The sequence below is a fragment of the Microcaecilia unicolor genome, chromosome 5 (assembly GCF_901765095.1).
Source record: "Microcaecilia unicolor chromosome 5, aMicUni1.1, whole genome shotgun sequence".
In the NCBI taxonomy this organism is placed as follows: Eukaryota; Metazoa; Chordata; class Amphibia; order Gymnophiona; family Siphonopidae; genus Microcaecilia; species Microcaecilia unicolor.
This window is the reverse complement of record NC_044035.1, coordinates 166,379,528-166,523,706: the sequence shown is the minus strand read 5'-3', so window position 1 is coordinate 166,523,706 and position 144,179 is coordinate 166,379,528.

The window sequence follows — 144,179 nt, the reverse complement described above, 5'->3', positions numbered from 1 at the left end:
ATTGACTATTACAGTATTTAACCATCTCTCTGACCTTTAAATTAGTCACTTTACTTTCTAACTCTTCTTCCTGTTATCTATCTATATGTTCCATCTTTGCTTTACCTTTCACTATCAATTTAAATGTTCTATTACATATTGTGTTGACATTGTAAGTAGTATACTATACCATACTTTGTATTGTTATTTGAATATCTTTACTGCTGTAATTGCCTATTGCTCATGTTTGATCTATTCTTACTGTACACTGCCTTGAGTGAATTCCTTCAAAAAGGTGGTAAATAAATCCTAATAAATAAAAAAATAAATATGGAAGAAAATGCTAGATGCAAATAAGTAACAATATATAGTTATCCATGTATAATAACAATTAGAATGGAACTGAGAAATTGAATAATTGTACAATTAGGGGTTTAAATTAATTATGCTCATCTGTGAGAAATTGCTTAAACAGAGAGGCTTTAAGGTATTTCTGGAATACCAAATAATTAGGTTCCCATCTGATTAATTTCGGGAGGAAATTTCACCATTTGATACAGAGGTAAGGGAATCCTGACATGTACATTGACTTGTTGATCACATTTTTCAACTGGGATAGTGGAGGGTTAGATAATCTCTTGAACCAGGGAGAGTGTTGCGAAGGAGGAGATCAATTAAAGGTTGCATATAATCAGGGGTTAAGCCACATAGAGCAAAATGAATAACTAGAAAAATACATAAATAAAATAGCCACAGCTAGTTTAAGAACCAATGACGAGAAGAGGCAAGTTGGCCTAAGTAGAACGGTGTAGCTAACTGCATTCTGAATTATCTGCCATACCATTAATGCATACTAGATACCTTTTCCCTATGTTAACAACATGGCTGCCTTCCAAAAAGTGTTGTGAAAGTTCCTAAGAGTTACTGTAAAACTTTTGTAGCTACTGTGGGATAACATTTGCCGTTAATACATGTTGACTGCAAAATCTTAACTCGGGTTAGTAATTAGGCCCCTAAGCGATATGCAGTGAGATTTTCTAAGAAAAATAAATGGCCTTTCATTTGGAGATTAATATTATATGATGCATGGCATATTTGGCATTAACCAGTTCTCGTGGATTATTGAGAAACTTTGGTTGCAGTTTTTTACTTGGGCAGTGGGAATTTCTGATGCTGTGGGGGAAATTCTATATGTAGGGTACCAACCTCTTAAGCCTTTCTTCATATGAGAGGAGTTCCATCTCCTTAATTATTTTGGCTTCCCTTCTTTGAACTTTTCCCTAATTCCGCTATATCTTTTTTTGAGATACGACAGTGTCGTAGCCAGACCTCGACGTGGAAGGGGTCCAGAGCCTAAAGTGTGTGTGTGTGGGGGGGGGGGGGGGCATATTTTGGCTTGGCCTGCCTCCCTGCTGCTCCCCTCCCCCTGCCGCCGCCTCACTTATCTTGGCTGGCAGGGGTCCCCAACCCCCGCCAGTTGAAGCATTTGTCCAGCTCTGGTCTCTGCCACATTTCCTGCTCTGCTCTTCCCCTCACGTTGTGTGCATGCTCGTTTTACCGAAACTGAGCATGAACGAGTGTCTCGCATGCTCAGTTTCAGTAAAATGAGCATTCATGCGATGTGAGGGGAAGAGCAGGGCAGGCAGTGTGGCGGACAGATGGAGACCAGCACTGGACAAATGCTTCAGCTGGCGGGAGTTGGGGAACCCTGCCAGCCAAACCAGGGGCCCCAGAGCCAATTGGGGGGGGGGGGGGGGGAGGCTCAGGCCACTATGGCCTCCTATAGCTATGCCACTGAGATACGGTGACCATGGAGCAATACAAAGGCATTATAGTATTCTTGGTCTGATTTTCTATCTCTTTCCTAATAAGTCCTAGAATTTTGCATTACAATAGGTGCCTACTTTCCTTTATAGAACAGGCTGCAAGCAGGTGCCCCTTTAAAGAACTGCTCTCTATGCATTTCTGGAACTGCTGGGAAATGAAGCTTAACATAATTCTTTCACTATTTGCAAACCCCAAGTATAGGAGCATTACAAGAGGTAAAACTGGAAACACGAACAACAAACCCCCAATATTCAACGCTATTTAACTGGCCAAGAATGGCTCCAAGATGGTTAAATAGTGTTTAGCTGGCTAACTGCTAATATTCAGCAGGAGACAGCTGGTTATCTGCGCTGAATATTTACGGTTAGTGCATAGTGACTGACCTGCTATATAGTGCGATATAGCCAGTTAGCACCAATATTCAGCGCTGGGTTAAGGGCCAGATTCTATATATAGCACTGAAAAAAATCTGCGCAGAACACATTTGTGCCTAAGTGTATGCTATAATCAGCGCCTAAAGTTAGGCACCAATATCAGCACACTTCCATTTATGCCAACAAAAACCTGGTGCAAATATCAGTGTGTAGATTTAGGTGCACAGGGCCACATTCTATAACGATGCGCCTAAATTTTGAAACAACCATTTCCATGCCCATAACTATGTTTCTTTTTGCCTGTGCATGTTAGAAGATTGACGCACATTGTTACAGAATATGTTTAGCGAGTTGTGCGCATAAGTTCTAATCAATGCCAACTAGTGCTCATTATTGCTTGTTAAGTGCTGTTGTCAGCGCTCATTAGCTTGTTAAGCTTATTAAATCATTCACATTGTTATGGCATCTGCACTGATTTTGGCATGGATTTCTAGGTGCACTATATAGAATGCAGGGGTAAACGGTTAAATAGGATTGTGTAAATAACAGTCCTATCTTTAACCGCTAGGAACTTAGGGGCTGTTTTAGTAAGCTGTGTCAGCGTGTAAGCACCCAACATGCGCCAAAAATGGAGTTACCACCCGGCTACCGCTTGGCTCTTGTAGTAGTTTCATTTTTGGCGCACGTCTGATAAGCGAAATTTTCGGACGCACGTATCAGATGTGCGCCAAGTGGCATTTGATGCGTGTAGGTCATTACCGGCCAGTTACTGCGTGAGACTTTACCGCTAGGTCAATGGCTGACGGTAAAGGTCTCAGATCCAAAATGGACATGCAGCAATTTTCATTTTGCCGCAAGTCCAAAACACATGCCTACACTACTGCAGGCCATTTTTCAGCGCGCCTTAGTAAAAGGACCCCTTAACTAGTTAGCACTGAATATTGGCTTAACCGGTAAAGTTCTGGTGGCCAAAAATCAAACTGGATATTCAATGCTGGTCACCGGAAAAGGCCTGGCATTGAATATCCGGGTCAGCAGGGCCTCCCACCAGTTGAATATTGGGCTCATGGTTTATATATGAAGTCATTTTATTTTGAATAGCACTAAGATATTGTTTGTTACTGTCTGGAATTAAGGTCTATCTATCTATCTATCTATCTATCTATATTGCAAAGAGGGATAAATGAGCCTTTTTATCTTAAAAAGTTGAATTTCTTGGGATTTTTTTTGTGCTGAAATGAATAATTTCTGAACTTGTTCAGCACTACCTAGAAAACCCCAAATGGTAAATCTGTATTTTTATAATGTTTATTGTTAGCCACATTGAACCCAAACTTGCTTGGCATAATGTGGGCTATAAATGTCATAAATAAAATAAAATAGTGAAGCTTGTGCTTCCTTAGCATTCCAGAATGCAAGAGGACTCCATTCCCTGCTTGTTTGCCACTATTTCAAATTTGGGTGAACTGCTCATAGATATACGTAATCAAAAGTGTTCACATCACGGCCTCTGCTAGGTCCCTTATTTCTCAGCCCTCTGTGCATTATCAGCCTCAGACCTCACCACTGACTTTTGATAAAGAAACAAAGAAAAGATGTGTAGTACTTTGTCTCCCTCATCTGCATGGAATGATGAGCCCTTACAGTCTGAGCTACGGCAATACTAATGACCAAGTTCTCTCAGAGTGTGCAGAGGTAGTGCTATGGACTGTTGGGAGAGCAGTGGAAGAAGCCTTTCATACATATGACCCCCCATTTGGAGTCACTGATCAGGAAAGGTTAGAATTTATGCCACTGCACATCGGTGACCATCTCTGGGAAATAGAGACTAAAGTCATTAGCAAAGACACAGCATAACAAGAAGACCAGTTCTCTCAGAATCACACAACAGTACAACAAGAAAAAGGAAAATAGACCTGTTGCAAAGGCAACCCAGGAAAGCTCCCTGGGTCCTTATAAAGGAGTAGGCTGATGATGTCACAAGTAGGAAATGAAGTAGAAGCAGGGAGACCAAAGCAAAGCTTGGCTTCAGGGACACCAAAGCGAGGCTTGGCTAACAGGAAGAACAACAGGAAAAAGGCAGACTGGAAAGGTCACAGAGCTAGATACAGAGAAACAGTAGGTCTGAACATAAGGGCACGGCCACAACCGTGACAAACCTGTTTTCAACAGTAGCCAATCCAGGTCACAAGTACCTGGCAGAAACCCAAATAGTAGCAACATTCCATGCTACCAATCCCAGAGCAAGCAGTGGATTCCCCCATGTCTATCTCTATAATAGACTATTGATTTTTCCTTCAGTAACTTCTTCAAACCATTTTTAAACCCAGATATGCTAATCGCTGTTACCACATCCTCTGGCAACAAGTTCCGGAGCTTAACTATTCTTTGAGTGATAAAATATTTCCTCCTATTTGTTTTAAAAACATTTCCATTTAACATCATTGAGTGTCCCATAGACTTTGTACTTTTTGAAAGAGTAAAAAAATTGATTCACTACTTGTTCTACACCACTCAGGATTTTGAAGCTCATCCTTGGGTTCCAAAGGTATAAAAAATCATATCATTCGCATAGTGAACTGCATGGGGTTTGAACACATGACACAGAGGAAAAAGATGTATATTAAAAAGAACAGCTGATGATATAGATACCAGGGGAACCTCTGAACAAAGTGGTAACTACCCAGAGGAATGACACAAAGCGCTAACCTGTTGCGTTGACTCCATAAGAAGTCTTGAACCAGGCCAAACACCAGAATTAATTCTCAATGTTGATAATGTCAAAAAGTATTTAAATAAACTGCTTCCCTTCCTACTCTCAGATCTTCTAAAGTAGGACTGGGCAACTATGGCCCGCAGGCCAAATGTGGCCCACCACTGAAGTTTCTGCGGCCCACGAGACCATGGGAAGTATATACAGAAAATACCATTAACCAGAGTTTTGGCAATTTTAAATACTGCATTTTGCAAATATTTCCAGAATAGCCATTCCAGCAGTTTGTTTCCATTGTTTTCAGTTAATTTTTTTAAACGTATTGATTTACCACAGAAGGACGCTCTGTGCATTTCTGGTTCTGACATTATGTAGTGTTGCAGCCTGCCAGGAATAGTACTGACATTCATGAGGCCTTCTGTGTATAAAGGTTGCCTACGCTTGTTCTAGAGGGACTGCCTCTAGATCAATGTTTCTCAAGTCCAGTCCTGGACTACCCCTTGCCAGTCAGGTTTTCAGGATATCCACAATGAGCATGCATGAACTTAATTTGCAAACACTGCCTCCATTATATGCAAATCTCTTTCCTGCATATTCATTGTGGATATCCTGAAAACCTGACTGGCTAGGGGTACCCCAGGACCGGACTTGGGAAACACTGCTTTAGATCTTTGGAGGGCAACATCCTTTCCTGCTATCTAGGGGCCTCCCCTAAATTTTGCTTAGAGACCCATATCTGAACGAATTCCATTGCGGTGAAGATTCTGTAGGAGGCATCTGGAATGAATTTTGATTTGCTTTAGATGTGGTAATCAAGTTGTCATGAAATCCAGATTAATAAAATGGGTAAGCAAGCCTTCCTCTAAATAAGATGTGAACTCGAATAAATGAGCCTTTCTCTTAAAAAACAAACAAACAAAAAAACACCCAGCACCTGTTTACCATTCAGCTTTAAAATAAAGACACAGCCAAATTATAATGTTCATGTTCACATTGATTTACTCAGTAGCTGAAGGGCTGTAACATTATTGAGCTACTGTATGTTCTTATCAATGTGCTTTCTCAACGCCTTTGGAAACGACTCAACCTGCCATTACCGCATTCATTCATGTGACTGCCCTAAAGTCTATGACATAGCTACATGAAAAGCTACTGCACTTACTTCCTGTTTACAGAAGATTTATAGTGCAGGTTTTTGCCAGTCTGAGTAATAGTTCTTGAATCAAATTTTAAATGCCACTGGAATCCATCATTTAAGGACAGTCGTGGTAGCTTCATATTTTCTTTCAAAGATCAAAAGTAATCTAAACAAAATGTAACAATACCAAAATTACATACATAAAGTTACCTCTTTAATTCATGTTCTTAATGGCTCATTGTAAAATAGCAGAAAGAATGGCTGCAAAAGCTTTGAACCCATGTAAATATTCAGTATAATGACATGGATTAGATTCTGATATCATAAGGCTACTTTCAGAAACCATGGTAGAATCACAATGAAAGAAAAGCACTTTTTAAAATATTTCATAGGGCCTGTTTACATTTGGGATAAAGGACTAGGGGGTCCTTTTACTAAGGTGCACTGAAAAATGGCCTGCGGTAGTGTAGGCACGGGTTTTGGGTGTGTGCAAGTCCATATTTTAGCGCGCCTGTAGAAAAGGCCTTTCTAAAATTTTTGCAGAAAGTGGACATGCGGCAAAATCAAAATTGGCGTGCGTCCATTTTGGGTCTGAGACCTTACTGCCAACCATTGACCTAGCATTAAAGTCTCACATGGTAGCCAGGCGGTAATGACCTACATGCGTCAAATGGCACTTGGCGCGCGCCCAATACATGTGTCAGAAATTAAAAATTATTTTCCAGTTGCGCGTATCAGACGCGCGCCAAAAATGAAATTACCGCAAGAGCCACACAGTAGCTGGGCGGTAACTCCATTTTGGCGCACGTTGGGCGCGTAGACACTTATGTGGCTTAGTAAAAGGGCCCCTCGATTCAGTAAATGGTGCTGAAAATTCAGCCCTGAAAAAATCCATGTGGTGTGCTATACTAGAAACAGAACTCCATGTTGGGCGCTAGTTATAGAATAGCACTTAAAGTAGATTTCCACGGCAAACTTTGGGTGCAAGGATTTACACTGACTGAAACCTGGTGTCAATCTTGGAGCGTAATCTAGGTGCAGATCCTCAGTATTCAGTAATACTGTGCACATCTGTAGTGAATGCCCCTGACCTGCCTGTGCCCCACACATGGCCATGCCCCCTTTTGAGTTGTGTACTGTACGATTTGCACACAGATCTTTATAGAATAGCATATATCAAACTGCACGCACAAACCAAATTGTTATCAATTAATGGGAAGGGAAAAGGGACTTGATATACCACCTTTCTGAGGTTTTTGCAACTACATTCAAAGCGGTTTACATATATTCAGGTACTTATTTTGTACCGGGGCTATGGAGGGTTAAGTGACTTGCCCAGAGTCACAAGGAGCTGCAGTGGGAATCAAACTCAGTTCCCCAGGATCAAAGTCCACTGCACTAACCACTAGGCTACTAATTGATTGTTAGCACCCAATTATTGGCACTAATTGGCTTGTTAGCCAATTCAGATGTGTGCACATCTCAGAGTAGCGTACAATTTTGTGCATGGAAATTTGTGCACCATTTATAGAATCCAGGGTAAAATGGTGTGATAGCCACGTTAGTCCACTTTTAAAGGTAATAAATCCCATGCCATGATAACATCAAGACTGTATTACTGTAATGCACTCTACACGGATCTGACTACAAAGGGCCTGCACCAGCTCCACTTGATTCAGAATGCTGCAGCAAGACTCATAGAAGGTTGCAAGCGATGTCACCACATCACACCATTTTTGTAAAAACTTCACTGGCTACCAGTACAATACAGGGCTAAATTTAAAACTCCGATCTTCAAGACCCTTAAAGGAAATGGCCCTGAGTACTTGAAGAACAGGATCATCCTCTATACACCTCCAAGGACACTAAGGTCCTCCCACAGAGTATCTCTAACCACACCCTCTCCAAAGGACATCACACAACATGATACCCACTAGCGAGCCTTCTCTGGAGTAGCTCCCATACTCTAGAATGCACTCCCTGAAAGGCTTTGCTTAACACAAGACTATCTCTACTTTAGGAAGCAGGTGAAAGCTTAGCTCTTCAACCAGGCCTTTAATGGAAGTAACCAACTTGCTAGTCTCTCTCATACACACAGTGATACGGGCTGCAGGACATATTTATCCACTCCTACCCTAGCTGAGATAATATTTCATCACCTCTCTGACCTTATGTGCAACATTCCTTAAATTAGTCCCCTTATTTTCTAACTCCTCTTACTCTCTTACCTATCTATATGTTCCATCTTTTCTTATACCCTATGCTGTCTATTAAAATGTTTTATTACGTATTGTGTTGATATTGTAAGTAGTATAATATGCCATACTTTGTATTGTTATTTGAATATTTGTAGTGCTGTAATTGTCTACAGCTTATGTTTGACTTATTCTTACTTCACTGCCTTGGGTGAATTCCGTCAAAAAGGTGGTAAATAAATCCTAAGAAACAAATAAATAAAAAGAAAATAAGAAAAAAGGTGTCATCTTCTTTTCTTTTTTGTTTTGTTTTATTTCTATTTATTCCCATTTTGGGGTAATTGTATAAGGAGCTGCCTAGAATGTAGTATCCAACCATTCCTAGAAATCGTTGCAAGAAATTTTTCTATATGCTTTTGTTATCTGTAGGTTGGATTATTGTAATGTTGTGTTTTCTGGATTGTCATCAACTTCCCTACATCGTATACAGACTGTTCAATACACAGCCTTGAGTATTTATACCTATTCTAGGTGATATGTTCACATAACCTCACTTTTCCTTCAGCATCCTTGGCTCCCAAATGGAGTGGAGGAGCAGCCTAATGGTTAGTGCAGGAGACTTTGATCCTGGGGAACTGAGTTCAATTCCCACTACAGCTCCTTGTGACTGTGGGCAAATCACCTAACCCTCTATTGCCCCAGGTACAGTATATACAGTACCAGTATATATGTAAACCACTTTGAATGTAGTTGCAAAATACCACAGAAAGGCAGTATTTCCCTTTCATATTTAGTTGAAAATTCTTATCTTCATCTTCAAGGCACTCCACCTCCTTATCTAGCAGCCCTTACAGTCCCCTATGTTCCACCAAGACTCTGATCGTTGAATGATTACCAAGTTGTGCATCCTATCTCCCATGGATGCCCTACTTGACTCAACAAGGAAAACTGCATTCTACTGACTAGCCACCTCTTTGTGGAATGCTTTATCATCACAAGTGTGATTAGAATTGTCTTATCCCAAATTTCACGTCCTTAAAACTCATCTTTTCCAAAAGTCATTTGGTGATACCGCAGCAATCCGTGATGGGGCGGTTGGGGTACACTGATCCCCTCTTATGGAATCTGTATCTGATTTTGTTTTCTTTTCCTTGGTATGAATGATTCTTTCCTGTACTACTTTGGCGTTCCTTTCTGTTGTTTAATCTGTAGTAGTTTTAATTATTGTTTATAAACTACCATGTGATGCCTACAGGAATGGTGGTATAGCAAATTGAAATAAACCATAAACCATAAATGTCAGTATTCCTTTAAGCATGTGTGTAGACACATAGGTGACCTTTTACTAAAGGGTTGCTGCATGGCAAAGGGCTGTCTGCGTGGCAACCGAGAACTACTGCCTACCCAGCAAGGCCACTGGCAGTAGTTCCACCTCGGTGCTAGGGAAAGTGTTTCCATAATTATTAGCACGGTGCTAACCTGGTGGTAATAGGGCAGTGCCACAAGCTGCCCAATTCCTGCTGGGTTACCGTGGGAGCCCTTACTGCAAATTTACCGCATGGCTATGCGTCCTGCGATAGTTCTGGGATTGGCGTGTGCTACCCATGTGCTAAAAAATAGATTTTATAAGGGTCACCTAGTAAGTAGGTGGTGGTAAGGGCTCACGTGATAATGGCTACATTCTAATTGGGGAAATTAGCACATGGCTATTAATAGAAATTGTGGCCATTTTACAGCTGCACTAAAAGTGGCTTAAGCGCATGGGAAATCCATGCATTACGGGACCCTTTTACTAAGGTGCGTTAGGCTCTATGTGCATGCAGAATGCGCCAAAATGAGACTACCACCAGGCTAGCATGCACCCCTGGTGGTAATTTCAGATTTGGCGCATGCCCATAACACCTGGACAAATTATTTATTTCCTACTGCACGGGCATTTCCGGCGTTAATCAGCAGTTGGCCTGCGCGGATCAGTCACTGTGGGTGTAGCGTGTGAGCCCTTACCGCTAGATCAATGGGTGGTGTTAAGGACTCAGGCCATAAATAGGCGCAATCTGGTTTCAGTTTTACAGCAGGCCCTTTTCCCGGCCCATTGAAAAAAGTCATTTTTCCCATACGTGGTAAAAACTGGCCCAGCATGCACCCAAAAGACGCGCTCGCTCTGTATAGTGGAAGTGAATTTTAAAGATTGTTTTTCAACTCTGCTTTGACTGACAAGTGCACTCGGGGTCTGTATTTTTGATTAGAAATAATTCTGTTTGAATGAAAATGAGTTGGAATGCAGAAGATAAGACACAGCTCTAATTAATTTGGTATGTGAAGGGAGAGTTGGAGCCTTTTTCGGGTTCAGACTGGCCACCTGGACTGAGAAACATGTGACCATATTCCCACAGTATGGCTTGTTTACCAAAATAGAGAAATTCTCAAGCATTCTGTAATTTTCCTTAGCTCTGAACATGAGTTCTAAGCCTAATAAAAAAGGGGGGCCTTTTACAGTGAAGCTGGAAGCTCATCTATGGGTGGACGCATTGCATAGAACCAGACTCCTGGTCAAACTCTGGCTTCGCTGAAAAAGGGGCTTCTCTCAGCTGATGTAAAAAGCCTGGATGTAGAGATTAAGGACCAGTGATGATGTATGTATAGTGTATTATTGCTTCTTTTCCTGGTCTAGAAACTCCTAGCATTGCTTGGATGTAGTGACCAGTGTTGTAATGATTGTTTATAGGTATTGTTTCTTTTCAGTTATAATCATTGTGTATATAGCTTAATCATTGTATATATCTTAATCATTGTCCATTTTAGAACCTCTAATAAAAGTCTCATTTACCTAATACGAATCCAAAAGAATCCACAGTAATTACTGAGTATTCTGTGTCAGTGAAGCAAGCTGTAAAACCAGGTCAGAACACTCTGATGCACTATTTTTTTTTGTTTTAAATAATGGCTTTCATTTACTGCATTTTTTTAAAATTAGGATTTATTTACCATCTTTTTAAAGAAATTCATCCAATGTGGTGTACAGCAAGAGTAAGTTGATCATAGGCAACAGACAAAATAGTTTGGCATGGTATGATACTTACAATGTCAACACAATACATAGAAAACATCTTAATAGACAGCATAGGATGTAAACAGAAGTGAAACATATAGATAAGATAGAGTAACAGGAGCAGGGCCATGGAGAGACACAGCCGGGTCCAGGGTAGGACCATTCCCCCACCTGGGCTGCTGCAGCGCCGCATCCCCCTACTCAGGCCACCATTTTTCCGTGCACCTGAGTAAAAGGACCCCATAGAGTTGTTATCAAATTTTTGTGACAAACATTACAGTGCAAAATGACTTATTGATGAATGTTTGACAAAGTATTGGACATGGTGGGGGGAAGATTGATGAAACTGGTACAACAACCAGTGAGTTAAAAAAATAAAGTGCAAGACTATTTCCGATGAGCACACATTGACTATGCCGGCTGAGTGTGTTTTGTGTGCTCTCGTAAAAAACTAGGAATTATGAACACTCCCTAGGAGAATCTTAGGGCCAGGATAAAATAGGCAAGGTTCTAAGGTCTGAAACTATAGACTTTAATAAAGCCACTGACAGCAAATAAGAGGCTGACATGTGAGTCACATTTCTGACAACAAGGGCTGCTTTGTAGTTTCAGCTGCACCTTGCTAGGGTCCCATACAGTAACTGAAAGGACAGGACAAAACCACAGCCTTTAATAAATACAACATTTCTACAAAGGCAAGTGAACAGACCAACTTTGTATGGCTTTACCACAGCTGAGGTCTGTCTCCAGCCAACGCTCCCTCCACCCGTAGCAACCTATAACCTTAGTCTTTCCAGAGCAGTGGTTCTCAACCTTTCTTCTGTTGTGACACACCTGACAATGTTCCTGTATGTGACACACCAAACACTAATTCACAGCTGAATGAAGCACACCTAAACATTTCATTGTTTAACTATAAATGTAGTATGAATTTGCATACCCCACATCAAAAAGCTGTATGCAACACATAAGTCCCAGATTTCTCACTTGCCATACAACAAAACAAATATATATTCAAATTCTAGTGTCGCATCAGTAACAGCAGCACAAAATTCTTCCACTGCCAGATACTGTGAAGCAACACAAACAGTTGCAAATATACTACTCAAACTATATAGCAAACAAAATGTATGGACAGCAGAACTGGGGTTAGTTAGGGAAGCAGAGTAGGGATCAATTATGGGGATTTCAAGAACCTGACTCTCAAGACTGCTGGTCTTCCCAGCTTGCAGGCCCTGATGGTTAAAAAGTATACACAGGCTTGCTGTCTACACCAACTTTTTTTGTGACACACCTCCCACCTATTGGGGACATACCAGTGTCAGGGCCGCTGAGAGACACAGCTGGGCTTTGGACAGGACAGGACAGCCGTGCACGTGCCCTCCCACAATTCTGCCGCCCCCACACGTTTCTATCTATTCCCTTTCTCTGTCCTCTCCTGCGCTGCTCCTGTCTGTGCTGGGTCCTGAGCGGCATGCAGGAGCAGGAGAGGACAGAACCAGAAGCAGGCAGGAAGAAGCTTGCCGAAACCGGGCCCCCCCCCTTGAAGGCTGGACCTGGGGAATTTTGCCCCCTCCTGCTCCCCCCCTCTCAGCAGCCCTGACCAGTGCGTCCTGACACACTGCTTAAGAACCACTGTTCGAAACTAATAACCAAAAGTTCAGCGCTCCAAGGCATGGGGAGGAAACTTGAAACAGCTTTGTGTTTAACTCCTATCCCTGAGCATTCTGGGAATTGTAGTCCTGCTTTTTGTACGTGGAGAATTGAGCTACAAATTCTAAATGGCAAAGCGTCATGATCACTTGAAGCCAGCTCTAAATTTTGACTCCTTTTTGTTAGAATTCTGCTGTTTGTAGTTTTTCTTGTATTAATACAAATAAAATGTTTAAAATATGTCCTAACATTGTTTAAACAGCGTTGGCTCAAAGTGTGTATCATTTATCTGCTTTTTGTAGCCAACAGATGAAAAAAAAGGAGAGGCTATAGAATTAGAGGACATGAAATGAAGTTGCAAAGAGGGAAAATTAAAAGCAATATCAGGATATTCTCTTTCATAGAGAGGGTGGCAGATGCCTGGAGCTCCGTCGAAAACAGTGACGGAATTCAAAAAGGCATGAGATATACACAGAGGTTCCCTATATGGTGTAAAAATGAAATAAAAGCATTTAGCATTTCCACTCATAGTAAAACATAAACTTTCACACTTTAAAAAATAAGAAAAAAGAGGCAAAGAGTGGGGTCGACTGCACTGGGCATCAGTTACAACCTTAAAGGCAAAAAGGGGGGTAACCTACATGGAACAGAGTTGCAAGTATAACCTTTGTAACATAGTAACATAGTAGATGACGGCAGAAAAAGACCAGCACGGTCCATCCAGTCTGCCCAAGAAATGTGCCACTTTTTGTGTATACCTTACCTTGATTTGTACTTGTCTTTTTCAGGGCACAGACCGTACAAGTCTGCCCAGCACTATCCCCGTCTCCCAACCACCAGCTCCGCGGCTCTGTTATCCAATCTCGGCTAAGCTCCTGAGGATCCATTTCTTCTGAACAGGATTCCTTTATGTTTATCCCAGCATGTTTGAATTCCGTTACCGTTTTCATCTCCACCACCTCCCGCCTTTCTAGGTAAACTGGATGAACGCAGCTGGTTTTTATCTGCCATCATTTAATATGTTAATAAAAGAGAAGTTGCCACTTAAACTACCTGGTCAGATTAGCCTCAGAAGGGAATAGAGAGAGTCAGAGAGAAAAAGTATTAGGCTACTCCTCTGCTCCCTGATGGTCATGTTAATAATTGGGCTGGGTCTGTAAATATGTCAAAAGGTATAAATGTTTTATATGAATGTCTGACTCTTCTTTTTGCTTGGATTAGGCCTGCATTTAGACACTGAAAACATAGGTCATCTGTCTAGGGAGCCACATGTTGAAGATGCCAAGAACCTGGGCTTAACAGGAACCCAGTTCTACATGCTTTAGAACCATGCTCTATGATCTTTGGGTGAAGGGGGGAGAGGAGGGGATCCTCATCTCCCCATTACTCTACGGCCCTGCCTTTAGTGCCAAAATCTTAAATCCAGTCTTGACTTGGATAAGTTTGTAAGGTAGGGAAAGCAAGAAAAACCTAGTTCCACTTCTAATAAATTTCCACTAATATAATTTCAGGAGTATTGTGGCATTGATAATACTTTGCAGCATACAACAGAGAGGGTCAAAGTTCACAACACAGTCCAAAAAACAAACAAACACAAAGGACTTTTCAAGAGTGGGACAAGTGTGCCTTTTTAGTGACCTGACACGGGCTGTATTTCAGTGTGAGAAATGCGTACCTTGGGGGTAAGTTCTGAGAAGTTTAAAACTAGTGAATAGGAACAAAACAGGACGCTATGAGATAATACTTTGACAGAAAACTCCTTCTGTACTGTCACTGTTTTTATTTCACATGTCTGTCTTTCTTCTTTTAATTGCTAATTTTTCTAGTGAAAACTTTCTCCTTTGTAGATCCCCAGAGCAGATAAAGAACAGGTAGTGTCACTTTAAGGTCCCTTACACACTGTCCTTCACTGTACAGCACAAGATGGCAAAGTACAAGGTTCCCACACACACACTCCTCCCACCACAGAACAGGCACAGCACCAGCAAAAGCAGTGCAAGGTTCCCTCATACACACTCCCCCCACCTCAGAACAGGCACAGCAATTCAAGCTTCCCTCTCACTCACTGCCTCACCACAGAACAGGTACAGCACAGGAACAACACTGCAAGCCTTCCTCACACACACACTGCCACACCACAGAACAGAGCAAAACAAGGGAAATAATGAAACTTCCACAGTAATTGAAACAAGAAAGAAAGGGTGGAAGATGACAACCAATGTTGCATAAGCTCGGGTAGACAGCAAGTGCGGCTACGCTGAGTTATTGAAGGGAGGAGGAGACAGTACTTGGACATCTTGGAGGACCCTGGCTGTCTCTCACAGCCTGTGTCTGAGTTTTATTTATTTTTCTCTATTCTCCTCATTGCATTGCAGACGGACCCCCGAGTAAGGGTTTTGCTGCCGAAACACGGCCTATGTTGGGTCAAGTCTGTCCACGTATCCTATACACCTTGGAGAATAAACTTTTTACTTTTAAGAACCATTGGACTTCTGGACTTTATTTTGGCCGCTATTTTGAATCAACATTGGTTTGTGTCTTCTATCTCTTTCCTTCTTAACCCACAGAACAGGTACAGCACAGGAACAACAGTGCAAACTTCCCACACACACACTGCCCCACCACACAATAGGTATAACATAGGCACAACAGTGCAAACTTCCCTCACTCAAGCTGCCCCACCACACAACAGGTACAGCACAGGCAAAAGTAGTACAAGCTTCCTTCCAAGAAAGTTTAATGAGAGGAGGAGATGGCATGAGTCTATCTGGCTCATTATCTGGGTTGAAGCCAGTGGGGAGAGGTTGCTGCCATATTGAGTAGTAGTAGTCCAAAACAATAGCAAACTTTTGAGGTTTATATGGTTTGTATTCTCTCTGTTAGGAGGGAATTGAGTGGGGATGTAAGGGGAGTTGGGGAGTTTTTGAGGGGTCTGTGAAGGGTGGGAAGGGTTATATTCTACTACTACTACTACTTGACATTTCTAAAGCGCTACTAGGGTTACGCAGCGCTGTACAATTTAACATAGAAGGACAGTCCCTGCTCAAAGGAGCTTACAATCTAAAGGACAAATGTACAGTCAGTCAAATAGGGGCAGTCTAGATTTCCTGAAAGGTATAAAGGAGAAGCTTGAACTGTATGCGGTATATTCAAAATGTTTTTGTCAGTGCTCTGTATTGTGGATTTCAGTGCTGTGCTATATGCCTTTATTTTTGCTTATGATGACAATAAAGATATTTATTATATAAAAACAACAGCAAATGCTTATGTTTGCCTATGTGTGGATTTTTTTTATTTAACAGCTTTTTTATTTATTTGAAAGCTTCCCATATGTAGATATATATCAAGAAAGAAAATTGAAAATCACTAAAACAGCATAAAAATTATTGTAGCTGGTAGAAACAGCAATAATAAATTCTGTATTTTATGCTCATTTTTCTACACTGTACTATACAGAACAAGTAATACATGGCCAAATCTCAGTGAGGATATCCTGTTTCCTGATGGGTTAATCTTATTTGTTGTTGTAATCTGCCTTGGGAAAACTGATGTTATAAAGATGGAATATATTAAAATTAAATGGAAGTAAAATTAAACTCTCCTTTTATTGGAGCACATAGAATCACATCTTCATTTCATCTCTTTTGTCAAAGTTTACATTTTAGATACATACATGGATTATTCTGTTTTGAGCATGTTTCAGGGGCAAGTGGTTTTATAAAGCAAAATAATAAAAATAAATATTTGGTTTCAGTCATCTCTCTCATTTGTTGAAACATAACTAAGGGGGTCTTTTACTAAGGCGTGATTATGTTTTTAGCACGTGCTAAAAATAGGAGCGCGCTAAACATTAGAGATGCCAATGCATTCCTATGGGCGTCTCTAATGTTTAACGCATGCAAAATTTTAGCGCACGCTAAAAACATGAGCGTGCCTTAGTAAAACACCCCCTAAATGGGCTATGAGCCCCTAATACAGTCCATTAGTTTTCTGAGATTTTGTTCTTGTGATGACTTATACTGTGCCAAACTGAAAATTCTTAGCTCTTCTTTCTGACCAATAATTAAAGGAGCTCATTGTGAACACTATCTGCCCTAAAAGGTTGTTTAGTGGCTGTACATGAGAAATTGTGATACTGTATAAATATGTGTGTGTAAGGAACAGATTATTCTGAGTTAGTCTTCACTGGACCAAATTTTGCTTTCTTTGTGCCATCATCATCCAGTTGGGTAGGCAGTACCTTAAAAGGTGGAGGATAATGATTCAATGTGGCTTACATTTGAAAATACAGTGAGACAGAATAATAGTACAACATGGGAGCAAGTAGATTGAAGTGTCTGAAACATTTAACAAAGTTGAGATTACCATATATACCCAACTGGGCAATTAAAAGTGTGTCCTTTAATGAAGCCACATGTTCAGAAATCATAGTTATAAACATTATCACATGTACACACCAGAATAGGCATCCATATACACATTGCAAAAGTAAACAACAACTTCTACAGAGTACATCCAAAACTTAATTTTTATTTTCTCATTTCCACCTTCCAAAACTCTAGTCAGCAGATGTACAGATCAGTAGGACCCAAAGCAGTCCAAAACATATAGTCAGAAACAACACAGTTTATACTTAATTGTTCAACCACCATTAGGTTTTGCCTTTGGGTTTAACCAGTAGTTCCCAAACCTGGTCCTGGAGGCACCCCAGCCATCTAGGTTTTCAGTGTATATACAATGAATATTCATGGGATAGATTTGCATGCAGTGGAGGCAGTGCAATCAAATTTCTCTCCTGAATATTCATTGTGGGTATCATAAGTACATAAGGACTGCCACGCTGCGAAAAGACCAAAGGTCCATCAAGCCCAGCACTCCGTCTCCGACAGCGGCCAATCCAGGCCCCAAGAACCTGGCAAAACCCCCCAAATTTAATAATGATCAATGGACTTTTTCTTCAGGAATCTGTCCAGACCCCCTTTAAACTCAGCAAGGCCAGCTACCGTCACTACCTTCTCCGGCAATGAGTTCCAGAGTCTAACCACGTGCTGAGTAAAGAAAAACTTTCTCCAATTTGTTTTAAACCCACCACATTCTAATTATCCTGAAAACCTGACTTGCTAGGGTGCCTCCAGGACCAGGTTCAGGAACCAGACCCACTGGTTAAAAAATACCATGTACATGCGAGGTCTGGATAAACAAATCAAGCCCATAGTAACATAGTAACAAAGTAGATGAGAGCAGATGACTTATACAATCCATCTAGTCAAAGTTTTAAGCAAATGTCCAAAGTATGTAATACTTGGTAGCAAAAATGAAACAGTGATGGATTAGTCACATAGCAGGCAGCCAATAGATTTATTTTCCACTGAAAACATTTTAACTTTGTATGAACTTGGCGGCTAATAGTATGCTGCTTGCATTTACATTCGAACAGACTTAAGAAGCAATAAATATATACAATAGAACTGGCACATTTAGACTGATTCTAGACTTTGGCATAAAGGTAGCTCTTCCCTCATTATTCAAAATCTCTCTTTTAAACAATAGTAACAAAATATAAAGTACTTTTTTTTTATAATATACCACTGCATTCCACAAAACAAAAGGAGCGTGTTCCTATATATTATCTTTCTCTTTTGATCTAGGCAGAGGAAAAATATATTTTAAATGCTGCCAGGTTTCAACCTAATTAAGGTTTTAAAAAAAACCTTTGTAGTTAAAAATAAAATCTGTGAATGTTGAACACCTGATTCTTATATCATGATGTCTGTTTTGATAGCCCTTCACTAGGTGAAAAAATCTCAGCACCAATACAATGCCTACTAGAGTGCTAGGGTGTCCCCATAATCAGCCCTTGAAATGACACACTGATTACGATTTAGAACAAATTACTACTCTAACCAATGAAAGGTTAATCCGTTGTGATACTTTCTCTGTGTACATCCATATGCTACACAAGTTGGCATGTTTTTAATTATAACTGAGATAAAATAACAATGAACAACAACAACATGGATGCAGCAGTTGATAGTTTGTTTTAGAAGTACCAAGATGGCAGCTGCTGGGGGAAAATGGCTTCAGCCTTGTGATGTCATGCCAGCTCCTGTCTTACTAAATCTCCTTGCTTCCCTCACACACACATTGCCCCACCATAGAACAGGTACAGCATAGGCAAAAGCAGTACAAGCCCCCCCCCCCCCCCACACACACACTGCCATACCACAAAACAAGTACAGCTCAGGCAAAAGCAGTGCAAGTTTCTCTCATATGTTCCTTAACCAATGTGCTTTATCCTTGATCCAACTGGACCACTTCTAAAGTTTAGAGGGTAATTTTGTTTTCAAGACTTGCAATTGCTAACTTCTCTGCTGAATGTGCCAACAGATATGCCCAACAGTGACGTTTGGGTCTATATTTGTACACTGTGGTCAGCGTTTATTAAAATGCTGGCTGCAGTGGGTAAAGTAATCACTGATGTTCAGGGCTGCTACCTGGATTGTGAGAGGTGCATCTGGACAGAGTGGACTGCACTATCACTATCCAGACAGCAGCAAGATTCAGTCTGATAGATATTCAGTGAAAGTTAGGGCAATATTTTTGTCATCCCGCTATATCCGGATTGTTTTCTGGATATTGGACTGAATATCACCACTCTTCAGATAACTTAGCGCTCAGCCCATGTATCACTTTATGGAAGGAGCTGAGGCAGTTGGGCTGCTGAAAATCCAGAGATGGTGCTAGGGGCATTATCTGGATAATGGTTGCCATGATCTAGAAAAGTCCCTTTAAAAATCATGCCCTGGGGTTGTAGTGATGTAGACATTTGTATATTGGGAACTGGATTGAGCACACAGATGCCCTTAGTTAATCCCTACCAGCCTGAGATAGATGTTAAGCCAATATGCCTACTCTTTGGTGGTTTTTGCTCTCACATTTCATATGTGCCACAGGATCAGAGTGGCTTAACTGCTAGGCAGATTAAGAGCAGGCCTAGGCTGGCAACTTATGTGGAGCAGCAAACAGCAGTTGCAGTTAAGGTAGAACAGTAGATCCTGACAGGCATACAAACTCAAAGAATTACACTCATACTCAAAGGAAGGTTGGACAATTTTCAAATAGCCTCTTTATTTGAGAAATTACCTTCAGTATGTACATATATATATGAAACAAAGCTTACTGTTTGGAAATATGGTGGTTCATCTGCAAATCTGGACAAACGAGCAGGCTGGCAAAACCCACCCGGATGTCTGGTCATGTCCTCAAAAAGAGGGCACATCTGGGTAAATCCGGACATATGGTAACCCTACCATCAACAGAATCAAAAGCAGATGAAACATCCAATGAAATCAGACAAAAACAATGGGGTCCTTTTATTAAACTGTGGTAAAAAGTGGTGTAGGCACGGGTTTTGGGCTCATGCAGAATTATTTTTCAGCACACCTGTAAAAAAGGCCTCTTTTTTTCCCCCAAAATGGACTTGGGGCAAAATCAAAATTGCTGCGTGTCCATTTTAAGTCTCAGACCTTACCGCCAGCCATAGACCTAGAATTAAAGAATTTGGGTGGTAATAACCTATGCGCGTAGCAGAAAATTAAATTACCACAAGAACAACGTGGTAGTCGGGCGGTAAGTCCATTTTGTCACGCATTGGGCGCGTGTAGATGCTTACGCAGCTTAGTAAAAGGGGTCCAATGATTTCTATCCATCCTTTTCCTTAAAGTATCTACTGTAGAAATTAACAAAGTCTCCACACAATGAACCTTTCTAAGCCTATACTGAACTCATTCAAACCAATTATTCTCCTCCAAAAAAAGATTTAAGTTGTTCTAAAAAAGCTTTTTCAAACACTTTCACTACAAAAGGAACCACAGATATAGGTCTATAGCTTCCTATTCTCCCAAGATCTAATTTCTCATTTTTTAACAATGATTTCACAGTTGCTTGTTTGCAAACAGCTGGAAGTTCACCCTCTGAGAGACTTACTAACATTACAACGGTAATGTAATGTTATCGGCCTCCTCAAACTCAACCCAACCTACTGTAGCAGCATTTAATTTTCAAAAGGGTGACTACACTAAAATGAGGAAAATGGTTAAAAAGAATCTAAAAAGATTGGTTACAAAGGTTAGGACTTTAAATTAGGCATGGGCGTTGCTTACAAATATCATCTTGGAAGCTCAGACCAGATGTATTCCATGTATTTACGAAGGTGGAAAGAAGAGCAAACGGTGAAATGAAAGAGTCTATTAGAGTCAAAAGAGCATCCTTCAAAGAATGGAAAAAGGACCCGAATGAAGAAAATGTAAGCCGCATTGAGCCTGCCATGAGTGGGAAAGCGCGGGGTACAAATGTAACAAAAAAAAAAAAAATAAGAAGCAACATAAGCACTGGCAAGTTAGATGCAAAGCATTGATAAAGAATGCTAAAAGAGAATATGAAGAGAAACTTGTCCCAAAAGCAAACCCTCATAGTAATAATTTCAGGTTCATCAGAAGCAGAAAGCCTGTGAGGGAATCTGTGGGACCCATTAGATCATGAAGGAGCAAAAGGGGCACTTAGGGAGGACAAGGCCATAGCAGATTGAATTAATTCTTTGCTTCGTTCTTTACGGAAGAAGATGTAAGAGATCTACCTGCACCAGAAATGTTTTTCAAGGTTGATGATGCAGCAGAACTGAAAGAAATTTCGGTGAAACTGGAAGATGTACTAAGCCAAATTAACAAATCGAAGAGTAGTAAATCACCTGGACTAGATGACATGTACCCTACGGTACTGAAAGAACTCAAATATGAAATTGCTGATCTTTTGTTAGTGATCTGTAACCTATCATTAAAATTGTCTATAGTATCTGAAGATTGGAGGGTGGCCAATGTAATGCCGATTTGTAAAAAGGGTTTTGGGGGTGATCTGGGAAATTACAGACCGATAAACCTGACTTCAGTGCCAGGCAAAATGGTGGAAACTATTATAAAGAACAAAATTACAGAATACATAGAGGGGCATAATCGAACGGAAACGTCTATCTCCATGGGCGTTTATCTCCGAGAACGGGTCCATGAAGGGGCGGACCGAAGCGTATTTTCGAAAAACATGGACGTTTATCTTTTTTTGAGCTGGGTGTTTTTGTTTTTCAGCGATAATGGAAACCGAAAGCGCCCAGCTCAAAAACGAATAACTCCAAGACATTTATTCGTGGGAGGGGCCAGGATTCGTAGTGCACTGGTCCCTCTCACATGCCAGGACACCAACCGGGCACCCTAGGGGGCACTTTAAAAAAAAAAAAACAAGGTAAAACATATCCCAGGTGCATAGCACCCTTCCCTTGGGTGTTGAGCCCCCCAAATCCCCCTCAAAACCCACTGCCCACAAGTCTACACCATTACTGTAGCCCTAAGGGGTGAAGGGGGGCACCTACATGTGGGTACAGTGGGTTTGGGGGGGGCCGGTTTGGAGGGCTCCCATTTACCAGCACAAGTGTAACAGGTGGGGGGGATGGGCCTGGGTCCACCTGCCTGAAGTCCACTGCACCCCCTAATAACTGCTCCAGTGACCTGCATACTGCTGCCAGGGAGGTGGGTATGACATTTGAGGGTGAAAATAAAAAGTTGTGAAACGGCATATTTTGTGGTGGGAGGGGGTTTGTGACCACTGGGGGAGTCAGGGGAGGTCATCCCCGATTCCCTCCAGTGGTCATCTGGTCATTTAGGGCACTTTTTGGGGCCTTATTCGTGAAAAAACAGGGTCCAGGAAAAGTGCCCTAAATTCTCGCTAAAAACGCATATTTTTTTTCCATTATTGGCGAAAGGCTCCCATCTCTGATCGCCCGATAACCACGCCCCAGTTCCGCCTTCACCACGCCTTCGACAAGCCCCCATCAACTTTGTCCGCATCCGCGACGGAGTGCAGTTGAAAACGTCCAAATTCGGCTTTCGATTATACCGCTTTATTCGTTTTTGTGAGATAAACGTCTATCTCCCGATTTGGGTCACAATATAGGCGTTTTTCTATTTCGATTATAAGCAGGATAGTCAAACATGGTTTAAGGGGACTGAGAGGGGGATGCACTAAAGTCCTCGTTAGAGCCGTTCCGTACCAAATTCCATAATGAATCGGTACAGAATGGCTATGCACGAAGGAAAGGGAATGCATGAATTCAGCCAAAAGAAGTCTTGCTTTACCAATTTGCTTCATGTCTTTGACGGTATGAATAAACATGTTGATAAAAGTGAGCCCATTAATGTAGCATATCTAGATTTTCAGAAAGCTTTTGACAACGTTCCTCATGAGAGACTTCTGAGAAAATTAAAGTGTCATGGAATAAGAGGTAATGTTCAATTATGAATTGAGATAAGAGGTATGAATTAGGAATTAGTTATTGGACAGGTTATTAATAGAAATCAAACAAAATAAAACATGGAAAAGAAAATAAGATGATACCTTTTTTATTGGACAGAAAACAGAGTAGGGTTAGATGACCATTTTTCTCAATGGAGGAGGGTGAATAATGGAGTGCCATAGGGATCTGTATGGGAACGGTGCTATTTAACATATTTATAAATAATCTGGAAATTGGAATGACAAGTGAGCTGATTAAATTTGCGGATGACACAAAACTATTCAAAGTTGTTAAAACATATGTGGACTGTGAAAAATTTCAGAAAGACCTTAGGAAATTGGAAGGCTGGACATCCAAATGGCAGATGAAATTTAATGTGGACGAAGGCAACGTGGTGTACATTGGGAAGAATAATCTGAATCATAGTTACCTGATGCTAAGGCCCATTTTGGGGGTCAGCACCCAAGAAAAAGATCTTGATGTCATTATACTAGGACTAGGGGGCATGTGATGAAGCTACAATGTAGTAAGTTTAAAACGAATCGGAGAAAATGTTTCTTCACTCAATGTGTAATTAAACTCTGGAATTCGTTGCCAGAGAATGTGGTAAAGGCGGTTAGCTGGCTTCCTAAAGGAAAAATTCATAGACCATTATTAAATGGACTAGGGGAAAATCCACTATTTCTGGGCTAAGCAGTATAAAATGTTTTGTACTTTTTTGGGATCTTGCCAGGTATTTGTGACCTGGATTGGCCACTGTTGGAAACAGGATGCTGGGCTTGATGGACCTTTGGTCTTTCCCAGTATGGCAATACTTATGTACTTATGACTAATGGTCTGACCCATTTGTCTAATGTTTCTTATGAAAACCTGCATTTGCACATCTAACTGTCATTAGTTGGGTGCCAGCATTTACACCAGTCTTTGGCTGGCATAAGTGCAGAGCATCCTTTACAGAACACTAGCTTTGGACACCATGCCTTGAATCCCCACCCACACCCCATGATGTCTAATTATGAGTTTTTGCAGGAATATTCCACGAAAGGTGGTTATCATGACTAATTATGAAAATCTCCAGACTTATTGAGCAGGGTAGGATTAACCCTTTGGTGGTCCGTAGGCTATTGAACTCCCCATTGTGATGTAAATATATAGGTTGGCATTCCACGGCTGTGGTCAGTATTTTTTTTTTAGTGCTAGCCACAGTGGTTCAATAAAATGCAGATATTCAGTGACACTATCCCCATTACAGGTGACACTGAATATCCGAATAGAGTGGTCAGCACCAGAGCTACCCAGATTGCATAGGTGGTAACATTTCAAAATGATTGGGGGTGCTAAACACAATACAAACTACATGTCCCTGGACACAGTGAAGGAGCTTGCTCAATACTCGGGGTACTCAGCACCTACTGGCACCCACAAAGTTGGCTGTTATATGACAGTGATTATTGAGAGCACTATTCAGATAACCTTAGGACAGCTTTATTTTATTTATTTTTTTATTTATTTGTTACATTTGTATCCCACATTTTCCCATCTTTTTGCAGGTTCAATGTGGCTTACATAATACCGTGAAGGCGTTCACCAACACCGGTAGAGAAACAAATACAATAAGGTGTTGTGTTCGAATTAAGTTCATGTGTACAGACACATTTAGGAATCATGAAGAGGAACAGAAGAGTTAGTTTATGACCATTACGAGCTTTGGTTTCATTGTGTTGCATGGTTCAGGCATTTAAGTTGGGACGGTAGGGTATACCTTTTGAACATGTTGATTTTAAATAGTTTTCAGAAGTTTAGATAGTTATACGTTGTTTTCACGGCTTTTGGTAGTGTGTTCCACAATTGTGTGCTTATATAGGAGAAGCTGGATGCATATATTGATTTGTATTTGAGTCCTTTGTAGTTTGGGTAGTGGAGATTTAGGTATGCTCGTGTTGATCCGATTGTGTTTCTGGATGGTAGGTCTATGAGGTCAGTCATGTATCCCGGGGCTTCGCCGTAGATAATTCTGTGCAGGGTGTAGATTTTGAAAGCTATACGTTGTTTTATAGGGAGCCAGTGCAGTTTTTCTCGGAGGGGTTTGGCGCTTTTGAATTGCATTTTTCCAAATATGAGCCTGGCTGCCGTATTTTGAGTGGTCTGCAGTTTTTTTTATGAGTTGTTCTTTTCATCCTGCATAGATTCCGTTACAATAGTCAGCATGGCTTAGTATAATTGATTGTATCACATTACGAAATGTTTCCCTGGGGAAGAATGGTTTCACTCGTTTGAGTTTCCACGTTGTAGATTTCACTTGGCTCTCAAGTGTAAGGTTTCGGTCGATTGTAATGCCGAGGATTTTCAGGCTATCTGAGATGGGGAGGGTGTAATCCGGGGTGTTTATATTTGTGGATTTGTACGTATTGTGTTGGGATGAGAGGATAAGGCAGTGTGTTTTTTCTGTATTGAGTTTTAGTTGAAATGCATTAGCCCATGAGTTCATGATGTTCATACTGAGTTTGATTTCATTAGTGATTTCGGTCAGGTCATGTTTGTAAGGAATATATATTGTGACATCATCTGCGTAGGCGAATGGGTTAAGGCCTCGATTGGATAAGGACTTGGCTAGTGGGGTCATCATTAGGTTGAACAGGATCGGTGATAGTGGTGATCCTTGAGGTACTCCGCAGTCTGCTTTCCACGGTGATGATATTTTTGAATTTGATTTCACTTGGTATGTTCTGGTGGTTAGGAAACCCTTGATCCAACTGAGCATGTTTCCACCTATCCCGAAGTAGTCTAGGAGTCGTAATAGTATATTGTAGTTTGCCATATCGAATGCACTAGACATGCTGAATTGGAGGAGAAGTATGCTTTTACCTGTTGCTATTTCCTGCTTGAATTTGGCTAAGAGAGTAACTAGTACTGTTTTGGTACTGTGGAGGGGGTGAAATCCTGATTGTGATTCGAGTAAAATTGAGAATTTGTTTATGTAATCATTAAGTTGTTTGGTTACCATGCTTTCCATCCATTTGACAGCCAATGGGATAGATGCTACTGGGCGGTAGTTTGTAAGTTCATTTGTTTTTTTCTTGGTATCTTTTGGTATTGGGGTGAGTAGGATGTTGCCTTTTTCCTTAGGGAAGAAGCCTTATTGGAGCATGTAGTTTAGGTGGGATGTGAGGTCCGCTATGAAGCGGTCGGGGGCGGATTTTATAAGGTAGCTGGGGCAGATATCCAATTTGCAGTGAGTATTGGAGAACTTATTGCTGTTCCAGCTTTAACCAGATAGTTATCCAGATAACTTGATGCTTAGGTTCCATCCCTGCACCATCCTAACACTATCCAGGTAGCACAGAGGTGGTCTGTAATGACATTCAGTGGTACTATATGGATAGGGCAAAGGTGGTCTGTAAGTATATTTCAGAAGTACTATCTATGGATACAACTGCCTAAGGAAATTATTTGGATAACAACAGCTGTGGATAATTTCCTTTGAATTTTGGGTTCACACTTAAAAAAACTCCCACAAATGGGGCCCCACATGGTCTGACTATGGAGGAAAAATGGCAGAGGAGGAACAGGAGGAAACAGCCGGTAAAAAGGGCTATTTGCTCCTCTGCAGGAAGCTGTGGCTCTATTCCTCCCCTCCCCCACTCATCTTAATGCCAGGAGCTGACCCATTAGGGGGCCGATGATCAAAACTCCGGTGCTATTCTGAATAACGTCATAAAAATAACGCTGGAACAGCGCAGAAGAACAACACCCTAATGCTCAAAGCTAATGAGATGCAAATATAGTCACGCTCATAGCTTTGAGCATTAGAGAATTTGACAGGAGGATTGTGCTTGGCGCATGTGCAGAAGAGTTCAGCGGTAAGCTCAGCTCCTATGTGCATGCGCCTGATAAAACCTGACTGTGAAGCACGCATTGGTGTCTGTAAAGCATAAGCATTTTAAATGTTTTTTTTTCTGGATGCTTATATTTAGATGCAAATAACAGACGCCAGTATGTGCTTTGGGTTTTTTTTAAGCATGACCGCTTTAAATTTAGACACAGGACAAGAATGCCAATGGGGACATAATCGAACAGGGCGCCCAAGTTTTCATGAGGGCGTCCTCACAGGACGGCCCCATAAAGGGGCGGTGCAATCCGTATTATTGAAACAAGATGCGTGTCCATCTTTCATTTCGATAATACGGTTGGGGATGCCCAAATCATGAAATTTAGGTCGACCTTAGAGATGGTCATCGTTTTTGAGATGGTCGTCCCCGTTTTTTGGCGATAATGGAAACCGAGGATGCCCACCTCAAAAACGACCAAATCCAAGCATGTGGGTACAGTGGGTTTCTGGTGGGTTTTGGAGGGCTCACATTTAGCACCACAAGTGTAACAGGTGGGGGGGGGGGGGATGGGCCTGGGTCCGCCTGCCTGAAATATACTGCACCCACTACAACTGCTCCAGGTACCTGCATACTGCTGCGATGGACCTGAGTATGGATTTGAGGTTGGCATAGAGGCTGTCAAAAAAGTATTTTTAAAGATTTTTTTTGAGGGTGGGAGGGGGTAAGTGACCACTGGGGGAGTAAGGGAGGTGATCCCCAATTCCCTCCGGTGGTCATCTGGTCAGTTCGGGCACCTTTTTGATGCTTGGTCATGAAAAAAAATGGACCAAGTAAAGTCACCCAAGTGTTTGTCAGGGACGCCCTTCTTTTTTCCATTATCGGCCGAGGACGTCCATCTCCTAAGCAAGCCCCAGTCCCGCCTTCGCTACACTGCCGACATGCCCCCATGAACTTTGGTCATCCCCATGACAGAAAGCAGTCGAGGGCGCCCAAAATCGACTTTCAATTATGACGATTTGGGCAATCTTGCAAGAAGGACGCCCATCTCCCGATTTGTGTCGGAAGATGGGCGCCCTTCTCTTTCGAAAATTCGCCTGATAGTGTGCTTCACGTTCGGGTCTGCTGTTTCTCACAACCAGCGCTCAAGGTCTTGCACGGGCTTCCTTCTTCTTCCAAAAGCAATCAAAATCAATGGATTTTGCAGAAAGATTTATGAGAGAAGCACGAGAATCATGAGGAATCCCCTCTTCCAACACCTTAATGCCTGCTCAGACCTGGCGTTATTTTTTACAGTAGTAAGGCACCTTTGTTTCTGGTGCTCTTTTCTGATCATTGGGGAGAAATACAAAATGACCTCATTTAAATGTGCATGCTCTCTGCGCTAAGGCCTGGAACGCTCGTTGTTTGCTGAGCTAGACGCCTCTGATCATTCTGCACTGGTAAATGCGGGTGCTAGTACGGAGTTAATGGCTTCTAGTGCCTGCGTTTACTTTTGATCATTGGGGCCTAGGAGAAAAATCTGCCTTAGGAGCCATTGGATTACACATCTGAGAGGCATGTGCTTGGTTTGTCTACACTGTTATCCTGCTCTTCTTAGGAGCAATTGGATGGTTGAGATGGAGGGGACACATAAAGCTGAAAAGTTTGCTTAGGATGCCTAATACCCTTACACTGCCCTTGTTGATGACTGATGTAATTGAACAGTATGATAGCTACAGTTTGCCAAATGGAGAAGGGCTGCTGCCTCACTGCAATTCAAGCTTAAAATCTTTTAAGGAGAGACAAGCATAGAATCCTTCCTGGAAACTTATTTCTTGTTTCCTGAAGGTTTGTATAAATAGCTGTGCAGACCACATTCTTCAAAACATCTGCCTGCTTCTATCATGAAAGCTTTGCTATTTTGCCTTAATCTTCTCTCCTCTTCCTTTTGTTTTTGCCCACAATAGGGTGCTTTAGAGGAGTGGCCAAGTGGTTAGAGCACTGGTCTTGCAATCCAGAGGTAGCCGGAATCCTGCTGCTGCTCCTTGTGATCTTGGGCAAGTCACATAACTCTCCATTGCCTCAGGTACAAACTTAGATTGTGAGCCCTCCTGGGACAGAGAAATATCCAAAGTACCTGAATGTAACTCACCTTGAGCTACTACTGTAAAAGGTGTGAACAAAATCTAAATAAATAAATAAGGTGCTCTAACAGATTTAGCACCCCTTAAATGATAAGATGCCCATTATATTATTATTGATGTCTTATCCTTTAGCACTCCTTAGGAAAAGGACCCCTATGCTTTTTAATGTATAATTTGTGCATCATTTTGAAATTAAAGACATCTGGCAAATGAGTACAGATAAATGTTGGGTTGTGAGAAAGCAGGAGCTTTTGACAGGACTTGAGATTTTGAAAATTTGATGAGAAGTTAAAAAAATTTTCTGAGAAATAAAAAAGCTAGAGAGAGAGAGAGAAAGAGAGAGCGAGAGAGAAGGTCCGTCAGACTCAAATGCATTGGGATATTCCTTATTTATTTATTAGGCTTTATTTACCTCCTTTTTGAATGAATTCACTCAAAGCGGTGCACTGTTTAATTTCTCAAGATCTTAAACTCCTTATTGTTTTTCAAACCTTTACGAACACGGATCAATTATAATTCTCAGGAGCACATAGGTACGCCTGGAAATGTTTTGTAGATAGAGTGTGATTTCTAAACACATTTTGCTGCTGACCTGCAGTGCCTCCAACCGAGCAGCAAAGACATTCAATTAAAATACAGAAGCAACGTGTGGAGGTAACACAGGCTATTAAAAAAAAAAAGAAGAAAGAATTTCTCATTTCGGTCGAAACCTTGAGGATAATTCTGTGGTGCTCTCTGTAACGGTCAGGTAATTCCTGTGGTGTGTTACCCAGTTATCATCTTCTCATTAGTTGCTGATGTCTGTGTTAGTGGGAGATCAGAGTGCAGCAAACTTGAGCATAGGAACTATTATTCATCAAGTGATATGTGTGGATGTGAGTTTATATATGTATTTTTATATACAGTATATAACAAATCTAATTGCTGATGATGAAAGTCAGCATGAGACAAATGCCTTGATTTTAAAGCACAGGATGACAAAGAGGAGCATAATTGAAAGGGGCGCTCAAGTTTTCCTGAGGACGCCCTCGTAGGTCGTCCTGGCGAAGGGACGGGGAAACCCGTATTATCGAAACAAGATGGGCGTCCATCTTTCGTTTCGATAATATGGTCGGAGATGCCCAAATCTTGACATGTAGGTCGTCCCTAGAGATGGTTGTCCTTAGATTTGGTCGTTTCTGATTTTTGGCGATAATGGAAACTAAGGACGCCCATCTCAGAAACGACGAAATGCAAGCCCTTTGGTCATGGGAGGAGCCAGCATTCGTAGTGCACTGGTCCCCCTGATATGCCAGGACACCAACCGGGCACCCTAGGGGGCACTGCAGTGGACTTTAGAAATTGCTCCCAGGTAATAGCTCCCTTACCTTGTGTGCTGAGCCCCCCAACCCCCCCAAAACCCACTACCCATCACTGTACACCACTACCATAGCCCTTACAGGTGAAGGGGGGCACCTAGATGTGGGTACAGTGGGTTTGTGATGGGTTTTGGAGGACTCACATTTACAACCACAAGTGTAACAGGTAGGGGGGGATGGGCCTGGATCCGCCTGCCTGAAGTGCACTGCACCCACTAAAACTGCTCCAGAAACCTGCATACTGCTGTCATGGAGCTGGATATGATATTTAAGGCTGTCATAGAGGCTAGCAAAAAATATTTAAAAAAATGTTTTGAGGGTGGGAGGGGGTTAGTGACCACTGGGGGAGTAAGGGGAGGTCATCCCTGAATCCCTCTGGTGGTCATCTGGTCAGTTCGGGCACCTTTTAGTGGCTTGGTCGTAAGAAAAAAGGACCAAGTAAAGTTGTCCAAGTGCTCGTCAGGGACGCCCTTGTTTTTCCATTATGGGTCGAGGACGCCCATGTTTTAGGCACGCCCAAGACTTGCCTTTGCTACGCTTCACACGCCCCTGGGAACTTTAGTCGTCCCCCCGATGGAAAGCATTTGGGGATGCCCAAAATCAGCTTTCGATTATGCCGATTTGGGCGACCCTGGGAGAAGGACGCCCATCTCCTGATTTGTGTCGAAAGATGGGTGTCCTTCTCCTTCGAAAATAAGCCCGAAAGTGACTTGCCCAAGGTCACATGGTGAGTCACTGCAATGTTTTCCTTATGTGTTTGACTTGACTAAGTTGTAAACTCCATGGAGCACGGATCTCCTTTACCCCCAAATTCTATACATTGCGCCTTGATTTCCGCATGGAAATCGAAGCGTATGCTATAACAGTATGCATAACTTCACTGGTTAACTAATTAATTAGCGCTGTTAATTGGATGTTAACAAGCAATTATCAGCACTAATTGGCATTAATTGAGATTTACATGCAACTCGCTGAATATATTCTGTAATGTGGCACACCTAAATTCTAAGTTGCATAGTTAAAAAGGGGGCATAGCCATGGGCAGGGAATGGGCATTTCTACAACCTATGCATATCATTATAGAATACACCCACACTGCGCCTAACTTAGGTGTCGGGATTTACGCCAAGTAAAACATGGCCTAAATGGTTGTGACCAAATTTGGTCACGTGGAGAGGTGCTTGGCATAATACCCTGAGTGGAAATTTAAACCTATTCTATAAAATTTAGGTGCACTTTAGAGAATCTACCTAGGCGTATTTTTTTTCTGCATGGATTTTTCAGGTGCCATATTTATTTATTTATTTATTTGTTTCATTTGTATCCCACATTTTCCCACCTAAATCTGGCCCTTTAATGTGTGTCTGTATGTTTATGTTTATTTGTTTTTGACATAACATCATTCAAGCCAAAAAAATCAAAGTAGTTTTACAATAAAATAAATAAGTAGCAGAACATGGAAAGGAGCTTCAAAAGGGCAGGTTAAAAAAAGGACTCATAACTGACTCTAGCCAACAACCCAGTCATCCTATGGCTCCTGGGGAAATGCAATCGTAAAGACATAAGTCTTTAAAGATGCTCTAAATTTCAGATAAGATTACTCAGACCGAATCTGGGACAGAGGTGAATTCCAGAGAGAAGGCACAAGGGAGAAAATTGCCAAATGTTGCATGGACTCAAGGCCCGAACAGTGAAATGGAGAGAGTGCATGTCGACTCTAGGAGGTGGAGCAAAGGACATGAGAAGGCAGGTAAGGGAAAATAAGATGGGAAAGATGGGGGGTATAAAGGACCTTGTGTGTAAGCATCAGGATCTTGTGCTGAATACAGAAGGGAATGGGAACCCAATGATAGGCTAAAAGAGGGAAAATATGGTCAAAACAAATGCACTGCCATATTCTGTATAGTGACACATATATCCAGAAGCACTATATAAATGATTAATAGTAATACAATAAATGACAGCAGATAAAGACCAGTGCGGTCCATCCAGTCTGCCCAGTAAAGTGGTTTTGGCTGTAACTGCTGATTTGTGCAAATCACCTTTTCCCCAGGCCTTTTATGAAGTGCAAAAAGCCCTTTAACTTTTGCTTTGAATGGAAAGGCTCTACACTTGGATTACATGCTCATGCCATTTAGGGATCCTCTGTGGTTATCTCAAGCATTTTTGAATTCCATCACTGTTTTTTCACTCTACTACCTCTACTCGGAGGGAATTCCAGACATCCGCTATCCTTTCCTTGAAAAAAAACATATCCTGATGTTGGTTTTAAGGTTACCTCCTTGCAGCTTCATTCTGGGCCTTTTAGTTCTACAGTTTCCCCATCTTTGGAAAACGTTGATTTGCTCTGGCGCAGGGCTCTTTATACTGCAGCTTGGTAAAAGGGTCCCTCTGTTTTGTACCTGGGTGAATAGAGGGTTAACCTCTGGACTCTATATAGGTTGCCCAAAGTTGGTTGCGGATCCCAGATGCGCACATGAACTAATTAGTCAATTAGATGCGTAGATGCTAACAATCAATTATTGGAGTTAATTGGCAGTAGTTAGGAGTTACGTCTGCATTTGCCCTACACCCTATTGCATAACATCTGCATCTAAATTTCATAGCGCGCAACTCAAAAGGGGTGTAGCTGTGGGAACAGTACAGGTAGATGAGGGGGTGTTCCCAGACGTTAGGCACGACACTATAGAATAATGTCATATCTGCGCCTAAGCCGGGCACCAGCTTTACATCAGGCGTAAATCCAGTGTCCAACAGTAGTTGTGAGCTCTATGCTAAGCAAGTATTCTGCAAAGGACACCATTTACTGAATCTGACCCTAAGGGGCCCTTTTACTAAGCTGTGGTATAAAGTGGCCTATTTACTGCCTGAGCCCTTACCGCCACCTATTTACTTGGCGGTAAGGGCTCACGCACTACTCATGCAGCAATCAGGCAGCGTGCGGCAATGTGGCCGTGCTGTCGATTACCGCCGGGAACGCCCGCACGGTAGAAACTAGAAAATAATTTTCTACCATGGGAAACAGCATGCGCCAACTCCAGAATTACCTCCGGGTTCCCATGCTACCCCGGCATTAGTGTCGATTTGGTGTATGCTTCCCGTGCGTTAATCTCACCACGGCGTAGTAAAAGGGCCTGCAAGTGACTTGCCCATAGTCAAAAGGAGCTGCAGTGGGAATCAAACCCACTGAATGAGTATGAGCTGGGAATACCCCCAACAGCGCAGAGGCTTTGAATTTACTGCAGGGAAATATTTGCATTTAATGCAAGATAAGTGCAAAACTTTACCTCACTTTTGTAAACAGGCCTCAAAGTTTCTATTTTTCTTTGATTTTGTTTCTGATTTTGATACAGATGCGTTCTGCATGACTAAATATTGTCTAGCAGACCTGGGTAAAGTTACTTTAAATTTATTGTGCCCTAGCTTTTCTTGTTTTTTTTTTAGCCATGATGTAAGCAGTTTAGGGATGGGGTTTTAGTACTAAATTAAACATCTTTAAGGCTGATATTCAAAGCAAACGATATGTTCACTAGAAGCTTGGTGAACATATAACTTGCTTATATATGTACTTTATTTATTATTATTTAAACAATTCTTTACAAGTCAAACACTTGAACATGAAAAACGGAAAAGTAAAGACTGTAAATCAGCATAGGTCACAAAATAATATTATTCCTCTTTAGACCACTATTAGAGGACGTATCAAAGAAAAAGGAGATAAGCTTAAGGAAAAAAAAAAAGTAGAAATGCTTAACACGCATAACCCCGTCCAGTCCCATATTATAATCTCAATTTATTGGATATTACCTGTGGTCACCCTTTTTAAATCTATAAAGGCACTCAATTGCTGGAAGAAAAAATACATATTTTAACCCTGTATATTTAACTACACATTTACATGGATAGTTAAGATAAAAAGATGCCCCCATTGCCAAAGTTTCCATTCTCAGGGCCAAAAAAGCCTTCATCCTTTCTTGAGTTTGTTTTGTTACATCGGGGAATATCCAAATTTTCTTGCCATAAAAAAAAGTTAGTTGTTTTTGAAAGGATAAGTTTTCACCGCCTCTAGGTCTTGCTCGAATACAAATGAAACCAATAAAGCCACTCTTTCAGAATCTTCAGATAAAGATGCTTCTAGTAAGTCAGATATATTCAATAAATCTTTCTTATTTTCTTGAAGGTTCATTTCCAAAGACTGCTCCAAAACCTTTTTATTTGGTATATAATATATCTGATTTATCGGGGGAATAGTTTCCGGGGTATAGTTCAATATTTCAAGCCAATATTTCTTAAAAGCTTCCAAAGGGGTAACACCCAGAGATTTTGGAAAATTCAAGAAACGAAGATTTAGTCTACGATTATAATTCTCAATCTGCTCAATTTTTCGATGTAATGTCATTTTATCTTTTATCATTGTAGCTGAAAAATCTTGTAACTTTTTAACATCTTCTTTAATAGTGACCATTTGAATATTAAATTCTGTCTTAACACCTTCTAAGAAGTTAGATAAGATATCAACAGTACTTACTAAAGCAGAAACTTCTGTCGTAGATTTGGCCACTGTGATATCCAGTTGTTGGAGAGCTTCCCATATGCTCTCCAAAGTTACCATCTCTGGCTTTTGTGTTAGAGCAACACACTCAGTTGAGACACAAACAAGCCTCGAACCTCCGTCGGGACCCGCCTTCTCAGTTAGGGCCGCCGAGAGACTGGGCCTGGCCTGGGTCAAGACCGCGCCCGGGGCCCCACCCCCTCTGCCCCCTCGAAGCTGCTGCCCCCTGATGTCGCCACTCCCCCCCTCTGTCCGCCACGCTGCCACCTCCCTCCGTCCGCTACCGGGCCGGGTCCCCTGCATTGAAATCACAGCGCCTCTCACCTCCGTGTGAAAGCGCTGCAGGCAGCAGCAGATCACCTCCCTTCGGGCCTCCTTCCCTCCCTGTGTCCCACCCTCGTTTGAAGTAACTTCTGCGAGGGCGGAACACAGGGAGGGAAGGAGGCCCGAAAGGAGGCGATCTGCTGCTGCCTGCAGTGCTTTCACACGGAGATGAGAGGCGCTGTGATTTCAACGCAGGGGGCCTGGCCCGGTGGCAGACGGTTGGCACCGGGCCCCCCTTGGAGGCCCGGGCCCGGGGAATTTTGTCCCCCCTGCCCCCCCTCTCGTCGGCCCTGTTCTCAGTACCTCGATCCAGAGGCCTGCCCTCAATGCATTCTGATTTGGGGGACCTTCAGGGAGAGGTGATGGGTTGAGAACCAGGGGAGAGAGAGTAACATCCAGCCCCAAGTCTCCAGGGTCTCCTCATCCTGGAGCAACAGCAGGGCTCCTCCCAGTATTTTGAACGGGGGTTCTTGTGGCGAACCTCTCAATTGATTGCTGCTGTGGAGAGGAGGTTCTGGCCATTGAGGAACCAGCCTTAACTGTCCCTTTACATTTCATATGAGGCATCAGGATTGAGGAAAAGCTGTAATACAGAGTAACCAGTGAGAGAGCTCAGCCACGATCAACAGTGTGCCGCCATCTTGACACGCCCTGAAGTTTTTTTCTCTATATGTACTTTAAAAAACTATATAGAAAATATTACGTCACATTTCTGGTTGAATGGCTAGATATTGTCCAAATATTTATGCGCTGGGTGTGGGGCAGGGCCAATGCAGGCCCAAAAAGTATCTGTAAAAAAGTATCTGTATCGTGGAGATATTTAACTGCTAAATTGATACCCCTGGATTCTCTATATGGTGCCCAAATTTGGGTGCTGAAATTTCAGTGCGGATCGAAGATGCGCGTGCAAATAAATTGCTTAAGGAGCCATTAACTAGCAATTACTTGATGTAATGAATCAATTATTGCAGTTAATTGGCAATAATTTGGATTTGTGCACGCATCTGTCTGCGTGCAATTCTATATGACCGGGCATCTAAATACCCTAGCATGCAAGTCAAAAGGGAGCGTGGGAGGGGAAGGGGCATTCTGAAAAGTTGCACATAGCTTTATAGAATAGCACCATTTCCAATGTCAAAATACCATGAGTTGGGCGACAGCGTTTATACCAGGTTTCAGCTGTCATAAATACTGGTGTTTAACTTTCAGAGTGGTAATCAGCTCTAAGCCGATTTTTTCAGCACCATTAATAGAATTCTCTCTATAATTTGTACATTTAGGGGTCCTTTTACTAAACTGCGGCAAAAGGTGGCCTGCGGTAGTGTGGGCATATGTTTTTGGTGTGCACTAGGCTATTTTTTACCACAGCTGGGAAAAAGGCTTTTTTAAATGGGGGGAAAAGTAGCGTGCGGCTATTTACTGCCTGATCCCTAACCACCATCCATTGACCTAACGGTAAGGGCTCATACGCTACTCCCTCAGTTATCATGCATTGGTTTTTTGTTGTTGTTTTTTTTTAATAATTAAGCTTTCAAAATGTCATTTTCTTATCAGTAGAGAAAAAAGATACAAGTAATTCAGTAGGCTTCTCAATAGTCTCTTTAGATGATTCTAGAAATCTTATAAGATCTAAAATATCTGGGGAATTTAGATCATCAAAATTACACTCCTGATTGACTAACCTTGTAGCTCTAGGCAAATAATAAATAGATTTTATATCCACAATATCAAAAGATATTTACACAATTTCTTTCATATACTTTTTAAAGTGTTCCATTGGGGACAAATAATGAGTAAGTAGGAAATTTAGAAAGCACAAATTGCATGAGCAGAATTCTCCAAAGTTTCTATTTGCATATGAAGAACAAGACTGTCTTTGGATGCAGTAGCAACTGCTGCCTGACACAAGGCAAGCAGAGATCCAAATTTCTCCAAATCTTTCTGCATAGAATCCATCTTTTAAGTCACTTTCAACAATTTTTTCAGCTGTCTCATAAGTAACTTGCTATAAAGTGATGTGGTATCTTGAACATTTTTATCCATCTTAAACAGTACCTCATATATATATCCTTTAAGGAAACTTCCTGTTTCAGAGCAGAAGACAGTGAGTCAGCAAAAGAATGGCTTGAAAGAGGAACAGGAGTCACCCCTTTTACTTTTACAGTAAGTCTGGGAATTTCTTTAGTGGCTTCTACAACAGGAAGATCAGAATGCGCCAAAGTGATCTCTTGACTAGGAGCACCAGTCAATTCCGATATTACAGTCGGTTGCAAGGGAGAGGTAGGACCCCCAGGAGAAAGAGAAATTTCAGCAGAGGAAGAAGTACTCACATTGGCCGCGGTGGTGGCAGTTGATGATGCCATCTGACTGTACAGGTCCACCACTGGCAATGGTAACTTCCTCTTCCCTCCACTTTTTCATTTCCCCATAGGAGCAGAGCAGAGAACCAGGCTGCACGCTCATCAGTAGTTCTGAAGGGGCATGACCAAAGGTGCAGTCACTTCCCTTTGGGCATGTGCCCATAGCCATTTCCCCGCAGCCGCATTCCGCAGCAGGGCCACTACTTTTGAGATGGAAAAAGGCCCCTCTCCGATGTCACTTGAACCTACAGATGGCCAGCCCAGTGTCTGCACTCCTCCACCAAACTCCCAGCAGGGCCTCTGTTTGAAGATGGAAAAAATCCCCTCTCCGACGTCACTTGAGCCTACATGCGGCCAATCCAGTGCCTGTATTCCTACTCCGGACTCTCAGCTGGTCTGCCCACATTGAATGTATTTATTAAAATGAATGTGTGCAACATTGAAAATTTGGAAAAACATTCAAATGAACTGAAAACTAACTAAAATGTTTTCTCTGTACACATTCTTACTGATTGCACCTATTTTCATTCAGGTCTCTTGACTGAAACTTTGACAGTTATTAAAATTGATTTTAATAACATTTTTATTTTGTGTGATCTCAACTTATATATTGATGTAGTGCCCCATTCCTCACAGAATGATAGTATTTTACCTGCTATGGCTCTGTATTAAGATTCTCTCATGCTTAATTTTTGTTCATGATTCTGTTATTGAGAATGGTAGTTTTTATGGCCTGGGTGTTACACAGGTCAGATCACTATTTGATGCATTTTCAACTGTGTTTATCTTCTACTCACATCAATACAGTAGTAAAGAAGAAGCACAAATTGAATCATCTCATTAGAGGTCCCATTGATCCTACTAAGTTCCAAATTTACTGATCCTCTTTTGTTAACGAGGTAGATCTTACAAACTCCATTGGCTATGATGAAATTCCTGTGATGGTGGGGTGATAATAGTATCCTCGTTCCTTTCCCTTTTTACCTCTCTTCCTCTTTGTTTCTTATTACCCTACTAGATTTTTCCCCTTGACTTTTTGTTTTTGAACATTGTCTGAGTGTTGTCTACTTTTCCCCTCTTTTCTATCTTTTATTGGAGTTTCTTTTCTTGTCCTTTTATGTAACCTTTTATGTAAACCGCTTAGCTCTGTGTGCCAGTTTAGGTTGTATAGCAAATGCAATAAAGAATACAGATTAAAGAAATACTGTTATGTAGGCATTTGTCTGCAGAACTCTGTTGATGTTTTGTAAAACTTCTAGAGCCACTACTGCCCCATGAATAGTTCACTCGACAAATTGCTTCAGTCAACCTTAAGAATGCGCTGACTGAAAATTGAGGACATCCATTCCTACATTGGTTAAAGAAGTTGATTCATCTTTTTTGATTGTACACAGGAATCTAATAGACAAGGTTAAAAAGGCTTTCTTTACTAAAAGAACTCAACTTGCCTTAAACCAGCCAAGTGAATTATTCTCAGCAGTTATGTTTTAAATCCTCTTGCTTTTTTTATGGAGACCAAGGCTGATTGCCAAGGATGTTTGTTTACAGGCTAAGATTCTCAAATTGTATGATTCAGTACCTTTGCTGTACTGTAAGGATAAGGCTAAAGGTAGTGCATTTGATATGTTGCCTTTCTGTGGGCTCAGACAACCTCTCCTACATCCCAGAACTCCTTGCTAGAAGGAAGACTGGACTCTTGCACTACGTTTGGAGATGGGATTCCTCCTGCCATATGAGTCACAGGAAAGTCCAACCTACATTGCATCATATTATTGAATGGGGACACAGAGGGCATACTTCTGATGCTCCTGCTACACCAGTATTTTTTTTAATTTATTTGTTGCATTTGTATCCCACAGTTTCCCACCAATTTGCAGGTTCAATGTGGCTTACATTATGCTGTAATGGCGATCGCCATTTCCAGATAGAGAAAGACAAGTGATCTTGCATTAAGTGAGGAGTGGCCTAGTGGTTAGGGTGGTGGACTTTGGTCCTGAGAAACTGAGTTCGATTCCCACTTCAGGCACAGGCAACCCCATGTGACTCAGGGCAAGTCACTTAACCCTCCATTGCCCCATGTAAGCTGCATTGAGCCTGCCATGAGTGGGAAAGTGCGGGGTACAAATGTAACAAAAAAAGTATGCTGCATCACCAGAATCCCACCTGCATATCCTCACAGCTTTTCTACCAGCTGCCTTCCAGGTGCTGTGGAGAACTTGCAGCCCATCTGTACATCCTCATAATCCACTCAGGGCCTTCACTCCAGATGCCTAGCGCTTCTACCAGCTGCCTTCTTGGTACTGTGCAGGACTTGCAGCCTATCTGCATATCCTCACAGCCTTCTCTGGTATGAATTCCAGGTCCACCCCGATCCACTTAGGGGCCTTTGCTCCAGGTCTGCATTTTTCTCTGGGCTATTTCTTATAGCTCCAGTACAGTTTCTATTTCCCAATCTCTTATTCCATCTGAAACCACTATATACTGCAGGAACACATTGCCCACCTTCTGCTTTCATCATCTCACCATCCATTTTGTCTTCTTCCTTCTTCTCAGCTCTCAACCTTCAACATTTCCTTCCTTTCATTCATCCATCTCCATTCTGTCTGACAGAGAGGCAGAAAAGAAAAAAAAGCTAGGAGGAAAGAGCTGAAAGGGAAATATCAGTATGTCAGAGACATGTGTAGTGAATGGAGCAAGACAGAAGGATCACTTCAAAGAAAAATACTTCCCACAGACTCTAAGAATACCTTCTAACAAAAATACGGTGGATTGAAATGTATAGTGCTCAATGACACATGAGGTGTATTTTCAAAGCACTTAGGGGTCCTTTACTATGCCATGGTAAAAAGTGGCCTTAGGTAGTGTGAGCGTCTTTTGGGCCATTTTTTTACCACGTCTAGGAAAAAGGGCCTTTTTTTAAGGGGCTGGAAAATGGCCACGCGTTAAAATTGAAACCAGCGCACGTCCATTTTCGGCCTGAGACCTTACCGCTGCCCTTTGACCTAGCGGTATGTTCTCATGTGCTACCTGTGTTGTATGCAAGCAGTGCATGCCAACTGCTGTTTACTGCCAGTTAAGCGGCCTGCAGTAGAAAATAGAAAATTATTCTTTACTGCGGGATTCGGTGTGCACCAAATTCAGAATTACTGCCTGGCTCATGTGCTAGCCAGGCGGCAGTGCTGATTAGGTGCATGCTGTATGGGCATAGGCTCTCCTGTGCCTTTACAAAAGGGTCCCTTAGACTTATAAAGTTTCATAGTAGCTTATGGAACTTTATAAATCTAAGTGCTTTGAAAATGAGCCCCTAATTAGTCTTCTATAAAATGATATGGAGGAAAAGACTTCAAAAGCCTATATGGTACTGAATGAAATCTCATAGGAAGTTTAATACTCAACAGACACACGCGTCATCATTGGCCCAAAACCTGTACTCTTGCCTTTATCTTATCTTTTCTTTGCTGTGCAGTAAAACAACGTGTGATACAAAATACAAAAACTTCAAAATCTTCAGCACACAAACTTTTAAAATCACAAAATGGCACTTATTTTTTAGCTAAAAGATAAGAGCCATTTTGTGATTTAAAAAGTTTGTTCGTTGAAGATTTTGAAGTTTGAGCACTATAGATTTAAGTTCACAGTATTTTGTTACAAGAAAGAAGGAGACAGGATGGAGGAAAAAGGACAAATGGACAGCAGCCATTACAAGAATTAGCAGAAGGCAAGCAGAAAAGAAGAAAAGAGAAATTGGGACAAACTTGATGGGAAAATAAAATATCCAGACAACAAAGGTAGAAAAAAGTAGTTTATTTTGAATGTATTAGCTTTGGGCTATGTGCATTGTAATTGTCTTAATTGTTTAATTCAAAAGGAAGGGCATTTCTGTTTTTATTTTTCTGGTATTGCAGTATTTCCTGAGTTTAATTTCTTGGGGTTCCCAGTTCAATTTTGATCTCATATTTTTATTTCTAATTTGTGATCCCTTGTTCTGTATTTGGTGAAGGTCTGCCTGTTGTGTCTGTGAAGAATTCATTTAAAGTTGTTTTACATGTAATAGTAATGATGAGTGGGGAGATTGAGGGAGGGGTAGGAAGGAGAGGGGATTTGAGTCTCAAAATGTCTAACACTCAAACATAGTCTGGTCAATACTCAGCCCAGTGTTTTTTTAAATGCTGACTGCCATGGGCAGAATTAGCCTTTGATATTCAATGCCAACCATATCTGGGCCATGGCATTGAATATTTGGAGCTAATTTGGCCTGTGCTAGCCACCAGGTCTTATGTAGGTCCTAGCCGATAGTTAGCCAGGACCCGCATACGACACTTATTCCCCTGTTTATAAATGGCCTCTTTTACTAAACTGTGCTAGTGATCCCCAGCGTGTCAAATGAGAGGAAGTCCATTCAATTCCTGCGGGCTTCCTCTCATTTTCCATGCAGGAATTGCTAACATGGTTTTGTAAAAGAAGCCTCAGGTTTATTTTTTGAATACTCGCCTGCTCTAGTATGTTTTGCTTTCTCATATGCTTGTCCTGCCTTTTTTCTTTATTATTTAACAGATTCATTTTTACTAGTTTTTGTGGTTGGAATAGGTCTAGTACTCTCTGTAGTCTGAATTAGGATTATTATTACCCTTTTTGAATAGCGAGTTTTTATATTTGTATATACATGTGTTCTGTAAGACATTATTTGCCTTAAATACTTTCTCAGTTTAATTAGATTCATTTATATATCTGCATAAACACTGTTAATTTATCCTTTGTAGTGGTTTTACTATTGTTTGATTTTGGATGCCTTTTGAAGCTACATAAGTTTGTAGTTTACATTTATGCTTATTTTTGTATTGTTTTTATCAAGGCCCTTTGGATGCTATTGATGTATATTATGTATTTATTTGTAGTTTATATATTTATTTATTTTCACTTTGTTTTATAGAGCATTGTGACCTCCGAGGCAGGTGGTCTTCTGCCGAAACACAGCCTCTTGTAGGGTCTTGGCTGCTGGAAGTTCCTTGGTTCACACCTACTTTATCCATGAGGACTATGCCTGCTCTTGACATTGATAATGCCAAAGTTGCAGCATCACATTGAACAAAGAAGCATTTCACCTGCTCCTCTAATTTTTGTATGAGCTGCTTTTCAAAGGCCACCATCAACAAAGGCATGGGAATCAAAGTAAGAATGGCCACATCCTCTTGAGTCATCTGGGGTATATCAGAACTGGCATCTCAGGTCAACAAAGGTTGACATATCCTCTCTGTTTGCATGGAGGATGAGTGGTCCTCACATTAAAGGCATGTCAAGGACATTGGAGTTCTCTGTGCATCAGTGCTCTTGGTGCCACGTTTCAAAGGAAAGTGATGCTGAGATGTCCCAGTATCTGCCTGATGACATACATTGCGCCCCCTCAACAATGTTTTATTTGATGTAAACTGCACTGGACCCTTTTTTTTAGGAAGTGTAGCGGTATATAAGAAATGTATTGACATTGACACTGAGAAAGGTGATGGTGAATCCTTCCTCTTCTTCAGATGGGAATCTGACGATGACCGCTCCCAGTGGCCTATACTAATGCTTGGTGACCAAGATGCCGATGCATTCCTTGTGTCCGATGCAGCTCCTGGATCCACTGAGATCAATGTTTCCAATGCCAACATCAGTGGACTGGTGTTATCACTGAAATGCTTCTCCTGTTCCTTTTCTCTACCATGAATCCCTCGCTTTGATATCTGCAATCAGAGGATACAATGAGAGGGATTTTGGTTGGATCCCATGCACTGGAGGCACCAAGAAGGGGTATCCATCATGGAATATTGTCCTATTGCAGTGAGAACACCGTTTGAACCCACTGGGGGAAGGGGTGTCTTTGGGACATAATGTCCAGAAAAACAGTTGTAGCAAAATTAAATGACTCCATGGTGACAAAATATCCCTGGATGGGATCTCAAAGCCCAAATCTACCTAAAGTGGAAAATGAAATAAAACTTTGAAATGGTTAAAAAACCTAGCTAAGGACACTATGAAGGAAAGAAAGGAAGGAAATCTAAATGACAGCAACATAACTTTACACACAAAATGCTTTGAAAATGGAACTAAATGCTGAGGTGACTGCAACACAAAAAAGGGTCCAATCAGCTTCAAGAAAATAGAAGACTGAGGAGGTCCTGCGCAATAGAAGCAGTAAGGAATAGGCATGCTTGATGAGTCTGTTCAAATGTTTCTAGAAAAGGTAGCTAGAGTCCCGTGCCCTCTGTGACATCACCATACGTGAGGATTTATGGTCCTGTTTGTCCTTCAAGAATGCCATTGAAGCACCTTTTGCTACCTACAACTAAACAGCTCCTTAGAGAATTATCCCTTGACCCCTCTCATTCTATAATCTTATCGCATGTTTTCACACTTGGTGCAAAATTTCGTGCACAGTAAGCTGCTACTTTTCTTTTTAGTGCACCTGTCCCAGGACTTTGAAGAGACTAGCAACAATTTGTTAAGCATAGCTTTAACATTGCTCGCTTTATTGTGGCTGGCGCATTGAAGCAAACTGACAGTGCATCCATAGTTAATTGGTACAATAAACTTTGAGAGGGAGCACTTAATTGCAGCTCTCAGACGTACTTTGGGTAAATGGGAAAAGGTTTGGAATCCATTTATGTTGAGCTGCTCATATGATTAATTATTTAGGGAAGGAATGAATTTTGTGGTGAGGTGGTGTATTTGATATTTAGCTTTTGTAGGTTGCTTGGTATTCTTCCTGCACTATGGGGCTAAGGTTTTGGGTGGGGGATAGGGGGTCATTCTTGGAGTGTGAGTACAGCTTGTATAGGACGAGAAAAAGGGGAGAAGTTTCTTAAATATTCAGAGGCATTTTGTATTTGATCACTATTTGAACTGTATGGTTGACTGTATTGTTCCATGTTACATCTGTGTCTTGTTTATATATATTTGTTGGTTCAATAAAGTGACCTTTGGAAAAAAACTGTGAACACAAGTTATAGAAGACTTCCAGTTACATGCATAACTTAATTGCCTAAGGGGTAAATTTTATAAGTAATGTCTATAAATTGGCGCCAAAACTTTTTTTTTTTGGTTCACAAAATTTTATTGATTTAATCAACAAGAAAAACAAAATTACAAAATTAGTATAAGATATAAAAGCAGAATAACATCCACCAAAGCGTGGCGGCTTTAACAAACAGCAAAATATATAATTATTCTATAAAGGGTATGTGTCCTTTATAGAATAGCGCTTAGGGCATAAAACTGCTCCTAACTTGAGGTGCTGCCAATTTGGCCTGCTAAAAGCATATGTAAATGCCAGCACCTAAATTAGATGCAGTTCAGCTTAATTCTGTATTTACGCAAGTAAAATTTTGGAATGCCCTTAGTCATGCCCCAAAACTATATATGTGTTAGGATTTATGCACGGATCATTATAGAATACGATCTGCATGTAAATCCCAATTAAGGCCAACTAATGACATCAGCAAAATTTGCCCTTTCCTTTCTGAGCACACTACCCGAACTCTCATCCACTCTCTCATTACCTCTCGCCTTGACTATTGCAACCTACTCCTCACTGGCCTCCCACTTAACCATCTATCCCCCCTTCAATCCGTTCAGAACTCTGCTGCGCGTCTTATCTTCCGCCTAGACTGATATGCTCATATCACCCCTCTCCTCAAGTCACTTCACTGGCTTCCGATCAGGTACTGCATACAGTTCAAGCGTCTCCTACTAACCTACAAATGCACTCAATCTGCAGCCCTCATCTCCCCTTACGCTCCTACCCATAACCTCTGCTCACAGGACAAATCCCTCCTCTCAGTACCCTTCTCCACCACCGCCAACTCCAGACTCTGCCCGTTCTGCCTCACCTCACCCTATGCTTGGAATAAACTCCCTGAGCCCATACGCCAAGCCCCCTCCCTACCCATCTTTAAATCCTTGCTCAAAGCCCACCTCTTCAATGTTACTTTCGGCACCTAACCATTGTACCTCTCAGGGCCGTGCCAACACGGTAAGCGAGGTAAGCATGGCAGGGGGCACTTCCCTCTGGGGGGCGCTGCCGCACCATGCTCACCTCGCTCGCCCTCCCGCTCCCATTGTTCAACTTCCTGCCCTCTTCTCCCCCCCCAACATCCCTTTTCTTTTTTTTTTTCTTTTTAAATTTACCTCCGTGGCGGTCCAGCAGCACAGCATCAGTGAAGGAGGCGGCGCTCCCGACGTCTCTAGCCTTCCCTTCGCTGTGTTTCGCCGTCTTCTGACGTCATTTCCTTGACATTAGAAGAAGGCGGAACACAGCGAAGGGAAGGCTAGAGACGTCGGGAGCGCCGCCTCCTTCACTGACGCTGCGCTGCTGGACCGCCACAGAGGTAAATTTAAAAAGAAAAAAAAAGAAAAGGGATGTTGGGGGGGGGGGGGGGAAGAGGGCGGGCAGTTGAACAATGGGAGCGGGAGGGCAGGGGAGAGACGAGATCATGGATGCGAAGGGGGAGGGGAGAAGAGGGCGGGCCAGGCCAGGCCAACTGGGACATGATGGGACATGGGAGCGAGAGGAGAGAGAGGAGCATGGATGCGAGGGGGGGGTCATGGAAGGGAGAGAGGGGAATTGCTGGACAGGGATTAATGGAGGGTGACAGAGGAGCATGGATGGGAGGGGCAGGGCTCAGGGAGCGAGGGGAATTGCTGGAAAAGGATGATTGGAGGGGGCAGGGGACAGAGGAGCATGGATGGGCATGGATTGGGAGGGCAGGGCTCAGGGAGAGAGGGGAATTGCTGGAAAGGGATGAATGGAGGGGGCAGGGGACAGAGGAGCGTGGATGGGCATGGATTGGGAGGGCAGGGCTCAGGGAGAGAGGGGAATTGCTGGATAGGGATGAATGGAGGGGACAGATGGGCATGGATGGATATGGATTGCAGGGTAGGGCTCAGGGAGAGAGGGGAATTGCTGGAAAGGGATGAATGGAGGGGGCAGGGGACAGAGGAGCATGGATGGGCATGGATTGGGAGGGCAGGGCTCAGGGAGAGAGGGGAATTGCTGGATAGGGAATTAGGGATGAATGGAGGGGACAGAGGAGCATGGATGGGAGGGCAGGGCTCAGGGAGAGAGGGGAATTGCTGGATAGGGATGAATGGAGGGGACAGAGGAGCATAGATGGGAGGGCAGGGCTCAGGGAGAGAGGGGAATTGCTGGATAGGGATTAATGGAGGGGGACAGAGGAGCATGGATGGGAGGGCAGGGCTCAGGGAGAGAGGAGAAATTGCTGGACATAGAGGGGAGGGAAGAGAGATGAAGGAGATGAAATGAGGGAAAAGGAAGAGAGGAGAAAAACTGCACATGGATGAAGAAAATAGGCAGAAGCTGAGGACCAGAAATGAAGAAGAAAGGAGGAAAGGAAAGAAATAAATGGAAAGGAAGCCCTGGAAACGGAGTTAAGAGGACAGATAGCAGCAGAATCAGATACTGGGCCAGCATGATCAGAAAAAGAAAGTCACCAGACAACAAAGGTAGAAAAAAATCATTTTATTTTCATTTTAGTGTTTGGAATATGTCCACTTTGAGAATTTACATCTGCTATCTTATTTTGCAATGTATAGCAATTTGTTTCTAAGAATATTGCTGACAATTCCTGTCAGTGTGGCAAGTGGTGAGTGATCATTTTCACGGGGGAGGGGGGGGGAGGGCCGCCGCCAACTGATAGTCTGCAGGGGGGCACCAGAGACCCTAGGCACGGCCCTGGTACCTCTATCCAGGAAATCTAGACTGCCTCAGTCTTGATTGACTGCACTTTTTGTCCTTTACATTGTAAGCTCTTTTGAGCAGGGACTGTCCTTCTTTGTTAATTGTACAGCACTGCGCAACCCTGGTAGTGCTTTAGAAATGTTAAATAGTAGTAGTAGTAGTTAGCAGCCAATTATTGACACTATTAGCTTTTTAAGCAATTAAGTTACATGTGTAAATTGACAATGCACACTGATTTGTGCTCGCAACTTTAGTCACCATTTTTCCGTCCCTAATTGTGTGCAAATTGACACTATCAACCAATAATTGACTATTATTGGAGTTAGTTGGCACTAAGTGGCCCTAATTTGCAGTTACACACCTAACTGTAGTTAGGCAATGTTCTATGTTAGTGCCTAAATTCTGTAGCACCTTATTGAGAGAGGGGCATGGATTTTGGAGAGACATGCCAAGCAGTTATGTGCTACGTTTTTACAATACTGCCAATTACGCGCATAACTGCTGCATTTAGGCATGAACATTTATGCCATAGAGCTAGTGTAACTGCTCGTGCCTAAAGTTACACACGTAACTGAGGACTTTCACTAGTATTCTGAGAGGAGGGGCAATATTCTTCTGATGTTATTAAGGAAGGAACAACGCTTGTTATTTAGATGGAATATGGTAATTCCTTATGGCCTTAATAAAGAAATTGAATGGCTGAATATTTAAGTGATGGTGTTTAAATACTGGGTTCTCGCTGCAAACAATGTGCATGCGTGGGCGTCCATATTGGCGTCTCCACGAGCAAATGGCTTATCGAGTGCTCAACAACCTATGGTAGCTGGTAAGCATTATGAGATTTATGTATATATGTGCTTTATAAATGTACTAGCCGTTGAGCCCATTAAAACGGGCTAGTATGGGGTTTTTCCAAGGCCCCCTCCCCTCGCCGCTGCAGGGCTGCCTCCCGAGGTCGCCGCTGCCACCCCCGGGCCCTCTCTTCGCTATTGAACTTATGTCGCCGAAACGCAGCACGCAGATCAGCAGAGCTCCCTTCGGCCTTCCTTCTCTGCATGTGTCCCGCCCTCGTGTGACATAACGTCAGCGAGGGCGGGACACAGGCAGGGAAGGAAGGCCGACGGGAGCTCAGCTGATCTGCCTGCTGCGTGTCGGCGATGCAAGTTCAATACCGAAGAGAGTGCTCGGGCCGGGTGGAGGAGGGGCGGCGGCGGCGACTCCGGGTGGGGGGAGCGGTAGCGGCGACCTCAGGGGGGGAGCGGTAGCGATGTTGGGGGTTCCCTCCCTCCCCTTCGTGCAGTTTCCCTCTCTGTCACGCCCCCGTCATCACGTATTGACGCGGGGGCGGGACAGAGAGGCAAGTCTCTACTGCGCATTTGCGGGTGAGTACGGTCACTCGCCATTTATATGTTTGATAATAGGAGAGATAGATAATACTACATTGCTGTTTTATGTAGAATATATGGCCCCTGAAGATGCTCTAAAGAGCAAAACACGAGCGTGTAGGGTCTAAGCACAGATACGGGAATATATTGTTACAAGAAGAAGAAACCAACATGGAGTCAGTGACTACTAGTTAAAGTGATGAGAACGGTCACGAGATCCTCGGATCATTCAAGGAATATGAAGGACATTTTAACATTTGTGGATATTTAAGACAATTTGATGGAGAAGAACAGTTCTGTTAGCTCCGATATTTGGGAGCATTAAACTTACAGAGTTGTGCGGGACACAAGTTGAAGTGAACTACTCTCTGGGAAACAGAATGTCCCTCTAAAGAGGAATGCTATTGAACTTCATTTTCTAGGAATGATTTTTTTTGAGGAATGTGCAGTGATAACTGTATTAGACACTTTAGAATATTTAATACGTATGTTAGTGAATGTGAAAATGTGGAAGAATGTGGTGTGTATGTTGGGATGTGTGAAAAAGTTTTAAAAATATGAATGGTAATGTTATTAATTAATGAACAAAGCATTTAATAAAGATTGACAAGTAAAAGTGACAACAGTTGTTGGAGAATATGTATGCTATAACTGTAATTAAATGCTTAATTACCCATATAGAATTCGCACTAATTTTAGACAACTAACTTGTACAGAAACCTCATATATGCATAACATTTGACCCCAACCCCTCCCCCTCCAGAATATATTCTGGCCCTTCTCTTTCTAAAACGTTTTGACCAGACAAAATTAATCCACTGACTGGCACAGAAAGTTAGAAAAAATAATTTATGCGGTTAACTACAAAGTTAGCTGCATGACTATTGACCTCTAGAGGTTTCTTTATTTTATCAACTATTCACTTTCTGTAGAGAGAGTCTGCTTGAGTTTTCCTGTAATGGCACTTGATTCAAGATGTGGACTTCAATTTCAAACAGGCTAAGGATTCTTCTCATTTGGAAAATCCTCTTGACACAAAGTAGATGAACTCCTTTTAACACACTTCCAGTGGCAGCTCTTAGACAGTTTCACAGAGATGACAATCTTTCTTAGGACTCAGACCTGAAACTCTACTTTTACCAGATTTTAGGACTCTTAATGAAATCCAGTAATGTGAGAATTTTGCCTCTTTCACCAGATTGTACAGCGCTTTAGAAATGTTAAATAGTAGTAGTAGTAGTAACTTTAGCCTCTGAGATCCCCTTTGATCTTGAGAGACCCCCACTCCGGGGTGCATGAGAGCGTCTTCTTTGAATCTCAGCACACTAATAGGGCAGGAAGGAAAGAAGAAAGAACCCAAGTCCAAGTGGATTTATGACATTTCTCTGATGATGATACCTTTTAATGGGGAATATCTAAACTACTTTACACTCCAAGGGGAGAATTTAAAAATGGCACCCTGAGTTAGGTGCCACAAACATCCATGCTAAACTAATATTCTGTAAAGGGGGCTTTCAAGGCAGAGAATAATCATACATGATAAGAAGGTATTTTGTCCCTATAGGGCTCACAATCTTGGTTTTTGTACCTGAGGAAACAGAAGGTTAAGTGACTTGCCTAAGTTTACAAGGAGCTGGAGTGGGACTTGAACCCCAAATGCTAACCATTAGGCCACTCCTCCACTCTGCAAAACCTTAGGCCTAACTTTGGACACTGCACTCACACCTGCTGGAACCTGGTGTAAATGCTGACGTGCAACTAATAATAGTTGAGTGCGAAATGACCATATTCTATAATATTGTGTCTAATTTCTCAGAACACACTTGACCCACCCTTGCTCCCCTTTGAGTTGTGTGCTATAAAATAGGCGTGCATTTTATTGAATAGGGCACAGGGCAGATCCATGTATGAATCCACATGAATGCTAATTTATATCAATTATAGATTGCTAATGAGTCATTAATTAATTAATATGCATACAGATCTAGGATCCACGCCCACATTTGGATGCCCAAATTTTGGCGACCTATATAGAATCCAGGGACTAGTCTCCAGTCTTACTATTGTTAGAAGAGACACTGATGCCATGGGACAATTTTGTGACATCTTTACACACAGAGGAAAAAATGCAGAAAGATTGAAAGAAGGGGAGGTAAAGAAACCTAGATTAAACAGTGAGCTGGAGAAGAGGAATATGGAGAGAAGTAGTGTAAAAGAGAGAAAAAGAGCCGTGGAGGGGCATAATCGAACGTCGCCGGCCAAATAGATCGCCGGCGATCTATGTTGGCAGCGGTGCTACAGCTGGCTGGAACCGTATTATCGAAAAAGATGGCCGGCCATCTTTTTTTCGATAATACGGTTTAGCCCGGCCAAATGCCTTGGAGTTTGCCGGGTTTGAGATGGCCGGGTTTGTTTTTCAGCGATAATGGAAAGTTATGTCGGCCATCTGAAACCCTGGCCAAATTCAAGGCATTTGGCCTTGGGAGGAGCCAGCATTTTTTAGTGCACTGGCCCCCCTGACATGCCAGGACACCAACCAGCCACCCTAGGGGTCACTGTGGTGGACTTCAGAAAAGCTCCCACGTGCATAGCTCCCTTACTTTGGGAGCTGAGCCCCCCAAACCCCCCCAACCCACTACCCACAAATGTACTGCACCCACTAAAATTGCTCCAGGGACCTGCATACAGCCTCTAGGACTTATTGCTGCCGTATAACTTTGGCACACCAGTTCACACCTGAAGACTAATCTCTCTGAAAAAGTCCTTTCTTGAAATAACCACGTTTACTCACAGTTAACTGCAGATCAGAGGTTGTGCCCCACTGGCAAAGAGTCCCCTGGTACTAAGATTAGCAGTAGGTCAGAGCTGGCACAATGGTGTTCAATGCCCTCTTTTAGCACCATTCAAGGTAAGAGCTACATTCTCTAACGTGGGTAACACAGGAAAGGGAAACTGGCTTACAAAAATGGCCACTACCGCATGGACTACAACAGGAAACAAAACAGGGCACACTCTGACTCAGTTAGCAGGGGGGGGAAAGCACCATGGGAGTAGAGTCCAGTACCCTACACCCACCACAATGCATTGCTAATGTGACTCTGCAGGGCACCTAACAGAAAAGGTGTCATACTCACCCAAGAGCCACATCGCAACCAGGGAAAGGCTGTCGGAGGATACAAAACATTCTGCTGTCATGGAGGTGGGTACGGCATTTGAGGCTGGCATACAGGCTGGCAAAAAAGGTTTTTAGTTTTATTCTTTTAGTATGGAAGGGGGTTGGTGACCACTGGGGGAGTATGAGGAGGTCATCCCCCATTTCCTCCAGTGGTTATCTGGTCAGTTGGGGCACCTTTTTGAGGCTTGGTCGTGAAAATAAAAGGACCAAGTAAACCCGGCGAAATACTGCTTAACGCCGCTTTTTTTTCCCATTATCGGCGAAAGCTGGCCATCTGGTAGCCATGCCCATGCCCGCCCATGTCCCGCCTTCGCTAATCTACCGACTCGCCCCCTTGAACTTTCGCCGGCGAAGCGACGGGAAAGCGGCGATGCTGTCAAAAATGCCGCTTTCGATTATACCGATTTCGCCACTTTTAAGAAATCGCCGGCCATCTCCCGATTTGTGTCGGAAGATGGCCGGTGATCACTTTCGATTATAAGCTGGATAGTGACAGACAAATGGAAGGAAAGAATGAAGAAAGGATGAGAGAGAGAGCTTTCGAAGTACTATGGAGTACTGTGTTTCTTTCTCTTTGAGCCAGGGCAAATATATGCTGCAGAATGGAGATTGGCAGTACAGCAGGAGTTTTTGAATTCTTAGGGGTTCTTTTACTAAAATGTGCTGAAAATGGCCTGCGGTAGTGTAGATGCGTGTTTTGGACGCTCGCAGAATCATTTTTCAGTGCACCTGTAAAAATGCCTTTTTAAAATTTTAACTAAAAATGAACATGCGGTAAAATGAAAATTGGCGCGCGCCCATTTTGGATCTGAGAGCTTACCGCCACCCATTGACTTAGGGGTAAGGTCTCACGCATTAACCGGGCGGTAAAGGTCTACTTGCGTAGAATGCCTTTTACCGCCCATTAGCGCAGTGCACCAGAAAATAAAAAGTATTTTCTGGAGCGCATAGGGGATTACTACTACTACTTATTTCTATAGCGCTACTAGACGTACACAGCGCTGTACACTTGAACATGAAGAGACAGTCCCTGCTCGACAGAGCTTACAATCTAATTAGGACAGACAAACAGGACAAACAGGAGATAAGGGAATATTAAAGTGAGGATGATAAAATAAGGGTTCTGAACAAGTGAATAAGGGTTAGGAGTTAAAAGCAGCATCAAAAAAGTGGGCCTTTAGCTTAGATTTGAAGACGGCCAGAGATGGAGCTTGACGTACTGGCTCAGGAAGTCTATTCCAAGCATATGGTGCAGCAAGATAAAAGGAGTGGAGTCTGGAGTTAGCAGTGGAGAAGGGTGCAGATAAGAGAGATTTACCCAGTGAACGGAGTTCCCGGGGAGGAATGTAGGGAGAGATGAGAGTGGAGAGGTACTAAGGAGATGCAGAGAGAATGCACTTATAGGTCAATAAGAGGAGTTTGAACTGTATGTGGAAACGGATAGGGAGCCAGTAAAGTGAATTTGGAGAAGGCTAATATGAGCATAGCGACATTGGCGGAATATTAGTCATGCAGCAGAATTTTGAACAGATAGAAGAGGAGAGAGAGGGCTAAGTGGGAGACCTGTGAGAAGCAAGTTGCAATAGTCTAAGCCAGGGGCGTATCTGCGTGGGGCCACAGGGGCCTGGGCCCCCGCAGATTTTGCCGCGGACCCCCCTACCGCCGTTAACCCTCCCTCCCTCGCCTACCGCCGTCACCTACCCCGAGGTCCGCTTCCTCCGGCTTTTTAAAATATTGCTTCAGCTGGCGGGGGACCCCAACCCCCCGCCAGCCCAGCCGCGATGTTTAACTTTTTCATCCTCGTCGTGCAGGAGTCTGATGTCGCAGCACGTTGACGTTACAACGTCAGACTCCATCCAACTGGAACTAAAGATGCATGCAGCTTTCACAGCGCGCTGCACGACGAGGATGAAAAGTTAAAGATCGTGGCTGGGCTGGCGGGGGGTTGGGGTCCCCCGCCAGCTGAAGCAATATTTTAAAAAGCCGGAGGAAGCGGACCTCGGGGTAGGTGACGGCGGTAGGCGGGGGAGGGAGGGAGTGTTAACGGCGGTAGGGGGGGGGGGTTGATGGCGGTGGGGGGGGGGTTGATGGCGGTGGGGGGGGGCTATAATGTGCTCCCTCACTCTAGCCCCTGCCCCCCCTACCGCCGAACCTCAGATACGCCCCTGGTCTAAGCGAGAGGTGATAAGAGTGTGGATGAGGGTTCTGGTAGTGTGCTCAAAACGGAAAGGGCGAATTTTGGTGATATTATAGAGAAAGAAACGACAGGACACGTGTCAAAAATGAAATTACCACCCGGGCCATGCGGTAGCAGGGCGGTAATCCCAAACTGACAAGCATTGAGTGCGCATAGGCGCTTACGCTGCTTAGTAAGAGTGCCTCAAAGTTTGTGTTGATAGCCCATGCATATGTAATCGCCTGCCTGTTTCTGTAGGGATCCAAACTTACTGTCATAAGTGGTGTGTAGGTAATGGTGCTCAGACATTTCACCATAGTGGTGGTGAACAGTGGCATAAAAAGAACCAGACAGTTTTGTGCTTGTGAGAATCAGCAGAGCTGAAAACCGAGTAAAGCGGAAACTGTTATACTAAGTCATAATAAAGAATAGGTTTAACTTCTCTATATCTCAATGATGACATAACTGCTGCTTCTTAAGATTCTACCTCCCTTCCACCCCATCTCCTCACTAATAATATTATGCTTCTTTTATTTTCAGTTCAAGAATTAGTTCTGGGTTGCTTTTTAACATCAGATGGAGGCAGCGGTTCATATTCAAATTAAGAGGAGGGGGGATTAATTTCCATGGCCAAAGAGTCAGCGGAGCACATTGATCTTCAACTAATGCCCTTAAACATGTTTCCTTTTACTTACAGTAGATATTAAATAAGCATTCACGTGGATGCTATAATAGCACCAAGCTTATCAAGGGAAAGGGGGGAAGGTGCGATTGGATCCACCACCTTTCTGTGGTTACAATCAAAGCAGTTTACATATTATATAAAGGTACTAATTTTGTACCGGGGGCAAATTCTAATTCGCATAGTTGAAAAGGGGGCTTGGCCATGGGCGTGGAATGGCAGATCTTGGACTTTTCTAAAATCTATGCACGTTGTTATAGAATACACTCGGTCGGCACCCTATGCGTATATTGTTTTGGTGCTGATTTTTTAGGCATGATATATAGAATCTAGTCCGATGTGAGTTAGGCACGCTGTCGTAGAGAATAAAAAACAGCCAGATACATGCACAAATTCTAATGGGTGACAATTAACTTCTGTAATTGGTTGTTGGCACCCAAGTATTGATGGCTTTGTGCTCCGTACATAGAATCCAAGAGATATTTTACAGAATATTATGCTACATGTGTCCTTTCTGCATTTATGCATCTGCCGTTTTACCAGGTCTATGGCTGGTGTATCTATGGCATGTAAATGCAAGGCACACCAATACCGGAATGTGCTAATATTCTATAAGAGAATCCAGGTACCCAGATGTTATTATAGAATATGATCTTACCCCTCAGCATTGGGGTGTCTAAATGGAGTGTCCACTTATACAATTGCCTGCTATGTTATGCATTTTTCAACTGGTTAACAAGTATTATTATAAAACTGTAACACCCAGAACTAAAACCAAGCCTTACTGGTTTGATTCAGTGAAGTTTTCTGTTTGTTTCTAATTTTAGCCTCAATAGAAAACAGACAACTTTAAGAATGTAACCCGAGTTGAATCCTTGACTCAGATCCACTTTTAACTCTTTTGATTTACAGTTTCATTTCATTTTTTGGCAACATACTTGCGCTCATTTTGGACATTAGTTAATGTTGGGAATTCAACTTGGAAAGACTGAGTTGTGCTGTAGGGTGTTTATTAATACCACAAACTAAATCATTGGAATGCCTGAGATTAGATTGTCATGGCAGACAAGAAAAAGAATCTAGATCTGGGATTCTTTAATAAAGAGACTTCTTGAGCTAATATGAGTATATCCTTAGATCCTCCAACATTTTGCAAAGTTAAGAAACCTGAAGACCCAGATAATATATCTTACATTCTTCTGCAAATTTCCTATAATCTTCTAGCATATACCAAAAGAACCCTTTTAATTATGCAACCAAAGCGTAATTTAGTTGGAAGAGCGCAGGATCCATGCAAGTGAGAACTATCAATATGTAGGAAAATATCGATGGCTTGTTGAAAGAGCAGGTTAGATCTGTCGTTGTTTCCATTCTGTTTGAATCTCTGATTCTCTAAAACCAGGTGGGGGGAGGAGGGGGAAAAGGGGAAGTGCTGAATGAAAGGCCTTGGTATCTATCAAATGTTGAATACTGGAGTCTTTAGCCTGCTGTCTGGTGCAGAAATGGATAGGTGAACTTGGCCCCCGACAAAACCAATAGAAGGCAATTTCCCTGCTGAAAGGTGGCCTACCTGGGAGACCGAGGCTACAGCCAGCTGCACGTCAGCCTTGTCAAACTTGGCCAGGTCTGTCAATTAAGAGAACACAGGGCAATCTGTGAGCACTGAAAGGGATCCCTTTACAGTGCTCGGCAGCTGAGAGACAGCCCATTGTTTGCACTACATGTCTCACATAGTTTCAGAGCCCAGATAAGTAGACATGCCATGAAAACCTGCATTATATGAGTCCAGAGTAATACCATTTCTGGTGCAGGCTAGATTGAGTGGAAGGAGTCTGTGGAGAGGTAATATTGCACCTTGATGTGGTGGGAGGCGGGGCAGTAATAGACATGGATATGGTGGTCCCAAAGCTAATTCGCAAACCCTTGTTGAATGATGAGAATTCCCCCCTCCCCCACCTAGGATTTTGAAATTAGCTAGAAAGCACGCTTGTAAATTGTTGACTTAAAGAAAATGAATCAGATTAGTCACTTTCCAACTGTAGCAAATGAATGAAAATACCCCTAACCTTAAACATGGGTCACCCATGATCTCTCAGACTAGTATTTAATAACGCAGGATGGGCCAAAAAAGAAAGTTAGAAAGATATATATATATATATATATATTTTTTTTTTTTAATGATACTTTCTCTCATTGGTAAATAATAGGAGAATGCTCTGCAATATACAGCCCAGGTAAATTAATGAAAAAAAGGAAGGAAATAGAGAGACAGTATTATCAAAAAGCAACTAAATAACATATTGGCGAGGGGTAGGTAATTTTCATACTGTCCATATATAACTCCCACTATCTCTGGCTTGGAAAAAATGTGTCCCTAGGAAAGTGTACTTCCAGTTTTGTTTGGATGAACAGCTGTTTTACTCTGGATGCACTCCCAAGCCAGGGCAGATGAGTATAAAATAAATAAATATATATATAAATAACAAAACTAACCATGTCCAATCCCTTTCAATGTACTAATGATTAATATACATTAAGGGTTTTCAACAAATCTAGGGAGAAAGGTCACGGGAGGGAGATGTTTTAAATTTTTTAAATTAAATGATTTTAAATGAGAATCAATATAAGAAATAATAATTACTTAGGTGGCGTATTACTGAAGAGCATTAAGCTCTTACTCCCAAATTCTATAAACGGCATCTAAAGTTAGGCGCACAATTGCGCACCCAGTTATAGAAGAGGGCAGTTACATGTGTAATATAATTAACTAATAGGTGCTAAATTGGAGATAAGTACTAATAATTGACGTTAACAAGCATGAATTAGCACTAATTAGCAGTTGCGTGTGCAACTGACTTATGCCCCTATTCTGTTTTCTGGGCATCTAAACTCTACAGGGGTCCTTTTACTTAGCTGTGGTAAAAAGGGGCCTGCGCTAGTGTCAGCAAGTGTTTTTGACACACGCTGAAGCCCCATTTTACTGCAGCGGGTAAAAGGCTGGCCATTTTTTGTGGAAAGAAATCCTTCTGGGGAGCAAGCGGTATACAAAACAATCATAGAATAGAATTTGAATGGCACCTTTCCAGAGCAGGGGCCCAGAATGTTCTTCCTCAAACTTCATGGAAAGAACATTTTGGCAGACTACAACACCTGTTCTCTACCATGAAAGGTTTATAATTTGCATGAGAAATGTTTCATTGTATTGTTTTGGTAATACAAGAGTTAGGTGGAAATATTGACAATTAACATTTTTATTTGTGGTTGCTGAATTCTAATTGGTATACAGAGTCAAACATTTCTGTTAGAAGAGAAATCAAATAAAATTGTGTTTTTTATTTGTTGGTTATTGTAACGTGGAGGGCCATAATCAAACGGGGCCGGCCATCTATAAAGGCGGCCATCTCTAAAGCCGGCCCCGTCAAGAGGTGTACCCGACCGTATTATCGAAACAAGATGAGCGGCCATCTTTCGTTTTGATAATACGGTCGGGGTCGGCCAAATCTCTTAGAGATCGCCAGCGTTAGAGATGGCAGCCATTGGTTTTCGCCGATAATGGAAACTAATGGCGGCAATCTCAAACCTGGCCAAATCCAAGCCATTTGGTCGTGGGAGGAGCCAGCATTTGTAGTGAACTGGTCCCCCTGACATGCCAGGACACCAACCGGGCACCCTAGGGGGCACTGCAGTGGACTTCACAAAATGATCCCAGGTACATAGCTCCCTTACCTTGTGTGCTGAGCCCCCCAAATCCCCCCCAAAACCCACTACCCACAACTGTACACCACTACCATAGCCCTTAGGGATGAAGGGGGGCACCTATATGTGGGTACAGTGGATTTTGAGGGGGTTTTGGAGGGCTCCCATTTACTACCACAAGTGTAACAGGTAGGGGGGGGGGTGGGCCTGGGTCCGCCTGCCTGAAGTGCACTGCACACACTAAAACTGCTCCAGGGACCTGCATAATGCTATCATGGAGCTGGGTATGACATTTGAGGCTGGCATAGAGGCTGGCAAAAATCTGTTTTTTATTTTTATTTTTTGGGTGGGAGGGGGTTGGTGACCACTGGGGGAGTAAGGGGAGGTCATCCCCCATTCCCTCCAGTGGTCATCTGGTCAGTTGGGGCACCTTTTTAAGGCTTGGTTGTGAACAAAAAGGGACCAAGTAAAGTCGGCCAAATGCTCGTCAGGGCTGGCTTTCTTTTTTCTATTATCGGCCGAAGCCGGCCATCTCTTAACCATGCCCCCGTCCCGCTTTCGCTACCCTGCTGACACGCCCCCTTGAACTTTGGCTGGCCCTGTGACGGAAAGCAGTTGAAGCCGGCCAAAATCGGCTTTCGATTATACCGATTTGGCCGGCTTTAGGAGAAAGCTGGCCATCTCCCGATTTGTGTCGGAAGATGGCCGGCCTTCTCGTTTGAAAATAAGCAGGATAGTAACATAGTGACAGCAGATAAAGACCTGAATGGTCCATCCAGTCTGCCCAACAGTCACATTCATTATCAATTCAAGATTTTAAATCAACAATGAACGTGATATTATATACTTGATCATGGTCTTTCTTTGGTGTTTCTGGGACATAGACCATAGAAGTCCGCCTGGCTCTGTCTTTATGTTCTAGTACTTTCACTAGATTTTCTCATCCTGTAGGAGAAGAATCTTTATTTTGTTTGCATCCCAGTCTCATTTTCTATTTTCTGAGGGACTACATGATAGAGGTGTTGTTGTAGATGATATGCTGAAATCTTCTGCTCTGTGTGTGGCGGTGGCCAAAAAAGCAAACAGGATGCTAGGAATTATTAGGAAAGGGATGGTGAATAAGACCGAAAATGCTATAATGCCATGGTTCATCCGCACCTTGAGTATTGCGTTCAGTTCTGGTCGCTGTATTACAAAAAAGATATAGTGGAATTAGATAAGGTTCAAAGAAGAGTGACTAAAATGATAAAGGGTATGGAACTTCTCTTGTATGAGGAAAGGCTAAAGAGGTTAGGGCTCTTCAGCTTGGAAAAGAGACGGCTAAGGGGTGATATGATTGAGGTCCACAAATTCCTGAGTGGTGTAGAACGAGTAGAAGTAAATCAATTTTTTATTCATTCCAAAAGTACAGACTAGGGGACATTCGAGGAAGTTACATGGAAATACTTTAAAAACAAATAGGAGGAAATATTTTTTCACTCAAAGAATAGTTAAGCTCTGGAACTCTTTGCCAGAGGAGGTGGTAACAGTGGTTAGCATATCTGGGTTTAAAAAAGGTTTGGACAAATTCCTGGAGGAAAAGTCCATAGTCTGCTATTGAGACAGACATGGGAAGCAACTGCTTGCCCTGGGATTTGTAGTATGGAGTGTTGCCATGATTTGGGTTTCTGCCAGGTTCTTGTGACCTGACTTGGTCACTGTTTGGAAAACAGGATACTGGGCTAGATAGACCATTGGTCTGTCCCAGTATGACTACTCTTATGTTTGTAGGGGTGGGATTTAGGGGAAAAGGATAGACCTCCTCCAGTCCTGTGTTTTGCTAGTCTTGAGGTAAGAAGAGCGATGATGCCATCTGACACCGTGATATGGAGCAGGAATACTTTCACTTGTCAGAAGTGGACAAATGACAATAGTCTATGAGGACAGGGAAATTACATTGGCTATTAAGGAGAAGGGTTAGGGATTTTGGTTGCTTTGTTTTGTTCTGTTATGTGTGTTTTTTTTGTAAAATGCCTAAGTTGTAGGTAGACTGTAAGTTTTTAAAATAAATAAATAAATCCAATGTACAATCACTGTCATATATAAATTTCACACAGCTCTTTAATACATACAAAAAGATTTGTTTGGCAATTGATGATCAAGAACTAGTAACTCACTGAAGTGGCATTTTGGTACCGGGTCATGCCAGGTCACCGATCTGGAACCTTTGTGGCCAGACACCACCTGTGAAGCAAGTGCAGCATATGTGGTTACAATAGGAAGAACTGGCTGCTGATTGTACTGCCCAGGCTCGCAGGCTGTTAGTATTTTATTTATTTATTAGAATTTATTTACTGACTTTTTGAAGACATTCACTTAAAGTGGTGTACAGCAAGGATAAGTCAAACATAAGCTGTAGACAATTACAACAGTACAAATATTCAAATAACAATACAAAGTATGACATTTTATTCTACTTACAATGCCAACACAATACATAATAAAACAAGGAATTTTTGTTGAAGAAAAATGTCAGGTGGAACTAGCAGTGCACTGTTCAGTGTTACATATAGAGGCTTGGTTTGAGCTACATCGATGGACATATGGACGGTTGCTCCAGCTAAGTGAACTTTATGACATTTTTGGCTGGTTATGCTCTTTTAATTTTTTGCAATGGACACTGAATGCAGTAAGCTTACTTGTTTTGTTCTACTTTAAAGTACCATTAAGATTCATTTTTGGATTGTGGATTTGCCAACAATTTACTATTTTTTTGTGTGTTCATTCACTTGAAAGAAGAGGGTTTTTTTAATTAGTAGATTTTCTCTGTTGATTGGGAGTTTTTGATGCTGATTCTTTTTTTCTCTTGCTTTCTTTTAAAATGGATCTGTGATGATAACTTACTCCCACGTATGATAGTGGTTTTTGCAATACGTGGAGGGGCATTTTCAAAAAACATCTAAATCAGAATGTGGACGTTTTACAAAGACGTCAAATTCCAAACCGGGGGGGGGGGGGGGGGGGGGGGGGGAGATGGATATCTATCTTTTGTAATACTATGGACATCCTGTAATTTGGATGTCCTTTTTTTTGGTCCATCTGGAGTAGCTTAATGGTTAGTACAGCAGGCTTTGATCCTGCCAACATGGGTTCAATTCCCACTGCTACTCCTTGTGACTTTGGGCAAGTCAAATGCACAAGGGTCATTTTTGGATATGACATCTAAGTCTGAATTTGGACGTTTTTTGTAAAACGTCCAAAATCAGAACAGGAAAGGTAATTTTCTACAAAAAAAGTCTATCTTTTCCTTTTGAAAATGCTGTTTGGAAAAATGTTTTGTGATTTGGATGTTTTATTTTTTGGTCCATTTTCAAACAAACACATCCAAATGCAAAACGTACAAAATACACAATAAAGTGAAACCATTCATATGTTCTAAGTGTGGTAAAGGCTTTGGTTGTAATGCAAATCTCATAGTGCATCAGAACGTCCACATGGGAGAGAAACCATTTGCAAGTATAGAGTCTGGTAAAATCTTTGGTCAGAAGGTAAACCTCACAATGCACCAGAGAATACACCCAGGAGTGAAACCATTTACATGTCCTGAGTGTGGTAAAAGCTCCTGAGTGTGGTAAAAGCTTTGGTTGGAAAGAAAGTCTCACATGGCATCAGAGATTTCACACAGAGATGAAACCATTTACATGCACTGAGGAGGTAAAAGCTTCAGTTGCATTGGGACAGGTAATTAGGGAATGTACACTCTTGCTATGAAGTATGAAAAAATAGCACTCTGGTATTTAGATATATGTAATGAGACCTCTTTTTCATCTATAGATCTGAATTCAAAGTCCAAATCTAATGATAAACAATAGACACAAGATTCAGATATTATAAAAAAAAATAGAAAGCTTGGCATCAGGTAGAATAGTGGAAAAGTGACATCCCAGGAAAGCAATTGGGCATCCTTGGGGGCACTCCAATGGACTTTATAAAATGCTCCTAGGTACGCATCTGACAATTGCTCCCTTACCTTGTGTGCTGAGCCCCCCAAAACCTACTACCCCCATCTTTGTCTTAGGAACAGCCAAGTTCCACCTTGAACACGACCCTGGCACGCCACCTTGAGATCTGGACGTCCTTCTAACAGACTTCAGAGAAAGATGTCCAAAATGAGGTCTTGATGATACTGATTTGGACATTTCTGTGAGATAAACGTCCAAATGCTGACTTATGTCACTTCTTGGATGTCTATCTCTTTTGAAAATGAGCCTGATAGTCAACTTTATTGATAGAATCCTGACATATTCCTGACATCAATAAAGCTGACTATATATCTATCTTCGAGTGATCCCTTGGGTCCTTTTTGGAAGGCTATCTGTTCATCCCTACTTTTTTGTGCTGCTTTTGCATCTGTAGGGTTGCTTTGTCTTCTTTCTTCTGTGTTGGGCTTTACCCAGCTACATGTCTACGCAGTGCTTTTGCCAACTACACATATAGGACTAAATGCTATAAATGGCAGCTAAAAAAACAGCGCTGAAAAAAATAACACTTAAAGATAGGCACCGTTTATAGAATAGAGCTTAATGTCATGACTACATTTAGGCATGATCATTTACACCAATGAAACCTTGATGTGAATCCCTGCACCTAAATTAGGCACAGATCCTCTGTATTGTATAACAATATGCATAAATTAAAGGAACACCCCTGATGCTCCCATGACCCTCCCATGGCCACATCCCCTTTTTGGACCCAAATTTCAATGTGCAATTTTTAGTGTTTTTTTTAATAGAATTTGGGGGGATAGCGTTTATTGTGATATTTGTATTGGTGATTGGCTCCTTTTCTGGTGTGCTTTTCGGCATGTTCCTTCTTGAATTCATGTCTGTTCTTGTACTGAATGAAGTATGGATTCAAAGCACCCGTTGAAAACTCTTTTTTGTACAGTTCAGCTATCTTATTACCCATTCTCTTGCTATAAAAGTGGTTTGCATAAATAAATTCTTTGATTTCAAGCTTTTAGTGATTTACATGCTCTTTTTTGAATATTTGTTGCAGTTTCCAGTTGGTGAGTTTGTTCATCCGAGACGAGCATCTGTAACTCCAGCTGCTCACTGATAACGCCTGTATGGGGAAACATTGTCCATATCTGAGCATGACATTCTTGGATTCTTGAGGATGATTTGGTCAAGGAGGAGACTTTTTGTAAAAAAAAAAAGACAAGTATTCCACTTCATTTTCTTATGCAGAATTTTAGATATATTCACAAAATGTATGTGACTTGGAAGCATTTTTTGGTGGATATAATAAAGTTGCCCTGGGAATCATAAATATGAATATTTTTTACTTCCTGTTTTTATTCTCTTTTGTTACCTTTTTTAGGGCTCCTTTTACTAAGGTGTGCTAAAGGATTTAGGGGGTCTTTTACTAAAGCTTAGCTCAAGTTATCTGCAGGAGGGCCCATTTTATTCCTAGGGGCCCTGCTGCAGATAACTTGAGCCAGGGGCAGCCCGAACATTAGGCCACCCACTCTCCAGGAGTGGCATCTCGGGGGGGGGGGGGGGGGCGATTTTGTGGCATTTTACCTCATCACGGTGACATTCCAAACCCAGCAGTGGCAACAATCCCCATATGCTGCCCTGCCTCCACCAGCACCAGCCTCTTTCCTTTACTGCAGCCACCTGAAGTAACTACCTCTTTCACTCAGGCAACTGCAGTAAAGGGAAGAGGCGGGTGCCAATAGCGGCAGGGCAGTGTATGGGAACCGCTGTAGCTGCCGAGTTTGGAACATCACCATGATGAGGGTATCTCGGCCCGGTGGGACGGCTTCTCGGCATGGAGGGGGGGGGGGGGACATGTTAGCTCCACCTCAGGCAGCATCTTGCCTTGGGCTGGCCCTGACTCAAACTAAGCTATAGTAAAAGACCCCCTTAACGCACACTATGCTAATAAGCTCATATTATTCCTATGGGCTTCTTAGCATTTAGCATGTACTAACCGTTAGCGTTTGCTAAATCTGTTGGCACACCTTAGTAAAAGAAGCCCTTAGGGCTAGATTCTATATATGGCACTAAAAAAATCAGCACTGAAAAAAGCAGTATTCTATAAGTTGTGCTTAAAATTAGGCACGGTTTATAGAACAGCACATACATCTGGGAATCATGTCTAACTTTAGCACAACCATTTGCACCAACTGATACATGGTGCAAATGTACTTGCCTAAATTAGGCATATATCCCTGTTATTCTATAAAAACACACATTAATTATAGGAACATCCCTGTTACGCCCATGAACCTACCATTTCTGCGCCCCCTTTTTCAGATCATGTTTAAATTTTAGGCGTGGATCCTGCACCTAAATGTACATGCTTATTTGCCAATTAAATTTAATTAGTGCAAATAATTGCTTGTTAAAAAGCCAATTATTTAAGCTAATTAGCACGTTATTCAATTAAATTGTGCTTGCAAACTGGGCACATGCTCAAATTTGCTCACACAATTTTTGGCAACCTTTACAAAATCAGGGGGTTAATGTTCAAAATACTTTCTTGACATGAATATGTTTTATTCAATTCTGACCCTCTGGGATTTGTACTGGCTTTACCTTTATAAAGCAGGCATAAAGTTGATTGCAGTTTTGGAAATTTTTAACTGATTATAAATTATGCCTGGGAGGTTAATTTTATAACAGCTACATAAGTTCTGTCACAAGTGTATGCATGCATTGCTTTGAAAATTATTCCCGCAAACATAAAGGTGTTGAAGGTGATCCAGAATTCCGCAGCGAGGATGATCCTCGGCTGCTCAAAGTTGAGCAAATAACACCAGGCTGAAACAGTTGCGTTGGATTCTGGTGTTATATAGAGTACAGTATAACGTGTTCACTCTTATTTATAGAGCACTACACCCGATGGCCCTCTATGGGGCTCATTTTCAAAAAAGAAAAACATCCAAAAATGGCACAAAGAAGCATTTGGATGCCTTTTCCCCCAAAACATCCAAATTGCCATTTTCAAAACCCATTTAAAGATGTTTTTCTATGCAGTTTGTCTGAAGTGCATCTAAATTACAAGGGGGCATGTTGGAGGTGGGATTTGGGTGTTCCTAACACTTGGACATTTTTCTGCCATAATGGAAAAAAACAAAAATGTCTAGGGCTAAAACCTAGATGTTTTGGGCTAGACCTCTTTTAATAATGAATAAGTCACACAAAGGTGCCCCAAATGACCACTGGTGGGATTAAGGCATGACCCCCCTTACTCTCCCAGTGGTCACTGATCCCCTTTCACCCCGCAAAGATGTAAAATAAACAGTACATTCCAGTCTTTATGACAGCGTCAGATGTTATGGCCAGTCCTATTAGAGCAGCAAGCAGGTCTCTGGAGCAGGGCTGCTGAGGGGGGAGGGGAGGGGGGCAAAATTCCCTGGGCCCAGCCTTCAAGAGAGAGAGAATGGCATACTGACTGGACCCTGTACCAACAGGTCGTTCTCTGCCTGGAGCTGTAGAGGAGCACTCACTGTCAGACTGATAGGTCTCCGTACTAAGATCTGTGGAGCCAGTCTAAAACTACAAGGATTACCAGACTGAAAGGAGTCTCGATGCATTGAATTACCTGGCCCACTAATGGCCAAGGAGGGAATACATATAGGAGACCTTGAGAAGGCCAAGGTTGAACTGAGGCATCTATGCCTTCTGACCGCTTCTCTCCTTGACTGTAAAATCGGGGAACTTGAGAGTTGATCACTGTTGTCATGAAATCCATTAGTTGTTGATTGCTGTTGTCATGAGATCCTAAGTCCAAACAATTTGTCAAATGTGGAATGGGAATCACAGCTCGTAGAGATAGCAGACACTATAGTGTCCCTGATTACCTGTGCTTTCCAGTGGGAATGACAAGGAGACTCTAGAAACAGATCTGAAAGAGGATGTTCGAACTGTAAGGTGTAACCTTCTTGAATAACTTCCGGGACCCAAAGGTCTGAGGTGATGGGGGTCCACCTCTGGTAAAAACACACTAGACAACCCCTCAACCATACCAAAGGTTGAACCTCGACACCTTCAACTGGAACCTCGCCCCTGACCAGAGGAAAAGATCGAGGACTCACATCCCCCTGGTGGGCACCATGAAAAGTCTGAGTTCCCTGAAAGAAACAGTCTTGCTGAGCTCCTCCTGGACAGTAATGGTGGACATCCTGGAACCTTCTACTGTTTCAAGACCCTCTGCCTAAAGCTCTAGGCTTGTCTTCTGGCAATCTGAGAACTTTAGCCTCACCTAAGCCCTTTAACAATTTATACAACTCCTCTCTAAAAAGACAAAGAACAGAGTTTAGATTTAAAGGCCACATCAGCAGCCCAACATGCAACTAGAGGGATCTATAGGCTGCTACAACCAGGGACATGTTCTTCCCTGAAGCCCTCAAGAGATTGTACATAGCATCCACCAGAAAAGATGAGCCCATATCTAGCTTTGAGACTTCCACAGTTATTTCCTGCTGACCAAAACCCGGGCCATCTAGCACGTGTTCAGCCCACTGAAAACAAGCTCTGGCCACCAGAACTTCACATACAGACACCTGCAATGCCAATGTTGAGAGCTCAAAACTTCGTTTGAGCAGGGTCTCCATATTACAATCCTGCAGATCTTTAAGGGCAGCATTCCCATCTGCTGGAATGGTTGTTTTCTTTGTTACTGCAGTGACCAGAGCACCAACTACAGGAGTACAAAAATAGTTCCTATCTCCCTGTGGTATAGGATAGAGTTTAGCCATTGCCTTGGCTACCTTGCATGGGATATCTGATGAAGACAATTCTGTATGAATTATTTCTCTACAGTCTTGATTCATGGGGAAGGCCTTGGGTGGCTTCATAATGGCCTTGACCAAGGGTCAACCTTCTTTCCGCTAGAGGGATCCTGAGCAGCAGCATCCTCCTCAAAGTTAAGGATTGAGCAGACTTGAGCCACCAATTTGGAAAGCTCATCCTGATGGAAAATTCTGACTTCTGAGGGGTCCTCTCCTGGAGGCAAGGGATTCTCCCCTGGTTCCTGTAGGGCAAAATAATCATCTTTCAGCCTGGTAACATCTTCTTCAGAAACCATGGAAATTAAGTCTTCTAGGTTCTCCACCCAGTCCATCCCGGGTCTTTTAGTGGGAGGAGGCAACTGAGCAGAGGGAACCCTAGCTTCCCTAGAGAGATCTCCTGCCTGCTAAGCCCTATTCATTGCCCAGACAAATTCAGGGGGAAAACCACAGTCCCCAGATAAGGAGGAGAAGCCAGCTGCAGAAGAAGTCCCAACGTCCCTTCCGGAAATAGATCCACCCATCAGCCATGGCAGTACCTCCATCTTGCTGGCCATGTCAGAAATGGCTGTGGTTCATGAGGTGAAGAAACTGGCTAAGGAGGTAATTCTGGAAGACTCTCTCTTGCCATGCAGTCTTTGCTATGCTTGTCTCCGGCTTTGCTCGCTGAAGGTTTGGGGTCACTATAGTTTGCACAGTGTTCCTGGCATATCAATTCCCTTGTGGCCGCATGCCTTGCATCTTCAGGGTTGCTCTGTACTCATGGCCATGTAGGCAAAAAACCCCAAACAAATTTAATACAAAAATCAGCACACCAGGAGTGAAAGAATCACTTGTGGAGGACCACACTTCCAGCCAGCACAAGAGTCCAAAATAGTATTTAGCATCTGCTTCGGGGGCTGCAGAGCTCAGTAGCAAGGTTAGCCCCAGCAAAAAACTCCTGCATTTTGTTTTTTAGAGAGAACTGGGCTGTAAGTTGCAGGGAATATGGCATTCATGGCTTCAGCAACAAGAAGAAGAAATGCCCTCCAAGCCAAGAAAAAGAACAGCGGATGTGACCAACAACAGGAAGGAAAGTCAAAGCCAAGAATCTTTATTCTTAACCTTAAAATGACTCAGCATGAATTGTGTTTTGACTAAAACATCAAAAATCTAAAATCTGAGAGTCAGTGTATAGTTGCTATGTTGAAACTCACTGAATACCATGGTATAAACAACCTATGCTTCAACTAATTTTAGAGCTCCACTTGCTACCACAAAGATGAGGTTCCGCCTAAAATGGGATTCTGCCAGGTACTTGTGACCTGAATTGGCCACTGTTGGAAGCAGGATACTGGGCTTAATGGACCTTCAGTCTAACCCAGTATGGCTATTCTTATGTTCTTATTTTCTCTTTATTGGGACTGAATAGCTAATAGCCTCATTACCATTCATGAGGGTGTTCCTTCATATCTTTCTGATCTTACAGTCCCTTATACTCCTCAGTCGCTTCATTCATTGGATGACAATCATATGGTCCTCCGTGGTCCAAGACTAGCCCATTTGGAATCTACACGGCACACAGCTTTTTACTTTCCAGGTCTTTCTCTGTGGAATCTATGACCTTCAAGTCGAAAGTGAAACACTCCAGGTACAGATATTCTGGTTCAAACTGGCTGCATGCCACAGTTCTACACTTTCTTAAAATGGTATAGGGATTTTTTTTTAAAGGTGCACTTACCAACCTCTGCTCAATAACATACACATAATAACATATGTTGCAAACGTGTGTTGTGCCTCTGGAAGGTTTTGTTAGTTATGTTTCTTCTAAGCCACCTGCAGCCTTTAACTATTTCCTTACTTGCAGCTGTTGCTGCTCCTAGTTTGTGAATCTGAAAAGCTTATGAGCTACCAGACAGTTCCAGGTCATCAGGGACGATCTGAACCATTCCTGGTTTTATTCTAACTCTATGCGATGAAGGGAAAATCAGGACCCGCTCACCTGTCTCTGAATGACTTGGATCTGTCAGATTTGCTTTTTATAGCATTAATTTGAACCCAACTGCATTCCTTGCCAGGTCATAGTAACAAATGGTATTGCTAGTGATTTTACTTCTGGTGTAGATTGCTGTTTTAAGGCCATGTAATAACCACATTCTGTGTATATGTGCTCAAGGTGAGACATTCTGCTGATACACATACACAGTTTCTATGTAGAAAATGCTGTTTGTTCTGTTTTCCCAATAAGAGAACCTTTGGTATTCTAGTGATTGAGTATAATATTTGCAATGCTGCCTTTATATGGCCGCCTTTTTACTAGAGTGTGGCCACTGTTGGGGAAGGGCCATGGATGGTCACCCTGATCCCCAAGATTAGCCCTAAATGAGAACTGGCACCTTTCCTAAGAGAAAAAAAAACAAAACACTGGATAAATACATACACTAAGCATAACTGTACAAGGACAGACCAGAGATATCAAGTCCAGCATCCTGTTTCCAACTGTGGTCAATCCAAGTCACAAGCACCTGCAACATACCAAAAAAATAAAACTGATTTTATATTGTATATCCTAGAAAAAAAGGAGTGGATTTTCCTGAGTTCATTTTCCCACATATTGTAGGCTCAATGAACGTTTCTTTTAGGAAATTATCCAAACATTTTTAAAACTCTGCTAAGCTAACTGCTTTTACCACATTCTCTGGCAACGAATGAGTTTAATTACACATTGAGTGAAGAAATATTTTAAGAACATTAACATAAGAATAGCCATACTTGGTCAGACCAATGGTCCATCTAGCCCAGTATCCTGCTTCCAATAGTGGCCAATCCAGGTCACAAGTACCTGGCAGAAACCCAATTAGTAGCAACATTCTATGCTAACAATCCTGGGGCAAGCAGTGGCTGTCCCCACGTCCATCTCAATAACAGACTATGGATTTTCCTCCAGGAACCTGTCCAAACCTTTTTTAAACCCATATACGCTAACTGCTGTTTCCACATCCTCTGACAACGAGTTCCAGAGCTTAACTGTTCTTTGAGTAAAAAAAAATTTCCTATTGGTTTTAAAAGTATTTCCGTGTAACTTCATTGAGTGTCCCCTGGTCTTTGTATTTTTGAAAAGAGTAAACGAGTGATTCACATCTTCCATTTCCACTCCACTCTGTATTTTATAGATTTCTATCATATCTCCCATCAGCCATCTCTTCTCAAAGTTGAACAGCCCTAACCTCGTTAACCTTTCCTTATAGGAAATTTGTCCAGAGGATTGGGTTGAAACCACTGCCCTAGGATCATCTGTATTTTAGCATAATTTATACTCACAGGCACAGCATGATTAGATCATAGCTCAAACCTGATGAGTGAGAAGGAAAACACCATTCAATAATAAATAACTCAGTTTAAAAATTTTGTTTTGATTACTTATTCAAAGGAAACATTCAATAGTAAGTATCTTCTTGGGAAAAAGTATATGAAGGTTTTATTTAGTAACTGGTGGCACCTCCTTGATCAGCTAGTCACAGGTCACACATTCAGTGACACATAACCAGCTAGTGCCACTGAATATGTGCAGTGACCAGAGGTAGGGTCAGGGTGTAAATGGGACTTACTCAGTTAGTGGTGATTTTCAGTCCACTAACCGAGTAAATACCTGGTAAAGTTAGGAGAACAAAAAGAGGGCCCTGTTTACTAAGCCATGCTAATGTTTTTAGTGCGCAGTAAATGCTAGAGTTGCCTATATGTTCCTACGGGTGACTTAGCGTTTAACGCGTGCTAATCATTAGCGTGCACTAAAAACGCTAAAACGCCCTTAGCGCTGTTTATTACACAGGGCCCAGAGTGTCCTAACTTTATCCAGTCAGTTATCCAGGCACCAGTCTCAATATTAGCTGGCAATCAGATAATATCTAGGTCAGATTCAACCTGCGGCGGTCACTGGTTGCTACAGGCTGAATATCAGAGGTAAGTTTTCAGTGAAAATTCATCTTAATTTAGGAGCTTAAAAGTTATAAATTCAGGCCTGCCATTCATTTGCCTAGATTTATGTCTAATTTATGAGCCTAGTGCTGAAAATCAGCGCTTGTTCCTAACTTTTTTCTCCACATCAAATCTGCCCCTGTTGCCTCCCACTTAATATTCTCCTAAATTTAAGAGTTTTAGTGCAATTTTGAGTATAAATTTAGGCACGCAGCCCTAGTGAATTTTCAAAGAGGTCAATTTAGGAGCATAAATCCTTTGAATATTGGACCCCAACTTATTGGTCACAATAGCAAATGTTTTGTTTGGCAAAAACCAAACAGTGTCTTTCAAAATAAGAACCTTATGCTATCAATCATGATGGCGGAGGTATCATGGTGAGGGGCTGCTTTGCAGCATCAGGACCTGGACAGCTGCCATCATTGTTTTTGGAATCATGAATTTTGATTTATTCCAGAAAATTCTAGAAGAGAATGTTAGTCCATCCATTCATGAGCTGGAACTGAACCTAAAGTGGGTCATGCAACAAGACAAGTTCTTGAACATTCAAGTAAAAATCTACTACCGAGTGGCTTAAGGAGAAGAAATATTTTTTATGTTTTAGATTGGCCAAGTCAATGTCCTGGCCAGAACCCTATTTAATTTTGGTAAGTCCTGAGAAAGGAGCTGTTTCTGCAAAGAAGCCATTAAATGTCACAGGAGTGATACAGTTCTGAATGTAAGAATGGGCCAAAATTCCTCAAAGGCAATGTGACAGACTAATGAACAGTTAAGAAAAAATGTTTAGTTGAGGGTTCTGCTGTTCAAGAAGTGCCACCAGTTAATGAATGAAGGGTTCACACTTGGATTGTTACCGCTGAACCTTTTTATTGAATAAATAATCAGGGTATATCCTTCTTGTCTGAATTATTTATTTCATGCGGTTATCCTTCTGACTTAGCACCATAGCAAGAGCTCTGTGAGTGGTGCTGCACCTAAGGATGCAAATATGAAGGGGTACAAAAATTGCTCCCAGTTCACTGTCTCCTCTCATTGGTAGGGGTAAATGGGAGGGGCGCCAGTGGGTGAGTCTCACAACTGTATCTTGGTATGGACCTAGTCTAACTTCTCAGGGTTTAGATTATGGTCTAAAACAGTGTTTCCCAAGTCACCCCTAGAGTGCCCCTTGCTAGTCAGGTTTTCTGGATATCCACCATGAATGTGCATGAAAGAGATTTGCATATTATGGAGGCAGTGTATCCAAATCAAGTTCATGCATATTCATTGTGGATATCCTGAAAACCTATCAAGGAGTACTCCAGGACTGGACTTTGGAAACATTGGTCTAACACACAGTAACATAGTACATGACGGCGGATACTGTCCACAAGGTGGCCAGAGTGGCACCTGCCAACACTGAGCAGATTATATTCCTTCATAGAAACATAGAAGTATGATGGCAAATAAGGACCAACTGGCCTATCCAGTCTGCCCATCCTCAGTAACCACTAAGTCCTCCTTTCCCAAAGAAATTCCATGTATCTGTCCCATGCTTTCTTAAATTCACAGTCCTTGCCTGAACACTGGCTTCATAACCGGGGCAGTTGGCAATGTGTTACCATGCCTATCACATATAGGCAGCTCTGTTTGAAGCGACAATATCACACCACCATGCCAATAGTCTGAAGAGTGTTTTTTTTTAAATTTTAAATCATAGCCTCGGTATAGTCACATTCACTATCAAAAATGATTAAACCAACAATCCAACCATTTTGCTAATTAATCATAGCATATGATACAAATGTGATATAAAATATGCATCCTTGTCCCTGACCTGACTTTGCCAGTTTTGGAACAGACTGTAGAAGTCTGCCCAGCACTGGCCTTATTCTGTAACTTAACCAACTTCTAGAATTGTCGTTGAAGTCCACTCCAGTCCATCCCGATCTGTCTTTTTGCCATTTTTGGAACACAGATCATAGAAGTCTGCCTGGCACTGGCTTTACTTCCCAACTAGTGGAGTTGATGTTGAAATTCACTCCAGCCTATCCTGATCTGTCTTCGCTTTCATGTTTTGTAAACTGTGCTAAAATATAGACTACCCAAGAGAGATCATAAAGTTTTCTCAGCACTGTACAAAATGCTCTGACAATTATTTCTAGTTTGTCTTTTTACATTTTTATTAACTTTCCAGTTGCCTGCTGGTTGACAAATACTTTTCCACTTAAGTGAAAACAAAATCATAGGATAAGCCACAACAAAACTCTCCCCACATGACTGTACTTAAAAAGATCATTTACAGAAATGCTGTCACTCTGCTTGACTTGGATTTACACTTTCAATTTTCCTGGCTGAGTGACCATGTGGGGAGGGGTCAGCAAGTTATCCAAGATCAAGCTTGGAGCATTCCAGGATCTACTGGCAAACCCTGTGCCTTGGTTTGGAAGCCCCTTTCCTTTTACAAAATATGCTGGCTTTGTTTTACAACTTGCCTTTCATCGGCACCAGTCTCACAAACCAAATCAAGGTACAAGCATCTCCTCTGAGAGGGGAATTTTGTCTTCTATTAGATATATTCCTTATCATCTCTTATTCTCACATCCTTTTAAACCCCTTCAATACACTTTCCTCCTTGCTCTCCCTCTACTTCATTCCACCAATTTTGCAGCAAGCAAGGCATTTGGGCAGTGGCGCTTACTTGTCACTTCTCCGCAGTTGGTGTCAGAGGGCTAGTGTCTAAGCATTTTCATGGTGGATTTGAAATGAGATTATAGACTGGTCCACTCAATTGACTTAATGGATTTTAAGAGACTAGATCCTATTAATGCAGTCAGTGCCCCAGGGTGCCTCTCCTCCTGGAGACAGACTAATCTGCCATGCAAATTAAACTCTGCCTCAAGATGCAGGGCCTGGTTAATGTGATCCATTACACAGTTTGCTTGTTTATATCTAATATTGTAACAGAAATAGGCTTACAAGCAGCAGGATTGCTGAATGGAAAAGTAAATTATCAGGAAAATGAGGTTTTGGAGAGTTTCTCTTACCCTTTCTCGCTTTCTCTGTCTCTTCCCATCTCCCTCACGCACTGAGTTTTTCTATCAGCAGCACTGCTGCAGACAAAGCTGTGAGCAATAAACCTAATTTTTGGTGATGATAGCTACCTAACGCGCGAAACCATTTTACCACTTAAACCTTGCATGTGTGTAAAACAGCACAACTCAGCTAAGTAGCCTGGGGAGGGGGGGGGGGGGGGGGGGGGTAGAGAGCAACATCTGGAGAAAATTCCACTTTTCAAACTACATGCAAAATTTTACTAGAGGAAGCATAACATAGCAACATGGTAAATGAAAACAGATAATGACCAATTGACCCATCCAGTGTAGTCTAAATGACTAAAGCTGTAGACTGGCTGCCAGCCATACAAACTAGATCAATTTTAGGATTCTGCTCCTTATGCAAGTCAATTTTTGTTGTCTTCCTCATTAGTTCTTTATTACCTTGGGAAGATGACTTACTTAATCCCATACTTAATCCATATCCTAGCCTCCATATCTTTACTATTTACATTTGTAATATACTGAACAAGTACTAAATCTAGCAAGACTGTTGCCTGAATGAACATCTGACAATCTTGGTCCCATAGTTTTGAAGGTCAGCATCCAATCATCACCAAGCTACTGACATCAACTTGATTGGTTTCTGGAGAACAGTGGTTGCTGGTTCCAACCTGGCTACCCAATGATCTGCGGTGTTAATAGGTCTTCCTTCCTTGTTTTCTCTTTATGATCTTGCTAGATGATACTGGGCCACCCTCACCATTCCTGCAGCAATCCGGACGTCATAAAGTGACTGAATAAGCACATAAGCATACAATTTGTGAGTAATAATGCAGAGAAATCTGTGGGGTCTTTTATTTTTTTTCAATGTGATCACTTTATGAAGGAATTCCAAATCCAATAGCCCTAAAACAGCTGCAATGTTTTCAAGTGATATTATTTGAAACTTATCTGTATATATTGTGTCATTTGTTTAATTTTTAGTTTAAAATGTAGATGCATAATTACAAACATACCATGGCTATACTCATGCTACGGTTGTCTCCTGAACTAATTGTCAAACTATTTTGGGGAAGGTTGGTGACATAATATACTGCTAATTTTGGATGTCTCCTTACCTTAGGTAAATAAATGGACTTCAGAGTCAGTAGACAGCATTCAAGTGCTTGCAAGGAGTATAACAGAATCATTCTGAAATATTCAGCGAGCAGAGCTTATATGGAGAATCTACGGAGGTCACTTCCACTGCATAGCCCAAATCCTACTGCTCAAGGGGAAAATGATTATAACAAACAATGGGGACTGTTTACTAAAGCTTAACTTAACGGATATTAGAGTGGGCTAAGTGCTACATGGCCCATAGGTATAAAATAGGATGTGCAGTATTTAGCACGTGTTAATTTCTGTTAGTATGTGCTAAACTTTAGTAAATGGGCCCCAATGAGAGCAAACAAAAAAAATGTCATTTTCTGAGTATAATTTTTAGAACCACTTAAAAAAATAAGTGCTCTAATCTTTTAAAGAATATTTCTTTTAAAGAAATATGATAAAGATTTATTTTCATACAACATACAAAACTGTGCATCATTACTTCTAAAATCATTCATTCAAACCATTCATACCTACACACAAACAACCTCGTAGAAAAATTCATACAATATAAAGTTTCACAAAACCTTGTTAATATGTTCTTCTTATAAATGCCCCGCTACCGGATTTCCACTTTGTCAACACTGCAACGCTGCATGGGTGGCTCAACACTGTAGACAATAATCACTTCACATAGTCCTGCTCAATTACGATCTACCAAGATCTGTAGATGTTAAACAAATAGTCCACCTATGTCTTTAAGGAACCAAAATTAATTGGTCCCCTCGAAGAACTTTAAAAAATATATCTTAATCAGTTGCCTCGCCATTTAAACTACAGGTCCGCTGCAGATAAGCTGCCCAAGAATGGCAAGATTACACATCTTTCTTAGCGCCTCAGTCTTTAAAACATCAGAGTACTTTTCTGATTTATCTTATTTGTATCCCCGGTTTTTGGTAATTGTATAATTTTTAAAAGCCTAACAAACCTAAATATCATCTGATGTCATTTCATTTATTGATTTTTAAGCAGGCAGTCACTAATGAACCTAGGCGGCTTACATCATGCACACAGTATTAATAGCACAAAATACATATATAATAATTTGGACAATAATAATTAGAATAATAACAGTGAACAGTTAAATTTCAGGAAAAAACCATCCTATATAAAAATGTTTTCAAGGCCTTATGAAACATAAGATAATCTCTCTTCTGTTTTAAGGACGATGGAAGGATATTCTACATACAGTCTTGATTATCCGACATAAATGGGTCTGACCTGTTGTCGGATAAATAAAAAGTCAGATAGTAACAGTGCTTTTTTTGTGCCGGTACGCGCCGGTACGGCGTACCAGCACCTTTTTTCTGGGTCTGAGGGCTCACCTGCCCGCTCCCTGCTGTTTGCACCCGGCCGTGATCCCTACCTTGTAAAACTTTTCTTTTTTACTGAAGTCGCGAATCAGCAGCCTGAAGACTGAAGAAAGCAAACAGCAGGCAGGCTCTCCTCCTTGCATTGCGTCGCTTCATTTCCCTGCATTCTCAGCATGTCCCACCCTCCTCTGATGTCATTTCCTTTCCTCGAGGGCAGGACGCGCTGAGAATGCAGGGAAACGAAGCGATGCGATGCAAGGAGGCGAGCCTGCCTGCTGTTTGCTTTCTTCAGTTTTCAGGCTGCCGGTTCGCGACTTCGGTAAAAAAGAAAAGTTTTATAAGGCAGGGAACACAACCAGGAGCAAACGGAAGGGAGCAGGCAGGGGAGGGTGGGCAAGTGGGGCTGGGGGGTGTGTGGGCAAGTGGGGCTGGGGGTGTGTGTGGGCAAATAGGGCTGGGGGTGTGTGTGTGTGGGCAAGTGGGGCTGGGGGTATGTGTGTGGGCAAGTGGGGCTGGGGTGTGTATGGGCAAGTAGGGCTGTGGGTGTGTGTGGGCAAGTGGGGCTGGGGTGTGTGTGTTTGGGCAAGTGGGGTTGGGGGGCTGGGCAAATGGGGCTGGGGTTTGAATGATCTCGGGGGCAGGTGGAGGCTGGGGTGAGTCACTGGACATGGAAGGGAGGGGGAGGATAGGGGGCAAAAGAGAATCGCTGGACATGGAGGGGAGGGGAGGGAGGAGAATCATTCTGGACATGGATTGGATGGGATGGCAGGGCAGGGGAGGGCAGGGGAGGGCAATGGAGAGAGGAGAATGGAGAATTGCTGGGCAGGGGAGAAAGGAGAATGGAGAATTGCTGGACATGGATGGGAGGGGAAGGCAGGGAAGAGAGAATTGCTGGACTTGGATAGGAGGGGATAGGAGAGGAGGGCAGGGGAGAGAGGAGAATTGCTGGACATGGAGGGGAGAGAGGAGAATCATTCTGGACATGGATTGGATGAGATGGCAGGGCAGGGCAGGGGAGAGAGGAGAATGGAGAATTGCTGGGCAGGGGAGAGAGGAGAATGGAGAATTGCTGGACATGGATGGAAGGAGAAGGCAGGGAAGAGAGAATTGCTGGATGGATAGGAGAGGAGAGGAGGGCAGGGGAGAGAGGAGAATCACTGGACATTGGAGGGGAGGGCAGGAGAGAGAGGAGAATGGAGAATTGCTGGGCAGAGGAGAGAGGAGAATGGAGAATTGCTGGACATGGATGGAAGGAGAAGGCAGGGAAGAGAGAATTGCTGGACTTGGATAGGAGAGGAGAGGAGGGCAGGGGAGAGAGGAGAATCACTGGACATGGGAGGGGAGGGCAGGGGAGAGAGGAGACATGCTGGACATGGATCAAGGGGAGGGAAGATAGGAAGGAGATGCACATGGATGAGATAGCAAGGGAGGAAGGGGAAATGCTAGAAATGGATGGAGAGGAGAGCAGAGCAGGAGATAGAGGAGAATTGCTGGACATGGATGGATGGAGGGGGTGGCGGGGAGAGAGGAGAAATACTGGACATGGAAGGAGGAAAGTAAAGAAATAAATGGAAAGGAAGCCCTGGAAATGGAGTTAAGAGAACAGATAGAGAGCAGCAGAATCAGACACTTGGACCAGTATGGATGGAAAACAGTCACCAGACAACAAAAGGTAGAAAAAATCATTTTATTTCATTTTAGTGTTTGGAATTTGTCCAATTTGAGAATTTACACCTGCTGTCTTATTTTGCACTGGGTATACTGGAGCTGTAACACCTTACAGAAATGATTTATATTGAAAAAAAATCACAAGTTATTGTTTTTCTCCTGTACTAGTATATTTTCAATGATGTCTGTTTATATGCAAATCCAAGAAGACAGGAGGAGCCTCCACCGAAAGTCAAAGCAAAACAGCAAAAGTAGAGGCTGACAAATGCGCCAACCAATAGGGAGATAATATAAAAAAAACAGTTTATTCAGAATATTCCTATGGTTGGCGCATTTGTCAGCCTCTACTTGGTCTGTTTATATGCGCCATGGCTGGTAATAAGGGGTGTGGCTAATGTGGGTGTGGCTATATAGGGGTGGAGCCATATGTGGTGACCCCGCCCATATTGCGTACCGACACCTTTTTTTCTAAAAAAAAAGCACATGGATAGTAAGGAAACAATGGTAACCCCTCAAATAATGCAGAAACAAGGCAGTAAAAGCAGGTTCCCAGCTAACAATGGTGGTAAAAGTAGGGTCCCAGGTTCGGAATGAAAGAGAAATCACATGATATCACCGGAGGGGGGAGGGGAGGGTTCTGTCAGATATGCAGATGGTTGGATCACCGAGGTTGGATAATTGGAGACTTTACTGTATTTGACTCTGCTTATTTATGTAAACACTTTCAACTTAGGGACACCAAAAGTTCCTGTTGACTAGAATGCACTTCTCAAGAAGGATCATAAACAACTAACAGGAAATGTTAGATCAATGGTCACTGAATGCAACGATTTTAAAACTGTACAAAGGGACTTAAATTTTACTCTGAACTTTATGAGAATCCAATGGAAATCTGACAAAGCTGGAGATATATGATCACATCTCCCTAGTTGGCAATAATTCAATTTGCAGGAGTATAAGAATTGTATCTGGAAGTCTAATAAACATCAAGTTACAATAGCCCAAATACAGTAGCATCAATAACTGTACTACAGAACAAAATCAGACAACTCTCAGATAGCACATGGGTTATGTCATACTCAACTTAAAAATGTTGTGAATCATCTTAGTTATCTATAAGGATTCTGAGTTGTCTATAAGGATTTCTTGGTAATGGACTTCTTTCCAGATAAGGTATGGCTAGCAAATGTAATCATTTCTGGGGGAATATAAATTGTGTGAAACAGTACTACTGTTTATCAGTCGGTGAAATTAACTGCTAAACCATTTTTGGCACATCAATTGAGAATAAGATGAAAATCGGTAACAGGTTTTGTCCAATGAATACTGGGCAAATGGAAAAATGAATAAAACAGCAAAATGTCATCTACATAATGGCAGAATGTGATATTCCACTTGTGGAGTTTCGTACAAAGTGGGTCCATACATAAGTTAAATAGTGGTGCAGATAAAGTTGACCCTTGAGGGATGCCAAAATCTACTGGATACTATTCCAAGGTCTCATTCTCTACTCTTACCTGTTAAAAGGAAAACAAACTTCAATAAAGCTCTGTCTCCTATTCCTTATTTTGCATCCCTTTCCTAGCATCCTGTTTGCTTTTTTGGCCACCACCGTACACTGGGCAGAAGATTTCAGCATATTGTCAACAATGACACCTAGATCTTTTTCCTGAGTGCTGACTCCTAAAGTGGATCCTAGCATCAGGTAACTATGATTCAGATTATTCTTCCCAATGTACATCATTTTGTATTTGTCCACATTAAATTTCATCTGCCATTTGGATGCCCAGTCTTCCAGTTTCCTAAGGGTTTCATGCAATTTTTCACAATCCGCATGTGTTTTGACAGCTTTGAATAGTTTGGTGTCATCTGCAAATTGAATCACCTCACTCATCATTTGGTTTTCCAGATCATTTATAAATATGTTAAATAGCATTGGTCCCAGTACAGTCCCTGTGGCACTCCACTGTCCTCCATTGAGAAAAATGGACATTTAACCCTATCCTCTGGTTTCTGTCTAATAGACCAATTCCTAATCCATAGAAGGACATTGCCTCCTATCCAGTGGTGTGCTGGAGCTGGCTCACACCGGCTTGCAAGAGCTGGTTGTTAAATTTATTGGCATATTGCTCCCCAGGTCGTCCATCATCTCCTGTCTGCCCTCAGCTCCCCGATAGCCCTCATTTCCTTCCTGCTGCCACCCTGCCTTTAAATATTGTATTTTTCCTCGAGTCGCAGTGCCAGCATTGAAAGCAGCAGGCTCGGCTCCAGCCTTCCCTCGCATGGTTCCACCCTCGCGGAAACAGGAAATACATCAGAAGAGGGTGGAACCATGTGAGGGAAGGGAAGGCTGAGGGCAGACAGGAGATGATGGACGACCTGGGGAGCGGGGGCGGGAATTGGGGGGGGTGCTGGAAGAAGGCAGGAAATGTCTGGCATTGAGTAGGGGAGGGGCTAGAAGGGAGATGGTTGATATGGGCTGCTGAGGGCGGGAGGCTGGATGGAGGGGATGGCAGGGGGGAGAGGAGGGTTGCTGGACATGGGTGGGTGGATGGGAGGGCAAGGGGGAGAAGAGGGTTTCTGGACATGGGTGGATGGAGAGGAGGGCAGGGGAGAGGAGGGTTGCTGGACATGGATGGAGGAGAGGGAAGGGAGAGAGAAGAAATGCTGGACATGGATGGAGGGGATGGAAGAGTGAGGAAGGAGATGAGATTAGAGAAAAGGAAGAGAGGAGAAAACTGCACCTGGATGAAGAAAATAGGCAGAAGCTGGATCCACTGGACAGTCAAATCTGCAGAGGACCCAGCTTTTACTTATGGATGTAGGGCAAGAAATGAAGAAGAAAGGCGGAAAGTAAAGAAATAAATGGAAAGGAAGCCCTAGAAATGGAGTTAAGAGGACAGATAGCAGCAGAATCAGATACTGGGCCAGCATGATCAGAAAAACAAAGTCACCAGACGACAAAGGTAGAAAAAAAATCATTTTATTTTCATTATAGTGTTTGGAATATGTCCATTTTGAGAATCAGGTGCTCAACATTAAAAGTTTATATTTATTTACTTATTTATGGCATTTTATCCCACTTTAAACATGAATTAGATTGGAACCTGGGATCATTTAATTTTTTTTTCCTAGAGTAATGCATTGCCCCCCCAAGCTCACTCCCTGGCTATAGCCAGCTCTGCAATTTTTTTTGGTGGGGGACACAGAGGTGGACAGGGGGGTGCAGAGGTGGACGAGGGGGGGCACAGAGGTGGATCAGGGAGAGAGCCTGTTGTTAAACATTTACCAGCACACCACTGCTCCTATCCCATGACTTTTTAACTTTCTCAGGCATCTCTGAAGAGGAACAGCCATTTCGGTGGGGAGCCCTTACTGCCACCCATTGAGATGGCAGTAAGGGCTCTTGCGCTAACCCGGCAGTAACTAGGCAACGCGCGGCACTGCCCGATTTCTGCTGGTTAAGTTGGAGCGCTACAAAAATCTAAAAAAATGACTGTTTCACAGGAAATGGCACATGCTGAGGGTAAGAACTACCGCCGGGCTTCTGCAATAGCCTGGTGGTAGTTCTGGATTGGCGCGCAGCAAACCCTTTAGTAAAAGGGTCCCTGAGATCTTTAGATGTGGAGTTTCAAATCTGTGCTGATGATGTTCTGTTTTTACCCAGTAGACGATAACTTTGTGAATGGAGACTTGAAATTTCGACATTGCATGAATGCACTTTTAATGTGGATGAATGACAATAGATTAGCCTTAAATATAGAAAAAACTGAATTAATGATTGTGGGAAAGAGCTGTTAATGAAAATGTTGCTGAATCGGTTCAGTTGCAGGGCTATATTATTCCTATTAAACATCAAATTGTTAGTCTCAGTGTGATTTAGATGCCCACTTGAATTTTAAATCACAGGTACATATTTTGCGGAAAATCAAACCAGTGATACCAAAAGCTGATTTCAGGATTGTTGTGCAAAGTCTTGTGTTATCGAGAATAGCCATTGTAATAGTTTGTATATTGGATTATTGCAGACATGTTTACAGGCTCTTCAGGTGGAGCAACAAAATGCTGCTGTCAGACTAATTGTAGGGTTTAACATTAACATTAAGGGCCCTGTTTACTAAGCCGCGCTGTAGGCGCTTTAACTTTTTAGTGCGTGCTAAAAATTAGTGCATGCTAATGCTAGAGACACCTACTAGTAACCAATGAAGACTACAGAGCAGTGGTTTAGCACTCTTAAATTTGGAAGTTTTACTAATAAGGGGGCCCTTTTACCAAGCTGTGGGAAAAAGGGCCCTATGCTGGTGGCGGGGGCCGTTTTTCTCATGCGCCAGGGCCTTTTTTACCGCAGCGGGTAAAAAAGGCCCCAGTACACATGGCCATGTGGCGATTCCCGATTACCACTGGGTTACCACCACGCAAGCCATTTCCGGGGGTTTTCTTTTCCCTCGGAAATGGTGTGTGCTTGGAGTGGGACTACTGCCGGCGGCCGCGTTGAAAGAGCGAACAGTAAGCACGTGTTGGGCTTACCACCGCTCTGTAAAAGGGCCCCTAGTTAAACAGCAGTATTTTGCAATGTCTGCAATCGTGCCTTCCTCTATTTGAAATATACGTACATAATTTAAATGATGCAATGAGAGTATTAAAAATATGCCAACTGCAGTGTTTAAATGTTTTTTTTTTTTGCTACATTTGTACGCTGTGCTTTCCCACTCATGGCAGGCTCAATGTGGCTTACATGGGACAATGGAGGGTTAAGTGACTTGCTGTGCCTGAAGTGGGAATTGAACTCAGTTCCCCAAGACCAAAGTCCACCACCCTAACCACTAGGCTACTCCTCTACTTTTATAAGGTGCGTTGAAAAATGGCTTGCGGTAGTGTAGGCGCGGGTTTTGGGCACGCGCAGAATCATTTTTCAGTGCACCTGTAAATATTTTTTTTTAAATGGACATGCAGCAAAATGAAAATTGCCACACATCCATTTTGGAAATGAGACCTTACCACCAGCCATTGACCTAGCGGTAAAGTCTCATGCGGTAACCAGGCGGTAATGACCTGAATGCGTCAAATGCCACAGCGCGTGTAGCTGACGCACGCCAGAAAATAAAAAATATATTTTTCGGACACACGTAGCAGACGTGCAGCAAAAATGAAATTACTGCAATGGCCACGCGGTTGCCAGGTGGTAACTCAGAATTGGCGTGTGTTGAGTGCGTGTAGGCGCTTACGCAGCTTAGTAAAAGGGCCCCTAAGTTTGTTCCTGAGGCAATGGAGGGTTAAGGGACTTCAAAGTAACATATGAATGACATTGCTACCCCTAGAGACATCTATATTAGTTTAAATTTCATTTCAAAACTAATGGTACTTGCAGCCCATCCCATCCTACCCTAAGTAAAAGTTTGAGGTGCCTGGAACTGGTACCTGACGAGGAATGAGCCTTGTCCACATGGGTGATCAAGATGTGACTCCTGAGGAAAAGATGCCATTCTCATTAAAGATGAGATGAAAGATATTGCAGATGAAACACAAGCAGATATTTCAGCAGGGGAAATGGAGTGGCACCAACCTCTGAAATTGCATTGTGTGAGAATATTAATAAAAAAGTTAATGACGCACTACACTTTTTTTTTCAACATTAATTACACTTTACATTACAGTTTTAAAGCATTTTATGTCACACTTTATTTTACGTTTCAGGAAGGGAAAAACATAATTACAGGTTTAATTTCCATAGCCAAAACCTGAAAAGATCATAGCTGTTAAAATCTCATAAAATGTTTAAATTAAGTTAAAAATGAATCCTTTTATTCCTTTATCCTGGCTCCATCCTTTTCTTCCTGAAACAAAAGGAATACCTCACTTTACAAGCCAAGGTGTTCACCAGCATGGGGAGCCAAGCTAGACAGATGTGAAGAAGATATGTCTTTGTAGTTACGCTGCTTCAATTTCTACACAGGATTCTTTTCCTCCACTGAGTTATTTTCGTTCGTTATTTCTGTGTATAACAGACATCTCCCTAGATATTTGCATCAGGCTTAAAGAACCGCACCTCTATTAGAAAGCCTCACTCATCATGCTCCCACCTGTCTCACATTTTTTTCTTACATGTTTTGTCAATCTCTCTTCTTCTGTCTGAGCCTTTGTTTTACTCTTTCTCACTGGCTCTTGCCAGGACTGCTGAGATCATCACAAGCCAGGCAGTTTCCATCCCAAATGACAGACACAAATCATGAGGTTTAATATGCAATTTCATCCACAGTCACTGGGAGCAGTGGGAGGCATATTCTAAGTACTTCTGCTATAAAAATGAGAAAAATATCCCTAATGACTACACAAAAAGAGGGTAAATTTATAACAGGGCACTAGGTTTAAGAGGGCAAGTAGGCACCTACTTAGGCACTATTTTTTAAAAGACACATAGGTTTATGGTGTTTATTTAAGAACATAAGTGCTGCCATACTGGGACAGGCCGAAGGGTGGTCCATCTCAAACAGTGAGAGTGAAGGACAACAAGTGTATAGTAGTGTATAGATTTGGCATGGTCGTGGAGGGACTGAGACCTGGGAAAGGGCTTCTGGCTACTTTTATTAACAATGCCTTCATGTGAACCTAGAAAAAGATTTTTGTATCTTAGGCGACTTATTACATATTTTAAACTCAATTGTTTCAAACATTTAACCAACATTAGACCACATACACATCTATAGAAGCAATTCAAGTGCTTCTAATCTAATCTAATGCTTGTATTCTGCGAATACCTTGTAAATTCAGCGCGGATGCATAAGAAAGATGGCAATATAGATGTAACCTCATCACATTATATAATAAAATAAGAAATTACAAATTAACATCATTTAAAAAGGCCCTATATTATAAATATCTTTCAAATAACCAGGTCTTCAAAGATTTTCAAAATAAAACGTAACTGTTAAGATAGCTAAGATCCATAGGTAGATCATTCCACATTTTTGTGGAGGAGTGGCCTAGTGGTTAGGGCACCAGTCTTGAAATCCAGAGGTGGCCAGTTCAAATCCCACTGCTGCTCCTTGTGATCTTGGGCAAGTTACTTAACCCTCCATTGCCTCAGGTACAAACTTAGATTGTGAGCCCTCCTGGGACAGGGAAATACCCAGTGTACCTGAATGTAACTCACCTTGAGCTACCAATGAAAAAGGTGTGAGCAAAATCTAAATAAATAAAAAGAAAAGAAGAGTGATAAACTTTTAAAAATCTAACTACTTTAAATGACAGAAAATACAGATTCAAAAAAATCTCTCAACCTTGAAATACTGTTATAGGTTGGAAAGATTATCAATGAAAGCATATATTGAAGAGCCAAACTATGTAAAATCTTAAAAACGGTAATACAAATTTTAAAATAAATCCTAGCCTGAATGATTAGCCAATGAGCTTTGATCTATAATAGGGTTACTCTATCAAATTTACCGGCAGAGTACATCAGCCTAACTGCTGTGTTCTGCAATGTTTGAAGCTTTTTTAAGAGTACACTCGCATACTCTGCATATAATAAATTACCATAATCCGATTGGCTTAATATCAGAGCCTGCACAATCAATTTAAATTGGTCAAATTCAAAGCATTGCCTAATCCTTCCTAATTACTGTAAATAGAGAAAAACTTTCTTTGTAAGCAAAGTAGCCTGTTTTTCAAAAGATAGATTACCGTCAAGAACAACTCCCCAAATTTTTGTATCTGTTTCTAGAGGGAAATAAGATCTATTAATTGCCAGTCCAGCAAAAAGCAGTTTGTTTTAAAGGACATGAAAAAAAAAATTAAAGCTTTTTCTAAATTCAGTCTTAATCTGTGTGCAATCACCCATTTTTCAACTTCATTATCACAATATCAAATAGAGCATCCACTAAATGGTAATATTAATGTGACATTGTCTGCATAAATAAAATGTTTTACTGCATACTGACATCAGTACATTAAAGAAGATGGGTGACGGGGGAACCTTGAGGTACCCACATTTGAAAATCCATGAAGTAGAATGCATATTATCCATTTTTATTCTATAGGTTCTAAGGTTCTAAACCAAATCAACACAGGTCCCTCAAAGCCAATTTCTTCTAGCAAATATAATAGGGTCTTATAATCGACAACTTCAAATGCTGCAGCTAAATCAAACTGGATCAACAAAACCTGAGAACCTCAACCTAACTAGGTTTTCATTTCAGAAACCAGTGTACCAAGAGCTGTTTCCATTCGAAAATCTCTCCTAAACCATTCAAAGCACTTAGACCAGAGATTTTCAACCTTTTTCATCTCATTGCAGGGTTACACGGTGCTAAAATTGTCATGGTGCAGCCCCACACATGGTCCAGCAGTTTATCTTCTACCCCACCCCCACACATGGCCCAGCATTTAACCTTCTTCTCCCCACCCCTACCCTCACAGAGTCTAGCATTTATCTTCTCTTTCCCACCCTCATTGTAAGAAGAAGTTTGTTCACCAAATTGTTACGAATGGACGCTTCAGCATGGAAGAGACCAGAGATTCAGGGACGTTCTGTCTTATTGGTGAAGTTGAACCACATTTATTTGATGTCCAAACTTATGGCACTCAAGAGAAATAAGCTCCTGAATTTCCAAAGAACGTGGTTTAATTACACTAAATGGTTGGAGGCAACAGTAGTCGCCTTATCTACAGCTACTGTGTCTTGAAGTTATTGGGATGTACTGTGATCTTCCCTTTATTTCGGCGGCTTAGGAGTTGGGGATTGGGGAGGGAGGGTACTTTCAGGGAGGTTGAGGGTGGTGGGGATGGTGGGTGTCTGTTGGATTTTGAGATTGCTTGTGATATGGCAGCATACTGAAGGGTTACAGTATGCTATAAGCTATGGCTGCTTGTTTATGTTAATGTTTTTTCTTTGTTTATTGTAAAATATAAATAAAAATGAAAAACAAAGAATAAAATTACGGATCACATACACAAATATGGTTTAATGGGACAGAGTCAGCATGGGTTAAGCCAAGGGACGTCTTGCTTCACCAAGTTGCTTAATTACTATGAAGGCGTGAATAACCATGTGGATAAAGGTTAGTCGGTTGATGTAGTGTATCTAGATTTTCAGAAAGCTTTTGACAAAGTTTCTCATGGCAGACTCCTGAGAAAACTAGAAAGTCATGGGATAGGAGGCACACATGCAAAGAAGGCACATTTGTACCATTGCCAGTGGCGTTCCTAGGGGGGGGCGGTGGGTGCGGTCTGCCCCAGGTGCACGCCGCTGGGGGGGGGGGGGGGTGCCATGCGCCTGTCTGCTCTGCTCGTTCCGTGCTCCCTCTGCCCTGGAACAGGTTACTTTCTGTTCCGGGGCAGAGGGAGCATGGAACGAACGAAGCCGACAGGCGCGCGGCACCTCCCCAGCAGGTAAAAATGCACCCGGGGGGGGGGGGGGGGGGGTGGTGGGGGTCGTTTTGCCAGGGGGAGGTGTCATTTCGCGGGGGGGGGGGGGCGCATCAGCGATCCGCTCCGGGTGTCAGCTGCCCTAGGAATGCCATTGACCATTGCATATGTGGTAACCAGTTGACAAGTGGGAAATTTCTCCTTTAGTTTTGTGGAATGCAGTGGTATATTATAAAACTGCACAGAGCTATTGAATAATGAAGAAAGGGCTTCCTTCATGCAGAAGTTCTGTCCTTTATCCAGTCCTTATCCATTCTTTACATGCTTTTGTTATTGTTGTTCTGTATTAAAGATTTTTTTAAGAAACAAAATGTCATGTAGCTCTTCTTGATTGTCTGTTTTTTAGAGTGAAGGAAGCAGCTTCATGGCAGGAATATTTTATTTTTAAATTATCCTCTCTGCCCTAAGATTAGTGACTTTCTGACCCTTTGTCCCACAGGCTCAAGGAACTGAGCTGGATTGAAAGGTGTTTTTGGTTCTTGGTCTCCTCTGGCAATATGTTAGCTTTAGGATCACTTTTTTATGAAAACATATATTTGAATTTGATATCATGCCCTACTTATTCATGCAGGGCCTTTTTTTGTGGTGGTGGAGGGGGGGGGGGGGAATGTTTTGAACTTAATTTTAATAATGAACAACAATTGTGTAGATATTTTAGAGAAGTAGAGGTTGGTGCAGTTTAACCTGTCATTGCAAATGCTTTCTTGACTGTTTAAAATGTTCAATTGCTGCTGCCTGTGTTACTCTGTTATAATATTAGCATAGATCTGAGGCTTTGGGCCCCTATATTTCAGTTAAGTGGAATCGAATTGAAAAACCAGTTCATATGAGTGAATCGATTTGATTTGAATTGAAAAACGTTTGAGTGAATCGGACATCACTAGTAACCACTGCACCTGTGTAAATAGTGCACAAATGCATGCATTTTTGGGAAAACAGTGTGACCCCTTTCTGAAAGAGTGTGCCCTCTTTGCATATAATACACACTCGCTTGAAAGATCATGCACCCAATCACTCTGCTCCAATGACAACAAAACTGTTAAATGAAGGGGCCCTGCAGTGGAGTCGGAGCAAGGGTTGCAGTGCGCCGAGACCCCCTTTTAACTGCCACCCAGTTAAAGGGAATTATTGGACCGAGAACAGAAATGGCCATGTGGTAAGTAAAACACTTGCCATGCAGCCATTTCCTGGGGGAGTCCTTACCGTCGCCTATTTAGGAGGCGGTAAGGGCTCCTCTGGTAAGCCCCCGGTGCTACAAACAAATATTATGACACGCCGGAAATGGCACATGGTGGGTCAGAAACTACTGCCAGACTCCTGCAGGAGCCTAGTGGTAGTGCTGACAAGGTACACGACAATAAAGGGCCCTGAAATGAATAAAATGAAAATTCCTGGAAACGACATGAAGAGAAAATTTTCTGGTTGACAGTCACTAATATCTAGTTAACTTATACACTAGCATCCTTCTGAAACAATCTACCCACCCAAGGTTTTAATAAAATCTTTAAAGTTTCATTTGACATCTCAACCCATTGACCCAAAACAGACACAAATGCTTATAAATACTGCATCTCCTGAGATACACAGAGAAGATTAGATCATACTTCTTAAGTTACATACAGTACATACAACCCCCCCGAATTCCACCCTCAACTAAGATTAATAATGAGAAAGTATTAACTCCTTTAATTTTACTGGACTGAGCCTTCCAACCCTCCATGTTATTCTTCAAGGTCTAGGCTTCCACCACCCCTCTTAATGAAAATTCCAAAGAAGTATATAAAGTATATAACATTTACTGAAAAATCTCTTGTTGTTTGAAGTGTAATAATGACTTTGCATTTCCAATTATTGATTTCTTTCATGGTTTAAAGGTCATTTTGAACAAAAGCACTCCACCTTCTTCTTTTTTCAAAATAACCCTTAAACAACACACTTGGTCAAGTGATTACCAAGAGCGTAAAAGCTAACACTGGTGAGGAATTACAGAGCTTCTGATGTTCCAGGTCTACTAGATAAAGTCAGCTATTCTCAATCCAAGGTGTGATAGACATGGGCAAGCAGAACAGGGGTTACATAAAGCGATGTGACTATGCCAAAAGTGACATACAGTAAATACTGATGCTCCTAGAATATTACACTTCTCTCTAATCTCTTGGAGAACACGTAGCCAGATGAGAACGCCTCCTTGATCTCTCCTGCTGTATGCATGGAATCCTCCTTATGTTCAAAAGACCTTCTACGTCCATGGCTACTCTGCTTCTGAAGCATGATAGAGCACATTTTTGCCCTGCAGTGATCTACGCTTGCTAAACCTCAATCCTTTCCCGAATCTTCTTAGCTCATGACATGAATAGGAAACCTCTCTCCTTCTTTTCTTTTACTGGACTCTGGCTTCTGGTTTTCCATGTTAAAACTTAAAGATATAACCCTCCCCTCCATGCCATCCACACAATCTCCATCTTCAGTTTCAAATCTCTTTCTCTTTCTTCCTTCTTTTCTCTTCCTAGTTCCTCACAGTCTCGCTCGCTCTCTTTTTTTTTTTCATGTGCTATTTTACTGCATCTTCGCTCCCCTCCCTTTCTCAGATTCTTTCCTGGTTCTCTGTGATAAAAGTGCCAGATTGGAGTTGCAGTCTAAAGAGGGCTCATTTGCCATTTGCCACCATATGGGCCCAAAAGCAAAATCGTCAGCAAAGTGATTAAATCAAGTATGTCGAACAAAATGCTATGAACTGACATTATGGGTATATAATTTTATGCCATTTGTTGCCATCTGTTTATCTAAACAGCCCCCCTTCCATACAAACATACATAAATATCTGTGAACAGTACACAACGCTCTATATAGCTTTCAAAATTTCTCTTCCCTTTCCTCCCATTTCTTATCTATTTCTATAAAAGGAGCAAGATCTGAAGGTAATTACTGTACTCTATAATAGCAATTTGAAAAAAATGGTCCCATTTCAGGAAATAATTCAATAAGATCATGCTCTGAACCCCAAAGGTAGGATGTCTTGCCTTCATATCTTTACTGTTAATAATTTAAAGCATAGGCATTGTGAATTTAAAGTACAATGAAGGTGTTCAGAAGCCTAAAATGTCAATTCAAGAACCTAGGTCAGAGGTTTTCAACACATTCTGGGGCACATTTATCCAGTCAGGATTTTCAGGATATCCCCATTGAATACAGTCCTTGGGGCACACCTGGCCAGTCGGGGTTTTCAGAATATCCCCATTGAATCCAGCCCTTGGGGAACACCTAGCCAGTTGGGGTTTTCAGAACATCCCCATTGAATCCAATCCTTGGGGCACTCCTAGCCAGTCGGAGATTTCAGGATATTCCATTGAATCCAGTCCTTGGGGCACACCTGGCCAGTCGGGGTTTTCAGAATATCCCCATTGAATCCAGCCCTTGGGGCACTCCTAGCCAGTCGGAGATTTCAGGATATTCCATTGAATCCAGTCCTTGGGGCACACCTAGCCAGTCAGGGTTTTCAGAATATCCCCATTGAATCTAGTTCTTGGGGCACACCCAGCCAGTTGGAGATTTCATGATATTCAATGGTTTTCAAGGACTGAGTTGAAAACCTTTGACCTAAGTGCTCACAACGTGTGCATTATGTGAATAGATGTTTAGAATATTCGCATTTCTATATACATGTGTGAACTTATGCATAAATGCTAAGGTGCAGCGAAGGGCGACTAAAATGATAGCGGGGATGGGACGACTTCCCTATGAAGAAAGACTAAGGAGTCTAGGGCTTTTCAGCTTGGAGAAGAGACAGCTGAGGGGAGACATGATAGAGGTATATAAAATAATGAGTGGAGTGGAACAGGTGGATGTGAAGCGTCTGTTCACGCTTTCCAAAAATACTAGGACTAGGGGGCATGCGATGAAACTACAGTGTAGTAAATTTAAAACAAATCGGAGAAAATTTTTCTTCACCCAACGCGTAATTAAACTCTGGAACTCGTTGCCGGAGAACGTGGTGAAGGCGGTTAGCTTGGCAGAGTTTAAAAAGGGGTTAGACGGTTTCCTAAAGGACAAGTCCATAAACCGCTACTAAATGGACTTGGGAAAAATCCACAATTCCGGGAATAACATGTATAGAATGTTTGTACGTTTGGGAAGCTTGCCAGGTGCCTTGGCCTGGATTGGCCGCTGTCGTGGACAGGATGCTGGGCTCGATGGACCCTTGGTCTTTTCCCAGTGTGGCATTACTTATGTACTTATAGTACCCAAGCGATATTCTCCAAATACCCGTTCAACTTACCTAGTGTGTATTTACAAGGACAGCATCCCTGCTGCATGAGGTGCCCATATTTAGTGGGAAGAGTCTATATACTGAGCATAAAGGGTACTGCAGTTGTTGTATTTATGTGATGCTCCCAACGAAGCCTTCTGTGAAACAGTGATGCACTGTAGAGCAAAGTACTTGCTTCAGCATGGATAAGTAAAAAGTGTTTCAAGAAAATCATTATAAGTAATGAGAAAAGCAATAAATAAAAATTTTAAATAAGCTGAATGAAGCTAAAATTACTAAAGGAAGTTTTTTTTAGGATTGGTGAAGAAGTCTGCCCAATCATTAGTCCAAAGTGAAGCTGGGTAAATGACTGGAGCCTCTGAAGTCCTTTTTCCTTCTTTTTAAAACTTTAGCAACATTTTAGTTACTTGCAAAAATTGGGGAAGTGATAGTGCCCATATTTATACCAGCTCTATGACTGGCATAAGTGTTCGTACCTAAATTTTAGGTGCGTTGATAGCTGGTTATGTTAGCATTCTACATCTATTCTATAAAGGGTCCTAAATCCCTGTATAAATAGACTCCTACTATGCACCCTCTGGACACCTAATTGAATGTATTCAGTTATAGAACTGCCCCCTAACCCCTGAATTCTATAAAAATCACTAAAAATTATGGGTGCCCAATTTCCACATGCAATTTAGTTGAATAACAAGCTAATTAGTATCGATAATTGGCTTAACAAGCAATTATTAGTACTAACTACATTTAATTAAACTATACAAACATAAATTTGGGTGCAGGATCTGCGCCTAAATATTATATGTAAATTCAAAAAGGGAGCACAGAAATGGGAGTGTCATGGGTGGAATGCAGGCATTCCTAAAATTTATGCTGGTAATTGTAGAATAATAGGGATATGTGCCTAATTTGGGGCCCCTTTTACAAAGTGGCAATAAATTGAAAGTGGACTTACCGCTCACTAAAAAGGAAGTACCGCTGCGCTACCGCAGCAGCCTGGTGTAGTTCCCACCTCCAGCACACATCATATCCGGTGCTACAAAAATATTTTTATTTTTTTAGTGCTGGTGTGTACCTGGTGGTAATCAGGTAAACACAACAAGAACAAACCCACAACCATAACCACCCCAGAACACACCCTTCCTATCTCAGACAGCTTCAAAATACTGGGTGTTACAATCTACTGCAACCTCACCCTTGAGAGCCACATAAACTCAGTAACAAAGAATATGTTCTACTCAATGTGGAAACTTAAACGCGAGGGAAATATTTCAAAATCTAATACAATCAATGGTTCTAAGCCATGCAGATTATTGCAACGGAATCTACACGGGATGCAAAGAGCAACTCACAAAAAAACTCCAGACTGCCCAAAACACAGCGGCCAGGCTGATTTTTGGTAAAACATGCTTCAAAAGTGCCAAACCTCTCCGAGAAAAGCTATACTGGCTTCCAATTAAAGAACGGATCACCTTCAAGATCTGCACCCTTGTCCACAAAATTATCTATGGTATAATCCCAGGATACATGACAAACCTCATAGACCTACCAACCAGAAATAGAACTAGTTCATCTCACACCTATCTAAACCTTCACTACCCAACGTGCAAAGGACTCAAATACAAAACAACCTATGCATTAAGTTTCTCCTATATAAGCGCACAAATATGGAACAGACTCCCAAAAGCTGTGAAAACAATCCATAACCACCTAAATGTCAGAAAATCACTAAAAACCAACCTCTTCAAAACGGCCTACGCTACAGATCCAACGTAAATCCCCACATCCGGTCACATAACTAAATCAAAGATCGTACTGGACATTATACAACTTCCCTCCTTTCGACCCTAATGGAACTTGGAATATATCTACCTCATTTGAACACAACATAACCTTATATCTTTTTCTACTGGATTGGCAACCGCCTTACGGTACTGTGTAAGCCACATTGAGCCTGCAAATAGGTGGGAAAATGTGGGGTACAAATGCAACAAATAAATAAAAATTACTGCTATAATTATGCATACATAAATGGTATCTTCAGAGCATCAGAGGCGATACTCCATTAGCTGGTGGTACACCATTAGTAGTTCACATATGGTGAATATTTCCCACCTTTTCTCGTCATCGGTCTCAGGTATAACATGCCTATGTGTATTGTACTGTGTTTTCTTTATATACATAATTTCTTTTCAGTTTCTTCAACTGTTTTCTTATTAAGACAAAATAATCATCTTTACTTAGCCTTTGAATGATCTTGATGTCTGTCAGACTGAGTATCGGGGCTGCATACCGACACTTGTTTCGCTTAAAAGAGCTTTTTCAAGGTATGCCCCTATAGAAAAAGATTACATCACAACAATATAACTATCAAATCCTTCATATGTTGTAATTCCGTGGTCTGTTACCTTTCTATCTCATAGAAGAGTATCAAATGTTCAGACCCTTTCAGCCAAGATGGCCGCGGTGTCTATCTCACAGCTTTTTAAAGGTCATGATCACATGACCCCACCAACCAATAACAGGACTTGTCAAATTAGAGACATCCATTCAGTTTCTTTGTTGAGCCCATTGGGTTCAACAGAGTTCAGTTTGAAAATCCAATTTTGTTCCTGCCACATGCTACCACTGGGTTAACATGGAAGCCCTTACCACCACCTCAATAGGTAGTGGTAAGTGCTCCCCCCCCCCCCCGAAATGGCAGCGCGGCAAGTGCTTCACTTACCTCATGGCCATTTCCTGAAAAAAGAAAGACTTTGCCTTTTACCTGCTGCGGTAAAAGGGAGCCTCAGCGCACGCCAAAAACACACGCCAATGCCAGTGCAGGCCCCCTTTTGCCGCAGCTTCATAAAACAGACCCTTAGGCATGAAGGTTTGCATTATGTTTCAGTTGGTGCAAATGGCCGCATTTAAAGTTAGACATAAGTGCTATTCTAGATACTGTGCCTAACTTTAAACATGGTTTATAGAATAGTGCTGTTTTTTTTGGTGGCAATTGTGTAGGCATTATATATAGAATTCACCCCTAAAATGTGTACCTTCCATATTTTCTGATTTATATCCTTGGGGGCCGATATTCAGACTGTGGGGAGGGAGCCCAGCTAACTCCCACAGTCGGCCGTCAGCCTGGATATTCAATGCTGGGCCATTTCTGGTGACAGGCATTGAATATCCAGTTTATTTTTAGCCAGTTTAAAGTTAACCGATTAATGGGGTCTTTTACTAAGGCACGGTCAAGATTTTGGCACACGCTAAAATTGTAGATGCGCTAAATGTTAGAGATGCCAATGCATTCCTATGGGAATCTCTAATGTTTAGCGTGCCCACAATTTTAGTGCGCGCTAAAAATGTGAGTGCGCCTCAGTAAAAGACGCCCTAAATTGATATTCGACCCAAACAGAAATAAATTTCCTGGTTTTTCCCAAACACAGCTACCTGAGTGGTGATTCCTCCTGAAGAAGCAATGGCGAAACCCAGATCTCAGTTGGGGAGGAATTGAATTGTGTATACTTTTATTTCACATTGGAGGAGAACTGGCTCCGTGAGACTGCTTCAACTGTGAAATTGACTTTGAAGGAACCATCCACTTTCACACCTGTAGCGCTATAAGAACTAATGAGGTAAGTGGTTATGTTATAACAACAGCTAGTCATATTTGGGAACAGATTTGTGCTGTGATGGTTCCCTGTATCAGTCCTACGATGCTGTGTGAGTTGATCATGATCTGAGCACATTTATCACTATTCATTTTATTTATATATAATATAAAGAACAACTCACAAAGAAACTCCAGACCACTCAAAACACAGCAGCCAGGCTGATATTTGGCAAATCGCGATTCGAACGTGCCAAACCCCTCCGAGAAAAACTGCATTGGTTTCCAATCAAAGAATGTATTACCTTCAAAATATGCACCCTGGTCCACAAAATTATCTACGGCCAAGCCCCAGGATCCATGACAAACCTCATAGACCTACCAAGCAGAAACATAACCAGATCATCTCGAACATACCTAAACCTCCACTACCCAAACTGCAAAGGCCTTAAATAGAAAGCAACCTATGCATCCAGCTTCTCCTATATAAGCACCCAACAATGGAACGCATTGCCAAAAGATGTGAAAACAACCTACGACCACCTAAACTTCAGGAAATCACTAAAAAACAACCTGTTCAAAAAGGCATACCTCACCGACCGAACATAAATACCTACACCCTGCAACACAGCAAAACCAAAGCTCGTAATGGACACCACATAACCTTACCCATTCTCAACCCCCATTCTACCTGAAACACATGTACTTTATCCGACCACAATATCACCTTGTATTTGTTTCTCTACCAGACTTGGCGAATGCCTTTACAGTATTATGTAAGCCACATTGAGCCTGCAAATAGGTGGGAAAATGTGGGATACAAATATAACAAATAAATAAATAAAAATATAATATCTATGCAATATTTTAGTATATTTAGAGACTGGCACAGGGATTGTTTGTAGTTTGTTAGTCCTTCTGTTAGTAATTATTTATTTATTTGGTCCACTTGTATCCCACATTTTCCCAGCTTATGTGGGCTCAATGTGGCTAACAAAGTTACAAGAAAATTACATAATACAACAGGAGAAAATTGTTCCAGTAATAGGATACAAAGAAGTACAGAGGAGCTAAAATAAGAGAATATGGATGGGAAAACAGGTGCAACCAAGGAGAAGCTGACAGAGGGTTAAGAGCAGGTAAACTACCAAAATGGGAAAAAAAGGAGGTTAAACAACATTGCTGACTTCGGGGTAGGCTTTAATAAGCAAATAACCTTTTAACATTTACATGCTCACAGTTGCCAGCAGCCAAAGTGCTGGTGTAACTGTGGGCACCTAATAATGCAGGAATGTGCATAATTTACAATATTCTGTAGGTTACTGTATATTTATTTATTTGTTACATTTGTATCCCATATTTTCCCACCTATTTGTAGGCTCAGTGTGGCTTACATAGTACTGGAGAGGTGTTTGCAGACTCCGGTGTAAACAAATACAAAGTGAGATTGTGGTAAGATAAAGTTCATGTGGCACAGCCACATTAGGGAATCGTACAACGGAAGAGTTGTGTTATGTTCATTACGTACTTTAGTTTTGTTGTGTTGCAGGGATCAGGCATTTTTGTTGGATTGGTAGGGTATGCCTTTTTCAACAGGTTAGTTTTTAGTTTTTTCCGGAAGTTTAGGTGGTCGTACGTAGTTTTCAAGGATTTTGGTAATGCGTTTCACAGTTGTAAGAGAAACTGGATGCGTAAGTTGATTTGTATTTGAATTCTTTGCAGCTTGGGTAGTGCAGATTTAGGTAGTTCATGTTGATTCAGATGTGTTTCTAGTTGGTAGGTCGATCAGGTCTGTCATGCATCCCGGGGCTTCACCGTAGATGATTTTGTGAACCAGAGTGCAAATTTTGAAAGCAATGCATTCTTTGATTGGGAGCCAGTGTGCAGTTTAAACCTAACGAGATACAACAGAGCTTCTTTGGGTATTGGTAGTAGCAGGCAGCAATGGGAATGGGAGACTGCTGTCTGAGTGAGGGGGGTGCATCAGGGATAAGAGGTGCTTGGGTAATTGAGTACCTTGTGGAGGAGGGATGGTTGGCCAATTGAGGGGATGCCTCAGAGGTGGGGAAGGGTGAGGGATGGTTGGATTGTTAGAGGATAAGGGGTCAGGACTGTTGGGAAGAGAAAGAAACTGGGTGAGGCCAAGGTTTATGTGTGTGTGGGGGGGAGGGGGGGTGATTGAGAAAGAGAGAGAGTGAGACTGGTGAGGACCCAGACCATAGATGATGATATGAAGTAAGAAAGGGCACACCTTTGAAGTGTCACTTGTATATGCTGGCAAGAAGGAAGAGGTTGGTCTTTGCTTGGGGGTTGGAAGAGGGTCAGCCTTTGCTGGGGTGGTGGGAGGAAAGGGGATCACAACTGTGCTGGGGGGCAAGAGGAAAAGGGATCATAACTCTGCTCGGGGGTGGGAGGGAGGGGGTCTGACTATGTTCGGGGGTGAGAGGGAGGGAGAAACAGCTTCAGACCACAATCTGGTATTAATGCGGGTGCTGGTTGATATTCAGTGCCAGCAACTGCGGCACCCAGTCATATTACCCCTGACAAAATAGCCTTGTAACAAAATAACCCTTGACATTTCACACCCTAACAAAATAGCCCTTGACAAAATGGCCCCCTTAACAAAACAACCGCCTAAGAAAACATAACACATCACAAAAATATATAATAAACTACAACTGAAATCTTCACTGATAAAGACTCCTACCAGCATTCAATTGAATAAAGCACATACAAATAAACAAAATTCTATAGCTGCAAACTGGTATTCATGATCTGTTCTGCTATTTAAAGAAACTGTTCTTCCCTCTAATTAAAAAAAACCCAAAAAACAATATTGTCATCATTTTCATAGTCTTACCAACCTCATCTTGTTTGGCAGTGCCATGTTCTGGGCAGCCTGATCGGGCCCTTTTGTTGTGCGGCTATCTTGTCAAGGGTTATATTGTGGGCAAGCCATTTTGACAGTGGCTGTTATGTCAGGGACTATTATGTCCGGAGCTTTTTTTGATTGGAGTTTTTTTGTCAGGGCTATTTTGACCAGGTACCACAAATCAGATATACAACTCAGGTATACCAAAACAGGTCAGGAGTGCATGAAGGAGGGAGAATAGAGATGAATGAATAATTGAAATTTGGATTATGTGAGATCTAAGCATAAATAAATAAATGGAATTCATGACAAATCAATCTTTACAATGCTAGGTGAGTATATGCTACAACTCAACATGGATTTATAGTACCCAGTGAGAAACTATGCTCCACCAGATATCCTAACTGAACAGGTTAGTTCTGCAAGGTATTGGTGCAGATTTAGTTCACCTGTGATCATTCTCTCACTGTAAACGTTTAGAAGGTCAGGCCTCTCATTATAAAGTTCTGTTTCTTTTTCTCAAGTCCCTGGTCTCAGCACCAGTTTGATGCTCCAAACCCCTTGGGCTTCATAAAATAAAGCAGTTTGTCCTTTGTTGGTGTTTAGGAGAATCTGGGAATGTAAATACGTCAATAACTCATTTTTGAGCTTTCATTTACCCCCTGCCAGTGCTTGTATGTTGTACCATTTTGTGTACCAGCTTCTCGGAATTCCAAATGAGATATATGACTGAGTCTTCTGAAACCTTCTTGCAGGCAATCAAAGATAAGAGAGCACATACAAGGGGTAAACCAGGATTATCTGCCTGTGTTTTCTTTCTATCTTTTGGCTCTTAGGAGCCCTTTTACTAAGCTGTGTAAGGGCCTACGCGCATACAGCATTCGCCAAATCGGCACTACCGCCCAGCTAGCACACATTAATAGAATTAGCATGCGCTAAATGCTAAGGTGCCCATTTTATACCTTTGATTAAATCCCTTAAGCATAAGTAAATTTCTGCAGACATATGGCATGTTGATGTTGTAGTGTTTTATATTCTATTCTATTATTTTTTGTTTCATATGTAACCCTTGGTTAGATATGAGCATCACACAGGCTACACAAGCAGGGCCGCCGAGAAGGGGGGGGGGCCCGGCACTGGGGTCAGGCTGCCGGCGCTGCAGTTCCCAGTCTCACCTGCCTGCCTCCTCGGCTCCGGGCCCCCTGCATTCGAAGCTGCAGTCACAAATCGCCTCCCTTCAGGCCTTCCCTCCCTGTGTCCCGCCCTCACGGAAACCGGAAGTTACATCAGACGAGGGCGGGACACAGGGAGGGAAGGCCAGAAGAGAGGCGATCTGCGACTCAAGAGAGGCAATCTGCTTTGAATGCAGGGGGCCTGGAGCTGTGGAGGCAGGCAGGTGAGACTGGGGACTGCAGCAGCGGGGGTGTGACAGCAGCAGGGGGAGTGACAGGGGGTGGCAGCGGCGGGGGGGGGGGGGGGGGAGGTGGGGCGGCCTTGCCCCGGGCCTGGCCTCGTCTCTCGGCGGCCCTGTACACAAATATATTTTTCATAAATTGCTTGATGGCAGAGATGGGACTACCAAAGCTAGGAGGCCAGCTAGCATGGGAAACTATTTCACCATTTCCAGTAGCATATGTTATGCTTTTATTCTATTCTTCTTGCTGTTGTAGCCAGAGCTATATAGCTGATCCTCATCACTTTCTTTTAACAGACAGAGTAGTTTTTAACAGTGGCGTGGGGGGTGGGGGGTGGGGCAGTCTGCCCCAGGTGCACGCCGCTGGGGGGGGGGGGGGGGTGTCGGCTCTGCTGGTTCACTGCTCTCTCTGCCCCGGAACAGGTTACTTCCTGTTCCGGGGCAGAGAGAGCAGGGAACCAGCGGAGACGAAGCTCCCAGCGACGTGCACTCGGGGCGGAGCGGCCCTCCCGCCCGTCCCCTTTGGTAAGAATGTGCTCGGGGGGGGGGGGGGGGCATGCGTGCGCCGAGGGGGGTGCGCAGCGGCAAATCGCCCCGGGTGTCAGCCGCCCTCGCTACGGCACTGGTTTTTAAAAAGGAATATCATTGATTCTGCAAGTTCTTTTACCCCTATGCCAGTTCCAGATCTTTCTTGTCTCCCTCCTTTCACACCATGGATTCCAAGTATGGAGCGAACTAGTAGCAGTGACTGATACCTGACCAATGTGGAACTGGTCTAATACTGGCAGGCATGATGGGGGAAGATGATATTCCACAGAGCTAAATGGATAAATCATTCAAACTCTTTGTAGCAACTTGCCAATGAAAGGCTGTCTTGTCCTTTCTACTACTACTTCTTATCATTTCTGTAGCGCTAATAGATGTATACAGCGCTATACACTGAACATGTAAGCGACAATCCTTGCTCGACAGAGCTTACAATCTAATCAAGACAGACAAATAGGACAAATAAGAGATAAGGGAATTACTTAAGGTGGGAATTATAAAAGACTTGGGTACTGAACAAGTGAATAGGGGTTAGGAGTTAAAAGCAACCTCAAAAAGGTGGGCTTTTAGCTTAGATTTGAAGACAGCCAGAGCTGGAGCTTGACATACTGATTTAGGAAGTCTATTCCAGGTATATAGTGCAGCAAGATAAAAGGAATGGAGTCTGGAGTTTGCAGTGGAGGACAAGGGTACAGATAAGAGAAATTTACCCAATCAACAGAGTTCCCGGGGAGGAGTGTAGGGAGAGATAAGAGTGGAGAGGTACTGAGGAGCTGCAGAGTGAATGCACTTGTAAGTCAATAAGAAGAGTTTGAATTGTATGCGGAAATGGATAGGAAGCCAATGAAGTGTCTTGAGGAGAGGACTAATATGAGTGTAGTTGTGCAGCAGAGTTTTGAACAGATTGAAGTGGAGAGAGATGGCTTAGTAGAAGACCTGTGAGAAGCAAGTTGCAGTAGTCTAAGCATAAGGTTATGAGAGTGTGGATAAGGGTTTTGGTAGTGTGCTCAGAAAGGAAGGGACAAATTTTGGTGATATCATACAGAAAGAAATGACAGGTTTTAGCAGTCTGTTGTATATATGCAGAGAAAGAAAGAGTCAAAGATGACCCCAAGGTTACGAGCTGACGAGACAGGGACAATGAGAGTGTAACTCACAGATATAGAGATAACACTGTCATCCTCCCTGTCTCATCCACTCGTAACCTTTGGGTTTCATAACTAACTCTCCTTCTCTTTAATGAGCAATGTGGAGCTCAGGGGCTGATACAATAAGCTGCTTGCTAAATCTGTGCATTGGGTTTCAGCACAGTTTCCTTGTGCGTGCTAAAATTAACTTTTACTCCTGATGCAGTAAACTAAATTACTGTGGTGTTAAAAAAAATGTGCACAGACAGAAAAAAACTGCAAAACGTATTGCAGTTTTCTGAAGCAGGCATAAACCTTTATTTCTTTCTGCTTTACTCTCAGTAGCATGGAATGTTGCCACGATTTGGGTTTCTGCCAGGTACTTGTGATCCAGCTTGACCACTGTTGGAAACATGATACTGGGATAGATGGACCATTGATTTGACCCAGTATGGCTACTCCTATATTCTTATGTTCATAAGCCAATTCCCATTAATTAATTGTGAATGGCGATTGGTTCATGCACTGACAGGAAAGTAGAAAGAAAAAAATGGCTATTAGGTCTAAGGTACCCCCAGTCAGGAAAACCCTGGTCCCAGTATTCCTGGCTTGGTCACCCCACACAAAGACATCCTGACCTAGGTATCTGGGATAGGGGGACCCTTGACCAGAAAGTCCCTGAAGCTATGGTACCTTCATATACTTGATCCCATGGAATCCTTATTTTCCACCACCATCTTTAAGGGAGAGGAAGGGATAGTAGATGGCATAGATGGACAGACTGGATAGGCCATATGAACATGGTTTTGATCTGCCTTCATCTTTCTATGTTTCAATATGATGGTGCCTAGTGGTACATAGGAACATTCTGCTGGTAGTCAGCCTCCCTTAATCAGCAGGCTGATCCACCCACAGTGATACATTTCAGTGTACCTTATAGGATTAGGTGCTGCCATTTTCCAATATGGCAGCACTAGAGGAAGGAATGAGTGGGAATTGCCTCCCAACATAAAGGTAGGTTGGGGTAGGAAGGTGTTTGTGGCCCATTTCAAACACCAGAAATTGTCTTGAGGGGTGGGAGAAGGGATGTTTGGGGCCCACTTGGGCAACAAGGGATTGTTTTTGTGGATGAGGTAAGGGGCTTTGGGACCCATATGGATCACCTGGGATTTTTTTTTTTAAGAGAGAAGGGGCATGTTCTAGGACCCCCCTATTAGAATCATTTGAGTTGAATTGCTGCAGTAAAGATTCAGCACTAAGGTATAAGTGAAAAATTGCTAAAATTTAGCATGGCTTTTTCAAATTCCTGATTCACCTGGTTTAGTATGCCAATCACATTGCCTTTTAGCGCAGTAGTTTTACCGTAGTTGTTTCTGTTCTAAAATCCTTATTAATATTGGTATGGTTAAATTCTGAGTAAGAGGCTATGCTAAAAGGATAACATAACTTATATCATCTCGTCACTGAGGAAAGACACTTCTACCTAATGCACCTACTTAGTCTTACTACTTAATGCACCATCACCAGCATATTTTTTCCTTCAAATACCTCTCTTTTTATCTCATTCTCCCTTTTCTGTCTCTTTTCATCACTGTCTCATCGTTTTCACCTCCCTCTTCCTCTTTCTGTTCCCATCTGTTTCTTTCTTCCCGCTAGTATCTTTTCTCTCTCCCTCCACGCCTGTCTTCTCACTGTCTCCCCTTCTCTGCCAGTCTTCTTTCTTCTTCTTCTGCCTCTGGCAGACTGTAACCCAGTGCAGGGGAGGAGATGATGTCCCTGGTGTCTCTTTTAACTGCCATTTCTGTTAAATTAGAACTGAGACCTCCAAATAAGTTCCCCTCCCGCAACCCTATCCCCAGCAACTCTACATTTCACTCAAGTGCCGACCAGGGAATTTGCCCATTTGCTCTTGTTATTTGCATGATAAAAGCTGTCGTATACAGAAAAGGTTTTGCAGCTTGGCTTTTGCTTAGCCTGCCTTGAAAAGACAAAGATCTTTCTGCAGGCAGGAAAGCAAATCCCATTTCTCTGCTTCTAGGTCTGTAGAATGGAAGTGTCTCAAAGGCCAATCTCACTCCCAAGCCCAGGATGGTGCAGAGGTCAATTGCAGAGAAATCCTGTTGCCTCTGTTAGCACTCACAGGCCCTGCTTCCATCTTTCCAAGCTGGGATGATGTTACAAAGCTGAGGGTGGCTGCTGTTTCGGGGTTTGCACTTTTACATTTCATTCTCATTAGCAGCTCTTCACATTCTACTTTCCTCTCACAAAAGAAAATTCTCCCAGTAATGAAATGTTGTGCTTGGAAATTCACAAAGAAAGAGAGAGATAATCCCCAGGAACTGTCTTTGACATGATCTCTTCCTCACTTTGCAGTTCTTTTTTGTATCACTCCAAGCTTTACTCCCCTCATTCCATAACAGGTCACCTAAATTTTAGCATCATTTGCGTTCTTAAACTCGTACCAACTGATATTTCAAACTATTTAACCAGCCAGGAACGGCTTCTGTCCGATTAAATAGTCTAAAGCCGACTAAGTGCTAATATTCAGCGTGAAATAACTGGCTATCTCGGCTGAATACTACCGGTATCCCCTGGATTCTATATATCACTCCTAGCATTCCGTGCCAAAATCCAAACATATTCTGTAACAACACGCATAACTTAACTGGCTTAACAAGCCAATCAGCGTTGTTAACAGCACTTAGCAAGCAATAATAAGTACTAATTGGCAATAATTAGAATTTACATGCATAACTTGCTAAGCATATTCTGTAAAGCACTGTGCCTAATTTCTAATGTGTGAAGGCTAAAAGGGGTGTGGTTATAGGCAGGGAAATGGGCATTTTGTATGCGTTCCAAAATTTATGTGCATTGTTATAGAATATGGCCCAATGCGCCTAAATCTATGTGCCGGGATTTATGCCATGTTTTCACTGGTGTAAATGGAGGCATGTAGTTTTAGGTGCTAAGATGTCAAACGTATTCTGTATACCGTGCCTAAATATAGGTGCCCCTTATAAAATACACTTAGGTGGAAATGTATGCATGGATTTTCTAGGTGCTATATATAGAATTTCCCCCTAAATGGCTAGCCTGGTCACTGGCTATGTTTATTTATTTATTTAGATTTTGCTCACACCTTTTTCAGTAGTAGCTCAAGGTGAGTTACATACAGGTACTCTGGATATTTCTCTGTCCCAGGTGGGCTCACAATTGAAGTTTGTACCTGAGGCAATGGAGGGTTAAGTGACTTGCCCAAGATCACAAGAAGCAGCAGTGGGATTTGAACCGGCCACATCTGGATTGCAAGACCGATGCTCTAACCACTAGGCCACTCCTCCACATAGACAGTTAGCACCAATATTCATCGGCTGACTGGCTACGTTTAGCGGCCAGATAGACCCATGTAAATAGCAGGTCTAGTATTGGCTGCTATAACTTAGCTGGTCAGCTGATGAATATCAGTTTAACCGGCTATGTTTTAGCAGACAAAAATACCCCAGAAATTCAATACCGGTCGCTGGATACGGCACCAGCATTGAATTTCCAGGTTTGTCGCTGACCGCAAGATTTAGCTGGGTTTCCTCCCATGGTTTCAATATTGGCCCCATATTGGCCTTTCATGTGGGTAAGTGAACAGTTGTGCACATAAATGGCATAAGCGCATCCAATAGTTGCTCTGCAATTACGTGCAAAAATAGTTTTGCACGTAATTTGTAGTAGGACATACACAGAGGAGGGTCATGGGCAAATCATAGGCAGGGCTGACATTTATGCAGACTGTTTAAGTTATGTCTACAATAGCGACGGTGACAAAAAGGATGGAAGCTAGATGATGTTCCGAATATAAAAGTTTATTAAAATATCCAAGGACTCGACATGAGTCGTGATTTGGCCATCGAGTCTTCTGTAGGATGTTACTAAATGTCCTAGCTTTCCAAACAAGCATGAATGAAATCACATCTCATGTGATATGAAAATTCTTGGCTTAGAGCAGTCACATTCTCTGTTTGAATGAGAACGTGACTGCTCTAAGCCAAACATTTATTTCTTGGACATCATCTAGCTTCCATCCTTTTTGTCACCTTTGCTGGGTTGGGCATATCTTTGTGATTGCAAGGGTTCCTGCTCTTCTGTTATTTTTGTTGGGTTGTTTAAATTATCCCTCAAATTCTGTATATATCATCCAAGTTAGGTGTGCAATTTGGGGTGTGGATTGCAGATACACATGCAAAGTAATTGGTTAAATTGATGATAACAATCAATAATTGGCCTAAACTAGGACTAATTGGCACTAATTACTGGTTACACACTTATCTACTCTGCGCCCCTATTCTATGACCCGTGCATCTAATTCATCTTGCGCGCAACTCCAAATGGGAAGTGGCCAAAGGAGGGGCAGGAGTGAGTCATGGGTGGTAGACAGCAAAACAGAAGAAACAGTGCAAATGGCAAAGAAACAAAGTGAAGATGACAATAAAACCAAACACAGAACCACATGCACAAAACCTAACAAGCCAGCAACGTAGTTTTTACACTGGTTTTCGCCGGTTAGCAAGCACAGAGTTCAGCGAGACATGCACAAAAGAATTGTACAAGCTGCTTTCCTGTCACTGTAGCAACTAACAAAAATTGTCTGCAAAGTTATTATAATGAACTAATTACTATACAAATGTTCATGCAAAGCGATGCACAGCCATTTTCAGAGTGATGCACAGAAGCAGCCCTACCTTTACCGAGGAAAATTTAATGGGAGGTATGGAACTGTTGGTCCTGACAGTTCTTCATTGTAGCAGGTACTCCACAGTCACTCCAGAAGTCCTCTTTCACTCCTGCAAGAGGAGAAGGACCCGCAGGGAGAAACAAGACATGCTGGAGCAGCCCTGCTGGCACCTACCCTTCACCAGGTCAAGAAAAGTAAACACCCTTGCAAACAACAAACCCACAAATCTACAGATTCACATCCATCTCGACCTTTCATCATTTGAGCGCTGACTGCGGCAGTGAAGTAGATTGAACGTCCCCCAGCAGTTTGGGAAAAAAAAAAGCTATGCCGGCTTTCATACATGCAGCTTGTATGAAAACCATATACAAGCACCGCTCTGACCATGCGCAGCGCAGCCACACTTAGCGATTGGCTGTTCTGCGCATGCTCAGCTGTCCAACAGGCTTCCCTCTTTCCTATTTGCATGGGAGCTGCTTTGGGAATGGCTCTGTATTTCCAAATTGGTAATTTTTACCGAGGTAGAAATACAGAGTGATTCTTTAGGGGTACCTTTGTGCATCTGGGCCACAGTCGGTGCTTTTAAAACCTTTAATCAAAACAAGGCACGACTTGACATGGGCCTGTGTTTCAGCCACCTGGCCTGCATCAGGAATCCGATGCCAATGATGTCACTGAACTCAGATTCGTTAAGCACCATAAGCATTGCTGGTCAGTAAACATTGGTGAGCGTACTCACTCCCTCCCTCTCATACAATAGCTCGCCATACTAGAATTGAATGATCTGATTCAAATTGGACAGAATGAAAAGCCATGGGTGTTCCCAGCATTTAAGGATGGAGTTATAGATTACTTCCATTTTTGCACCTGACGGTAGTTAAGCACAAACATTTACACCAGCTTTTGACTTAAGCTAGTATTCTATAAAGATATTCCACGCCGAACTGCCGTTATAAAATTTGTTCTTAGCGTGTATCATCTTGGCACCTAAAGTTAGGTGCCATTTACTGAATCTATCCCTATATGCATATATGCTGGATTTAAGCGTGCAAATTTATGCCAGCCATATAAGTGTACACTAACATTATGGCATATATTCTATAAAACCACTTATGTGCATAAGTGTTCTTAATATGCCTAATATCAAATGCTGTAGTGGAACAGGGTAAAACACAAGTGATTTTAGTAGAATCCATTTTCTGTGTTCCATTGAGCAATCATTGTTTATGTGCATATAATTCCCTCTTATATGTTCTCTTCATCACATTCCTTGCATAACCACGATCCAGAAATCTCTGAAACATGATTATTGCTTGATTCTTATATTCATCCACAGTAGAACATAAGTGTCACAACCGTAAGAATCAGCCCACTGGTATATTGTTCCTTAAATGTGATGGCTGTGATAATGTAGAAGAATATAACAATCAGCTTATTTTTGAGGAATAGTAGTTACAAATTGTTCCTGTTCATAAGAGATTAGTATGTCCAAAAAAGCACTGGACTTCTCATGAAACACTGCTACAAACTGTATGTTGGCGTCACAAGAATTTATCCAAGATAAAAAAAACTTCTGAAATTTATCCCTACCTGCAGTCCAGACAAAGAATATATCATCAATAAAGATTGAAAAAGTTCAGAAGAAGAAACAAAATCATGTTCAAATCGGTCCATAAACAAGCAAGCTAATGAAAGTGCAGCCATTGAACCCATAGCGGTTCCTTTTACCTGTAAATAAAAATAATTCTTCTTCAATTCACAAGTCATTACCGCCATCAAAAAGGAAATTTTACCAGCTGATATTTGTAAATTAACCAAATTATTCTCTATGACTGTCAATGCCTCTTGATGTGGAATATTAGTATAAAGAGTCGTTACATCCATTGTAACAAGAATAACTGATTAATCCAAAGGCAACTGGCATTCCTGTAATATGTTTAATAGCTGTGTTGAATCCCTTTTGTAAGATTTAATTTTTGGAATCAGAGGTTGAAGATAAGAATCCACATAACGGGACAACAGTTCCAACAAAGAACCTATCCCTGCCACAATTGGATGGCCCGGTGAATTAACAAGTGATTTGTGTACTTTGGGGACAAAATAGATCTGAGGAATACAGGGATGTGATTGATCCAAATATTTGTATTTGGTTCAGCATTTAAAAAGAAGATAGAGCAGCTTTTAAACTAGAGACTGGGGGAAGGCTGACAGTCGCTCAAAAGTGCATGGTTCGGAATAAGGTATCTTTTAAAGATATCACCAAAACAGGGAAGATAGGGTATCCTGATAGTGAGGTTGCAAAAGAGACCGTAGTAGATCAGGTGTCCTTAAATAAAAATAAAAATCAGACAAAAGATTGCAAATTAATACTGTCAAGTACTGAGCATGATGTAAATAGGAACAACAAACATAGTTTGAAATGTCTATATGCGAATGCCAGAAGCCTAAGAAATAAAGATGGGAGAGTTAGAATATATTGCACTAAATGAAAAATTAGATATAATAGGCATCTCTGAGACCTGGTGGAAGGAGGATAACCAGTGGGACACTGTCATACCAGGGTACAAATTATATCGTAGTGACAGGGTGGATCGAATTGGTGGAGGGGTAGTATTGTATGTTAAGGAGGGCCTTGAATCAAATAGATTGAACATTCTGCAGGTAACAAAACACATCCTGGAACCCCTGTGGATTGAAATTCCATGTGTAAAGGGGAAAGGGATAGTGATAGGAGTGTACTACTGTCCGCCTGGCCAGGATGAACAGGCAGATGTAGGAATGTTTCAGAGGAGTGACGGCTGTTACATACAGAACTTATTCCTTAGGAATTGACGCCTCAGGTAGAGACCCCGTTGGAAAATTTAAGATTGTTCCACCCCCCAACCCAACCAGAAAAGAATCCTTTGATGCCAACAAAAATCCCAGAATTAAAGATTCCTTACCAGATTGTGCCGATTAATAATTCTAAAGATTTAATAGCATTAGAAACAGGATTTGGAGAAACAAACCTGTGGCTTGAATGGGCGCATTATACTACAAAGAGTTTGAATGTCTCTAATTGTTATTTTTGTTCCCATGCAAGAGCAGAACCAACAGTAGTTCCCTTTCCTTTAGATCTCCACAATGACCCAGATGGTTTTTGGTGTATGCTAGAGTTACTTCAGGTAACAACTGAAGTGAATCAGTCTTGTCAACATCTTGATGAGCACCACCCCTACTTACCCCCTCGGCTGAGGGTTCCACCCGCATTCAGGATTCCAGATCCTGCTACCAGATATCATACATGTCTGGAACGATATGGGGTGAAAAATACACGATTTCTAGGAAATTTGACCAATTGTAACACAACCCTAGAAAAAGGGACCCTGCGAAATCTAAATCTCACAGACTTTTCACAAGCTAGAGCAGACATATGGTGGTACTGTGGAACCCACACTATCTACCATACACTCCACAGGAGTTGGACAGGCAGATGTGCCTTAGTCAAATTGGTAATTCCAATTATAATAGCATCTTTGCTCCCTCCTCATAGCAGCTCTTCCTCACGAGTGAAGAGAAATGCAATGCCTGGATCTTTTGATGATCGGGTCTATATAGATGCAATTGGAGTTCCAAGAGGGGTTCCTGATGAGTTCAAAGCCAGAAACCAAATAGCTGCAGGATTCGAATCAGCTTTCTTTTGGTGGGCTACTATAAATAAGAATTTAGACTGGATCAACTATATATATTACAACCAGCAGAGATTTGTCAATTACACCAGAGACGCGGTTCAAGGAATTGCAACACAATTAGATGCTACCAGCAGAATGACGTTAGAAAATAGATTAGTTCTTGACCAGATTTTGGCATCGGAGGGTGGAGTGTGCCGGAAAATAGGTACACAGTGTTGCACCTTTATCCCTAACAATACTGCTCCAGATGGCTCAATCACCAGAGCTTTGGAAGGCTTAACCTCACTGTCACAAGAATTGGCAGAGAACACTGGTGTTGACACATCCTGGACTGGTTGGATGGATAGAGCTTTTGGTAAATGGAAGACATTTATCATTTCAGCAGCCACTACTATAATTATAGTGGTAGCAATTTTTGTATTAGTAGGATGTTGCATAATCCCTTGTGCTAGAGGCTTAGTAGAACGCTTAATTGAAACCGCAATAATGAAAAAGACAACCACAGGACAATATGTCCTGTACGAAAATCTCCTTCCCAACACCACAGGAGATAACACATTGGACTATCTCCCTCTGAGAAGGACCAATCGCTATGCAGATGCTAGAGACACTAGAGAGATGTCTGCAACTGTATAATCAGGTAATAGCACACAGGGATACAATATAACCATATAAAGCTTTATAAGATGATGTGATACATGAGCAAAATGTCTACCTATGCAAATCTATGCAAATGTATACTCAAGATATAATCAGTATATAACCAAAGAATTTATGATTGATAACAATATATACTCACATAGGTAAGAATAAGTTAGAACCTGCATATTAAAGGGTTGAATCTAAAATATTATTATAATACTTATAAGTTTTTGTATAACCATAGACATAGATAAGTAAGATAGAAATAAATGAAGTGGTGCCAAGATGGTAATCTCAAATCAAAAACAAATTAGACTGTACCAGTTAACCTTAAGACTCAGAAAATTTGATGGCCTTATAGGATACCTTCTGGAATGGATGGTACCATGGTGTATTAACCCTGGTGTCACCCTATGGGATAGGGTGAAGAGGGGAATGTTAATATGTGGCCTGGCTTCAGACCTACCACTGGAATAGTGGTGGGCTAAGCTACACAGCCTAAAGCAACTGAAAAGTACTGACTAGGCCAAATGACAAGCTAATGATTTCTTATATGAGAATCTGCAAAAAGCAGGTCTGAACAATGAGTCTTAACACAACCAGGTACAACTTTCTAATTGAATATAGCATCTATAATGAAAGAATAATGGGTAAAAGGAATAAAATGAGGTTCTTAAAATGGGACTTATTTTCCATAAGATGGCACACAGATCATAAGATGTTATGAAAGGTATTACAAAAGGAAGATGTGAAACTGAGAAAGATATTTTAGTAAACGAGAAAAACAAAATGTTCCAAAAACATGTTGACTTTGACGGATATGGGGCAATCTCTTGAAATAGCTAGAACGGAAAGACAGATGGTACAGATGCGCATCTGGCCGGATACGAAAATATGATCTCAGAAATTGAGAAATATTAGAAAAAAAGGTGCCTCACAATACACTTGTATTGGGATCTGGGGCTATAAAAGAGATAAGATTTAGACAGGGAGTTGGAGTCTTCCCCAGCACTTCTCAGACGGCGGAGCCCTATGCGATTGAACCCAGAATCTGTTTGATGTCTGTACTTAATTGAACACTTGGTAAGAATAAAGCCTTCTCTCTGAAATCTATCTCTGTCTTTATTTTCAAGCATTCTTCACCTCTCATTGATATTACAAACTAAGCCACACACACAACTAACACTCAATGTCTATATAAATTACTGTTGGATTTTAATAGAACACATGTAGATACATAAATGACCAAGGATTCACTTAGATCCTGATAGACACAAGGCCATGGTCATGGTCATTACCTTTGAGTTACGCCTTCTGGTGGCTGCACAACAGAAATATTACTGGGATGGAATATCAAAGGAATTTAGTCAGGCGGCCCAACACATAGTGGAAGCGCAGACCCTTTGTCCCTGGAGAAGGATATTCCTGGGGCGCAAAGAGGGCCTTTAAAATTTACAGAAATTAGGGAGGGTAACAAACTGGGCAACACAATAATAATGAGTGATTTCATTTAGCCCGATATTGACTGGGTAAATGTAACATCAGGGCCTGCTAGGGAGGTAAAATTCCTTGACGAAATCAAGGTTTGCTTTATTGAGCAGCTGGTAAAGGAGCCGACAAGAGAAGGAAAAATTCTAGACCTAGTCCTTAGTGGAGCACATGATCTGGTGCGGGAGGTAATGGTGATAGGGCCGCTTGATAACAGTGATCAAAATATGATCAGATTTGATATTAGCTTTGGAGTAAGTATAATCAGGAAATCCAATACGTTAGCGTTTAGCTTTCAAAAAGGAGACTATGATAAAATGAGAAGAACGGTGAAAAGAAAACTTAGAGGAGCAGCTGCAAGCCTCAAACATTTACATCAGGCGTGGATGCTGTTCAAAACTACCATCCTGGAAGTCCAGGCCAAATATATTCCGTGTATTAAAAAAGGAGGATGGAAGACCAAACAACAGCCGGCATGGTTAAAAAGTGAGGTGAAGGAAGAGCTAAATCCTTCAGAAAATGGAAGAAGGAACCGACTGAAATTAATACTAAACAGCATAAGGAATGTCAAGTCAAATTCAAAGCGCTGATAAAGAAGGCAAAGAGGGACTTTGAAAAAAAGATTGCGCTGGAGGCAAAAACACATAGCAAACCAAAAGGAAAAAAAGCAGATAAAAAAAGACAAAAAAATGGTACCGGAGGGTAACAGAAGAAGTAGTTTATTGCAAGGTTACCTGACGTGGCCACGTTTCGCCCTCAGGCTGCATCAGGGGTACAAAAAACTACAAAAAAAAAAAAATGAATAAAACATAACCATCACATAGTATATTTTATCATAAAACATATCTAAAAACACAATCAAATCATATAAGATAAAAACAGATCAAATCTAAAAACATAATACAATAAAATATAATATCAAATCAATATCAGTTAAAAACATTCAGATTAAATATGCATGCAATAAAATAATAATTTTAATACAAGACATAAGATATCAACAAAAAATAATATCAACACAAAATATATATCAACAGAACTGCATAATACAGATAGGTGGAGATATACAATACTAAAATAACTGAATGACCGTACATACTAAATATCATCTACCTAATAGGTGTAAAAAGCAAAGTGAACTCCTAAAAGTAGTCATACAACCACCTAAAAAATACAAAATAAAATAAATAAAAATAAATGTCAGGGGGACCAGTGCACTACAAATGCTGGCTCCTCCCATGACCAAATGGCTTGCATTTGGTCGTTTCTGAGATGGGCATCCTTAGTTTCCGTTATCGCTGAAAATCAGAAATGACCAAGTCTAAGGACGACCATCTCTAGGGACGACCTAAATGTCAAGATTTGGGCGTCCCTGACCGTATTATCGAAATGAAAGATGGACACCCATCTTGTTTTGATAATACAGGTTTCCCCGCCCCTTCGCCAGGACGTCCTGCGAGGACGTCCTCAGGAAAACTTGGTTGCCCCTTTCGATTATGCCCCTCCACGTGTTGTAATTTGAATATTTTTACTGCAGTAATTAACTATTGCTTATGTTTGACTTATTTTTGCTGTACACCACCACCTTGAGTGAATTCCTTCAAAAACACAATAAATAAATCCTAATAAATAAATAAATAAGAAAAAAATTTGTAAAACGTAGGCGCACTAATTTATACCAGTTCTAGGCTGGAGTAAGTGGTTGTGAGTTACATTAAGTTATGTTCTTGGCTACTTATGTTAGTATTTTCTTAGGAAAAGTAGGTGCCTACTTTTCATTATAAATAAGCTTAATATAGGCTCATTTTGGCTGCCTTAAACCAGGCACCCAGTTAGAAAATTATCCTCCACAAGTCCATCTGTGCACAAACTGGCAAGGTTAAATTGTGTGCTAGCCAAAAAATCAGGGTATCAGTAAAAACTTGAAAGGCCAACACTGAAGAAATATTCTCATGAGCTCACGATGCTGTCCCCATTAACGTCTCCAACAGTAAACCTGCCATGGGGACAAACAAGGTGCTCTGCATCTTAATACCTGCATCAGCTGCTGAAGATATTCCAGAGGACTGCAAGAGAGGCAGAAAAGAACAGGTCCTCATCCAGTGACAGATGTCTCAGGCCATCACTTCTGTACCTGAAGGGTGGGAGAGAGGGAGGACAGGAGAAAGGATCTCTTTTTTGTACTTCCTTTAATCATTCCAAAGTAAAAAAAATAACAATTACAACCCCCCTCAAAAAAAAAAAATTCTAACTCTTTCATTGGCCTTCATATTCTTCCTCTCTCAGTCCATCCCATCCCTCCACAATCCTCTTTATCTTGCAGGCCTTGCATACTTGTGACTACAGTACCTAGATGCATTTATGACTGCTAGCGGTAGAGCATACCCATACTGACACATGTTTCCGAACATGCTTCCTAGGAACTTGTGAGTTCCTATAGGATGAAGAAAAATTGCTTGACCCTATGTCTAGTTCAGCACTCTCTTTCCTAACCTCCCTGTTCTCACCAATCTGTCAGCATCCCTTTCTGGGTTCATTATGTGGGTAATGCAGTGCAAAGCCCCAGTGATATCCCTATTTGACAGACTCAGGGCTCTATGTTAAACGCTTGAGAGGACAAGTAAAAATAGGTAGGGAAGCCTTGGCTTCATGTGAAAAATTAGCCTGTGCTTCCTTATGCCACAAACATATTTGAAATGAAATGTGTTGTACAGTGATCTTGGTAATGATACTATAGAAACACCAAAATGAATAAATCAGTAATGTGCATGGTTTATGTTATAGAAATCCCCATTTCACATAGAGGGTTTGATTCGATGTAAGGCGCCTAAGCACTGAAAAAACCCACACTTAGTGCTATTCTATAAACCTCGCCTAACATTAGGCGTGGCTTATAGAATACACGTAGTAGCTGTCTGGCAACTAAAATTTAGGGGCAGGCATTTACGCCAACTAAAATCTGGTGTAAATGCACATGTCTTATTTAGGTGCAGATTGGGCATATTCTGTTCCTTTTAGTTTTCAGAATGCCCATGACCCACCCATGTCCCTCCTATGGCCATGTTCCCTTTTGAGATCTGTGTGGTTCAATTTACATGCATCATTTTATAGAGTACACTTAGCAAGCTATGCGTGTAAATCCTAATTAGTGCCACAAATTGTTAACATATACTTATCAGTGCAGATTGGCTTGTTAACTAATTAAGGGGGGTCTTTTACAAAGGTGCGCTAGCATGTTTAGCACATGCTATTGATTAAGGTGCGCTAAATGCTAGAGACGCCTATAGGAATATATGGGCCTCTCTAATGTTTAGTGAACACTTATTTTTAGCGTGCACTACAAATGTTAGCGCACCTTTGTAAAAGGGGTCCTAAGTTCTGATTTCAAATTGGCTATGCGTGCTGATTTGCATGCGGACCTTTAGTCGCCATTGATAGAATCTGTGGGAGAATGTAGAGATTGGAATTGAGACATCCAGGTTTGGACATGTTCCGTTGTGATGGTATTTTAGAACAGGCTTTATAGATGCAGAGCCTTTTCTATAATACCTGCAGGAGTGCACATTTATTTGCTGGTATGTACAGTGAGAGCAGGAATTTTACAAATACAGTGCAATCCGCTTAAGTGCAAGGGTCTGGGACCAAAGAAATGCATGCAGTTAACTGGAGAGTGCACTTAACCGTTGTGACCCAAAGAAGCTTGACATCTGATAAACATATGTACAGTACTGTTTATTATTATACGTACAGTATACAGTCTCCGTTAACTGATGTTAGGCTTACTTGAAGTAATAAGTTATAGTCTTCTGTACACTATTGGGTCTGTGAGTTCCATAGACTACGTCTGCCAGACGGTAAAAACTGTCATAGCACTGATATCCAGTGGCCTCCAGATAGGCCCACACGGTGTTGAGACTCTCCAGCGCTTTTGCAAAAGTGACAGGAGGAGGTTGTTGAATTTAGTCAGCATGTGCCTTGCTGCTCATTTCATCCTCTGTTTCATCATCAGCCGTTGTTGCCTGCATGTAGGTGCATATCTCGACATCAGTGCTGTCGTCAGCTGTTTGTAGATCGTAATCAACAGCTACGTAGCAATGAAACTCCTCTTCAGTAACACTGGCTGGGATGTCAATAACCTGTTCATCTGACGCATTTGCAACAGCTGCATCTGTTTCGTCCTTAACAAAGCTTGCCCGCTTGTAGCAGTTCACAATGGTTGCCTGTGTAACATGATTCCAGGCTTCTTTCTGCATATGTAGGGAATCCAACAGTGATAGATTATGAGCCAGTTCAATGGCGCACAGAATATTAAAATCAGGCTATTAGCAATTCTCTTCCATTGCAGAGACGTACATGAGCTATTTGATGAGAACTGGAGACTCAACTTACCAGATAAGTCATTCTTTGAGCTTGAACAAAAATAGAAGGCTTACGATAAAAGTCTGAAGATTAAAAATATAATAAGCATAATAAAATATCATTAATTTGAAAAAGAGGAAGTTTTTTAAAGATCAATGATGAAGAAGCTCACCGTTGTAAAAATCATGTTGCAAGCTGCAGGTTGTAAGCAGCACTGGTAGAGCAGCAGAGATCTTTTTCCTCCGATTTTAATTATAAATTAGGAAAAAACAAGAAAAAACTATAACGTGCAAATACAGACTTGCAATAAGGTTTGATTTTGCTTCTTGCCATAGAAGGTCTTGATAGTAATTATTGAGTGTGAAAAAAGTCTTAACTTGGAGTAGGTGGACACCATTAGTATGTGGCCATTTAAAAAAAATCACTGCATGAGCACTTACCATCACCTATTTAAGAGGTGGTAAGGGCTCATGCATTATCTGTGTGCTAACCAGCTTGTGTGTGGTAATGTAGATGTACTAACTGGTTAGTGCTGGAATACCCACTCTTTGTCCTTGACAACCCCACTGAAAAAGATGCTAAAAAATAAGAGGGATACATTAGCTTGCCCTGCGTTACGCTTTTTTAAAAATTGTGCTAAGTGCACATTAACCCTTAATGCAGCTTAGTAAAAGGACCACTTTACCTCCTGTAAAGGTCTATTTTGAAGAGGTCATCTAAATAAGAAAATACAATACAATCAAGCTTATTTTCGAAAGGGAAGGACGCCCATCTTCCGACACAAATCGGGAGATGGGCATCCTCCCGAGGTCGCCCAAATCGGCATAATCAAAAGCCGATTTTTTGCATCCTCAACTGCTTTCCATCACGGGGACAACCAAAGTTTAAAGGGGCGAGTTGGCAGTTTACCGAAGGCGGGACAGGGGCGTGGTTAAGAAATGGGCATCCTCGGCCGATAATGGAAAAAAGAAGGGCGTCCCTCACGAGTATCTGGCCAACTTTACTTGGTCCCTTTTCTTTTCATGACCAAGCCTCGAAAAGGTGCCTGAACTGACCAGATGACCACCAGAGGGAATGGGGGATCACCTCCCCTTACTCCCCCAGTGGTCACCAACCCCCTCCCACCCCAAAAAAATTTAAAAACATTTTCCAGCCTCTATGTCAGCCTCAAATGTCATACCCTGCTCCATCACAACTGTATGCAGGTCCCTGGAGCAGTTTTTAGTGGGTGCAGTGCACTTCAGGCAGGCGGACCCAAGCCCATCCCCCCCCACCTGTTACACTTGTGGTGGTAAATGTGAGCCCTCCAAAACCCACCCGAAACCCACTGTACCCACATGTAGGTGCCCCCCTTCATCCCTAAGGGCTATGGTAGTGGTGTACTGTTGTGGGGAGTGGGTATTTTTTTTTTGGGGGGGGTTGGGGGGGCTCAGCACCAAAGGTAAGGGAGCTGTGCACCTGGGAGCAATTTGTGAAGTCTATTGCAGTGCCCTCTAGGGTGCCCGGTTGGTGTCCTGGCATGTGAGGAGGACCAGTGCATGAGGAATGCTGGCTCCTCCCACGGCCAAAGGGCTTGGATTTGGTCGTTTTTGAGATGGTCGTCCTTGGTTTCCATTATGGCCGAAAACCGGACACGACCATCTCTAGGGTAGATCTAAGGATGACCATCTCTAAGGTCGACCTAAATGTTGAGATTTGGGCATCCCCAACTGTATTTTCGAAAGGAAAGATGGATGCCCATCTTGTTTCGATAATACGGGTTTCCCCACCCCTTCACCGGAACGTCCTTAGAGATGGACCCCCTTAGACATAGTCATCCCCGTTCGATTACGCCCCTCAATATGGTACTTATAGTCTGGAATAATAGCTATAATGTTCATTAAGGATGACAGAAAAGAAAACCAATCAGTTTTTGGAATGTGACATAACAGAATAAGCAAAATGAACACTGTGGGGATGACCTAACAAAAATATAGAGAGGCAACCTGATTGACAGAAATTGTCCTTCATTGAGATGAATCTCAGATCATCTAGCACATGAGAACTCTCTGGATTTGGCTTTCGTCTCTATGCTGTTCCACCTTTACCTAGTACTGTGTGCAGTTCTAGTCATTCCATTTCAAAAAGGATATATTCGAACTGCAAAAAGGTTTAGAGAAGGACAACAAAACTGATAAAAGGATAGAACAATTCCCTTATGAAGAAAAGCTAAAGAGGTTAAGGTCCTCATTTTACAAGCCCTATTTGAATTTGAGATGTGCATAAACTGGCACTTAGATTTGAAGTGATGGTACATGAAATAATTAATTACTGTGAGAGAATCGTTGACTTGTTTCACGTCAGAACCATTGCCCGACATCTCATCATCGGCTTCAAACTATTCTCACAGTGTTTACAAAATGTGCACCTTTTATTATCTCACAATACTTTATAAAAAAAAGTTATTTTCACATATCTTAAAAGACTTCTATAGTAACTCAAAATAATTTTGTCAGTTGCCTAGGACCTCAGCCAACATGTCATGTTTTGCTATGCTGCATCAGGGCCACGGTCCTTACACAAACGCCCTCATCTCTCTGGTGTCACTGAATAGTTCATCATTTCATGTACCATCATTTCAAATCTGATTTGCGCTGGGTTGGTTATATTTAGGGCCCTGTTTACTAAGGCGCATTAGCGTTTTTAACGTGCCTACAATTAATGTGTGTGCTAACTGGGTAAGTGCCTATAGGGATATTGTAGGTGCGTACATGGTTAATGTGCGTACATGGTTAATGTGTGTTCAAAACGCTAATGTACCTATAATGCGGCTTAGTAAACAGGGCCCTTATAGCATTAAGAATACCCCCACATGACCAAGGGCTGTGTTTAATAAGCTGCTCTGTAGGCACACTAGCATTTTTAGCGTGTGTTAAAAATTAGCACGCGCTACTGCTAGAGACACCCACATATTCCTATGGGTGTTTCTAGTGTTAGTGCATGCTAAAAACACTAGCGTACCTTAGTAAACAGGGCTCCAAGTGATTTGTGATATTTAAAGGTTGATTTAAACTGGCACTTAAACATTTATCTTGCATAAACATCTAAGTCCTCATTTTATAAAGCCAGGTTATGTATGTATCAAACACAAGTGTGTGCAAATGGCAAGAGGGTGAGGTCTGGGCATGTTTTGAGCAGGGTGAGAACATGGCAAGTTGATAGACTTTTGTTCCCCACTTGAGAAGGGGTCCTTTAACAAAGCGGTGCTAAAAAGTGGCCTTAGTCCACCATTAACCAGGTCTTTCCTGCATGCTAAGGTCATTTGTAGTGCAGCAACAAAATGACCAATTTTTGAATTTTTGTGTTAATGGCCATGAATTAATGTTGCATTTGGCAACTAAAAAGGATTATCTCAGAAGCCCATACTGCTACTTATTTTTTAGGTGATAAGGACCCACGCGCTAATCAGTTAGCATGAGGCAATTTAGCTGTGCTAAAGGATTGCCACAGAAATGCCCGCTCTCCGCTCCCTGACATGCCTCCTCTGCAGTAAAAATAAAAATAATTTTTTAGCACATGGCATGCATGTGATAACCCAGAGTGGAGGAATAGCTAATGGTTAGTACTGTACTATACTATACATTGCTTATACTCCGCAAACACCTGAACAGATCAATGAGGATTACAAAAAAAGAAAAAAAGAAAACTAGACAACAACCATCCAGGAAAATACATACTATAACCTAACAACAATCTATCAATTGGCTCATGACAGGATTCACAGCGGTTCATAATAAGAGAATCTCAAAACAATAGAGAGAAGAAATTACAACCCCTCCCCCCCCCCCAAAAAAAAACCAAAAACATTGGCAAGTACTCGTAACCAGACTGGCCACTGTCAGAGGCAGGATGCTGGGCTCCATGGACCTCATGCTGTTTCCCGTGACCCACAAACTTTGCCATGTAATTAAAACCATCGACGAAATAACTAACTTTCGCAAATCTCTAAAGACATATCTCTTCAACAAGGCCTACAAAGATAGCCAATAACCGTACAAAACTACCTCACCAACCCATCCAGTTATTAAAATCCACCTTCTACACTAACCTGCCTAACACCTTCCCTCTCTCTTCCCTTACCTAATCTTTGCACATTACTAATTGTACCTAAAATCCTGGAATGACTATGTCATAACAAACTCTGTAAGCCAAATTGAGCCTGCAAATAGGTGGGAAAATGTGGGATACAAATGCAATAAATAAATAAAAAATTACTTTTAAGGAGGAAAGGCCTCAGTGGCTCCTTAAAAATAATTTAATTACATGGTGAAGTTTGTGGGTCTGAGGGTGAGGAGAATTTGTGGTGTTTTACCTTTGTTTCCTAAGTCCTGGTTCCATCGTGTTGTAATAGTGTTGTTTCCTGTGCCATTTCTGGGAATAGTTTTTTGGGGGATTTTTTCCTTTCATTTTTCGTTATGGGAGCAATGTTGTTATGAGTGCACGCTCTTTCAAACAGAATGCAATATTCACAAAGAGCTCACCCTATTTGTGAACAGTGTACATCTTTCCCAATAGTGCAAGCTCTTTCAGAAGATTGTACACCAGTGGTTCCCAAAACCATCCTGGGGGAACCCCAGCCAGTCAGGTTTTCTGGATATCCACACTGAATATGCATGACAGAAATGTACATGCAGTGGAAGCAGTGCATGCAAATGAATCTCATGAATATTCGCTGCAGATATCCAGAAAACCTGACTGCCTGGAGTTTCCCCAGGACAGCTTGGGAACCACTGGTTTATACTATTGACGGCATACGAAAAATACAAAATTTCATTTTTGTTTCTGTTCATTTTTCTTTGTCAGTGATCTGAAATGACATTTCCTATATTGTTTCAAAGGAATGCATGTCTCTAGTGGCCATTAGCAACTGCAAAAACTGATCTGACCACCCGTTTTCACTACCACATGATCAGCTAATAAACTGCATTAAAGAGAAGCGTCTGCCCTTCTGATAATCAAACTCCTGCAGCTTCTTAAAGAAGACCCACCACAAACCATATTCTACTGGAGTTTTCCTGTACCATCTGTAATTCCAGGTTCAGAAAAACTGCAGGAGGCAGCAGTGGGTAACTTATTCTGATCAGCTAGAGAGATGTCTGATTGCTACACAGCTGTAAGAAAAAAAAAAACATTAAGGGAAATAACAAATTTTTACGGTCCCCAGAGGCTCATCTGTATATCAAGCTACCATTCCCCACTCCAGACTGAATCTAGAACTCACTGCAAAAAATCACAGCTATCATTCATTTTATTAAAGGCAAATTGTGAAAAGGGCCAGTGTCATATAGCACAGACTGATGCATTTTCTCTGTAACTCGGCAGAATAACGACTGCCTCTTACCTGTCTCCATACTGCCCTGCATACATGTAGCGGCATCACAGAAATGCAAATAGCATGAATAAAACTAACAACACTAGCCTTGATGCTGTTGGCTGGTATATATCTCAGGGTGCATTGTCTATGGAATCTTGTTACTACAGAAGATGAAAACTGATTATGGACTTGCATATACCACCTCATGATGTTACTATTGTTATTACTACTACTACTACTACTTATAATTTCTATAGCGCTGGTAGACGTATGCAGTGCTATACACTAAACATGTAAGAGATAGTCCCTGCTTGACAGAGCTTACAACTAATCAAGGCAAACAGGAAAAATAAGGGATTAGGTGGGAAGGATAAAACAGACATGGGTATCAAACAAGTGAATAGTGGAGCAGAAGGGTACAGATAAGAGAGATTTACCTGATGAATGGAGTTCCCATGGAGGAGTGTAGGGATAGATAAGAGTTGAGAGGTACTGAGGAGCTGCAGAATGAATGCACCTGTAAGTCAATAAGAGGAGTTTGAACTGTATGTGGAAATGGATAGGGAGCCAATCATGTGACTTGAGGACGGGGCTAATATAAGCGTAGCAACACTGGTGGAATATAAGTCGTGTAGCAGAATTTTGAAGGGGAGAGAGATGGCTTAGTGGAAGACCTGTGAGAAGCATTTGGCATGGAGGAGGTGGCGGTGGAGACAGGGCAAGATCCTGGAGGCCTTTCCCTTCCCGCAGTTGGAGGGGAACATCGACTTTCTTGCAGGTTTTGGCTCTACCATATTTCACCAGTGGATATGGGGGGGGGGGGGGGGGGGGAATTGTACTTCCTTAGCTGATCTAAAGGATTTGGGTTTGGGTTCTTTCCCATCATTTGCTCAAGTGCAGGACAGATGGAATTTTTCTCATACCTATTTTTTTCCTACCTCCAGGTGCGACATTACTGGACTGCATTGTGTCTACGCCACCAGGATTTGTGGGATTTTGGGAAATTGGATGCTCAGTTTTTTAATACACCCATGACTCTTAACAGGTTGTCTTATTGGTACAGGGTGATGAAAGATACCATCAGTGCAGGGGTGTCTTACCCTCCTTCGGGAGCAGTGGTCATCAGATCTGGGGCAGTCCTATAAAGAACAGCAGTTTATAGATCTGGGGCAGTCCTATAAAGAACAGCAGTTTATAGATCTTTTTACGGCTCTATACAACTTCACTAAGTCCACCGCTTTGCAAGAACTTCAATATAAACTATTACACAGAATGTATATTACTAGGGCATGGGACACCTCTTAAGGGCTGTGGTCAAATGGGACTTGTGTTACATGTAAACATGTGGAGGGCACAATGGTGCATTCCTTTTGGAGTGCAGTTTCCTAATTATCTGGCGGCAGGTGCTTCTGGTGGTAGAATGGGTACTTCAGCATTCTATAGAGTGGGTCAAGGAGCCGACTCATGAGCACCCCCAATATTTAGAAAATTCCTTGTATGTGTCCAAGAAAGGGCTATTTCCACTGGCCTTAGTACCTCCAATAATTCTGAAAAATTGGCTCCAATAGCACTCTCCTTTTAGGGGAGCAGCAGTTTCTGATAGTCCAGGGCTTAGTACCCCCTCAACGCAGATTCCTCTACAACACTCTTTTGCGCATTAAAAAAATGATCCTTTCCTATTGGGTAGCAGAAGAACCCCCTTCACAGGGGCAATGGCTAATGGGTATGAGAGAGCTGGCCCTTTTTTGAAACTCGGATGTACCAACAATCCTTCCGCCCCGATAAGCGATGCTATGTCGCCTTGTGAGGCCAGTTTTTGTATCTACGCACAGTTCCTCTTTTGTTTAGTCCTGCACATCATGGTCCTTTTGTATGTGTGTGTGGGAGGTGTTTAGGGAGGGGTTGTGGCTGTTTGGTTGTCTGGCAAGAAAGGTTAAGGAGTGATTGCGATGGATGTTGCAGGTATGAAGGCTAATATGTATGTTGGGGTTTTTGTCTGATATTTAAAATTATAAAAGCACAACAGTCTAGTGTGGTACATATTGCAGGGGTGGTATTATTCTCTGTCTCTAGTAGCATAATGTATGTCGTTGCTAATTTACTCTCTGCCCCACTGACTGTTGCAATAAAATATATTTTAAAAAAGTCTCTGGTGAGTAATTTAAAGTACTGTGTACAGTGCTGGAGACTGCACCTTTGAAAAGATAAACAGGATAGAGGTGGTCCAAAGGGTGGCTGCTAAAATGGGACGGACTTAAAGATCTCAATATGTGTACTTTGGAAGAAAGATGGGAGAGGGGAAATATGATAGAGACATTTAAATACCCCTATGCACAAGAGGTGAGTCTCTTTCAATTGAAAGGAAGCTCTGGAAAGAGGGGGCATAAGATGAAGACGAAATGGTAGACTCAAGAGTAACCTAAGGAAATACTTCTTCATGGAAAGGGTGGCAAATGTGTTGAAGGGTCTCCCAATGGAGATGGTGGCATTTCTAAGGAAGAGGAAGGGATAGTAGATGGTATGGATGGGCAGACTGGATAGGCCATATGATCTTTATTTGCCTTCATTTTCTATTTTTCTATGCTGTCTTTTTCATCTATGTTTAGGTCTGGTCAAAGTGGGTATAAGCAATCCATGATGGTGGAAAAATATATTGCAGTTAGCATAGATCGATAGCTACCTGGGATCGGTACATAAGAACAAAGAGTAGCCATACTGGGTCAGACCAGTGGTCCATGTAGCCCAGTATTCTATTTTCCAAACAGTGGCCAAGCCAGGTCATAATTACTTGGCAGAAACCCAAATTGTGGTAACACTCCATACTACAAATCCCAACAGTTGCTTCCCATGTCTGTCTCAATAGCAAACTATAGACTTTTCCTCCAAGAATTTGTCCAAACCTTTTTTAAACCCAGATATGCTAACCGCTCTTACCTCCTCCTCCAGCAAAGAGTTCCAGAGCTTAAATATTTGTTGAGTAAAAAAATATTGTCTCCTATTTGTTTTAAAAGTATTTCCGTGTAATTTCCTCGAGTGTCCCCTAGTCTTTGTACTTTCGGAACGAGTAAAAAAATCTACTTACTTCTACTCGTTCTACACCACTCAGGACTTTGTAGACCTCAATCATATCTCCATTCAGCCATCTCTTTGGGTTTTTGCCAGGTACTTGTGACCTGGAATGGCCACTGTTAGAATCAGGATACTGGGCTTGATGGACCATCGGTCTGACCCAGTATGGCTGTTCTTATTTTTTTATCTTTTATTTGTACAATTCCTCGCAAATGAAATTTAAACCATCTCTGGTGTCTTTATTTTCTGTTCACCAGTTATACATTTTAGAGTTACTTACTTTAACTATTATATTTATACATGTAGCTTGGAGGTCTCATAGGTAATGAACTCTGTATTATCAAATTGTGGTCAGTTTAAAAGGTACAGTGTGCAAACTTTTCTTACACAGTACTCCTCTTGCTGGAGTATAGTAAATGGAGTGGAGGCATGATTTAAGCTATGCCAAAGATTTACTGAAGGATCCAACATTATCAGTTATAGCAGCAATCTGTATTGAACCCAGGAATGTGTGCCACTGCAGGAGAAAAGTTGCAAGGAGATCTCAGTAGAAAGCAGGGATACTAGAATGCAACACGGTTTTATTTCACTTTAACCCCTGCTACACCACATAATTTTAAAGCATGTAATATTCAACATGCAGCACTCATACCATATGACTTAGGGGCCTTTTCACTAAAGGGTTGCTGTGCGGTAATGGGCTTGCCGCATGGCAAATTGGAACTACCATAGGCCTAACGTGGCCTCCAGCAGTAGTTCTGTCCCAACGCATGGCATTTCTGGTGCTACTGGAAATTCTAGAAAAATATTACCACAGGGGGTTACCCAGCAGTAATCGGGCAGCACCATGCGCTGCCCAGTTACCGCTGGGTTAGTGTCAGGGCCATTACTGCCACTTCATTGGCTGGCGGTAAGTGTTCCCCTCAAAACGGCCACGCGGTAAGCACAAACTTACTGCGTATTCATTTCTTTTTTCAGGCTTTGTTTCCGCTGTGGTAAAAAGGGCCTCAGTGTATAGCAAAAATGGCTGCCACTGCAAAAGCAGAGTCTCATTTACCTCAGCTTAGTAAAAGGGCTCCTTCAAGGAATGGCTTTTTGCTGGGGACAATTTTAGCCTATAGAATATTTAAGTAGGAGGGAAACGCCAGTCCTTGCAGTTAGTAATCAAGCTACCTGCCCTTCCCCTTCCTCCTGCTCTGGCATTACAGAAACCTGTGGTGTACAGTGCACTTGCAGCAGGTTACCTGGGGAAAAGGAGCATTGCACTGTGCCACAGAAAGGAAAATTACAGGTTACAAACCTGGATCCAGCCTGATGAATGGAAGCAATATAAAATCAGTTAGCATCCAATGAGGTTATAGGTGACACTGGTGTCACAGCAGTACACTAGTATCCATGAAGTTTTGATTAAGAACATAAGCATTGCCATATTGGGTCAGACTGAAGGTCCATCAAGCCCAGTGTCCTGTTTCCAACAGTAGCCAATCCAAGTCACAAGTCCTTGGCAAGATCCCAAAAGAGGAAAAACAGATTTTATGCTGCTTATTTTAGGAATAAGGAGTGCATTTTCTTGTAGGAACCTGTCCAAATCTTTTTTAAACCCTGCTAAGCTAACTGCTTTTGCCACATTCTCTGATTTCCTACCTCTGCCTCTCCCCACCTTTGGGTATATTCACTGTCTTCCACTCCTTTGCTTTATTTCCTGCTTGCTGTCTGCTGTCTTTTTTTAACTCCCCCTTTTGCTTTTTTTGTCCCATCTTTGCTTTCCCCTTACCACTTTCTCATATACCTCTCCCTCCCCCTCCCTCCGCTTCTCTCCTTAGATGGTACTGCCCTTAGGATGCTCACATACTGGCTAGACACTGTAGTATGGCTGTAAAATAAGATACTGGAGGATCAAAATAAAGAAATAGGATACCCTAAAATAACAGTATACCATAAATCCAAGAACCCCTCTACAGGCAGGGAGGCTACAAAAGGCAGTAGAATCTAATTCATTAAGGCTTTACTGCCGGACTCTGTCTTTGGGGAAAAAAAAATATTTTACTGAGTTAGGTCTATAGTGATGGAGAACCAGTGCTACAGTACCCACCATTCAAAACAAAAAAAATCACCCCCTTTCTTCCTTTTCCTCTCTCTCTCTCTCTCTCTCTCTCTCTCTCCTCTCTTCCTGCTCAGTTGAAATCATTATGAATCACATCCTCCTCCTACACTCCCTTGCATGTTGTGTACGTATCAAAGAGAAATTAACTGCCCCAGAGTGACATGCTGCTGCCCCTGGAGGGATTCTGATCTTTGCACAAACTCGTTTTTAATAGACTTACACCTCATTTGGTCTCTAAAGCCTTTTGAAAAGGTCCCTCAAGACTGGACCAGTGAGTCCATTGGAGGCCACTGCTGTCTGATGCTGTCTCTTTCTCTAACCAGCTGAGCTGAGAATGAGTTGATTAGACCCTGCGAGGGAAACCCGATGGGATTTAAAGAGACAGATGCAGATAAATATATGGAGAGTAGGGCCCCTCCTCTCTCTGACTGACCTCAGCTGGGCTCTCCATTGAAGGAACAACAAAAGAAAACAATCAGATCTCTAGAGGGTTCCAACTTCATTTTTATAAATTGTTTTCTTTAATGCTGCTGTTGACCGCTAGCCTGAGGCTCTTTAGCGTTTATAGGTTGTAATGATTCAATAACTGGGATTTACCAGTGGCTTTTAATTTTACTGTTTGATTCAGTACCATTATTGAAGCCTTGGGCACAAGAGAGGCTCCTATAATTTAAGTGAATATTTGCCTCGCTTGGATTTAGACTTTTTCATTACATGCCCTTCTTTTTGAGCAGTTTATTTAGAACAGAACCTTCTGTTTTTAATACCTGAATCTCCAATGTGTTTAGCAAGAATTTTGGCTTCCTAGAGCCCGAGTTAAAACTACTTAATTAAGGCCAATCTCTTGTGTTCTGACACAGCTTGAGCTCAATGCCACAGCCAGCAGCTCTTGCTTATACACTAGTACTTCGGTCCTGTGCCTTTTATTATCGCTGGCCTGAGTCTTCAGGGAACGACTACAACCTCCTGTTGGACAGGGCTCTTATGTGGGCCTGATGATCAGTATGGATTACCCTGTGAGCTCTAGAATTAGAACCTTTCATTGACCAGAAGAGTCTCCTCTGTTAACTTCATTCCGACTTTGAGGATCAAACCTCCTGTTTAATCTGGGACTGCCTGTAATTCATTAGTCCATTTCTACCTCTAGTATAGAATTGGGGAGCCAATGTTTCCACTTTGCAGTGGAATATTGAGGGTTATCCTATATCCACCTGTCTGGGTGTCTATTGAACCTTTGTAATCCTGAGAGCTGATTCAAAGTGTTTTCCAGAGCTCAGCTTCCAGATGTGATTTTAGACCCCATCACCTGGCATGGGTCGTGGAGCTATAAAGTGCACAACCGCTGAACAAACAGCTAACTGAGGTGTCCATGAGATAATTGTGTGGTTAATTACTCAGTCAGATGTGTCCTTTGGCATTTAGCTCAGTTGGAACAAAAAAGCCAGGACACTAGTATGCTCATTACAGCTTGGGCATGCACTGTACCTAAAAGGGCACTCAGAGCCAACCTCAAAGATAGAGGTGAATATGAATAGCTATAACAGTGCTGCCAGCTAATCCTAACCCTACATAGAGGCATCTGGCATGTCCTACTTTTTTCACACATCCTTCTGATGTATCATGGTACCCCTCGTATTGTCTAATGGAGGTATTAGGCCCACAAACCCCACAACGTAAAGGGTGAATCGCTTCTTTACTCTTTCCAATAATACTAGGACTAGGGGGCACTCAATGAAAATGCTAAGTAGTAAATTTAAAACAAACCAGAGAAAATAGTTCTTCATTCAACGTTTAATTAAACTCTGGAATGTATTGCCAGAGAATGTGGTAAAAGCAGTTAGCTTAGAAGGGTTTAAAAAAGGTGTGTTTAATTGCTCAACCGAAAAGTCCATAAACCATTATTAAGGTGGACTTAGGAAAATATACAGCTTATTTGTAGAATAAGCAGCATAAAATCTGTTTTACTGTTTGGGTTCTTGCCAGTAATTGTGACCTGGATTAGCCACTGTTAGAAACAGGATACTGGGCCTGATGGACCTTCAGTCTATCCAAGTATGGCAATGCTTATGTTCTTATATGCAGCTCTAATACAAACTGGCATTATGGAATATACAGATAACACTGCAGAGGAAGCATGGAGAAACTACCTCCAATTAGTGAAGTACTTCAAATGAAGCTACTTGCCTTTCCCCTTCCTCTGAACACCTTTTCCATAGGGAGAAAATAAACCCACTTATCAGAGTTGTGCATGTGGAAATGTTTATGGCTACACCCCTATCCCAACAAAACATGATTCTACTAGAACAAAGAAAATGATTAAGATTCTGTTTTTCTTCTTTATTTCACTCTCATGAAAAAAATTCAATGTTTTTTTTATAAATGATTGAAGTTTTTCAGATTCCTCCAAGTAAGTTATTGCTGTAAATATAAGTAAATTTGAGAGTCAATGCAGTATGGATTGTTATCAGAAAGGTGGGCTGACACTACCTTAGCAAATATAAAATATGGCTGCAGCTGAGAAATGGCTTCTCAGAGAGCAGGATTTGATGAAAAGAGCTTAGTAATATGAAACTCGAAGTATGGCCCCTCACGCCTTCTTCCAAGTCTCTTTGCTTTGTTTTCGTCCATGTTGACCTCTCTCTGTCTTTTGGTCTACATGGCTTTCTCTTGCTTGCTCTCCATAAAAACGCATTTCTTACACCAAGGTGTCATTTAGGTGCCTGAGGATGTGTGGTAGGAACCTAGAGGGCGTAGAGGTTGATATTCAAAGTGATTTAAGCAGGCAGAAGCCTCTCCTGCCCGCTTAAATAGTTTCCTGCCGCCTAACCATGGATATTCAGCAGCACTTAACCAGACAGTGCGGCTGAATATCCCCTGAGACCACCCAAACACAAAGTGAGCAAATCAGGGACGGCGCTGGGGGTGGCACTGGTGAGGAGTCCCAGGTTATGCGTGTGCCGGCAATATTTAGTGCTGGCACCCATATAGCTAAGTGGCTTCATTTAGGACAGCTCAAGCGCTGTCCTAAATAAGGTTGTTTAGCTATGCGGGTGTCGGCTCTGAATATCAGGCCAGTACCCGCATAACTTTTTTTTAAAGGCTCTGAGCCCCCTCCCATCCCCCGACAATGTCCCTTCTTTCCCTCCCCCAGCCCACAGTAAGGCTCCCACCACCACAAGACCTCCTGCCCCCCCAACCGTGAAGGTAAGTCCCCAGGCTTACCTACATCCCTGGTGGTCTAGCAGGGTCATTGGGAGCAGGACAGCAGCACCCTTTTCCTGTCACCTAGGGGCTTACCTTCACAGTTGGGGGGGGGGTCTTGCTGTGGGGGGTCAATGTCGGCTGAGGGGAGGGAAAGCGGAGACATTGGTGTGGGGCGGCAAGACAGGGCTCGGGGACTATGCGGCCCCGGTCTGATATTCAACCAGGGCCGCATAACTCTTATGCAACTCCGGCTGAATATTAGTACCGTAATAGTGATCGCCAGTTCTGGTATGAACAATTACAAAGTGATGTAGTGGTAGAATAAGGTTCATGTGTAACAGACACAATAGGGAATCGTAGAGAGGAAGAGTTGTGTTGAGTCCATTACGCTCTTTGGCTTCGATTGTGTTGCAATGTTCAGGCATTTAGGTTGGGTCGGTAGGGTATGCCTTTTTTCAAATTTGTAGCTGTTTCGGTTGGATGTTAGATACATTTTAAGCAAGTGATAGATATTTATGTGCTCCATCATCAATTGATACACAGTTGAGCATTCATCGATTCACCCCTGAGGAAGGCTTTTTAAAGCCGAAACACGGACCGTGTAGGGTCCAAATAAAGTTTTGGAGCATCTTATCCTGGTGTTTTGGACTGATCTCTCGGATTTGGTTCTTTTCCACCCTGTTTTTTGTTGCCTTCTTTACATTCAGCACATACTAATCTGTAGCACTGCTTCATTAGAGAAGCCCAATTTGCATGCACAATTTAATTGAGTAACGAGCCAAATAGCATCAATAATTGGGTGCTAACAATTAATTATTTTATTTTATTTATTTACTTGACATTTTTATTTCGCATTATCCTGGGATAGGCTCAGGTTCAATGTGGCTTCCACTGCAAATATCAAATTGAGAAAAATAGATTTTCGGAATATTTTGGAATATTGAGGGGGCACCTAATTTACGTATGAGGATTTACACCAGATTTTAGATAGTGTAAATGTTTGCGCCCAATGTTGGGTGCAATTGCTGGCACTACACGCTATTCTATAAATGGCGCCCAACTCGGAGCACATCACTCAGCACTCCTTTTTTTTCAGTGCCCAAATCTGGGCACCATTTACAAAATCTAGTCCAATGGAAGTTATGTGTACTGTTATAGAATAGTGCTTAAGCACCCTGCTGGCAATTTCACGGGTGAGTGTACACTTATGAATGTACATTCTAGTTTTCTATACATTTACATGTGAAAGGAACACATAAATGTGGGTGTTAAGATTACAGAATTGCCCTTCAAGTGTTTGATTAACATGCCATCAAGTCATATCCCTGCATTGTACTGCCTCATTGTGTAATCGGTGGGGATTGCACCTTGGTCATTCCTGCTCTGTTTTGTATGTGATTCCTCAGCAATCAACCAATACGATATCATTAATCCTACTATAAACAATTACACATCTTAGTTGTCATAGATTTGTTCATGTCATACTGCAACATAACATGAAAGGTTGTAAAAGCGAAAATGGAGCGAGACTGTGTGAACAAACCTTCAGAAGGTATAGTGAAATTGCTTGTCGTTTTATGAGACTGAACTGGCCAAAGATTGATTTTCTCTGGAGGATTCTAGGATTTCTCTCCGTGTGCTTGAAGCAAGGACATCACTGTTTGGAACCTGCTAATTACTTATGCAATTTTAAATCAACATACATACAAGTAGTCACTTGGGAAGAAATGTGAGCAGATCACTCCAAGCAAAAATATTATCAAAGGAAAAAAAGGAAAGAAAAAGGGGAAACATATTATAGAAATATTAATTTCTCCACTAAAGTCCACTGAATTTGGGGAGAGAGAAATTAAGAAAAAGCAAAAATTAAATTTATTTTAATTTCCTTGCAAATATGCAATTCATTATACTAAAGTTAAGTATGTTTTTTTTTTTTATTTTTAGTCGTTTCAGTTGACATTCTGTTTGAATGATAAAGCCCCAACCATTTTTGGAACTTGCTAGTTAAAAGTGCTTGTTTTTTCCCCATGTATAACATTTAAGACTGTCCAGTGATTTTTCAGATGTTAAAGCCACAGGATGAGAGCTGTTAAATGATTGAAAAATGTTGTGTAGCCAGAGATTGATGATGAAGCTAAACATACTAAGAGCTTACATTCTAGTTCAGGGTTATTATTAAAGAAACCATCCTGAAAAGAGTTGGAAGAAGTGAGATTGAGAAATAGGATGTTCCTCATGGTGGAACAAATTGCCTGTGGAGCTCAGAGTGGAAAATGATTTGAAGAAATTTTGTAAGTTGGTTAAAACCTACTGGTTCCCAAAGGAATAGGTAAAGAACAAGAGTTTGGGTGGGTGTGACGGGCAGCAAAGGGATTGCTACGATTCAATGATTTCAATCTAGTTTGTTTGGTCTTTGCTAAATGTAATATTATGAATATTTTCATTGTAAATTGCATTGATGTGACATTAGTTGATTTTGTGCAGTATAAGCTTCTAATAAAGATTAAAGGGTCAATATTCAGTGTGGTTTAAGTGGGCAGGAGAGGCTCCTGCCTGCTTAAACCATACTGAGCTGCAGGGGCGTAGCCAGACAATAGATTTTGAGTGGGCCTAGGCAAGAAGTGGGTGGGCACCAAGTCTTCCTCCCCCCCCCAAAAAAAAAATATCTCAGCTGGTGAGAAAACGCTTCTATCCACCTTGGCAGTCTGCAGCAGGCATGCGCTGAAAACTGAGCATGAGTAGGTGCCGGTATCATGGAGAGTAGCGTTTTCATTACCATCAGAGGGAAGTCTTCAGCTGGTGGAGCTTGGGATCCCCACCAGCTACTATTAAACATGTGCTACTGTTGAGTGGGCCTGAACCCTAAGTGGATGGGCCCTGGCCCATCCAGGCCCACCTGTGGCTACGCCACTGCTGAGCTGGCCAGCTGCTAATAATCAGCAACATTTAACTGGGTACTGCTGCTGCATATTGGCTCTGTCTAATCCAAAGGTGATCAGTACAGGGGTGGCCCACGGGTGAAGGCAAGGAGGAGCTGGGAGCTATGTGGGTACTGATAATATTCAGTGCCAGTGCTTGCATAGCAAAGTGACCAAAAAGGAATGCAGAAAAGGTTGTTCTATCTTTGGCTGCTTAACTATGTGGATTCTAGCATTGACTATTGGCTGGCACCTGCATAACTTCTGGGTAGCAGCCTGATACTTCCTGTGCTCTCCCCTCCCTCCCCCATGGAACAAGAGCTGATCCCCTTTCATAGCAACCCTTCTTCTTGAACCCCCCACCACAGAAGCAGCTCCCCCTCTGGACACCCCAAGTGCATCAGACCCCCTAAGAGCAGCACACCTCCTGGAACCTCCAAGAGCAACAGTCCCCCCCCCCCCCAAGGAGCAGCCTCTTCCTGGACTCCCCCAAGATCATCATCCCCCCAATAGCAGCCCTCTTCCAGACTACCTAAAGAGCATCAGCCCTTCCAGACTTCCTGAGCATCAGCCCTTCCCCAAGAGCAGTCCCCACCTGGATACCCCTGACGGTCACCCACCTCTCCTGAAGAATCCCAGCCACATAGCCATCTGTAGGCCCCGCTGACCTACCTTTCTCTCCCTAGTGGTCTATGGGAGTAGTCCAGGCAGTTGCTCCTGCCAATGCTGGCTCTGGCCTCATAATGGCTTCTGTGACCCTAGCAGTAGACTCAATACCATCTAGCAGGTTCTGCTAACTGGATAAATGCTGACAAGAGGGATATTCAGCAGCACTAATGGGATAGTGCTACGAATTTGTCCTCTGCTTCAGCACTGGTCTGTGGGTGTAGCTTGAGTAGAGGTGGAGGTTATCCTGTTATCAGCCACATTCAGACTGCTAACCAGATAACAAACCAGATAAAATTAACTTTGTTTGGTTAGCAATCTAAATATCACCACTAACCCCGGATAACGTTGCTGATCAACACTGAAACTGGATATTCAGCACCAGCCATATCTGAATATCAGCACAGAATATCCAGTGTTACTTTAATTGCAGCGACTCGTGTTTTAGAAAACACTGTCTGAATATTGGCCCCTTACACTTTATTTCCGACTTAGAAATGTTGCATATCTGTAACAAGTGATAAAGCCTATTCCTGCTTCTCTGTATTGGACAGCAGCCATGTCTATGGTGTTGGTTTAAGTTTATGGCTTTTGGTATGACATCTTTTGTGGGCAGAAAAAATTCCAGCATGGTTTGGTTGGCCCATGGGGTTAAATCCAGTAGCATGTTACCTTTTATTCCCCTCTCATTGAAGCATGACTACAGATTGGACTTTATGGTGAGAATGCTAAAAGGAAAATTTTAAAACAATCCAGAAATGTAAGACCTTTGAAGTTAGAATGATGAATTATTTTGACAAGAAGGCAAACACAGCGAAGGTGACTCCAAAGGTGATGCAAAACAAAACATCCAACCTAATCTCTGTGTATCAATTGCAGAAGCACCTACATCCAAAGTCTCAGCAATTGATACATAGAGATTAGGTTATTGCCTTCAAAACCTGTAGAGCGCTGAGAAGCCATACATTTACAATTCACAGGGAGTCCTGAAGCAGGCCTCTATGGACGAAACACAATTTGTGTCGAGTCCATTATACTTTGAATAAAGCTTCTAATGCGAACTCTTTGAGTCCATTGGATGTTTTGTTTTGCATCACTTTTGTGTCACCTTTGCTGTGTTTGCCTGCTTGTATTGACCTGTGTGAGGGTCTTTTGTTCTTCTGTGCTTGTTGAATCATTTTGACACTCATCAGACAGGACTTAACAAAGATCTGGGTTTCCTATCACATTATAAACCATGGGTCAATATTCAGCAGGTGGCGGTGAGCATTTTGCTGGCCACTGTCAGCGTTACTTCCCGATACTCAATACCGGGCCATTTCCAGTCTTCGGCATTGAATATCCAGTTTATGCAGCGCCGGCTAACACATGGCCAGTTAAGTCATTATTCAGAACTTAACCAACCATGGATTGCTGTATAAAGAGAGGACTGACTTTTATATGGTCCCGGTTATGCAGTTACCCCAACTGCTTAAGTGCTGAGTATTGTCATTTAAGTGGCTAATGGGCTCATTTTTGAAAGAGAAGGACGTCCATCTTTTGACATAAATCGGAAGATTGGTGTCCTTATCCCAGGGACGTCGAAATCGGTATAATCGAAACCCAATTTAGGACGTCTCCAACTGCATTCCGTCGCAAGGATGGCCAAAGTTCAAGGGGGCGTGTCGGAGGCATAGCGAAGACGGAAGTTGGGCATGCCTAACACTTGGACGTCCTTGACCCATATCGAAAAAAACAAGAACGTCCCTGAAGAACACTTGGACATTTTTACCCGGACATGCTTTTATTATGACTAAGGCACAAAAAAATGCCTGAAATGACCAGATGACCACCGGAGAGAATTGGGGATGACCTCCCTTTACTCCCCCAGTGGTCACTAACCCCTTCCACCCTCAAAAAACATCTTTAAAAATATGTCGTGCCAGCCTTTATGCCAGCCTCAGATGTCATACTCAGGTCCATGACAGCGCATGCAGGTCCCAGGAGCAGTTTTAGTGGGTACTGCAGTGCACTTCAGACAGACGGACCCAGGTCCATACCCCTCTACCTGTTACATTTGTGGAGGAAACAGCGAGCCCTCCAAAACCCACCAGAAACCCACTGTACCCACATATAGGTGCCCCCTTCACCTGTAAGGGCTATGGTAGTGGTGTACAGTTGTGGGTAGTGGGTTTTAGGGGGGTTGGGGGGCTCAGCACACAAGGTAATGGAGCTATGTACCTGGGAGCAATTTATGAAGTCCACTGCAGTGCCCCCTCGGGTGCACGGTTGGTGTCCTGGCATGTCAGTGGGAACCAGTACACTACAAATGCTGGCTCCTCCCACTTCCAAATGGCTTGTATTAGGATGTTTTTGACATGGACGTCTTTGGTTTCGAAAATCGCTGAAAGTCAGAAACGTCCATGTCTAGGGACGTCCAAATCTAGGGATTTGGATGTCTCTGACGGTATTCTCGAAATGAAAGATGGATGTCCATCTTGTTTCGAAAATACGGGTTTCCCCGCCCCCGGATTTCGCCATTTTGCAAGGACATCCAAATCGCAACTTGGACGTCCCTTTCGAAAATGCCCCTCCACGTGACACATCCACCCCCGAAACACCAACAAAATAGCAGGCTTTCACTTAGGCGTTAACAGCTAATTTTCAGTGAAGATAGCTGCTTGAGTGCCACTGAAAATGAGCAGATAGCCCTGAACAAGTGATTTAACCGGTCATTGGCAGTTTCTGGCTGGTTAAATCATTTTGAATATTGACAAGCATACAATTATACTGCTTTGTCACCTCCGGTCACCCATCTCCCTGTTTCTCAACCCACCCTTACCTTTCCCCGTGATACTGTCGTTAGAATGCTTTTATCTTTCAGTTATGTATTCTGATATTTGTCATCATTTGCTTATTTCTGATCTGAAGAAGAAGGTATTGCCTTTGAAAGCTAATCAAAAAATTTATTAAGTTAGTCCAATAAAAAAGATAACATCTTAATTTCTTTCTTTTTTTTTCTTTTGTTTCTATTTATTGCCTTAGGGTTCCTTTTACTAAGCGGCCGTAAGCCCTAAGTGGGCTTACTGCTCACTATACAGGAAGTACCGCCGGGCTACCACAGCAGCCCGGCGGTACTTCCCACCCCTAGCGTGCCGTCATTTCCGGTGCTACAAAAATGTATTTATTTTTGTAGTGCCGAAGTGTACCCGGTGGTAATCGGGCAGTACCTCAATGGGTGGTGGTAAGCGAGATTTCCCTTTTACCAGCTGCAGTAAAAGGGGGCCTTGGCACATGAGTAGAACACGCGCCAATGCCAGCGCCGGCCCCCCTTTGCTGCAGCTTGGTAAAAGGGTCCCTTAGGTTGGATAGAGATACCTGGTTCCAGATAGATGCTACTTACAAATCCTAGATGGAACCTACTTAAGGATCTCATTCCGGGGGGGGGGGGGGGGGTCCAAATTACTGGTAAGCTTTATGCACTGGTAATCCTGCATCTTCTCTGAATACATTGGTGCTAGTATATGCACCAATTTGCATGATGCAGGTGTTTAAGCTGTTGGAGCAACTATCGGGCCACAATTCAACATCACAATTACTACTGGCTGTTTTCATCCTGTTTTGGTCCCCTGATGCAGGCACAAGTTGCTGAAAGATGGTTGTGCTAGGCCATATGGCTGAATACATCCTTGTTCACTTCAATAAAGGCATCTTAGCCACCTTGGGAGTCTTCTGAGTCTTCATTCTTATCTCCTGGGTCATCAGCACTTTTGTTGCACTTGGCTTATCTGCAGAGATTGGCCCTCTTCTTTTTCTTTTTATCTTCATTTTGTTTATTTGTTTGCTTCTCTAAATACCAACATCACTGTTTGAGGTGCCCAATAGAAAAGGGTCTTGCAAGGAATAGGAAGGTTTGCAGTTGTGTCGTATCTCCGAAGAACCTCCAGATTCTTCTAAAGTCTTTTTTTTCAGGACAGCACTACATATTTTCCATTCTCTCTCTTGAAAAAGTGTTTAGAGTTGGACTCCTCTCACAGTGCTGAAATAGCCCATGCTGAGAAAACAAACATACTGTTGACTAGACAGAATGTACTTACCTTCATTATTGTCTGTGCCATGATATTGATTTACTTTAAACTAGGCTAAGGCTTTTAAGATTTTCCATTCTCCCACATGAATCCCCAAACATTAGATAAGTGTGATTGTGGGAGAGTCTATAGGACACTGCCACTTCCCCTTATGGATATCTCAGTGTTAGAGCTACCTTAATCCATAGTCCTGCCCAAGGGGGAAGTGACACCCTCATTCAGGTTACCACAGTGACAAAGTGCAAAAGCAGACAATGAACACTGTGACACAGAGGATAGGGATTCTATACACCCAATATCGCTCATGGCGATCAGACACAAGGGTACTGCAACCACCACAGGATGGTGTAGCCAAGGGTAGCAGTAAATTCCTTAATTCAGTTATCTTTATACTTACAAACAGGCCAAATGTGAGCAGTCCAGTTTTCATACATTGTGATTCTCTTTGGTACTGCTTCTGTGGTATGCAAATCTATCTTACTCATATTCATTGTAAATATCCTGAAAATCTGACTGGCTGGGTGTGTCTGAGGCCTGCGTTCAAAAGCCCTGCATTATACAACACTACCACCATGGAAAAGGTGATATGCTTTTTGGGTGGTAACCATAAAACACAATAGAGAGATCAGCTGGAACTTGACGGCAGACTGATGTTACAACCAAACAATGGACTATAGAGGAACCTACACTCATTAAACATACACAACAAAAATGAACTGCATATTTACAGTGCTATAGAAATACATAGAACATGCACACTCATGAAAGCCTAACACACCTCAGCATCTCAACTCTGAGATGAATTTTCTTTGCTGAGCATTAACCCAATGCCCCCTTGCTCAGATACCCCACTGGTGCTGATAACAAATAACTAATTATTACTAGTGGTTTCCGAAATGAAAAGTCATCACCTGATTGAGATCCCTGGTAGACACAATTCCAATGAAAGAATCAGATACAGATCACATGGCGTCTCAGTATGATTCCTGCCCAATAGGTGGAATCAAGCAAAATAAGTAGCAGAGTGGAGATTGGGTGGCAGAGCCGGAGGTGGGAGGTGGGGCTAGTGGATAGGAGGCAGGGCTAGTGCTGAGCAGACTTCTACGGTCTGTGCCCTGAAAATGGCAGATACAAATCAAGGTCAGGTATACACATAAAGTAGCACATATGAGTTTATCTTGTTGGGCAGACTGGATGGACCATATAGGTCTTTCTCTGCCATCATCTACTATGTTACTATGTAAGTAAATAAAGGAATGATAGGAGACAGAATGAATATTTTTACTGTAATATTTAAAGGATTTAAAAAATGTTTTGTAGGGTCCGATATTCAGACTGCGATGGTCAGTATTTTTTTAAAAATGCTGACTGCCATAGTTAACAATACACCAGTTATTCAGCACAATTTTCTGGATACCAACTGGCTCTGAATATCTGGTTTCAGTACACGCTGGAAGTGCTATCCAGTTGGTGGTCATTGTCAGACAACTAACTGGGTATCCAACTGGAAAACATTAGGACCACTATTCAGAAACATAGCCAGGTTTTGAAGTCTGGGAGAGCAGACCTTTTGTAATAGGTGCCAGAGCGAGGCTGCAGACCCAATTCATATAGGCGCCTCTGCCACTATTTCCTGGCAGTTCTACCACCATTAAACCCTTACACAAGGTTTTCTGTATCAGTAAAGACTATATTTAAAGTAGTTTCCCCTCTGGTTGGTTCCAGGACCAACTTCTCCATAAAGCAGTCATTTATGGCAACTAGAAACGTTCCCCTCAATATTCAAAAGCATTTAATTGGCCAGGATTGGCACCTGTCTGGTTGAATGCCCCATAACCGGCTATCAGCGAATTTTCAGTGGGACATGGCCGGTCATGACCCATTGAATTTGTGGTTAATAGCTAGCTGTTTTTCTTTTTGCACAATATAACCAGCTGTCGATTTTCAGCGTGAGTTTGGCGGTCATATTTGCCTGTGTGAATACCAGGCCTATCTTTGCCTGGTTCAGACTTAACCAGCCAGCACTGATTATCGGCTTGGCCAGTTAAGTTTGAACCAGCCAAAAATAAACTGGATATTCAATGCTGGTCACCAGAAGAAGCCCAACATGGAATATCCAGACTCAGCGCTGACCGCGGGAGTTAGCAGGTGTACAGCAGTGTTTTGCACGGTTTGTAATCGCTTTTGCTAACATTTAGTAAGATTACAGTAGTCTAGCTCTGAAAGTAGATGTGCCTGTATTAGCAGCCTGAACTGATCAGTCTCAAAATAGTTGCAAATGCCATTATACCATTATACTGTTATAGAATTGGCACTCGGCGCGAGGCATCAGCTTGCCTATGTAGAGGCACCAGGTTTTAGAATTGTCCTTTAGAATTAATCTATTGCTAAGGGTTAATCACTTGCTGATAAAAAATCCCCAATTCAGCCCTTTGGTTAAAATAAAATCCTCTTTTATTTTCTTAATGGGCTTAAAAGCCTATAAATCAAAGACCGAGCCTGGGGTGGATGGGAGTTAGGATCAATGGGTATGAAAAACAACTAATAGACAGACACAAAGAGAGACAGGCAATCCTCTTTGGGCAGCTGAATCTTTGTTCAGTGCAGAAATTAGGAATTGCTGGTCCAGTGTTGAATGATTTTTAGATATGTTGTCAAATAAAATATACCAGGTTCAATGGGGCAACGTATTGTCAAATTTCCGGCTTTTGAAATGTGGAGTCCCTTAGGGCTCATCTGTATTTCCAAGTCTATTTAATGCATTTTAAGCACTTTTGGTACTGAATTGTCTGATTAGGTGTGTCTTGTTTTCTTATGCTGATTATATTAATTCCATTTTAAGATTTGTCGGCAGCATCCTGGATTCTATTAGATACTTTTCAATAGTTGAAGATTGTGTGATATCACACAACATATAAATGAATCCTGCTTAACCAAATGTGCTATGGATTGCAAGACCAGATAAATCCTTGCCCTTAGTTAGTTCTTTGATAGCTGGGGCATGTGTCCCCTTAGTCAGCACTCTCCAAATATTAGGTATTGTCTTGGATTCTGGTTTGACTCTAGAACCAAAAGTAAAGGATTAACTAAGAAGATCATGGGGCAGCTTCGCTTATTGCATTAAGTGCCCCAAGTTTTGGAGGAGGCCAATTGCAGGTATGTTGTTCAGACTGTCACTTTAACACAGTTTACCTATTGTAATATATCCTGTTTGGGACTTTTTGAAGGGCTGGCAAATCAGTTGCAGGTACAGCAAAACACAACAGGTACATTGATATATTAATGTAACCCGGGTCTCACCCGTGCACTAGCTCCAGCCCCGGGCCACACAAAACAAACTTTTCAGTCTTCAGTCACGTTCAGGCCTTTTTCACCACACACATCAGTTCCAGTCCACTTGCAGTCGAGCAAGGAGTGGGTCAATGGTCCCGAATAGCGATCCGGGGGTTTTGGAAACACTTTCTCTCAGTGATTGGGTACTTCTCCTGACCCATTGTACAAAATGCGCTGCAGGCACCAGTTTATGCAATAAATTGAACTTTTAATAACTTCTGCAACTGGCAGCTCTTCAAAGAGAAATCAGTTCCATAGTCAAAACAGTTAAACTCTATTTTACCTTTACTGCTTCTGGTGTTCATCAGGGGAACTCTCTCACCTCCTTTGCCTTCTGTATGTACTGACAAAGTTCTCTTTAAAATATAAAATATGTACAGGTATTTATATGCCTCCTGTCTGTGCCTATCCTGTAAAGTAGAATTGTCCCCTCTGGCTGTTTCTCCTTTTATCAATACCTTCTCTGGTCTAACTCTCTGCCAGCAGTGACCCCTCTCTGGATCCACCCTGGTCTTCTGACCAAGCTCTCCTTGGCTCCAATCCCCTTGCTCCTGGGCTGGGTCTCTATTTTGACCACCCATAGCACAATCTCCCAGTTCCTACGGGGATCCGTAACTCTCCTTTACAGCCAGTGATAACACTCCTCAAGATTCCCCTCTTCTCCTCCTGGTCTCTTGGCAGGTAACTATCAGGCAACCAAAAGCCCCCCTCTCAGGGCAAACTATCACTTTTGTTTTCTTTCTGCTCCACCTCCCCGGCCACTCATATGCAGCAGGGCACTATTTCTCTGCATCTTATTGCAAACCACTCCCCTTGGGCTGGGCTTCCTGCCACCCAGGAACATCCCAGTCACTTCTCCCTCCTCCCCCTCCCCCCAGTGACTTTCAACCAGGGATTCTATCCTTCTAGTAATTTCTATCTGATAGGGGATTACATTAATGTAGGAGCTGGATGCATGCAACACCGTACTTAGGGCTCCTTTTACTAAGCTGCAGTAAGCATTAGCGTGGGTTTACCATAGGTTGCGTTGAGGCATCCCGTGGTAAGTTCTGAATGTGCGCTTGCAAACCACATGCTAATTTTTTTTTTATTTAGAGATATCTTTATTCAAATTTTGCTATACAAGGAACTAGCAATAAGCACAATGACAAAACAAGAAAAGTCATGAGCAAACTGGCACAAAAATACAAAGAAATTCCCCAATCCGAGACCCACCTCCCCAAACAAAAAACCTCTCTCCAGGTGGAGCATAATAAAACATGCAGGGTATCAGGAGCAATTAAACATCCAAATTGTTCAGCATAACAGATCGAACCAACCTGGACAGTTAACGTAAGGTGTCCAAAGCCTAAGAAATCACTGCATCTGGTGGCTTCTCATGTCTATCGAAAGTCTCTCCACCTGCAATAGCTCATGCATATAATTCCACTGCTGAGTCAAAGTAGGAGCTGTAGGATAAATCATTATGCACTGCTTTCTATTAAGGAAGCTTTATATATAAAAAGGCCTGAAACTTGGGTTCCTTCATGAATCATAGTGACATTGTCCAACAAGCAAATCTGTGGTGTTAAAAATGTTTTTAATGTAACAATGGGAGGAATTCAGAAAAACACGATTTGAAAGTGAAAAACCCCTACGTGAAAAACTACACTGGCTCCCAATCAAAGAACGCATTGTTTTCAAAATCTGCATTCTGGTTCACAAAATTATCAACGGTGAAGCCTAGGGATACATGACAAACTTGATTGACCTACCAACTAGAAACACATCTGAATCAACATGAATGTACCTCAATCTGCACTACCCAAGCTGCAAAGGACTCAAATACAAATCAGTTTTTCATACATTAGCACACAACTGTGGAACGCATTGCCAAAAGCTTTGAAAACTACGTATGACCACTTAAACTTCCGGAAAACACTAAAAACTAATCTGAAAACAGGCATACCCTGCCGATCCAACATAAATGCCTGATATCTGCAACACAACAAAACTAAAGTATGTAATGGTCATAACACAACTTTTCTGTTATACTTTTTTTTGTTGTTACATTTGTACCCCAAGCTTTCCCACTCATGGCAGGCTCAATGTGGCTTACATGGGGCAATGGAGGGTTAAGTGACTTACCCAGAGTCACAAGGAGCTGCCTGTGCATGAAGTGGGAATCAAACTCAGTTTCTCAGGACCAAAGTCCACCACCCTAACCACTAGGCCACTCCTCCACTCATGTGGCTGTGCCACATGAACATTATCTTAATCACAACATCACTTTGTATTTGTTTACACCGGAGTCTGCAAACGCCTCTCCAGTACTATGTAAGCCACATTGAGCCTACAAATAGGTGTGAAAATGTGGGATACAAATGTAACAAATAAATAAATAAATTAGCTGCAAGAATTTATCTCTGCTATGCCTAATTTTTGTGTTTTGTGCCTGTGTGCCTAGTCCTATGCAGCTTTTTGCTGTTTTAGGTGCCCAGCCAATGAGAGCAGATTGCATTAGGTAAGCATATGTGCCTAACACAGCCTATAGAAGACCTCAACAGTCAAATATCACTTTGAATATTGACCAAGGAAGAATACTAGCATTCTCAGGACCAAATGGTATGTACCCTAGGGCTCTGAACAACTCAGAAATGAAACTGTTGGCTTTGAAATACACTAGTATATGTCCAGTATTAAAAAATAATAATATTCATCCAATGTTGAACTTACTATTTGTAGGTAAGTTTTGGAACATGTTGGTTTTATTTAGAGAGTTTTGCATCTGAATATA